At 50.1% G+C, this 140,369-nt stretch overlaps 4 protein-coding genes across 9 annotated transcripts in view; 2 read left to right on the forward strand and 2 right to left on the reverse strand.

Moving 5' to 3' along the window:
• Positions 1 to 11,615: 11,615 nt before the first annotated feature.
• RNF185 (ring finger protein 185) lies at positions 11,616 to 43,091 on the forward strand. Of its 3 annotated transcripts, XM_055549678.1 has the most exons (8): positions 11,650 to 11,753; positions 17,867 to 18,032; positions 27,942 to 28,163; positions 30,886 to 30,904; positions 32,945 to 33,057; positions 34,732 to 34,786; positions 38,706 to 38,823; positions 40,705 to 43,091. In XM_055549678.1, the coding sequence occupies exons 3-8, from the start codon at positions 27,988 to 27,990 to the stop codon at positions 40,800 to 40,802; spliced, it is 579 nt and encodes a 192-aa protein (XP_055405653.1). In that variant the 5' UTR covers positions 11,650 to 11,753; positions 17,867 to 18,032; positions 27,942 to 27,987; the 3' UTR covers positions 40,803 to 43,091. The 3 variants fall into 3 exon arrangements, with proteins under 3 accessions (XP_055405652.1, XP_055405653.1, XP_055405650.1); XM_055549677.1 differs by lacking the exon at positions 17,867 to 18,032 and having other exon boundaries at positions 11,616 to 11,753; XM_055549675.1 differs by lacking the exons at positions 11,650 to 11,753; positions 17,867 to 18,032 and adding an exon at positions 26,419 to 26,719.
• A 3,698-nt stretch (positions 43,092 to 46,789) lies between these two features.
• LIMK2 (LIM domain kinase 2) lies at positions 46,790 to 101,338 on the forward strand. 2 transcript variants are annotated; one of them, XM_055549554.1, is made up of 16 exons: positions 46,790 to 46,935; positions 61,297 to 61,396; positions 88,052 to 88,187; positions 88,867 to 88,976; positions 89,507 to 89,695; positions 90,831 to 90,936; positions 91,222 to 91,418; positions 92,489 to 92,675; positions 93,410 to 93,496; positions 94,120 to 94,251; positions 94,505 to 94,561; positions 95,964 to 96,029; positions 96,897 to 97,071; positions 97,746 to 97,801; positions 98,575 to 98,732; positions 99,902 to 101,338. In XM_055549554.1, the coding sequence occupies exons 1-16, from the start codon at positions 46,920 to 46,922 to the stop codon at positions 100,044 to 100,046; spliced, it is 1,917 nt and encodes a 638-aa protein (XP_055405529.1). In that variant the 5' UTR covers positions 46,790 to 46,919; the 3' UTR covers positions 100,047 to 101,338. The 2 variants fall into 2 exon arrangements, with proteins under 2 accessions (XP_055405529.1, XP_055405530.1); XM_055549555.1 differs by lacking the exons at positions 46,790 to 46,935; positions 61,297 to 61,396 and adding an exon at positions 79,355 to 79,730.
• Positions 101,339 to 102,432: 1,094 nt separating this feature from the next.
• Positions 102,433 to 113,164, reverse strand: PIK3IP1 (phosphoinositide-3-kinase interacting protein 1). Its single transcript, XM_055549557.1, has 6 exons — positions 112,957 to 113,164; positions 111,908 to 112,024; positions 111,705 to 111,824; positions 110,640 to 110,834; positions 110,466 to 110,544; positions 102,433 to 104,027 (listed from the first exon to the last, which is right to left on the reverse strand). Exons 1-6 carry the CDS (start codon positions 113,039 to 113,041, stop codon positions 103,823 to 103,825), a joined length of 801 nt encoding a protein of 266 aa, XP_055405532.1. The 5' UTR covers positions 113,042 to 113,164; the 3' UTR covers positions 102,433 to 103,822.
• Positions 113,165 to 133,883: 20,719 nt separating this feature from the next.
• PATZ1 (POZ/BTB and AT hook containing zinc finger 1) overlaps positions 133,884 to 140,369 on the reverse strand; it is a 17,797-nt gene continuing 11,311 nt past the window's right edge. The window contains exons 4-5 of one of the 3 annotated variants that reach the window (XM_055549925.1): positions 136,814 to 136,951; positions 133,884 to 135,405 (exon numbers count right to left, since the gene is read on the reverse strand). In XM_055549925.1, coding sequence (XP_055405900.1) covers positions 134,987 to 135,405; positions 136,814 to 136,951 — 557 coding nt within the window. In that variant the 3' untranslated portion in view covers positions 133,884 to 134,986. The remainder of the gene's footprint in view (positions 135,406 to 136,813; positions 136,952 to 140,369) is intronic. The other 2 variants (XM_055549922.1, XM_055549921.1) reach the window with 2 other exon arrangements.

Consider the following 140,369-nt stretch of genomic DNA (forward strand, 5'->3'; position numbering starts at 1 on the left):
CTTCGGCTGCCCCCTGGTGGCCATATAGCAGTTCAGTTGCTCAGTCGTGTCCAACTCTTTGCAACCCCATGGACTGCAGCACGCCAGGCCTCCCTGTCCATCACCAACTCCCAGAGCTTACTCAAACTCATGTCCATTGAGTCGGTGATGCCATCCAACCATCTCATCCTCTGTTGTCGCCTTCTCCTCCTGCCCTCAGTCTTTTCCAGCATCAGAGTCTTTTCCAATGAGTTGGTTCTTCGCATCAGGTGGCCAAAGTATTGGAGTTTCAGCTTCAGAATCAGTCCTCCCAATGAACACCCGGGACTGATCTCCTTTAGGATGGACTGGTTGGATCTCCTTGCAGGCCAAAGGACTCTCAAGAGTCTTCTCCAACACCACAGTTAAGCATCAATTCTTCGGTGCTCAGCTTTCTTTATAGTCCAGCTCTCACATCCATACATGACTACTGGAAAAACCACAGCTTTGACTAGATGGACCTTTATTGGAAAAGTAATATCTCTACTTTTTAATATGCTGTCTAGGTTGGTCCTAGCTTTTCTTCCAAGGAGCAAGCGTCTTTTAATTTCATGGCTGCAGTCACCATGTGCAGTGATTTTGGAGCCCAAGAAAATAAAGTCTCTCACTGTTTCCATTGTTTCTCCATCTATTTGCCCTGAAATGATGGGACCAGATGCCATGATCTTAGTTTTCTGAATGTTGAGCTTTAAGCCAACTTTTTCACTCTCCTCTTTTCCTTTCATCAAGAGGCTCTTTAGTTCTTCTTCGTTTTCTGCCATAAGGGTGGTGGCATCTGTGTATCTGAGGTTATTGACATTTCTCCCAGCAATCCTGATTCCATCCAGTCCAGCGTTTCTCATGATGTACTGTGCATTTAAGTTAAATAAGCAGGGTGACAATATACAGCCTTGACATACTCCTTTTCCTATTTGGAACCAGTCTGTTTTTCCGTGTCCAGTTCTAACTGTTGCTTCTTGACCTGCATATTCCCATGTCTTTAAGAATTTTCCACAGTTTGTTATGATCCACATAGTCAAAGGCTCTGGCGTAGTCAATAAAGCAGATGTTTTTCTGGAACTCTCTTGCTTCTTCGATGATCCAATGGATGGTGGCGATTTGATCTCCAGTTCCTCTGCCTTTTCTAAATCCAGCTTGAACACCTGAAAGTTCATGGTTCATGTACAGCTGAAGCCTGTATAATGTATGGCTGATAATTCTTTCCTCTATGAACTGTCAGGAGGACTCACTGAGATGGGGCTCCCCTGATTGCCCAGTGGTTAGGGCTCAGTGCTTTCACTGTGGGGGGTGTGGCTGCGATCCCTGGGTGGAAACTAGGATCCTACAGGCCGAGCTGTGAAGCCTAAAAAAAAGGGGGTTTATGAAGGACTTTTTTTCATAAAGTTAATCCTTTATGAAGGATTAACTTTCATAAAGCCCTTAACATGGTGTGTGACTCATTAATAAACATTCAGTTCAGTTCAGTTCAGGTCAGTTGCTCAATCGTGTCCAACTCTTTGTGACCCCATAAATCGCAGCACGCCAGGCCTCCCTGTCCATCACCAACTCCCGGAGTTCACTCAGACTCACATCCATCGAGTCAGTGATGCCATCCAGCCATCTCAACCTCTGTCGTCCCCTCAGCATCAGAGTCTTTTCCAATGAGTCAACTCTTTGCATGAGGTGGCCAAAATACTGGAGTTTCAGCTTTAGCATCATTCCTTCCAAAGAAATCCCAAAGCTGATCTCCTTCAGAATGGACTGGTTGGACCTCTTTGAAGTCCAAAGGACTCTCAAGAGTATTCTCCAACACCACAGTTCAAAGGCATCAATTCTTCGGTGCTCAGCTTTCTTCACAGTCCAACTCTCACATCCATACAAGACCACTGGAAAAACCATAGCCTTGACTAGACGGATCTTTGTTGGCAAAGTAATGTCTCTGCTTTTGAATATGCTATCTAGGTTAGTCATAACTTTCCTTCCAAGAAGTAAGCGTCTTTTAATTTCATGGCTACAGTCACCATCTGCAGTGATTTGGGAGCCCAGAAAAATAAAGTCTGACACTGTTTCCACTGTTTCCCCATCTATTTCCCAAGAAGTGATGGGACCAGATGCCATGATCGTCGTTTTCTGAATGTTGAGCTTTAAACCAACTTTTTGACTCTCCTCTTTCACTTTCATCAAGAGGCTTTTGAGTTCCTCTTCACTTTCTGCCATAGGGTGGTGTCATCTGCATATCTGAGGTTATTGATATTTCTCCCTGCAATCTTAATTCCAGCTTGTTCTTCTTCCAGTCCAGCGTTTCTCATGATGTACTCTGCATATAAGTTAAATAAGCAGGGTGACAATATACAGCATTGACGTACTCTTTTTCCTATTTGGAACCAGTCTGTTGTTCCATGTCCAGTTCTAACTGTTGCTTCTTGACCTGCATACAAATTTCTCAAGAGGCAGGTCAGGTGGTCTGGTATTCCCATCTCTTTCAGAATTTTCCACAGTTTATTGTGATCCAAGGGCTTCCTTGGTGGCTCAGAGGTTAAAGTGTCTGCCTCCAATGCGGGAGACCCGGGTTCGATCCCTGGGTCGGGAAGATCCCCTGGAGAAGGAAGTGGCAACCCACTCCAGTATTCTTGCCTGGAGAATCCCATGGACGGAGGAGCCTGGTGGGCTACAGTCCACGGGGTCACAAAGAGTCGGACACGACTGAGCGACTTCACTTTCACACAGTCAAAGGCTTTGGCATAGTTAATAAAGCAAAAATAGATGTTTTTCTGGAACTCTCTTGCTTCTTCAATGATCCAGCGGATGTTGGCAAAGTTGGATGTTGGTTAATAAACATTCAGTTCAGTCGCTCAGTTGTGTCCGACTCTTTGTGACCCCATGAATCGCAGCACGCCAGGCCTCCCTGTCCATCACCAACTCCCAGAGTTCACTCAGACTCACGTCCATCGAGTCAGTGATGCCATCCAGCCATCTCATCCTCTGTCGTCCCCTCAGCATCAGAGTCTTTTCCAATGAGTCAACTCTTTGCTTGAGGTGGCCAAAATACTGGAGTTTCAGCTTCAGCATCATTCCCTCTAAAGAAATCCCAGAGCTGATCTCCTTCAGAATGGACTGGTTGGATCTCCTTGCAGTCCAAGGGACTCTCAAGAGTCTTCTCCAACACCACAGTTCAAAAGCATCAATTCTTCAGCGTTCAGCCTTCTTCACAGTCCAACTCTCACATCCATACATGACCACAGGAAAAACCATAGCCTTGACTAGACGGATCTTTGTTGGCAAAGTAATGTCTCTGCTTTTGAATATGCTATCTAGGTTGGTCATAACTTTCCTTCCAAGGAGTAAGTGTCTTTGAATTTCATGGCTGCAGTCACCATCTGCAGTGATTTGGGAGCCCAGAAAAATAAAGTCTGACACTGTTTCCACTGTTTCCCCATCTATTTCCCAAGAAGTGATGGGACTGGATGCCATGATCTTCGTTTTCTGAATGTTGAGCTTTAAGCCAACTTTCTCACTCTCCTCTTTCACTTTCATCAAGAGGCTTTTGAGTTCCTCTTCACTTTCTGCCATAGGGTGGTGTCATATGCATATCTGAGGTTATTGATATTTCTCCCGGCAATGTTGATCCCAGCTTGTGTTTCTTCCAGTCCAGCGTTTCTCATGATGTACTCTGCATATAAGTTAAATAAGCAGGTTGACAATATACAGCCTTGACGTACTCCCTTTCCTATTTGGAAACAGTCTGTTGTTCCATGTCCAGTTCTAACTGTTGCTTCCTGACCTGCATACAGATTTCTCAAGAGGCAGGTCAGGTGGTCTGGTATTCCCATCTCTTTCAGAATTTTTCACAGTTTATTGTGATCCACACAGTCAAAGGCTTTGGCATAGTCAATAAAGCAGAAATAGATGTTTTTCTGGAACTTTCTTGCTTTTTCCATGATCCAGCGGATGTTGGCAATTTGATCTCTGGTTCCTCTGCCTTTTCTAAAACCAGCTTGAACATCAGGAAGTTCATGGTTCATGCATTGCTGAAGCCTGGCTTAGAGAATTTTGAGCATTACTTTACTAGCGTGTGAGATGAGTGCAATTGTGCAGTAGTTTGAGCATTCTTTGGCATTGCCTTTCTTTGGGATTGGAATGAAAACTGACCTTTTCCAGTCCTGTGGCCATTGCTGAGTTTTCCAAATTTGCTGGCATAATGAGTGCAGCACTTTCACAGCATCATCTTTCAGGATTTGAAATAACTCAACTGGAATTCCATCACCTCCACTAGCTTTGTTCATAGTGATGTTTTCTAAGGCCCACTTGACTTCACATTCCAGGATGTCTGGCTCTAGATGAGTGATCACGCCATCGTGATCTTTTTTGTACAGTTCTTCTGTGCATTCTTGCCACCTCCTCTTAATATCTTCTGCTTCTGTTAGGTCCATACAATTTCTGTCCTTTATCGAGCCCATCTTTGCATGAAATATCCCCTTGGAATCTCTAATTTTCTTGAAGAGATCTCTAGTCTTTCCCATTCTGTTGTTTTCTTCTATTTCTTTGCATTGATCGCTGAGGAAGGCTTTCACCCATTATTAATAGGAGTGTTAGTATTTGTCTTAGAGGAGCAAGAGGAGAGGAGGTATGGGGCGAGGAGGAAGGTTAGGGCTATTAAAATAAGAACTCTGGGGACTTCCCTGGTGGTCTAGTGATTAAAAATATGTTTTTCAATGAAGAGGATGAAGGTTGGAACCCTGGTGAGGGAATTAAGATTCTCCAGGGCAACTGAACCCCCCCTCCACCCCCACCTCAACAACTAGTGAGCCCTGCAATGAAAGATCTGCATGACTAAGACCTGACACAACCAAATAAATAAACATTAAAAAAAAAAAAAGAACTCTGGGGATGCTCAGAACAAGCAGAAGAAGAAATCAGAACATTTCTATTTATTGTATTATTCCCCACTAAAATGAATATTTTTCACTTAGCACAGCTTGTGGTAGACATCAAATACTATTAAATCCATGCTAGGTCCTAGCAACATAAATGCAAACATCACCACTGGGGCTTCTGGGGGCTGTATGTACCTCCACGTGCTAGGCAGAAAAGCTATTACTTGATATATTTTTGAAGCTGAAGTGCTTCCAAGTTTGGTAGTTCCAATCCTGTTGTGTCTTGGGAACGTTTCTAATAGCGAGAACATGAAGAAATAAACAGTGCTAGTTCCCCAATGTTAACGTTTTGGGAATGTTTCCAGACGAGACCGTGAGAATGACCTCATTTCTGACAAAGGAAAAGTTGAACTGTCACCTTCAGTCTGACTCAAGAACCCAAGAAAGGACAGATGGGAATACAATCAGCAAGTTTGTCTTAAATGGAGCTGTTGGCTTCAGTATCTTTTCATAATGATGGGGTTCTGTGACTTTTCAAAGGAGGTAGCAGCTCAAGCAAGAATTGACTTCGTTTTATTTTGATTCTTGTGTAGTTGATTTACAGTGTTGTGTTAATTTCTGCAGTACAGCAAAGTGATTCAATTACCCACATGCATTATTTTTCATATTCTTTTCCATTTTAGTTTAGAACAGGATATTGAATACAGTTCCCTGTGCAAAACAATAGGACTTCTTTGTTTATCCATTGTATATGTAATAGTTTGCCTCTCCAACAGGAATTTTTTTAAAGTACACTGAGAGGTCACTCAGTTCTAAGCCTGTTCCGTATCCTTACAACAACATTCTGAGGTAGGACTGCTGCTGCTGCTGCTAAGTCTCATCAGTCGTGTCCAACTCTGTGCGACCCCAGAGACGGCAGCCCACCAGGCTCCCCCGTCCCTGGGATTCTCCAGGCAAGAACACTGGAGTGGGTTGCCATTTCCTTCTCCAGAGGTAGGACTAAATCTTTCCATTTAAAAAGGTGAGGAAATGGAGGCTTCTGTAGGTAACACTTCTGTCTGATGTCACACAGCTAGTAAGCATGGGACCTTTGCACACTCTCCCATCAGAGATTAGCAGAAACACGCCCCTGGCTGAACAAGTTTGGGTTTATTATTTGTTACAGCAAAGCGGGGGATGTGAACCCTGAGAAACACTAGGGCATCTCAGTAACATAGTCTTAGGAAGGTCATTTAGGATTTGGGCTTGTGAGAGATAACTTGAGGATAGGCTTTAGGAAGCGGGGCTTCCAATCAAGGAATGGATAGGAGACCTGAACAGACATTTCTCCAAAGAAGACATACAGATGGCCAATGGACACATGGAAAGCTGCTTCACATCACTAATTATTAGAGAAATGTCAATCAAAACTACAATAAATTATGACATCACATCACTCAGAATGGCCATCATAAAAATGACTACAAATAATACATGTTGGACAGGGTGTGAAGAAAAAGGAACCCTCTTACACTGTTGGTGGGAATGTAAGCTGGTGCAGCCACTGTTTAAAGCCATTTGGAGATTCCTCAAAAATCTAAAAATGGAATTACCACATAATCCATCAATCCCACTCCTGGACATGTATCTGAAAAAGATATAAAGTCTAATTTAAAAAGATACATGCACCCCAGTGTAGCACTATTTACAATAGCCAAGACATGGAAGCAGTCTAAATGTCCATCAACAGATGAATGGATAAAGACATGTACATATATACATATACATACATATACAAAATGGAATATTAGTCAGACTTTCAGCTCAGTTCAGTTCAGCTGCTCAGTTGTCTCTGACTCTTTGCAACTCCATGGACTGCAGCACACCAGGCCTCACTGTCCATTACCAACTCCTGGAGCTTGCTCAAACTCATGTCCGTCAAGTTGGTGATGCCATCCAACCATCTCATCCTCTGTCATCCCCTTCTCCTCCTGCCTTCAATCTTTCCCAGCATCAGGGTCTTTTCCAATGAGTCAGTTCTTTGCATTAGGTGGCCAAAGTATTTGGAGTTTCAGGTTCAGCATCAGTCCTTCCAAGGAATATTCAGGACTGATTTCCTTTAGGATCAACTGGTTGGATCTCCTTGCAGTCCAAGGAACTCTCAGACTTTAAAAAGAATGAAATATTGCTATTTTGCAGCAACATGGATGGACCTAGAGGTTGTGATACTAAATGAAGTAAGTCAGTGAAAGAAAGACAAATATTATATGGTATCACTTATTTGTAGCATCCAAACAAATAATACAGATTCATTTAATAACAAAATGGAAACAGACTTAGAAATGAAGAAAACGAACTTATGGTTATCAAAGGGGAAAGGGGAGGAAGAGGGATAAATCAGGAGGATGGGATCAACAGATAGACACAACTATACATAACATAGATAGAGGATCTGTGCTCTCACTGCCAAGGGACCAGGCTTGACTCCTGCGGGGGTGGGGGGCAGGGAGCTAAAATCCCACAAGCTGCTTGGTGTGGCTAAAAAATAAATAAAATTTAAAAATTAAAATAAACAACAAGGATGTACTGTTTAGCACATGGAACTATATTCAACACCTTGTAATAACCCATAATGGAAAAGAATCCAAAACTGTACATTTTAAGTTAACACAATATTGTAAATCCACTATAGTTAAATAAGGAAGCAGGGTTTTAATTTGGATCAGATGCTGTGTATGACGGGGTATCTTGGTAAATCTTATCTAGAACAAGGGACTAGACAGGGATTAAAGCTGTAATTGATGAAGAAATAGCTATCTCTATATAAGCCATGGTAGGGAAATACTTGGTCATTTTTGTGCTTTGGACAATGTTCTTCGTTTTGTCTGATTCAGACATGATTATGGAAGGGTCTTGTTCATGTCTTGATCCATCACAGTCATGGAGTGGCCTTGTCTGATGTTGATGTTCTGTGCTTTGCTTTTATGCTAAACAGAAGAACACCAAGGGCTCCCTGTGAATGTCAGCCTAGCTCCTGGATATCAGGGGCTACTTTTCTGTTTCTCAGAGCCTGAACTCAAATCCAGGTTCATGTGACTAGAAACATCTCCTGTGTCCACAGGAACTTGAAGGATGGCAGATAAGGAATTTCATTTATGAGTTTATTTCATCTACTGCCTTCACCTCCTAGTCAGACTCAACCACTAAGACAGTCCCTGGGATAACGGTAGGCACTTAATAAATAAATACTTGTTGAATTAATGGAACAATGAAGATGGGTGTTAAAAGCTCCAGAGAGCAATGTCTGGGTGCAAACTGCAGCTCTGCCATCTCTCAGTATGTCATCTAAAAACTGTTAACTAAACGACAAAATTGCATAAGCTTTTAAAAGCTTTTCTTTACCATTTGTAAACCAGAGGTAATGACCTAAACCAGTCACAAGACTGCTGTGAGGATCAAATGAACCATTGTGTGCAATGTGTTTAGGCAAGCTCGGTAAATGTTTGCTATTAATATTTTGAAGCTAAGTAGCCCGTTAGTTTTGTTATTGTATGTTTAATATTTTACCTGCTAAGCATGAAAGCAAAGATCTTGTCTTCTTCTCTACTGCTTCACCATGCCAAGCACACAAATGTTTGATACGTAAATAAGTAAATTGGCTAGTAGGACCCAGGCTCTCCTCTCATTTTGAGGGTAAATTTTAATTTTTATATAATTTCTGTCAAATGAAATAAAAACACACAGTATGGGAGCAGTCAGTTTCAATTTTATTGAGGACTTACTGAGGACTATAGCCCAGGAGGAGATAGCCTCTTAGAGGAACTTCTCTGAGGAACTGCTCCCAAATGATAGTGGAGGTTGCTATATATGTGACTTTATATCTAAAATCACACATATAAATTGTAAAATTGTATAAATCTAAAATTGTGTGTGCAGTCAGGACTTCCCTGGTGGTTTCAGTGGTAAAGAATCTGCCTGCTGATACAAGAGATGAAGGTTCAACCCCTGGGTCAGGAAGATTCCCTGGAGAAGGAAATGGCAACTCACTCCAATATTCTTCCCTGGGAAATCTCATGGACAGAGAAGCCTGGTGGGCTACAGTCCATTGGGTCACAAAGAGTCGGACACAACTTACGTGCAATCAAGTACACATCTTTATAGAAGTTTGCTGAAGGTCACGAAAAACACATAAGTCAGTTAATGACAAATATTTTCCTAGCTATAATAATATGCAAGAAGTTGGGCTCCTAAAATTTTCTCCTGAAAATACCTAACCATCTGAAGGCCTGTTCTGCCAGTTTTCCCAGTGCAGAGTGCCTTGTTTCTGATCTCCACCCCCAAACTCCTTTCTTTGTGTGTTGGAGGTCAGAGACTATGGTGGCTAATGACTCAATCCTCATAGAACCAGGTGTCAAGAGACTTTCTTCAGTTGATATTTAAAACTAAAAGAAAAGTTGCAAAAATTATGTAAGGAACTTCCACATACCCTTCACCTAGATTCACCACTTATTTACATTTTGCCTCATTTGCTTATTCTCTCAATTTTATACATTTTTTCCTAAATCATTTTAAATTAAGTTGGAGACATTGTGCCCTTTTATCCCTAATAATTCTGTGAGTATTTCCTAAGAAAAGGGGAGTTCTCTTAACTTATAACAGCAATACAATTATCAAATGTAGAAATTTTAACACTGATACAATTTGTAATAACAGCAAAACCACGTCCATATTCAAATTTGATCTCTTCCAGGAAACACATGATCTTTACTTGACCTATAACTGGTGATGTTACTCTGATCATTTTGATTCATTTGTCCTGCAAGGCTGCTGCTGCTGCTAAGTTGCTTCAGTCATGTTCGACTCTGTGCGACCCCAGAGATGGCAGCCTACCAGGCTCCTCCATCCCTGGGATTCTCCAGGCAAGAACACTGGAGGGGGTTGCCATTTCCTTCTCCGATGCATGAAAGTGAAAAGTGAAAGTGAAGTTGCTCAGTCATGTCCAACTCTTCTCGACCCCATGGACTGCAGCCTGTGAGGCCCCTCTGCCCATGGGAGTTTCCAGGCAAGAGTACTGGAGTGGGTTGCCATTGCCTTCTCCACCTGCAAGGCTAACCTCTGTAAAATTCCTATTTTCCCTTTGTAGTCAATAAGTAATTTATGGGAGACCCTTTACTGTGTAACCATCCTGTTCCTCCAGGTTTACCATCCATTACTGGAAGAATAAGTCAATAAGTAATTTATGGGAGACCCTTTACTGTGTAACCATCCTGTTCCTCCAGGTTTACCATCCATTACTGGAAGAAACACAAGCTGAAATCAAGATTGCCGGGAGAAATATCAATAACCTCAGATATGCAGATGACACCACCCTTATGGCAGAAAGTGAAGGGGAACTCAAAAGCCTCTTGATGAAAGTGAAAGTGGAGAGTGAAAAAGTTGGCTTAAAGCTCAACATTCAGAAAACGAAGATCATGGCATCCGGTCCCATCACTTCATGGGAAATAGATGGGGAAACGGTGGAAACAGTGTCAGACTTTATTTTTTGGCTCCAAAATCACTGCAGATGGTGATTGCAGCCATGAAATTAAAAGACGTTTACTCCTTGGAAGGAAAATAATGACCAACCTAGACAGCATATTCAAAAGCAGAGACATTACTTTGCCAACAAAGGTTCATCTAGTCAAGGCTATGGATCTTCCTGTTGTCATGTATGGATGTGAGAGTTGGACTGTGAAGAAGGCTGAGTGCTGAACAATTGATGTTTTTGAACTGTGGTGTTGGAGAAGACTCTTGAGAGTCCCTTGGACTGCAAGGAGATCCAACCAGTCCATTCTGAAGGAGATCAGCCCTGGGATTTCTTTGGAAGGAATGATGTTAAAGCTGAAACTCCAGTACTTTGGCCACCTCATGCGAAGAGTTGACTCATTGGAAAAGACTCTGATGCTGGGAGGGATTGGGGGCAGGAGGAGAAGGGAACGACAGAGGTTGAGATGGCTGGATGGCATCACTGACTCGATGGACGTGAGTCTGAGTGAACTCCTGGAGTTGGTGATGGACAGGGAGGCCTGGCGTGCTGCGATTCATGGGGTCACAAAGAGTCGGACACGACTGAGAGACTGAACTGAACTGAACTGGTTTCTAACTCCATCATATTTGTTAGTCAGCATTCTACTAAAGGGTTTCCCAGGTGGTGCAGTGGTAAAGAATCCACCTGCCAATGCAGCAGAGGCAAGAGACATAGGTTCCATCCCTGGGGTCGGGAAGATCCTGTGGAGTAGGAAATAGCAAGCCCGCTCCAGTATTCATGTCTTGAAAAATTCCATGGACAGAGGAGCCTGGTGGGCTACAGTTCATGGGTTCACAAAGAGTCCAACATGGCGTGCACTCTCTCTCTCTCTCACACACACACACAGTTTACTAAAAGGAAGAATTTTCCCTCTTCCCCCATTTATTTAATCACTTCTTTATTTATATCAATAAAGACTCATTGGGTTACCATTTTAGTCAATCAGTTATACTCTGTTACTCTCATCATGTATTTTGCTCATATTGCCCCAATTTGGCCAGTGGGATCTTCAAGTTAGCTCATGGGTCCTTTGACATATTCTCGTCAGTCTGAGTCCCATCATCCTTAGACATTCCGTTCCAAAATGTTCCAAGCTTGTCTGACCCTTTCCATGGTCACACCTTGGCTTTCTCAAAGGCTTCCAGACAGTCCTTGTGTTTTTTCCCTTCCTCCCGGCAGGCGGAACCTTAGAGCCCAGGATCTGGCCCGGAGCACAGCGCGGTGGACCAACCTCTTCCGGTTTGGGCCGGAAGTTCCTCGGAAAGCGGCGGCTTGGCGTCAGCTGACCAGAGTCCGCGTAGGAACGCTCTGAGGTCCGGCCGGACAGACTGACCCAGGTAAGAGACTGGCTGAGCGACCGACGGGCTGACAGGCTGGGGCGGCCTTGGCGGCATTAACTGAGCAGAGGCAGGTACATAGGGGTTGGGTGGGGGGTCAGCTCGGGGCCGCCCAGGTTGAGGGACGGGGATCGGTTTCCGCCCTCACCGGGCCCACGGACTTGGACACTTGAGCCCAAGAGCGCAGAGACTTCAAGCCCGACTCTGGCCCAGGCCCTTCGTCCCAGGAGGGAGTTCAGGATTATGTTGTGGTCTTCTGTCCAGCGATTCCAGTTTGGGGAAACTGAGGACTAAGTAGAGAGAAGGCTCCCACAAACTCTCCCCTCCAGTCAGGAACTCACTCAGACTCCCAGTCGAGGCCGCTTCTCTCGTGGGGGGTGATTTTAATGAGTTTGCCCCCAGTGGAGAGGCCGAGGCCGGGAAGCGGGCTGAATAGAGTTGGCTTGGGAGTGAAGGACCAGAGTTGGAGACTTCGCCGCCAGCAGCCAGTCATGCTTTCCGTGCCAAGTCCTTTCCCCGTACCAGGCCTGTTTCCTCACTTGTAAAACAGGGCAGTGTTTCTCTAAATACGGTTCTCACAGCTTGTGCTTTGAAATGCCGTGGGGTGCATACTTCCCAGTACAGGACTTAAATAAGAGCTCTGATTTAGAATCTGGGTCGGAACCGGGGAAACCGCATTTTGAACATACTCCTCGGGGGTCCTCTGCATACCCATGTTTGAAACCCACTGATGGTAAGTGCTTTCTTGCTGTGAGTTCTAGAAATCCATTCTTTGCTTTGAGCAACTGGAACTCCTTCAGTATCTTTGGAAGAGGGTGCGGTGGTGTTTAGCCCAGAAAAGAGAGCAATGGAAGGGAACTGTCATCGAAAACAATGTTATGGTGAAAAGAGCTTCCACTTCATCTTTGCTGTTGAAAGAGGCAGGAACTAGGACCAATAGGTGGATTCTACAGGAAGACAATATTTTAATTAAAGAACTCAAGGGTGGTCACAGGGGACCAGCAATGGAATGGATTGCCTCCAGAGTGGTGTACTTCCTGTCGCAGGAGTTTTTAGATGAAAGTCCTTTTCAACTTTAAAGTGGCTAATTCTAAGTCGTTTTTTTAAGTCTTCTCTGGTGCTGACTTCTTTTTTTCTGCCCTCTTTTCTTAACATCTGTGTCCCCCCAGCCTACATCTCCTAAAAGTGAGGCCAGTGGGTCTGAATTTATGTAATCTCTTCCTTGTTCTGTGTACCATCCTTTTCAAGGACTTGGGAATGCCGCATCTGATCAGGGCCATTAATGTTTGTTGAATGAATAACTAAGCAGGGTCCCCACCCCCTCGGTTTGGAGCTTATTTTCCTAGAACAACTTGGAAATGAATCTGAAGTCTTTGTGATTGATGAGGAAAACCCAGTAAACTCTTTGGACTCAGAGTTGAGGAGCCTGTGTCTGAAAGACCCCCTTGAGGTTGTTCAGGCCAGCCTCCCCCCAGCCCCAGGACATAAATCCCTCTTCCTCTGCTCCTGCTGCTGCTAAGTCGCTTCAGTTGTGTCTGACTCTGTGCGACCCCATAGATGGCAGCCCACTAGGCTCCTCTGTCCCTGGGATTCTCCAGGCAAGAATACTGGAGTGAGTTGCCATTTTCTTCGCCAGTGCATGAAAGTGAAAAGTGAAAGTGAAGTCGCTCAGTCGTGCCCGACTCTTAGCGACCCCATGGACTGCAGCCTACCAGGCTCCTCCATCCATGGGATTTTCCAGGCAAGAGTACTGGAGTGGGGTGCCATTGCCTTCTCCTTCCTCTCTCTAGCAGTGTGTTGTTATAGATGATGTGTCTACTGAGAGAATTTTTGCAATCTGTTGGCTAACTTCAGCATTAAAACCAGTCCTTTGATGGACTTGACTTGCCAGTTCATCCTCAGCCATAATCTGCAGATAATGCTTCTAGCATGTATTTAGTTTTCTAATAAAACGTCAAAGCTCCTTATTTTGTGATTTACAAAACTCCAAGCAGATCCCTTTTTAAAAACCAGTTAGAATGCTTAGGTTTCCCAGTGGAACAGAGGTTCTATATTATGACCCAATCCTGCTGACATGCCTTTGCCAAAAAAAGGTTGGATTTGAGCCAAGACTTCCTGCTTGTGTTTATTCTTCCTCCCTTTTTTGTGTTTCCTAGAATTTTTTTTTTTAAGTTGTGAAGTGCTTATTCACATGTTATCCATGTGCTGAGTAAAATGGTTTTAATTTGGTGGTGTCTTTAAAACTTTTCAATCTGAAGTTTTCCTTTTAAAAAAGTACCTTAATCAAGATTTCCATAGTGTGTTCTTCAGGCCACAGTCTGAAGAGAAGCCTCTGAAAAAAGTGTTCTGTGGTTAAAGTAAGTTTGGAAAAAGCTATGTATGAGTACCCCTTCTTAGAGCTTCTCAGCGTGTAGTATCTTGTCAAAGGCACTGAGACGTCGATAAGAGATGTGCCTAACCTTGTTTAATCTAGTGTTGCCAAACTTAATTGATGTGAAGCACTTTTTTTTTTTTTTTTTTTGGAGTAATGGAAGCACACTGGCAAATTCTGACCTGGAGCAGGAGTCTGCAGTCTTTGGCCTGGGGTCCAAATCTGACCCCACTGCTTGTTTTTGTGTGGCCTGTGAGCTGGGAATGGTTTTTACATTTTTTAATGGTGTAGATTACATCCAAAGAGGAAGAATATTTTTTGATATGTGAAAATTAAAAGAAAATCAAATCTGTTTCTATCAATAAAGCTTTATTGGAACACAGCCACATCTGTTAATTTACATACTGTTTTTGGCAGCAAAGTAGAGTAATTGCCCCAAAAACCATATGATCTGCTAAATCTAAAGTATTTACTATACAGTGCTTTTCAGAAAAAAATTTGCCAACCGCTGACCCACTCCATATACTTTTTTTTCTTTTTCTTTTGAAATGATTTTAGACTTCCAAAAATAACACATAAATTTCAAGCATACTCTTAACCCAGCTGTCCCTAATGTTAACATTTACATAACCGTAATAAAATTATCTAATAAATTTAGGATAAATACAGTACTACTAACTATAGGCTTTATTCAAGTTTTGCCATTTGTTTCACTAATATCCTTTTTCTGTTCCAGGATCCAATCCAGTTTCCCACATTGCATTTAGTATCAAGTCTTCTTAGTCTGTTCAATCTGAGACAGTTGCTCAGTCTTTTTTGGCTTTCATGAATGTAAACCTTTTTTAAAAAGATAACTTTATTTATTCATTCATTACATTTTGGCTGTTCTGGGTCTTCATTGCTGTGTGGACTTTTCTCTAGTTGCAGAGCGTGGGGGCTACTCTCCAGTTGTGGTGTGTGGGCTTCTCATTGTGGTGGCTTCTCCTGTTGCAAAGCACTGGCTCTAGGCATTCAGGCTGGAGTAGTTGGGGCAAGTGGGTTCAGTAGTTGCAGCTTGCAGACTCTAGAGTGCAGGCTCAATAGCTGTGGTGCAGAGGTTTAATTACTTCTTGGCATCTGTGCTCTTCCTGGATCAGTGCAGTGCCTCCTGCATTGGCAAGTAGATTCTTTACCACTGAGGCACCAGGGAAGCCTGACTGTAAATTTTTGAAGAGAGCTGGCCGATTATTTTGTAGATGTCTCTCAAAGTTTTTGGGAGGGTGGGATAAAATTCACATATTATGAAATTCATCATTTTAATGTGTGAATGTTCCCAAAGTTATGCAGCCTTCACTGCTGTTTGAATTCCAGAGTATTTTCATCATCCCAAGAAGAATCCCCGTACATGTTAGCAGTTTCTCCCTATTCTTCCCTCTTCCCATCCCCTGACAGCCACTAATCTGGAATCACATAGTATGTGGCCTTTTGTCTCTGGCTTCTTTGATTACGCATAGTGTTTAGGGTTCATCCGCGTCGTAGCATGTGTCGGTACTGTATTCCTTTCATGGCTGAGTAATATTCCACTGCGTGGACACACTGTTTTGTTAGTTGTCAGTTGATTAACATATAAGTTGTCTCTGCCTTTTAGTTGTTATGACATGCTGCTCTGAACATTCATGTGCAAAGTTTTGTGTGAACATATTTTGAATTCTTTTAGATGTGTATACCTAGGAGTGGAATTGCTAGGTCATATGGCAACTCTGTTTTTTAACCTTTTGAGGACCTGCCTAACTGCTTTCCACTGCACCTCACCATTTTATATTTTCATTAGCAATATATGAGAATTCCATTTTGTCCACGCCCTGTTCAACACTTGTTATTGTCCTTTATTATTTTATTATTTTTTCCATCCTAGTGGGTGTGGTGTGGCATCTCATTGTAGTTTTATTTGCATTTCCCATTTCCCTAAGACTTGATGTTGAATAACTTTCACGTGCATATTGGACATCCTTGCATCTTCTTTGGAGAAATGTCTATTCAGACCCTTAGCCCTTTTGTAATTGAGTTACTTGTCATCATGTACAATTTTGCATGTAAATATTCAGAGTGTGCAGATCCCCTGAAGCCCCTTGAAGTAATTCAGCATGAGCTGAACTGCAAAATCTGAGGCAATGCCAGTAACGCCTTGATCTGAATGCAGTTGGATTTGGACATATTGAAAGGGCTTCCCAATGGCTTAGCAGTGAAGAATTCTCCTGCCAATGCAGCAGACACGGGTTCCATCCCTGGGTTGGGAAGATCTCCTGGAGGAGAAAATGGCAACCCACTTCAGTATTCTTGCCTGAAAAATCCCATGGACAGGGTAGCCTGATGGGCTACAGTTTATGGGGTCACCAAAGAGTCGGACACAACTGAGTGACTGAGTGTGAAGTTCAGAGTAAGTTGCCATTTGAAACTGCTGACCACTCAGAGCTTGGTTCAGCCCGACCACTGCTGACGGTGCAGAGCTGGGATGGCCACGTCCAGTGAAAGGGGTACCGCAGCCTCACCCCATATGTGATAAGAACACTAGGAGATGCTGTCATTCAGGAGCTACTCTTGTGTTTGTCTGATCACAGGCAGGGACTCGAGGAGTCAGAGGTAGTTGGCAAAGTCGGGACTGGTGATGGCCTTGGGCCGCTGCCTGAGTTGGCAGAGCTACCAGTGCCCTCATACATCTCTTGACTCCAAAGCATTCAGCTCTCACTAGACTATCTGGAAAACACACACACCAGTAATTATTCTTTTTTTTTTTTTAATTAAAAAAATTTTTTTAAGGTCCATTTTTTAAGTCTTTATTGAAAATTTGTTACAGTATTGCTTCTGTTTTATGTTTTGGCTCTTTTAAATTTTTTGGTCAAAGGCATGTGGGAACTTAGCTCCCCAACCAGGGATCAAGCCTGCAGCCCCTACATTGGAAGGTGGAGTCTTAATCGCTGGATCGCCAGGGAAATCCCCACACCAGTAATTCTAATTGTGAAAGTAATTTGTGCTCATACTAGACATTTTGCAGAATACAGAAACTGCCAGACAGTTTCCCGCAGCAGCTGAACCATTTTACGTTCCAACAAAAGTGCACAAGGGTTCCAATTTTTCCACCTCCTCACCAACTCTTGTGATCTTCTGGGTTTTTGTTTTTTTTTTTGGATAGTAGCCATCCTAATGGGTATGAGATGGCATATCACAGTTTGATTTGCATTTCCCACATAATTAGTGATGTTGAGCATCTTCTCATGTTGTTATCGGCCATTCATATATGTTCTTTGGGGAAATGTCTTTTGAAGTCCTCTGCCCATTTTTGGATTAGATTGTTCATTTTTTTGCTGTTGAGTTTTAGGAGTTCTCTATATATTCAGTATATTGATCCCTCAGATACATGACTGGCAGATATTTTCTCCCACTCTGTAAGTTGCTTTCGTACTCTGTTGATAATGTCTTTTTTTCCCCCTGCTTTGGCCTTATGGCTTGTGGGATCTCAGTTCCTTGGCCAGGGATTGAACCCAGGCCACAACAGTGAAAGTGCCAAACCCTAACCACTAGACAGGGGACTCCCCTGATGTGTTTTATGCATGCTCTCCTGATGGTCCTCCTTAGGGCCTTAGGAGAAGTGGGATCATTGTTTTTGTCAAGTATATGCTGACGTTATTAAAACTCTTAGACAGTTTTGTTGTTACATAGTTAAATCTTGTCGACCGTATTCATTTTCTTGATGTTCTGTCTTTAGAGTTTTTCAGAGGTCCTCAGCTTCAGATAAAATTTGAATTAATGAGATTTTGTAGAATCTGAATTGAATAAGAATTCACTGGCCACATGAAAACAAAAGCTGAACTCTCACTTTGAAAAGTTTTTGGATGACAAAGCAAGGACAAACACAATCACCCCATTTGCAGGTAAGGACCCTGGCCTAGTTGAGAGGTCCAGCTGAGAGCACTGGACTAGGCTCTCTGGCTCTAGATTGTTCCTCTCACTGTATTATACTAGAAATTCACCATGCTTACCTAGGACCTGTCCACTCTGAAGATCCTTCTTTGATACAATGTTTTATCCAGTTATGTTGGTTTGAACTGAAATTGTCAAATCCCCTTTTGTTTATTGACATATTTATTGAATGTATACTGTGTGTCAGGTATTGTGCGTGTGACTCTGGGAGGTGTTTAACTGGAGTAAGCAAGACAGTTCAGTGAATAATTGATCCTGTGTGTGAGTAGTGTTATCTCTACTACAGATCGGTACTAATCTAGGGAAACCTGAACTTTCTATGGTCCCATATCCATAATCTTTTTTTTTTCTTTCTTTCATTTGTTGAAGAGTTTTGGACAATGCTAAAGAAAAAAATTACTTTAAAACAGTTATGTAACATTTCCAGTTCTGAAAAACATCCCTGAAGAATGTCTTGTACTTTTAGGACACTGATTTTCTACGGCTTTAGTTGGCTACATTGATTCATCTTGAGTTGTACAGTTCAAAGTACTCCTGGGCATCAGATCCATCAACCCACACACATTTATGAGGTACTCTTGAGGTGTCTCGCTCTGTGCTAAGGCACTTAGAGTCTGGGTCTGGACTTGAGAGGACATACAAATGAATCACTGAGGTACTTAATTGAGCACATTGGCTTGGGAGTTGAAAACTGCTTCTGACTGGCTCTGTGACCGTGGGCAAATGACCCAACTACTCTGTACCTCAATCTAACATCGCAGGGGATGCTGTATATGGTGGGGAGTGTTTACCTCGAAGGCAGGTTGTAAAGATTAAATGAGACAGTTTGTGTAAAGGGCTGAGCACAGTGTCAGCCGATGTCACTCATAGTGATAATAGATGTAACAGTTCCACCCTGATTGTAACACTGTTGGGGAAACCCGATTTTGCCCAGGTCAAAAATCGTGTCCTGGTCTGGATTTGCTCATACACAGTTCTACTGTCTCATCTACAATGCCTTCAAGGAACGATGCTCATTCAGAAAGGGAAGTTTTGACTCATTCATTCAGCAAATTAATCAAATAAATACCTGCTGACTGCATAGATCCGTGGGGAGTGTGAGGAAGTAGTTACACCTTCAGTGTGCTCTGTGAAACCTCACAGTGGAGGGGTATTAACTCTGTGCCAGCCCTCATTGTGTTGTCTCTTTAATCCCTCCAACTACCCTGTGAGGAAGGTAATTGCCCCATTTTAACAGATGGGTAAAAAAGGCCTGAGAAGGTAATGCGCGAGGTCACAGAGTAAATGGTGGATCTGAGATTTCAACCCAGAGCCATCATATTCCTCTGTGCCATGATGATTTTTAAGGACAAAAGCCCATAAAAAGTTAAAGAACATCTTAAGACAGTGGTATAAGGAATGACAGAAGGCAGCCTTTTGGTCCTTGAAAGTTTGTGCTGGGTTATCTGAATCCTACCCCATCCTTGCCTATGAAACCTGGTAAGCTTTAAGAAAAATCATTGACACTTGATGCCAAACAAGCTAAAACACTTTTGATTTAGAAATGATGGAAGATAGGACTTCCCTGGTGGTCCCCTGGTTGGGATTCTGTGCTTCCACTGCAGGAAGCGTGGGTTTGATCCCTGGTCGAGAAACTAAAATCTTGCATGCCACGCAGCGCAGCCACAAACACAAGAAGGAAAAAGAAAAAAAAAACAATAATAATAACTGAAAAAAAAAAAACCCACTGAAAAACAAATAATTGAAGACAATGTGAGAAAGTTGAAGCAGCTGAGCCTAGAATTTCCACTCAAATACGTGTTATGTTTGGCAATTGTTACCTATAAGGCCTAGTCCAGTGCATGGGATATAATGGGTTTTAATAGTTAATTAGCAAATGAATTAGTGAATTTAAAATATCTTCCCAAACTGCTAAAATTACCCTATTTTCCCCATGAGACTTAGGATGCGTTCTCTTTTGAAAACATGTATACTGTTGGCAAAGATGGGAGTAACAAGCACTCTTATGTATTTTTCATGGGAGTAAAAATTGGCACATCCTTTTTCAAAGGCGTTGGTACAAAATTACAAATTTTAGATACCCTTTGACCCAGCAGTTCTAAGCTGGAATATGTCTTAAAGATGTAGTCTAGAACCATTGGTCTCCAAGGCCGAGAACAGGATGACTAGGTTGCATGGATGAGAGAGACTTTTCAGTCTGATCCTTTTGTGCCTTTTGAATTCAGCCACATGAGTGTTACTCATTAAAAATATAAATCAATAAAATTTTAAAATGTGAAATGTCTGAAATAATTATTATGCTAAAGATCATTAAAGTTAGTATAGATTTCTTTGATCAGATTGCTTTCCTTTTTGTCCTGTACTAAGATCTGAAATTCTGGGACATTTAACATTTTCCCATATTTTTCTGTGTCTTAATAATGTAGTACTTACTATGGAAAAAGTGGGAAGTACAGTTAAGTGTAAAAGCAGCTTTAAAAATTTGCCCATGGTTCCATTATCCAGAGACACTACAGATAACATTTGGGCCCTTCCAATTTTTTTCTGTATCTTTTAACCTGTTAATATCATACAGTATGTTCAGTTTGGTATATAATTTTCTATTTTGCCTTTTTTTTTTTATTAACGTTATGCTATATAGAAAAATTCCCACGTAACCAAAATCCTCATAGAAGGGTAATTTTTAGTGGTCTTATAATCTGTCGTGTGAATCTACCAGTTTAGTTTAGCCAGGGGATGGAGCTGGGTGGGGAAAGGAAGAGACATTGGGATCATGGAAGCCTTTGGAAGGTGAGGTGGGTCTGGGTTAGGTGGCTCAGCTGGGCATGTCAGCCTGACAGGCCAGGACTGAAGGGCACAAGGATTTCCAGGCTTTTCTTCCTGCTTCGGTTGCAGACCTTGCTGCCCTGCTACCCCCACATGAGCTCTGGGCTCCAACCATGCTGAATTTGGCCAATTGAGTTGTCCACTTGTCCTGTCACCAGTAAGCCCTGCCCTCGGGCGCTCTGTACACACCACTGTCAGCACACTGGGCTGCCTGTTGGTTCACTTGCCTGTATCTCCCTTTAGACTGAAACCCTTTTTTATTTATGCCTTGAATGCCTGGCAAATAGGATCATTAATAAATCTTTGATGGTTGGTATGGGATTGGGTGGACAGATAGATTAGAGATACCCAAGAAAAGGACCTAAAGAAAAGAGGCCAATTGCTTAGTCTCCTCTGTCCTTCTGGGCCTGAAAGTCCACTCATGCCCTTGGTCCTGTATTTGAGGGCTGGGCTTCTGTGCACTAACTGTGAGACCAAAACTTCACTTAGACACCAAAATTTTAGGGCCTGGTTTCTGTATGTTCCGAGTTTAATCACCCTCTTACTTAGATTTCCTCCCACTCTAACCTTCTATGAGTGTGATGTCGACATTCTTAGAATGTGGGTCCCCTCTCTGCCTGTGTGTCCAGCAGCAGCCTGATGAGCCATGAAGACAGGCTGGGGCTCGCCACTGTTCCTGACAGAAGACTTCTTTGTGAACATGTGTCTGCCCATAGAAACAAGATCTCTGCTGGATCACCTCTCACATCATGCTAGTTATTTATCATCCAAATCTGTAATCTTCATAGTTAGAACCAACGTTTCCAGATGCCTCTGTACACTCTGGTCAAGGAATTCTTAGAGTTAAAGGGGCAGAGAAGGAAGATTATGCATTCCTGCAGTTTCCTCTAGGACCTGAGAACTGAACACAAGAGTACTGCAAAGAGATTTCTTCACGAGCTCACGTTCCCTGGTAGTTCCTTCGGGGATACGCAACTCTCGCTTTCTCTCTTCTGCTTCGATCCTGTGAGGTAAGCCAGGCCAGCTCTGGGAAGGTCGTAGGAGTGAGGATGCTCAGTCAGTCCACTCCAGCTGCCAGGCTTGGTGTTCCTAAGGGATCATGGAGTATTACAAACCTGCCTTAGTCCCAGCACTATGTGTGGTGCCTTGGACATCTCAGATTTAGAGATGTTTTTCAGAGCAAGGTGTGAACTTGTTCTTTAAATGATCAGCTTTGTCACGGATGGTCCAGGTGCTGGCTGGTCTGAGGCAGACTTGTCCCTGCCTCCCTCTGCCCCGAGTTGACCTGACCTCTCCATGGTCCGTGGGCTGTAGCTGGGGTTGGGCATTCTGAAGGACAAGCCTTGAGGTTATTGTCTTTCCAAACTGCATTCTAATAGAGTTCTCCTATTTGAGAGCTGATTTTCCAAAACACTTCATCAGAATCATCTGGAGTGGACTGTGGGGACACTTATTTAAAATACACGTTCTTGGGACTTACCTGATAGTCCAGTGGCTAAGACTTCTCACTCCCAGTGCACGGGACCCGGGTTCAGTCCCTGGTCAGGGAATTAGATCCCACATGCTGCAACTAAAGATCCTACAATGAAGATCAAAGAGCCCACCATCCAGTTCCAGGTCCTGTTTAAATCACTGAGGGAGTCTAGGAACCAGATCTCTGTGGGGGTGCCGTGTTTAGGAAAAACAGGCAAGTTTGATGGAGCTCCTTGTTAAAGATTATTATAATTAGCTCCTATTCTAGACTCCAGGGACTCAGCATGGTCTTGCTCTTCTTTATGACTCCGTCACCCCAGGTGGTAGCACCGGGCCCCATTGTAGTTGGAGTAGAGATCCTTTGGTCTCAGGCATAGATGGATGAAGGGTGAGTTTGCTTTGCAATCACTGCAAAGAACAAAAAAGTTAGAGGAATGCATTTGAGGAAAAGCAAAGACCAGATGTTTAACTTTGTAATGCTGCATGTTAAAGGGGCAACAGGTAAGAGTGGAAAGAGTGCTGATGTGTTGGAAAGTCAGAATCGGGCACAGAATTATTACATGTGTAGTGGCCTGACCTTGGGCAGGTCCTCTGACATCTCTGGCCTGATGTCCTCTGTAAAGTGGAGTGAGAGTCAGAAGTGGTAGTAGATGTGAATGTGCTTTGAAAACTGGAAAGTGCGTTCAGATCAGAAGTGAAGAACGGTAGGGGTAGGGACAAGGCACACAACCGACTGCTGCAGGGCTCCTCTGTGATCAGGTCTAAATCGAGGCCTTCCAGGGACCAGGCCAGCTTTCAGCAGGATGGCAGCACACATATGCCCGGGGTCTACTTCCTCTCCACTCTATCCGGTTCCTGAGCTGACAGGGTCCTCTGTTCTCTAGACCAGTGTCCCAGAGGCTCTGTCCACATTGTGTTCTGCAGGTGCTCACTGAATGGCCCCAGGGAAGAGCCTGGTGCGGTGAGGCTCCTGTGCCTGAGGGAAGGCAGGAGGTGGGGAGAGGAGGCTCTGGGGATGGGGCCCAGGGTACGTTGCAGAGAGAGCTTGTGTGAGCGGCTGGCCTGGGAGTTGACTGAAACCAGTTATGCGTGTCTGCACCCGCTCACTCAGCAAATATTTTGAGTGCCTACTGGGATGAAGCTCTAGAGCTTAGGTAGGGACCACGTGATCAGTCTGCTAAGAATTAGAATGAAAGTGATACGGTCTACCTAGAGTCGGCACATGCCGGCCTGTCCCAGTGCCTGGTCTGCTGCAGGACTGCTGTTCCCTGCAAACTCTGAGGTGACCTGTCACTGTCCCCTGGCCATTCCTACCCTGCCACCTGCCATGACCCCGATTGTCCCCTTAGGCCTCTGTAGGAAATGTGCTGTGTGGAGCCTTGTAGGGCCAGTGAGTGGAGAGGGCAGTGAGCTGGGGCCAGTGGATGTATGTGCATCTCTGCCGGGAGCCGGCGAGAGACATTCCACTCGTGACAAAGGTCATGAGGAAGGAGGCTCGGCATACGCAAAGGCGGGATCAAGCCTCGGGAGTGCCCCCGGATATTCTCGAGCATCTACCCCCAAAAAACCAGAGTCTGCCTACTTTATTGCTTTGTGCTCTCACCTCTGACTTTACTGGGGACTGTCCCCCACCACCATCTCGCTCTCTCTGTCGAAGAGTTAACTTACAGCTCCAATTAATAAAGTTCCTGGGCAATTAGGAGTGTTTAAATCCATATCCCTCAGATGGCTCTCTAACTCGTCTGACAAGTTTACCCGGACACCTACAGCTATGCATACGATTGTTTACAGTCTCCCAGCCTCGAGAGGCACGGGAAGCTTAAGATATTCAAATAACTTAGAGCCTCTCAGAGAGTTAGAAACTGTCAGAATAAAACTAGTAAAAGATTTCATTGATGAGCCAATGCTTGCTGCCAAGTTTTCACATCCCCTGAATTGTATCCTTGAATGTGTATTAATTAATATAGTTGGTATGTAGAAAAAATAAGTAGTGGCCTTAGTGTTAGTAACTTTAGACCCTTAAGGTAATAAATTCTTCCCTTTGTAAACCCATTACACATCCACCCTATAGGAACGTAATCTTATCTTCGGAAGATGGCGCCAAACCTTAAAATAATTACTCTTAGAGAAAATAAGTCTTTGTTGATAATTCCTTGTCAAGAGTCATAAAATGTTAATAGGCCTTCTGGCCAGGAGATGATGTAAATCACCTAAACCATTTGTATACGATAAATTTGCAGGAAAGAAACCCTGGTTTTTGATAAGCATCAAAGACTGCTGACTTCGCATCCCCTATTATCCTCTATGTGTAACTTAGGGTATAAAAGCCCCTGTTGAAAATAAAGCTATGGGCCTTGCTCACCAACGCTTGGTCTCCCCGTGTCATTCTTCCCTTTAACTTCCAGCTGAGTGTCCATCTGGAGCGCGGATATCCTCTGCGACCATTTATTTGCCTGGGCTTCTAAGACCCACTCGAGAAGGTGTCTAAGGTGGGGCACCTTCCGCTATTCGAGAGGGCGCCTGCGGCCTCCGTGGTCAGAGCTAACCTGGTGTCACGGGTTATATTGATTTTCCGCGTAAACCAAGCCACTCAGCTTCTTTTCTCCACTGAATTTTCCTACTGAGCTATCCTCATTCTATTACTCTTTATTATCTCTAATTAACATTTGAATAGGTCGCCTAGCCGTCTCTCCTTCGAATACCCTGGATCAGCCGGGGCTGGACCTCGGCACATCTCCCCATAGCAGCAGCCCCCTCCTAACTTGGTGGCTCCTACAAGTCACTGTGTTATCTCATACGGCCACCTTAGCAGCCTGTAGGAGGTGTGACATTTTCATTTTTCTGGTGAGATACTCAAGTCATCAAGACCTTTACTCAGAGGCCTTTACACGGCTGGTCAGTGTGGAGCCAGGACTTCAGCTCAGAACTCTCAGGTTTGGGAAGTGAAACATCAGGGAAAAAGTTTTTTAAGGGCATTGTTATTGTCTGACTTTAGAATACAGGTAAAAATGTCAGTATTATAAACAGGGAGGACCTCTGACCCCCACCTGCAAAGTTCCCCAGCCCTCCTAATCCCAGAAATGACTGTTGATGGTTTATAGTGTGTGCGGTGTAGACATTTGCTTTGTGAATGTGTGGATGTACACTCATTTATATAACCTATTTCTTCTTACCTAAATAAACTTATACTCTTCTGCAGCCTGACCTCTTTGGAAAGTACCTTTTATTATGGAAAATGTTCAAGCACACATAAATAATGCGATGAATCCGCATTCATCATCCAGCTGCAACATCAACTTCCTCGTTCTTGCTTCATCTTTTTTTTCCACTTTCACTTTTCCCCCTTGAGTACTTTAAAGCAGGTCCCAAACATGTTCTCTTTCCTTCATAAAGACTTAATTGTACATATCTAGCAGGTGAAAAAAATTTAAATATGACATTATCACAACCAATAAAAGTAACAGTAATTCTTTAATATAAACTAATGCCCAGGCTGAGTCGGTTTTTGTCAGCCATCTCACAAACGTCTTTGAGCAGGTGGTTTGTGTGAATCTGGTTCCAGTGAGACCCGCCTGCTGCCAGTGGCTGGTGTGTCTCAAGTCTCAGTTTATAACTCTGCGCTGTTTATTTTCTGGAGAACTTTGGTTACTTGTCCTGTAGAAACTCCCACATTCTGAATTTGCTGATTGCAGCTCCCTGGAGTTGTTTAACACGTGCCTCTGTGCCCCATATTTTCTGAAAATGGTCATTTGTTTTACAGACTTGATTAGAGTCTGTGTTTTAGGGCGAGGACACTTTGTTATTGGTGCTGTGTGCTTCCTGTTGCATCACATCAGGCGACTGTCATTAAGATCCATCGGTGAACCTGACCAAACGAAGGTTGTCTTTCCACATCTGTACACATAGTCCTTAATTTTAAAATAATTTTTTTTTTTTTAAAGAAACACACGTGTCAGGGTGCTTGAGTTGGAATGACAAAGAAAGGCCATAATGGGGCCCTCACAGACAGGCTCCTTGCTATGAAGAAGAGAGCAGACTTGTGGAGAGGAGGAAGTCCTGGACCACAGGGAAGGCTTGGAGCAGAGGCCAGAACAGCGCTGTGCTGCTGGCAGCCAGCTGCTCTTCTGGGACATTATGTAAAATGATGTAACTTGAGTGAAAAAGTGGTGCTGAGCTGGCTGCCTCTCCCTGCTCCAGTCACTGAGCTGCTGTCGTGGTGAGGGGTGCTCGTGGACACCGAATTCCAAGTCCGTGGTGTGTAGGAAGGCCCTGGGCCTGAAGGGACTGTGGCCTTTTGGCCTGGAAGCTGAAATCAGGGAGGTCTTCTGTTGCTCCAGGGGTAAGTCCCAGACTTGCGGTGGGCCTACCTGCGCTGGAGAGAGCGAGTGGGATGGCCTGCCGCAGCAGTCTCAGAGCAGGAGAGGGCGCTTGGAGACCATGGAGTCCAGTGCCTCAGTTTACAGATGAGGAAACCGTGGCCCAGAGAGGAGAGGGGAGGGTTTCAAGACCACCTAGCAAGTGGTCTTGGAACCACTATAAGCAAGCTGGAGGCTCACCTGTGACCAGCATCCAAGCCTCTGATTCTCTGACTGGTAGTCAGCTAGCATTTCCCCCTTGGAATTTCTGAGGTGACCAATTCTTACTCTGCACCTAGAATTTCTGGGTATCCTTTGGTGGTGTTCTCATGCTTGTTCTTGTTCAACTCCTGGTGGATCTTTGAACTGGAGGTGGTCATGAACGGTGGTCTGTTTCTCCCCGCGTGTGGTGCCCAGCTTGGTCTGTGGTGGTGCAGTGGTGGAGTGAATACAGACTGTGTCAGGAGTCCCAGCCTCAGCTCCACATCCATTAGTCAGCCAAAAGGTCTCATGCTACAGTTTTCCTGAGGGATAAAAGCTTTTCCTTCATTATATTTATATTTATTTTTTACTTACGGTAGGTGATACTGATTTTCTATTTTCAGCATGGATATAGCCTTCTCTTTCTTGAAAGTTGGTAGATTTAGACAAAATAAGGTAGATAGGATTCCAGCCTAGCAGAAGGGAAAATGCAAAAGATGGCAGTGTGGAAAATGTTGGACCAGATGACTTTTTGTCCTTGCCAGCTTCCTAACCTTTCACGGTTCCAGGGTTTTCTTTGTATTCTGGTGTGTGCTGGTCACAATCCTCTGGCTTGAGCAAACTCACCCACCAACATAGAGGCCGTCCAGAGTTACGAGCACGGCCTGTGAACTTTCAGTCCGATTGAGCATGTATTTGTCACTTGGGCAGTTCCCCGGGAGAATGGGAGTACACTGAGACGGGGTCCTGGTTCCAGCGGAGGCTGTCTTCTCCTTGTGCGCTGTGTTATTTACGTGGTCCATTCTGGGCTACATTCACGGAAAGTTTCTGAGTCATTTTTCTCTGGCTAACACCCCACGACTGCCACCCTCTGCCGCTTCTAGGAAGTCTCAAGGGTTCAGTCATAATCTGAATTTCCAGACGTGAGAGAAGATGGGGGTGTTGGTGTGGAGGGGGCACAGGGAGTGGGCTGCAGAAATGGGCAATCATGTCTCTGCCTTTCAGATTTCCCTGGGGAGAGTCTTCACCCCGAGCTTGCTGACGGCCAAGGATGGCAAGCAAGGGGCCCTCAGCCCCTGCGTCCCCTGACAGCTCCAGTGCAGGGGGGCCCAGTGGCAGCAGCAACGGCGCCGGTGAGAGCGGGGGCCAGGACAGCACGTTCGAGTGCAACATCTGCCTGGACACAGCCAAGGACGCCGTCATCAGCCTGTGCGGCCACCTCTTCTGGTCAGTACCCTTCCGTTCTTCTGGGGCACACGTGCCAGGTCTAAAAAGCTTGTGGCCCTGGACAGTTTTGGAGCATTTGGGTCCTGATATACTCAGGCCCAAAGGCAGGAGACCTGGGTTCTCATCCCCGCTGTGCTGCTGATAAACTGAGTGACCTTGGACAGGTCCTGTCCCCGCCCTGGGCTCCCTGACCCCATCGCTGAAGTGACAGTGCTCACCATTTAGTGAGCACTGCTCCATGCCCACTCGCTGCACTGAGCCAAGAGGCAGTTACAGCGCGATGGCCCTGAGCAAGGACCTTGCCCTGAATCCTGACTCCACCACTTTCCTCCTGAGTGACCGTGGGCAAGGTGCTTCCACACACAGTGCTTCATTTTATAGGGTTGTTTGGGAGCATTCAGTGACTTAGAAGAGCATGTAGAAATGTTATGTTTTAGCTGTGATCCTGATGTTTGTTACCATATTTTACGTATATCAAAATGAAGTGGCAGAGTCAGTGTCCGTTTCAGCCTTGGTGCTTATAGAAGCCCCTCCTGGCTCTGTGAATCTGGGTAGATGTCAAGATTTTATTGATTTATTTTTTTGCTCTTGCTTTTGAGCTGGACCCTGAGGGGCAAATTGGGGGAACTAGAGGGATGAGAGTGCCACCCAGGTAAGGTGCAGAGCGTGCCGCCTGAGGCAGGCAGTTTGCATAGTCGGGTTCATGTGAGACCTGAAGCTGCTGTGTGGGCAGGGAAGTATTAGAAGCAAGATGGTTAGAGGAGGATTGGGCCAGATTGTCAAACCTAGATTTGATTGAGCAGAACATGGAGCTGTTGAATATTTTTGAACAGAGGAGTGGTGTGAAGAAAGGGTCATTTAAATAACATGTCAGTAAGTTTAAATTGGCGACAGGGAAAAGGATAAATTTATTAGTGATTTTTTTTTGGAGGCTCTTGCTTTGATTATTAAGTTTTATGCAAGAACTGTTTGTCATCAGCCCTCTCTTAGAAATTGAAATACTCTAGTTTTGTGACTCAGGTATCATAAAACCAAGATTTTAAAAAATTAAGAATTCAGTCAGGGTACCGTTGGAAAGAACACATTCAAAAATGAAACAGATGCTTCCAACCCTAGTGGTTTGTCCCCAGGCAAATCTGCTGTCCTCACTCTGAACCCCAGCTTCCTTGTCTGTGAAGTGGAGACAGTTGCAGTGCCTGGAAGGTTAGTGTGACGACTGCTGAGTGACACGGAAACAGGAAGAGTCATTCAGCCACAGCCTGGCACACAGTGGCTGTTTAACGCCTGGGAGTGACCATCATCATTGTTAGAATCCAGAATTTTTCCTGGAGAGGCACCCCGTCTTCTCCCCTGCAGCCTGTGAGGGAAGTTGCCACTGGAGAGCTGCCACAATTTGGGGTGCCCTCTGCTCTGTTGGGAATGGAGTTGCAGGGCTAACGTTGGAGTCAGGTGTCTGTTATGTCCAGGGAGGTTGTGTGTTCTGGGTTATGAGGGTAAAGTTCAGTAATTGGGAAAGGAATTATCGTCTGAGTCCAGAGGAGATACGTTACGTCTGCGTTTTCTACTGTCCTAGCGCTTGGTAGGCATGCAGCAAATGTTTGTTGGTTGAGTGGATGAATGAATGAAGAGAGAAAGAATAAATCTGGAGGTAGAGTAACTTTTTCTTCAGTTCTGTAAATGTCTCCTGCACCCAGTGCTGGGCAGCAGAGGGAGAGGAAACTGGAAGCCAGAAGACTTCTGTTTTGTTTGTTTTTGACTGTGCTGAATCTCCGCTGCTGAGCAGGTTTTCCTCTCGTTGCAGCTTGTAGGCCTCTTGTTGCAGTGGTTTCTCGTGTTGCAGATGGCAGGGTGTAGGGTGCTCAGGCTTCAGTAGTTGTAGTGCATGAGCTTAGTTGTTCTGTGGCATGTGGAATCTTCCCAGATCAGGGATTGAACCCATGTCTCCTGCATTGGCAGGAGGATTCTTTACCACGTGCCAGGGAAGCCCAGACTTCTGTTTTAGTCCTGGTGCCACAGGCAAGTGGTTTCATGTTTCAGAGTTTGGTTTCTTCATTTGTAAAATGAGAAATCAGGCAGCAATCTCTCCCTAAGCTGAATGTAGACCTTTCTGCCAAGCTGCGTCCCCGTCTTTCCATTATTTCACCATGTCTTTACAGTGCCCTTGAACTTTTAAGCTGCTTCCTGCCTGCAGAGCTCTCAGGGCTGAGAACAGCCTGAAGATTTTTTTAAATTGGGTCTAGATCCCACCTTCCTTGTGAGCCTGAGGAGGCTGTGAACCCACTGAAGTTGAGTCTAAAATAGGACATGTGTGCATGTGCATGTGAGTGAGGATGCCCCCATGAATTTCCCTGCACAGAGGATCCTTAGCTTTTGTTGGTTTCATTCAGAGGTCGTAACCCCCCCAAAGGTTGATTTGTAGAGAAGCTGGTTTGCGGAGGGTCTGGAGCCTGGGGATCTTCATAAGTAGTGGGACTCCGAGGGTAGAGGTTCGGGTCTTGTCTCCATTGCTTCCCTTTCTCTGTGGCTTTAGCTCGGTCTTTCCTAGTTTCTTATACCATCAATCCCCACAGGCTCTCTGTGGGTTGCAGTACTCCACAGTTCAATCCTGTTGCCCCTTTTTCTGCTCCCACCTTACCCAGTGTTTCTGTTAACGAAATCATTTTTTTACTTTTCCCCCTTTCTCTTTCTCCTTGATGAATGGTTGCCCTGGGGACTCTTGCAGTTGGCCGTGTTTACATCAGGTAAGATGCATTTCATTTTACTTTGTCTTTCATCAGCTGTGGTTGCACAAGACACCCCTGGTCTCAGGAGACTGCTGTCAGCAGCTGCAATCTCCCCTGCTTGTGGGCTCATTTGCCTGCGTTCCCCCCAACCCTGTGTATTCACCTGCCTGCTGACAGCCACTTGATGAAACGAGGTCAGTGGCGTCCCAGGCGGGATGCCCCTGACCACTGCCAGTGGCCTTTGTGGCTTTGGCAAGCTGCTCCTCTCTGGGTCTCATTCCGTCATGTGTAAATCAGATTGGATGTGATAGTATGTTAGATTTTATTGTTGAGATTGTGTTTCTATAAAAAGTACCTCCCATCATATCAGCACTCTTTCTAGCCTTAAAGGCCTTGAAAATACTAGGAAGGGGAGAACTCTTTTCGTCTCAATGGAGAGCTTCTATGAAAAAGTCTGTTTTCCCAGCATTTGATTATTATGAAAACCAGTTAGTAAGTCTTCTCCAAGACCCAGGCGCCTGCTTGGTGGGACAGAGCGGGGCCTGGCATTGACGGCTGGCTGTGAATAATCGCTGCTGGCTGACAGTCTCCATGGTTGTTGGCAGTCAAGCCCTGTACTCGTAGGTGGCTTGGGAATGTAGGGGGAGGTTAGAAGTTCCAGACCGCTGGAGCCTCAGAATCTGAACGGGAGAAGCAGAGGAGGCGAGAGGGCTTTCTACTGCGTTTCCAGGCTGTGCATTCTGACCCCAGTGGAACCTGGTAGAGCACGTCTGTTCTAAATTGATAGAGAGCACGTAGCACATTTTCACGCTTTTGACAGTAAAATAAAGGCAGTAGGATATAAAACCGTCAGATGCTGTGTTCTCCTTGCCCTGAAATTCTAGATTCACATTTGTGTGATAAATGACATATCACTGTGTCTAAAGGTACAGTTTATGCATTAAGATAAATATTGAGTGTGTATGTATGTGTGTGTATATGTATATAAAGAGAGATTATAAATAAGTATCTAATGTCTACAAAGACACTAACGTAATTATTTTTATTTTAATTTTGTTTTTGAGAAAAAATTAAAATTATTTTAATACAACCAGGGAAAGGACCTAGAAAACTCAAAATGGGATTGTTGTTTTTAATTTTGAAAAAAGTAGTTGAATGCAAAAATTAATGAAAGTGCATTAAAAAACACTAAGCAAATTTAGATAATAAGAAAAGTCTATCCTTAGCACATAGTAAATAACCAGAAAATGGTCAGTTTATGTCTAGATACTGATGACTAAGGTACATAGTTGTTGAGGAAATGCTGTAAAAACAAGAAACAGAAAAATATGACCGTCAGGATCATACAATTGACCATTAGGGGAGGTGGAGATTTAAAGTTTGTTATTTTGGGACTTCCCTGGGGTCCGATAGTTAAAACTCTGTGCTCCCAATGCAGGGGGTGGGGATTCAATCCCTGGTCGGGAAACTGAGATCCTTCATAACACACGGCATGGCCAAAAAGAAAAATAAAGTTTGTTATACTTACATGTGCGTGCTCAGTTATGTCTGAATCTTTGCAACTCCATGGTCTATAGCCTGCCAGGCTCCTCTGTCTGTGGAATTTCCCAGGCAAGAATACTGGAGTGGGTTGCCATTTTCTTCTCGGAGGATCTTCCCCATCCAGGGATCAAACCTACATCTCCGGCTTGGCAGGTGGATTCTTTACCACTGTGACACCTGGGAAGCCCTTGTTATAACTGCAGCCTTACCTGAGACTGGGTCTGTCAGACCTCTTGACACAGCTCCAGGCCTGCAGTTTCTTCCTGCTGGGAAGCCCCGTGAGAGAACGAAGCATTAAAAAGCCTGTTTAATTATGATGGCATTTAAAGGCAATTTTGATTGCACCACTAGTAAATATTTATCAAGTGCCAGGTGCAGGATGAGAGACTTGGGTTCCTTGCGATGTTCCTTGCTGGTGCTCATGTTTCCAGTGTGAGGCCTCTGGTCCCCTGCTGGCTCTGACGGACCACACTGGTGGGCTTCCGCCCTTCATGCACTTTTGTCTCCTGCTTGCAGTGGTTGGAGACGAGACCTAACAGACAGGTGTGTCCAGTTTGCAAAGCTGGCATCAGCCGCGACAAGGTCATCCCGCTGTATGGCAGGGGCAGCACTGGGCAGCAGGACCCCAGGTGAGTCCATGGGGCCCCTCTTACTGCTCCCCGTGGACACAGACTCACTTCCATTCAGCACCCCTCACCCCCACCCTTTAGTGGGTGCTTAGAGACCCTCAGTTTCCAGATGCTTGGGATCCAGATGGGAGTCAGCCAGGAGGGGAGCAGAGCCAGGTTGCCACTTGCTGGGTTGTAACACAGATGTGCTCTGAGCACCTGCTCGTGGGCAGGTCATGTGCTGGGCAGCACGTCGGACTCCACCACCACAGGTGTGCAGAGTGCTGTGAGGGAGCCTGGGAAGTAGGATATCCAGCAGGAGGATCTGCAGGGAGGGCGGTGGGTGTAGCAGTGATGTAGAGAGTCAGGGGGAGGAAACAGGATTGGGAGACTTTCTGGGGTCTGAGATTTCTGGAGATGGAGGCATGAGCAGGTCTGGCATGCTGTAGACACAAGTACTGAGAGCCTGCATGGTGTGGTGCGTGCATGCGCACACACACAAACACACTGTCTTCCTGCAGCTCCTCCCCCACACACTGTCTCTCTTCCAGCATCACACACACACACACATAGGCACACGCATAGACACACACACACACACACACACACACACACACACACACAGACTCTATCTCTCTCTCCACCCCCCCGCCCCAAACTCCTGCAGCGTCTCTTAGCCTTCCGCCCCACTCCAGCATACCCTGTACCCAGACACATTGGCCTTCCCTTAAGGGACACGCTTACCCTTTTACCTTCATGAGCCTTTGTATTTATTGTCCCTTTGCCCTTTCTACCCTGTCGGTCCTGTTCAACTCCCCGCTCCTCCTCTATAAATTCTCCATCTTTAATGAGCAGCCCTAAAGTCACCTCCTCCTTGAAGCCCCCTTTCCTCCCCACGTTAGGTGCTTGCACCCTGCTCCATTCAGTTGGCACCTCCATTAAAGAAGTGCTTTCTACACAGTAGTGTGATATTTTACAGCCCCCTTTAACCCACAAGCACTTCAGAAGTGGTGTCTGTCATAGCCTGCTGCCTGATGGGTAATGAGCAAAGTACTTGCCCAAGAGTAGTGGGATGTAAAGCTGAAGGTGATGGGGCGGAACAGAGAGACCCTGAATCTCAGCCCTCTCTGCTGACAGGCCATCTTCTGTTCCAGTTTGGATTTTGGGTTTTTGACACAGTGACCCCCTGGCAGTCATAACCAGTCTGGCTCCAGCTCTCTATTAGAGGAGCAAGCCAAGAGCAATCTGATGAGCATCTTGTAGCAAGTGGATTTTCTCTCTGGTTTTCTACACACTGCTGCTGCTGCTGCTAAGTTGCTTCAGTCATGTCCGACCCTGTGCGACCCCATAGATGGCAGCCCACCAGGCTCCCCCGTCCCTGGGATTCTCCAGGCAAGAACATGGGAGTGGGTTGCCATTTCCTTGTCCAATGCATGAAAGTGAAAAGTGAAAGTGAAGTCGCTCAGTCCTGTCCGACTCTTGGCGACCCCATGGACTGCAGCCCACCAGGCTACACACTAGGAAAAGGCAATTGCAGGCAGCACAGAGTTGATAGTTGATCTGCCTGGGCATTGGTTCACGTGCATGGCACGAAAAGGGGCCCTGGCCTTGACCTTTTTGGTGAAGGGCTCCCCCACTCAGGAAACAGATCAAAGCATTTCCTAATGGACTGACTTTACACCATTTCTGTTTCAGAGAGAAGACCCCTCCCCGTCCTCAAGGACAGAGGCCAGAGCCAGAGAACAGGGGGGTAAGGAAAATTCTAGAACAAACCTTCTTGAAATGAGCCCCTGGCTTTAGAAGTTTCCCTCTTGGCCCTACACTATTTCTCCTTGATTACAAAAGTAAAGGGAAATTTGCAAAATACAGAAAGGAAAAGAGGGGAGAAAATAACTTACAATCACACCATCCAGAGATAACCACTGGAAACATTTTGGTCTGTGTACTTTTCTATTTTTCTATAATTATCTGTGTACACAAACTTTATAGATTTGTGTGTGTATCTTTTACAGATAGATCTGTTTGTATACATATATTTTTATTTTTATGGCATTTGGCTCCTGTTTTGTAACCACCTTTTAAAATTTTATTCTTTCTTTTTAAATTAAAAAATTTATTTTTTAAAAAATATTTCTTTTTAAAATTTTATTTAATGCCTTCTGTATGCTGGGCATCAATCTAGGCACTGGTGATGTACATAGTGGACATACTAAAGATCCCTGCGTCTATGGAGTTCATAGGCAGCTCTGGGAGATATTTCAGGTTCCGTTCCAGACTGCCACAGTAGAGTGAGTATCACAGTAAAGCAAGTCACACAATTTTTTTGGTGTTCCCAGTGCGTATAAAAGTTATGTTTGCGCTATAGTCTATTAAATGTGTAATAGACAGTAAATTAAATTATGGCCAAAAAAAGTATATACTTCAATTAAGAAATACTTTATTGCTAAAAAATGCTATCATCTGAACCTTAAGCTAGTCTTAGTAGTAGTAACACCAGAGATCACTGATCATAGATCACCGTAACAAATATAATAATGAACAAGTCTGGAATACTGCAAGAATTAGCAAAATATGATAAATGAAACAAATGATGTTGGAAAAATGGTGCCTATAGACTTATTTAATGCAGGGTTGCCATAACCTTCCATTTGTAAAAAAACACAGTGTCTGTGAAGCACAATACAATGAGAAATGCTCAATACAATGAGAAATATCCTCAGAGAGGGAGGGATTTGTAATGATGTATCTTGAGATTTTGCATCAGTAATATTTTACTTCATGGCCATTTAAGTGATCAGATGGACTTAACGTAATTTATTTAATCTTTTGGATTGAATGGATATCTAACTGCTTCCTTTTCTTTTTTATATTTAAAAAATACTCTGATGAATTTTTTTTTGGCCACACTGCACAGCCAGCTTGTAGGATCTTAGTTCCCCAACCAGGGATTGAACCCAGGCCCTCAACAGTGAAATCACCGAGTCTAAACTACTGGACCACTAGAGAATTACCCTTCTGATGAATTTATAACTTTTTTGCAGGTTCACGATTACTGCGATAAATTCTTAGTAGAGTTACTAGATTAAAAATTTGCACATTTAAATGTGCACAAAACAAGTATATTTCATTTCCCCATCTTTTCGTCTGTGTGCTTGTGTATGTATATTTTTATGTAGCCATTAGCATTCTGCTTTCTTCTTCAAGAAAATTGTTTAATTTAAAATTTTTTATTTTATATTGGGGTATAGCTGATTACCAATGCTAAAATTTAATTTTGACAATATTTTCCATAATGTTCTTCGTGTCCTCTTTATTAGTTTTAATAATAATAAAAAATACTTATTTCATTGAATTTTGATGCATTATAATTTGTTTTTTTTTAATTGAAGGACCTTTTAGTTGCTTTCAGAATGAGGATCTTAGTAACAGCAGTGAACACTTGATGAATGATTATTATATGCAAAGAACTATATGTTCAGGCTTTATATGTATGGTCTTATTTAAACCTTACATCAACACACTGAACAAAAGAGTAAACTGAGGCTTGTGAAGTGACTTGTCCGGGGCCACACAAACAAAGCTGAAACCTAGACCAGGCTTGTATTGAAGTCCTGGCTCTTGACTACCAGATGACCCCACGTTAACCGTCCCAGGCTTTGGTTCCCAGCAGAGCATTGCTCCTAACACAGTAATCCGAGGCCCCAGGAAGGCGGAGGCCCTGGCTGTGAAAACTGAAATGTACCTCTCACGTTGACCAGTGCCACTCACAGCCGCCAGTCAGGCTTTGCTTGCTCTGCCCCAGGAGCAGAAGCCCACCACATGTGAGGACTTGTGGGGTTGCAGAGGTGTTGCTGGAAGTGGGGCTGGAGGGCCAGTCCTTGGGCTGGGCCTGAATGAGGTGGTGGTTCCTGATGAAACAGTTGCATCTTTCTAGGTAAGGCAGTCCTGATCCCAGGAGCTCTCAGACTCCACCAAGCTGGTTCTGAGTCGGAGGCTTTTCTGTACCAAGGAGATGGAAACCAGTTGTTTTCCTTCCCTGTACATCTTATCAAAATCGGCTGTTAGGCTTTATGGGTAGTGCGGCCCAGCAGGAAGTTCAGAGCTGGTGCCAGGCTACACTCAGTAGGGATGGGGGCGGCCACTTCCATGACCTTCGAAAGACTCACAAGTGCAGCCGGTCAGCTTTTTGTGAAGAGCAGTTAGCCCAACAATTTTTCTTATTAAAATTATTTTAAAATCATTTGTTCTAAGGATCTACCCACGGATGTAGAAGAGGAGAGTTTTTTTAAGATGTGCACAATAATTAAGAACATGGCGGGGGAAGGGGGGTGCACGTGGTTAAGACTCTGCACTTCCATTACAGGGGGCTCAGGATGGATCCCTGGTCAGGAAACTAAGATCCCAAATGCTGCTCAGTGCTGCCAAAAAAATAAAATTAAAACAATATGCTTTGGGACTTCGCTGGTGGTTCAGTGGCTAAAACTCGGAGCTCCCAAGGCAGGGGGTCCAGGTTCCATCCCTAGTCAGGGAACTGGATCCCACATGCCACAGCTAGCACAGACCTGGTGTAGCCAAATATTAAAAAAGAAAAAAAGCATGGATTTTCAAACCGTATTATTGATCTAGTTTCAGATCTAAACTCTACCCCTTACCAGCTGTGTGACCTTGGTCAAGTTATTTCACCTCTGAGCCTTGGTTTGGTCATCTGTGAATGTGGGTGATGCTGATGTAAGAATTAAATGTGATTTGAGTGTCCCAGTACTTCACTTGGTGCCCAGCACAAAGTTGGCCCTTAGAAAATAGGAGTTAACCTATTTACAGTATTGCAGTTCCTGCTGAATCTTTTCATGTGAAAGATGATGCCGGGTAGAATACATTATAGAGAGGAAAGCTGAGGATGATACCAGACTGCTGGCAGTGATCATTGCAGGCAGGAGTTATGAAGTGGAGGGTGAACAAGGAGACCTCTGACTTCTATGTCATTTATTCTTAACAATATGTGAATTTCTCATAGCAAGCATATATTACTTTTATAATCAGGAGAAAAGGTGTTTTGAAGTTTTAAAATTCTCTGTGACAATATTAAAAGAAAAATTTGAGGGAAAATACTTACCCATATCTTTTCCACCTGTGTACGTATTGTCTTGTACTTGTGATCATGGTGTTCAAACAGTTTTATCTGATAACTTGTCACAAGAGTCTTTCTGTGTTCCTGCATAGTCATCATAATGTTCTGTGCGAGGATGTATGGAAATTTTGATGATGGTCTCCATTGTTGGCTGATTACGGTTCCACTTTCTATTGCTGTTACAGATAGTGTGTAGCTTGTTCTATGTTCCTTTGTAATTGGGCATGGGGGTTATTGCCACTCCGGCTGTTACAAAGCCTGAAAAGTTTTCTGGCTAGTGTGGGACTCTGGGAAAGAACCCCTGGAGCTCTGAGAACCCTCACATGCATCAGCAGAGAGTTCTACTTTGGGTCAGAGCCAACCCTTTCTGGCATTCACAGCTCCTTAGCTGGGCCACCTGGAAGGGCAGAAGAGCAGAGCTCCTCTGCCTTGGGGTTGAGATGGGAGGAAAAGAGGGTGGGAGGTGCCACACGTAAGTAAGGTGACATGTGACAAGTAGGGGAGAAACCTGCTGGTTCTGAATTGCGTCTCTTCCACACAGGGATTCCAAGGGTTTGGATTCGGAGATGGTGGCTTCCAGATGTCTTTTGGAATTGGGGCCTTTCCCTTTGGCATATTTGCCACAGCATTTAACATAAATGATGGGAGGCCTCCTCCAGGTAAGACCCTGTTCTCTTGGTAATTTTGCTTGTGGACTCCTTGGAATTGCACAATATGTATGTTACTACATGGATAATCAGGCTTTTCAAAATGCGCTAAACTCTTTCCAGATTACTGGTAGTCTTGGTCATGACACTGCATACTTACCAAGTGTTAGGCATGTTCAGAATGCTTTCCATCATAAAGTCGGGGTCCTCCCAATGAGCCCATGGGACGGGGGTGCAATCAGCTCCATTTTACAAGTCAGAAAACGCTCAGTAGTGGTTCGCAAGATACTTCCCATGCCCTAAAATGAAAAGGGATAAACTGTACCAGCTGAGTAGAAGCATCGTCCTGGGCACATACCCCTCACCTTTGACCATTGGGGGCGGGGAGGGCAGGGAGACTGCATGGAGTCAGGACCTCTCGATTACTAGCATCTTTGGCCAGTTGCCCCCAGGACACACATGGGGCTGGTCCTAAGTCCCAGCCCTTTGGGAACTCTGCCTGGGTCTGCCACCTGCTTCTGCCTTTCTCCCTTCAGCCAGCTTGTGTGCCAGGTCGTTCAGTGTCGGGCAGGGTGGTGAGGTAGATGCCCTGGGCTCTGTTACAGTCTGATGCCCGGGCCTGGATCATGACCCTGGAGATGCCGAGGCCACTGAGCGGAGCCTGTGCTCACCGGGGCCTCCGGTGTGCAGGGCACAGTGCATGGTTCCGGACCAGGAGCTCACACTCTCAGGACAGGAGCCTCTCCTGAGCTGTCCGTTCTTCTCGTACCTCCAGCCTGGTGCTTGGCACGTGGCAGACAATCCATGAGTCTTTGTTGCATGCCAGCCTGCCTGACTCCACCAGAGTGCCTCACTGGGGAGGAACGCAGCACCACGCAATCTGGGGACTGGCCTTCCTGACTTCCTCCACCCCAGAAGTCTCTCCTCTGTCCATCTGCTGTTTCAGCAGAGGAGAGAGGTCCCGCAGTGCCGGGTGTGCTGTGCTCCAAAGGAGCCGGTCAGGGCCCTGGGAGGAGCAGGCGCCTGCCTGGCAGCACGGTTCCATCCAGCCTGGCCCAATCTCACCTGGGCTTTCCAAGCGCACAGAGTTCACAGCCAGGCTGCCCTCAGGCCACTCCACCCTCCTGCCCCAGTCACAGGCGGTTTTCCCTGTCGTGTTGGGTACAGTTCGCCCGTCTGGGATGGAGATTCTCCTAACTCCTTGCCCCACAGGCAGGAGGAGGAGCTCTGCGTAGTAGCTTTTCTCAGAGCGGAGAGGAGTGGAGACCCAGGCTCTCAGCCCACTTTTGCCCCGAGCCTGCTATGCACTAAGGGAGACAGGTCGTCTTGTCTGTCTGGGCGCTCATTCTTGCCTCGGAAAAAGGAAGGCACCCCACACGGGGCTCCCTGAAACACCTCCTGACTCACCAGTGCCGGAACCCGGAGACAGTGTGCAGAGGCTGAGAGCACAGCTGCGGGGTCTCCACCAGCTCATGGACCTCGAGATGTTGGGAAGGTCCCCTCATACCTGTGCTTCAGTCCTTGTTACACAAAAATGGGATAAAAAGACCTACCAGGCTGTAATGTATATACTAAACAGCACACATAAGATACTTAACAGATAGTACCTTTTCTTTTTTTCCTCTTAGACTTTCCTATTTCATGTGCACCTGCAGGCAAAAACCCTCTTAGGATAAACTGGAGACTTTGATCCTCATTGTTACATGGTTCCACATTTTTAAAATAATTCTGATTTTGTTTTGTCTGATATTATTTGGGGTTGGAAATATTTCTAGTGTAGCAGGATTCTCTTGTAAAGAGACGAAGGTTGATGCTCTGGACTTCTGACCCCAGTGGGCAGTGTGCACAGCTGCAGCATTCTCACAGCCTCTCCCCTCCCTTGTGTCCCTCCAGCTGTCCCGGGAACGCCCCAGTATGTGGACGAGCAGTTCCTCTCACGCCTCTTCCTGTTTGTGGCCCTGGTGATCATGTTCTGGCTATTGATTGCCTAATGCTGGGCTCCCGGCCCACATCCACGGCAGGGCCGCTGGACCGGTGACACGCCACCCCCACTCTTAATGTTTGACTTCCTGGCTAATCCCGACCCCTGGAATCAGTGGGGTTAGTGACACATCAAGGAGTCTTGCTTCTCTCTCAGAGTTCTGGGACTCAAGACCAGCCGTTGAGGACCCTGGAGTCTGGCCACTGCTGTAAACACCCTGCTGTAACCTCAGGCCTTGGCATCGAGTCCGTCTCTCACTGGTTACACCATGAAATCCTGTTCCAGCCAGCTCAGCAGGTCCTGACTCCACACAGGGGAGAAGCAGGAGAAGAGGAAATGTCCAGTTTCCCCGAAGTTAACATTACAAAGACAAAGGGATGAGCCCAGTATGGGAACTTTCTTCCATCTCTTTAAATACCCCTTGGTGAGTGGCCTCTGAAGTCAGTGGGACTCCTCGAACAGAGAGGTTCCCCTGCCACATCCCAGTCCTGTTCTGTCCTGTTTCCTCCTCTTCCTCCTCCGCAGACATGCATGAAATTGCTGTTCTATTAAGATCCTAATTGCAGCAGCTGGAGCTGGGGTTGATTCATGAACTCACCAGAAACCCAAAGATATATTGCCTCTGGGCCTTGTTCAATGTCTTCGGCTCCAAAGCGGCCTGAATGACCTCCTTATTTCCTGACATAGATTACCTGCAGAGACATGTGGTTGCCCATCACCTTACCCTCCAGAACGGTGCACATCTGCCTCCTGCTCGGGGGCACCAACCCAGGTGATTGCCGAGCCCAGGACCGACTGCATCTTAGGAAAGATCTGCTATGGAACTCAGGTGGGGTTCCGAGCTCAGATGCAGAAAGGACTGAACAAGCAGCCATCCCAGAGGCCACAGGAGCTCTGGGTGCATCCTCTCCCAGACCCCCCAGAGGAAACTAGGGGGGGCGTGTTGAGTCATCCCAGCAGCATGTTGAAGACCATTCTCCTCAGAAGCCAGATTGTCCTTAATGAAGAGGCAGGGAGGGGGAGACTGGCATGTGACTCTCATTTTGGTATGGCTCCAAGACCTTCTGTGTGTGTGCTAAAACCAGGGGAGCACGTGCCTCCAGAGCCCCTGGTGTTTTGTAGAGCCGGGCGCAGAGACCAGGAGCCTCAGCATGATAAGAGGATGCAGTCTTCCGTGGAAACCTTCCCCTGGAAACATCCAGGGAAGCCATTCCTCCCCAGCCCTTGATCTAATTTTCACTCTCAAAAGCTTCTTCCTCTGAATCTGATTGAGGAATTGTGGTGCCGGCAGCAAGCCAGCTTACCGGGTGGGATGGTTCTCGCTCTGCTGGTCTGGCCTCTTCCTATAAGGCTAGTCTCTTGCAGGAGAGACCCTCGGGGTGGGGGGGAGGTGGATTTACTCTGGGGCTCTCTCCCTTCACCGGTCCACACTGCTCCTGGGTTTACCCCAGTTGAGAGGCCCACCTAGTGTGTGTTCCAGATACGGCTCTGCACAGCCTGTTGAAACCGAGACCTGGAGGAAGATGAGGGAGGCCCTCTGCCCTTTCCACTGCAGCCCCCTTCCCCAGCCCCGTACCTTTCAGTGCCAGAGCTCAGTGTTCAAACCGACAAAACACAAGTATTGAAGAGGTGGTTCGTTTACTGAGCCCATTTGGTAGGAATAAGCCACCTGCTTTACAGTGTGCCTGATGGATTTTAAACATTCTCTGGGCGCCCACAGAAGAGTGCTCTTTTTCTTACCTCTGGAAATCCCCAAAGTGTGAGGGCCCCTGAAGTTTCTCAGTGCGATGGCCCCACCTAGTGATGGGCAAGAGGACTTCAGTTGGATGGATCCAACAGAAATGGGTCTGCAGAAGAAAGGTTAAAGAAAGAAGGGTTGCAGGTAGGGAGACAAATAATTTGGACCCTTCAACGAAGTGGAGTGAGCCCAGGAGAGCTCCACCAGCAAAGGCATCCCAGGAAACTGTTAGAAAAGCCAGGTTGGCTCTGTGCTAATCTTGGCCCTGTCCCCACTTGCCCTCTGCCAGGAGTTGGGGCAGGAGAGCCGACTTGGGACTGCTGGCCCAGCCCCGACAGGGAGCCCCCTTCCACCACCACCCCCCCTGCAGACTCACCACGGCGCCTCTCTGCTGAGGCAGTTTTCCTTTCTTTTTGTGTGTGTTTTATGTTCTTGGTCCCCAGCCCCTCCTGCCACCTATCAGAAAACAACACCATGTACAGTGGCACACCTTGACCAGTCACTAATTTTCACTGTTGTGAAAGTGATTTGATTTAGAATTAAACAAATGGTTTTACATAACTGTGAGCTGTGGAGTTTCTGTGTCAGGGGAGTGGGGGTATGGGTTGGGGACTCATCACGCTGGTCTGGCCTCTTCAAAGCACCTTTGTGTCCTCAGGAATGTTCAACTGAGGATGGAAGTCTTCAAACACCCGTGGATAATTAGAAATGAGAAGCTTAGGTTGGAGGCCTGGTTTCATAAGACAGCCCCACCCAAGTTGTGACCTGTCTGACAGGCAGACCCAGTTCTGATAAGTGTGTGGAAATGTGAAGCTTGCAGGCTGCCACCATGGAGCCTGGCTTGTGGCCCGAAAGAGCCTTGAGGAAAATTGGGTTGTTGAGTGTCAGCATGTCTCTCCATGTTCCTTGACAAGGCAGGCTGTCTTGTCCTCCAGCTGTGCCCTCCACCTTGAGCAGGGGCCGTGCTGCTCTGTGAAGTTCCTTGGAAGACGGTGGGATTACAAACCTGGCCCAGCCTCAGGCTCCCCAGCACATCAGAGCTATAGGTCATCCCTCTGAAAGGAGCTCTCTTCACCCTCTTAAACTTTGACCTCAGAGTTACCAAGTTGAATAGTGTCAAGATGTAGTAGAAAATGCAAAGATAAGGGAGCTCTAGGAGTTGATAAGCCCAGTAAGAAAAGGAAACAAGGCACAGAAGAACAGGACAGTAAAGCCTCCATGGAGCAGTCTTCCAACCCCAGTAACCGTCAACACAGGTCCAGTCTTAATTTATCCCCACGCTCACACTTCCTCTCCAATTCATTTGTCTTGTTGGAACACTGTTTGGAAGCAAATTCTTAGCCCATCAGTTAAGTATTTCAATGTGCATCTCAATAATGATTTTTTTTAAACTAAAATACTTTTCATGTACCTTTAAAAATTAATGGTACTTCCTTAATATCATGTATCTAATCATTGTTCAAATCTTCCTAGTTGTCTCATAACTTTTTCATACAGTCTGTGTTGAGATCCAAAATAGACCCATACATTGGTATTGGATGTCTTAAGTCTCTATTATATCTGTATGGTCCTTTTCCAGCTCTTTTCTTTCCCTTGGGGTTTATCTGTTAAGGAAACCAGTTCATTTGTCCTGTTGAGTTTTCTGTGGCTTCACTTTTGTTGTTCGCATCACCGTGGTATTAACCAAGCCTACTTACGCTTGTATTTCCTGTAAGTTGGTTGTTAAGTCTAGAGACTTGGCCAGATTCAGGCTTTATTTTTTGTTTGTTTTGTAAGACTGTGTCATAAGTGGTGGTGTATACTAGCCGCATCATATCAGGAGACACATAATGTCTGGTAGTCCCTCTTTGTGATGTTAGCAGCCTTTCCTGATCACTGTCTAGATGTTCTCTGCGCTGTGCAACACAGTAATCGCTAGCCACGGGTGGCTGTCAGTCTCCTGAAATGTGGCTAGTGGCCTGAAGAACTGAATTTTTTAATCTCAATTTAAAATCTCACATATGGCTAGTGGCTACCACACTGGACAGTGCAGATTTAGATTAGTTCACAGGGGTTGCAAAATGATATAATTGAAAATAATAATGTGTTAAGAGTTTAGAAACAAGACTGCACTTCTGGCAGAATGGGACAACAGAACTACAGAGGACATGGGGAGCAGTGGGGTCAGTGGGCACAGCTGGTGGCTGTAGGCATGGCAGAATGGCACTGGGGCAGAATGTGTTCAGGAAGAAGCAGAGTCCTGGGGTGATGGGAGTAGGAAGAGAAGGCTATAGGATGACATATGGTTAGCTCGTGAGGGCCTGGTTTGGCTGTTATTTTGTAGGCAGTGGAGAGCTATTGTAGGTTTTTGAGCAGAGAGGTGACAGAAGCGTAACTCTGGACGATTCATCAGTCCATTTTAGGTAGGATGATTCAGGGAGAGGAGATTAGAGATCCTAGACTGATTTGGTTTGAAGCACATGGAAATGACACGGAGTGTCTGGCTGTTGACCAGTAGACCAGTTCCCTCAGGATGGCAGAGCTTGCACCTTAAGCTGGTGTCAGGGCCCAGGTTTCCATTTCTGTCGGCCCAGAGAGTTGATTGTGAGTTAGTCAGCAGTATCTGGCCTCAAGGACTGACCAAGCCATGGTCATGTAGTCAAACTGGACAGTTGACTTGGTACCAGAAATGCAGGGGGCCTTCTCGCTGCACACACAGGTCTTTTCTGCCCTCTAGAACTCCCTTTGAGTTCAGTGCTTTTGAAATGTTCTTTGTGTCCATGTTGAAAAGCTTTCTCTGGGTTATATCATTTCTGTAGACTGCTGTTCTCTTCCTTTACATTTTAACTTGAGTTTCTCAGAGTTCCCTCAGCTTCCCAGGGGGCAACTTGGGGGGGTTGTTTATCCCCTCACTCCCAGTGGGTGAAGACCATGAGGCTGGAGATGGGAAAGCAGGGAGAGAGAGTGAGGAAGGAGATGAAACAGACCTGGGTGCCTTGCTTTGGGGCAGAGGGAGAGGGAAAGCCTCCCGGGGGTCTTGATTTCAAGGCTGCCAGTGCCTGGGTGTCTGGGAAAATATAGTGTAACCTCTTCCATGTGCAGGACAAACAAAAGTCCCGTGCCTTTTGTCTAGCCCTGAGGTGGCTTGTCAGGAGAGTTCCCTGGATCCCCATCACTTTAACTCAACACACAATTTCGTCTTTACTATATCAGAGCAGAGATTTCCTCAGGCACTAAAGCCAGCTGCTGAAGAGGGTTCCCAGGAACTAACAGAAGTCAGACACATATCCCCCACTGCCCCTCAGCACTTTCTTCACACTCAGAACATCAGTGGCCCATCTGACCTGCATCTGGTTTGGACTACATGGTCAGGGCAAGAGGGAAGAGAACTGTGCTCACCTTTGCGTACTCCATGCTCACCTTTGCTGGGACTGGAGTCAGTTGGGATGAACTTCGTCATTGGTGGGAGTGTCCTGATTCATTTCCTTGGGCCCCCTTCCTGGTCATTTGTACACTTTCTTATGACCTAAATCTGATCTAAGGAAAGACCCAGCACAAGAGAATCAGACAGGAAGGACCTCAGGGACCAGCTGATGTGGTCAACCCTTCATCACACAGGGAACCAAATCCAGTGAGGGAAGTGGTTCTCAAGGCCATCAGCCAGGTAGTGGCTGCCAGAAACCAGTCTGCTGTCCTAAATCCTGGTCCAGGGCTCTTCTGTACAAAGAGGAATCCGAAAAGGGTGAATCCAGACCACAGGTATATTTCCACTGGAAGATCTGGTGTTCCGGAGTCATTTATGTACATACTTGGCTTGCTAAGGATCTGCCACCGAGTGTGAGCTTGCTTCTAGACAAGTGACTTCTCTGAGCTGGAAGCTTCTAAGAAAAGCTCACCCTCCACCACCCTCCCCAAAGCTCTTTGAGGGGTAAACCTGGTTACTCCAGATTCATATTCTTGATTCTTGCTCTACTGAAAAGAGCTTTGAACTGGAGATTAAGAGCCTGTGTTCGCATTCCAGCTCAGCTCATTTTGAGGCAGTCAAACTTGACCCTTTAGCCCTCTGTTTTCTTCATCCTTAAAATGGGTAGAGGGTCCTCTGAGTTAGATCTCAGGCCTGCTCTGAATCGCCCTCACCAGTTCGGGCACCCAAGGCGGGCGCCTCTAGCGCTAGGGGGCGCTAGGGCCGCCACGGAGCCGAGTCGAGGGGGCGGGGCCTGGCCTCGGCTGGGCGGGGCGTCGGCGGGCGGGCCCCCGTGCCAGGTGCGGGTTTGGTCCTCCCCCGGCGCCGTAGGCGGTGCAACCCGCTCGCGCCCGGGGCTGAGGTCCTCCGGCGCCTGAGGCGGCGGCGGGAGCTTCGCGGAGCTGGTGTGGCAGCGGTCTCCTCCTCATTTCCGCGCCTCCGGGACCATGGCGGCGCAGGAGGGTAAGAAAGGGCCGCGCCGTCCTGTCCTGGGCTCGGGGCGCCTGAGGGGAGCTGGCGACCTCTCGGGGGTTTCTGTCTGTGTGGTCCCCGCTCCTCTGAGGGATAATTTGGCGAGTGAGCGCAGCGCTCCCCGAAGATTCGGAGGTTGTGGGGGGCGGGGAAGAGGGCTCGCGAGAAATGGGGGGCTAGCGGAGTGGGTCGGTTTCCCGCGAGCTGAGGTCCCTGAGGGGGGGAATGCCGGGGAGCATCTTTTTCTGTGGCCCTAGCGGCCTCAGGTCCTCAAATTAAAACTCTGGAAGCTGAGGAGCCCGGGTTTCCTTAGAGTGAGGGGTTTGAGGGAACATGGAGAGCACGGGAACCTCAGAGTTCGAGGCAGTTCTGAGGGAATGGAGAGTTTTCCCGGGTAATGGGTTTTCTGTGGAAAATTGCGGAAAGTATGGCTTTCCCCATGGGATCCAAGACTTCTGGCGGGTATGTTGCGGTCGGTCTCCTGGGCGTTGGGATTCTCTGAGGAAGTAAGCAGTGTGGGCTCTTGTGGGGGTTTCGGGAGCGACGGAGGGTAGGGAGAGTGCATCTTTCTGGGGCAAGTAGGCTCCCGCCCCGGCGCTCTCACGGGGTCTCTCTGAGAGCAGAGAGGAATGTGGGCCAACACCTCCTAAAAGGAAGTATCAAAGGGTGAAGGGTAGCTTCAGGGTTAGGTTGGCTGGGCCTGCAGTCCCCTCCCCATCACCTCACACCACCCTGCAGCTTCCTGCCCTCCTTGTTTGTCCCCCAGCACCAGGACCTTACTGTTTCCCAGCCACCTGTGTGGGTGGCCCATCCTCTAGGTCGACCAGGGTCAGCATCCAGAAGCTTTCTAGAGCTGACAGGAGGGAATAGTGGCGGAGGGAGACTGTCCTGGGTATCTGCCCCCTGCTTCCTGGCTTTCAGCTTGTGGACAGTCACTTCCTCCATCCTGAATACAAGGAGCAGGCCACCAATGGGTCACTTCCTCACCATGGGAGCATGGCATTTTCTCCTTATTCTTGATAATAGGCTTCTGGAGAAAGAGGGCTAGGGGTAGACATGCTGCCTGTCTCTTCCTGTTTTACCTTTGTTTTTTAGCTTCCCGAGTTTCTTCATCTCAAATGATTTCTAATTTTTTTTTAAACCTCTAGGTAATGTCAGTTCCCTGTCTTGAACTTTGATCCTCAGAAACTTGTGAAAGATCTTAGAGTGCAGTAATGTTTATTGGCTCTTTCTTTGAAGGAACCGAAAAGCTGTCTGGAGGTATTAGTGCTCCTGGATGCATTAGTTTGTACATTCTTCCGTAAAAATATTTATTGGATACTTCTGAACCACGCGCTTAGCCAAGCGCTGAGAAATATAAACAAAACAGACACAGTTCTTACCTTTATGGTGCTTACACTCCTAGAGATGAACAGTAAATAAATGAGGTGAGCAATTGAGATAATTGCAGTAAGATTGCACCAGGGGCAAGTGGAGTGGATAGGGAATACTTTCCTTCAAAAAGCAAGTTTATACTGAGCCCTGAAGATAAGAAGTTAGTCCAGCTAAGAAAGGGCAAAGAACTTTCCAGGCAGAGGGAACATTAAAAAGGCCCCGAGGCAGGAAGGCACGTGGTGCCTTTGAAGAGCTAGGAGAAGGCCAATATGGCTGTTTTATGGGAGAGGAGACTAAGGTTCAGAAATTGCTTGTCAAGGTTGCAAAGTAAACCAAGTAAATGGCGTTGGTCAAAATTCATATTTTCCAGCTTCAAATATGGTGCATCATCCTCTCTATATCACAAGCACTAGAATGAAGTTGCTCATGGAGTCAGAGAAGGAAGTGGGACTTAAACTTTTACTTGTTATGTCTGAACTGTGTTCCAAGACAACTCAGATTCTTGTGTAACAGGAGAATCAGCAACAAAGAAATCAAATATTTGCTGAGTACCTGTGGTGTCTAAGGCACTGGGCTGGGTCCAAGTGTTACAGATGCTAGAGATAATGTAACTCTCCTCATTTTATATGTAAAGAAACTGAGGCCCAGGGAGGAAGATGGATTTGTCTTGGGTCACTCAACTAGTGGTAGAGCCAGGACTAACCTTTGACCTGTCCAGTGCTCTTTCCAATAGTCCAAAGTCCTTGAGGTGTACAGGGTCCGGCACACAGTAGGCCCTTGGTAAATATTTGTGGAAATGAATAATATGTAGTTTGTGCCTTTGAGATATTCACTATTTAGAATAATTAAGGAAAAAAAAAAAATCAAGACAAGCTATTATGAGTCCCATAGGTGACAACATTTTGTGTGTGTATTAGTTGCTCAATCATGTCCAACTCTGTGATCCCATGGACTGTAGCCTGTTAGGCTCCTCTGTCCATGGGATTTCCCAGCAAGAATACTGGAATGAGTAGCCATTCCCTTCTCCAGGGGATCTTTATGATCCAGGGATGGAACCTGCATCTCCTACCTTGGAGGCAGATTCTTTTAATATCTGAGCCACCAGGGAAGCTTTCAGGTGATAACACTAGGGAATTTCAAAGGTGAAGGAGAACTTTATTCATACATTCATCCCACAAATATATATTAAGTTCCTATTGTATACCAAACACTTCTAGGGCTGGGGCATTCAGCACAGAGCAAGATAGATCAAATCCATTCCCTCATGAAGTGTATGTTCTGGTGGTGAGAGATAGACAGTAAGTAAATATATGAATATCATATGTCAGGGGTAACTGCTCGGAAGAGAAATGAAGTATGATAAGGGCATAGGTACTGTGGGAGGTCATGGGAACCTCTGTGGTTAATGCCATCTGAGCAGAGAAATGAAACGTATCTGGGGGAAGAAGATTTTAGACAAGGAATACAAGAAAATGAGCAAAGACTCTGAGCCAGGAATGTGCTTGGCATGTGAAGAACAGCATGGTGTCCAGAGTGGCTATCAGATTTGTTTGGGGAATACTTGAGGGTAAGATTTGAGAAATCTTAGGTAGGTTAAAGAAAGGGGGATGGGATTTAGCATGTTGATATCCTGGTAAGGGAGAAACTGTGGGAGTACAATTGCAAAGGCTGGTGAGTTTCAAGATCTTCACAAGGGGTGGTGACTTGATATGTAGGGTAGAGACAAAGATTGGAAGGTGTGGGAGTCGTAGGAAGTGGAATGTAAGGCTGAGAAGGTGTGCGAAGCCAGACTGGAGGGTTTAATGCCAGGCTTGTAGAATTTTCTGGTCTGCAGTAGAGACCATAGGTTTAGTGGCATGATGTGGGTATTTTATGTTTACACTATCAGTTTGTTTTTGGGGGGCACGATGAATTGGACAAGGGTGAGGAAGAGCACCAGTCTGGAGTAGGGTACTTTGGGCCCTGAGCTGAGCTTGTTAGTGATAGGAATGGGGAAGGAGGCACCAACCAGAGGAAATGCCTTTTGTCATGATCAGGGCAGGGTGACACGAATGGCCCTGGATATGGGATGGAGGGAGCAAGATAGGGTCCAAGAAGACCACAAGGTTTTAAAGCTGAATAGAAACCCATCATAGAATAGAAACCCAACTGTTAGGTTTCCACATTCCTGGTGGGTTGTCTGCCTTTTCTGGAGGCTAGGCTGGTTTTAGCCCAGACTTCTGATCAATGCAAACTGAGGCAGGGAGCTCAGCCTCAGACATACTAGGGAGGTGTGGGGTCCACCCCAGGTATCACTTTGGCATTTCAGTGAGAGGACAGGAAACTGTACAAGTCTCTTATAAGTCTGTTCTTTCCCACTTTTGACCTTTCTTTATACAGTAGCAAGAATTAGACTCTCTTACCTATTTATTCACATCCAGCAGTAGCTAAACATTAAATCATTGCTTGATTCTATTAAAATAAACCTTGAACATCCATCCTGGGATTCTGTTTGGTCAGATCTTTCTGGCCATGATTTATTTTTCCAGGAAAGAAAGTCTAGAATGTAGTTAAAGACATAGACTTTGGAGTTAGCAGACCCTGTGGTTTAATTCCAGCTCTAACACTTGCTAATGGACCATTTCTGTTTCATTTTTAGTAAAATGGAAACAGTACTAGTCCTTATTTCATGGAATCCTTATTTTTGATTTTTAGTTTTTAGTCACTCAAGTTGTGTCTAACTCTTTGAGACCCCATGGACTGTCAGACTCCTCTGACAGTCTATCCTGCCAGACTCCTCTGTCTGTGGAATTCTCCAGGCAAGAATACTGGAGTGGGTTGCCATTTCCTCCTCCAGGGGATTTTTCCAACCATGTTCATTTAGTTCATGCTTGCATAGTGCTTAGAACACTGCCTGATACATAATAAGGACTCAAAGTAGTTCTTCCCTGCTGTTGACAATGGGTTGAGAATGACCATTGAAGAGTGTACGATTGGTTAACCAGGTTCACCAATTTGTAGCCCTTCCCCCAGATAAGAAAATGCCCACTCATTCACAGCTAAGTAAACTTGTTGGAAGTGAGAACCTGAGTGCCCCAAAGCTGCAAAAACCACCTATCTTGTTTGTGTCTCTGCCAAATAGCTTAGTCCTCTACCAAGCTTGCCCTGCCCCCAGCACCTGGTTTGTCCCTCTTCGAGGTCTATTATTTTTGTACATATCCTTGCCCCTAATACTCATGAAGGGCCCCAGAAGTTTGTGGCCTACTTTGTGTCTTGCATGTGGGCACATAGAAAACATTTGCTGAATTTGTTTTGAAAACCTCCCCTTCAGATTTTAGAGGCCAGTGGGTTTTTTGTGTTTTTGGTTTTTTTTTTTTTTGGCCGCATGGCATATAGGATCTTAGTTCTCACACCAGAAATTGAACCTGTGTCCCCTGCAGTGGAAATGCGGAGTCTTAACCACTGGACCACCAGGAAAATCCTGAGGCTAGTGTATTTAATAGCTCAACCATTTCCCCAGCCAACTCCCTAGGTATACAGGAAAGAAAGAAGGAAAGCTACTCACAGTTCAGTTGCCAACTAAGTGCCAGGCACTGTGGGAGGTATTTTCATGTAATGTATTTCTCTTAATTCTCTTAGTAATGCTGTAAGGTGGATGATATTATCCTCTTTTTAAAGATTAAGAGACAAGGGAGGTGAAATAGGTGAAGAGGATTAAGAGGTACAAACTTCTAGTTATAAAATAAGCCACAGGGATGTAATATACAGAATAAGGAATATGGTCAATAACATTGTAGTAACTTTGTACAGAAACAGGTGGTTACTGAGTGTGGTGATCATTTCATAATGTACACAGACATCACATCACTATACAGTACACCCAAAACTAACATAATGTGCTGCTACTGCTGCTAAGTCGCTTCAGTCATGGCCGACTCTGTGTGACCCAATGGACGGCAGCCCACCAGGCTCCCCTGTCACTGGGATTCTCCAGGCAAGAACACTGGAGTGGGTTGCCATTTCCTTCTCCAATGCATGAAAGTGAAAAGTGAAAGTGAAGTCGCTCAGTGACCCCATGGACTGCAGCCTACCAGGCTCCTCTGTCCATGGATTTTCCAGGCAAGAGTATTGGAGTGCCATGCCATTGCCTTCTCTGAACATAATGTTTATCAACTATATTTCAATTTAAAATCTTAACTGATAGGAACGGGGGGAGAAAGTTATTTGTTTACTTTCTTAAAAAAAAGTTTAAGACACAGGATCTGAGAGGTTAAATAATTTGCACAAGGACACAGAGTCAGGTTTCAAACCCAGGTCTAATTCCAGTTCTTCTGCTTAACCCTTAGAAATGTTTCCCAATAAACTAAAGAAGGGGAGAAGGGAACAACAGCAAGAACAAAACCTTCTGAGATTCCTGTGTTTGTGCCTTGACCTGAAAAATGAGAGGCCCCTGGTTTGGTGTCATAGACTCTCAGAATTAGTAAGAATAATCTGATCCCTCCTTCTATGAAGAATGTAAGGTCCAGAAAAGACCATAAGCATCTTTAAAAATCATCTAGTCTTTCTTCCTTAGACACTCCCTTTGGTATATTTGGGAAGCTAGTGAGGAGGAAAATTCTTTGGTATGCATAGAAGAGTATCTACTGGAATATAAATCATTATTGTTAGTCTTGTTGGTAGTCACTTCATTAAAATGTGATATTTTTTCTCTTGGCTGTTTCCTATCAGTTGCTGCCCTGCCCATTTGCTTCCTGCTTTATCCCTGAACAAATCAAATTTCTATACCTGACCTGTCAACTCCCAGGGGGCACAGCAGTCACCATACTTGTTTTGTGCCGTACGGAATTGGCTGGGTTTTGTTCCTGGCTCTCATTGTCTAGTGGAACATGAGAAGCACCATTGATTTTTTTCCTCAAGTGAAAGGATAGAATCTGTACATGTTGGTTCAGGTCAGGCTTTATGGTTTCATGAGCTCTCAGCGCTTGAAATTTCTCACCACTTTGAAGTCAGGAAAGGACTAGTTTGCAGAAACCCAACTCTTAGCTCAAGATTAAGGTGAATGTTAGTGTCTTATGGGAAATGCACTGGCTCTGAGTTCGGGTGGCAGGCTGAGCCTTCCACAGAGTAACTGTAGTCTTGAGCAAGTCTCAGCTTATTTGAGGCTGCCTAGGGTCATGAACGGAGAAGGCGATGGCACCCCACTCCAGTGTTCTTGCCTGGAGAATCCCAGGGACAGGGGAGCCTGGTAGGCTGCCGTCTATGGGGTTGCACAGAGTCTGACACGACTGAAGCGACTTAGCAGCAGCAGCAGGGTCATGAAACGGAGAAGGCAATGGCACCCCACTCCAGTACTCTTGCCTGGAAAATCCCATGGATGGAGGAGCCTGGTAGGCTGCAGTCCATTGGGTCGCTAAGAGTCGGACATGACTGAGCGACTTCACTTTCACTTTTCACTTTCACGCATTGGAGAAGGAAATGGCAACCCACTCCAGTGTTCTTACTTTGAGAATCCCAGGGACGGGGGAGCCTGGTGGGCTGCCATCTATGAGGTCGCACAAAATCAGACACGATTGAAGCAACTTAGCAGCAGCAGTAGAGTCATGAAAATCTAACAGGTCTGGTGGTCTCAGAACTTAGGTTTGAGTCTTTCTCATGGTTTGATAACTCAGTTATCCTCTGATCCCATTTATGTTTCAGAAAAATGAAAGGATTAGGTTTGAATAGATGATTTTTAGCCTTACCATCCTGGTACCCTTGTGCCTGCCCCAGTAGAGTCACAGGTTGTTTGAGGGTCACCTCACCAATTATTAAGTTGGGAGAGAGAAGCATGTATAAGCTGAATATATTTTATACCGTTTTTCCAAAGATCCTGAAGGTGAGAAACTTCCTAACGAGCCATTTATTACAATTATCACCTTGTCTGCATTGCACACTTAGCACTTCTTAAAAGCAACAGATCCCAGTAATAACCATGAAGGGATCAGTCAATTCAATTCAGTTGCTCAGTCATGTCTGACTCTTTGCGACCCCGTGGACGGCAGCATGCCAGGCTCCCTGTCCATCACCAACTCCCGAAGTTTACTCAAACTCATGTCCATTGAGTCGGTGATGCCATCCAACCATCTCATCCTCTGTCGTCCCCTTCTCCTCCTGCCTTCAGTCTTAATCTGTGAAGGCACAGTTTTTTGATTATTAAACACCTAACAAGGGCTCTGTATTGTTCAAAGTTGCTGAGGGCATTTACGTAGCCAAGCTCCCTTTTTCAGACTCTTGACAATCAGTAGTCACTGTTAAGTCTGCAAACAGGATCGGTAAACACAGTCAAGGGAGAGGTGAACAGCCTGGTACAATGAGGTCTTTTCTTAGAGGAAGACTTTCCCAGGCAGACAGCACTCTAGATTGGTCTTCCACTGGGCCTCACCAAAATCTCCAAGACTTTGTATTACTATATTTCTCTTCCTTTTCCTAGAATGAAGGTTGTAAGAGAGAATCATTGACTTTTAAGACTGTAAGCATGCGGAAAAGGCCAAGAATATTTTTCTGAAGAAAATCCAGGCTTGGGAGGCTGAAGGTTCTGAGGGAATTGCCTAGGCCAGGTACAGACCAGGACATCTTCATGTGACTTCACCTGGAGGTAGTCCTAAGGATACATTCCAGGTGACTCATTGCTGCTGACTGTTGAAGCTTATCTTTGCAAATTACCTCTATAGCTGGCAGCTGGGTAAAGTTTTTCAGTTGGATTTGTCACATAAAGGAGTATCCATTTGGCACCCACCTTTAGGCTAGGCCCTGGAGATCTGAAGACGATCAAGATACGATCTTTGCCCCTTAGAGCTGGGGGCAGTGATGCAGAAAGGGACTGAGGAGGCACAAATAATGAACTGTAATTACAGAACAAATGGTATTAAGCAGGTATTTGACAAAGTGAAACAAACACTTCCTGCCTTTAGAGGACCATGAAGGGAAGGTGGACGTCTGATGAAGGGCAGAAAAGGTGGGTAAATAGTAGCCTAAACACCTAGAGTAGCTCGAGGTGTGAGCGTTAGGATACAAGAATATGAATGTGTGTGACAGGAGTAAAAAATAGATCAAGATATGACTAGAACATTCCTTTGTAAGGGGTGTTAAAAGATAAAGGTTCTTTAGGGCCACCTTGTAGAGGGCCATTCCTTCCTGTTTCTTCATTTCTTTATTTTTGGCTGTGGCTGAATCTTCATTACTGTGAGCAGAGACTGTTCTTTATTGCAATGTTCTGGCTTCTCATTGCGGTGGCTTCTCATGTTGTGGAACATGGGCTGTAGAGCGCACAAGCTTCAGTGGTTGTGGTGCATGGGCTTAGTTGCCCCACAGCATGTGATATCTTCCCGGACCAGGGATCGAACCCATGTTCCCTGCATTGGCAGGCAGTTTCTTAGCCACTGGACCACCAGGGAAGTCCTCCTTTCAATAAATGTTGAGGGATTGTAGTAGACCAGGGAGCTGACAATAGGCAGCTTTAGTGTGTGTGAGGAGCTTGTGTTCCTGCCTTAGGAGCTTTGTACAGATCTGCCCACCATCCCAGTTTTCACAGCTATCCTTTCCTCCTCCTCTTTGCCTGCTTAATTTCTCTTCATCCTTTAGAGCTCAACTTGGAAATTACTTCCTTAAGGAATATGTTTTTGTGTGCCCTACCCAATACCATTTGCTCCGTTATAAGGACTTGATATCTCCTTCCTATGACTTGCCACAATTATAGTGAAAATAATTATGTTATTATTTAGTATATGCTCTATGTTTAATCTGTCTCCTGTGTGCTGCTCTTTTCCGACCGAGCAGTTAGATACATAGTTGGCATGCAATAAATATTTGCTGAAAGAATGACTGAAGCATGTCCATTGAATTTAGCAATAAGCAGTCACTGTTGATCTTGGTGAGACAGTTTCAGAGAAATGGTGGGGGTGGAAGTCAAATTGCAGTGGATTGTGTGGTAAATAGGAAGTGTGGAAATGAAAGCAGTGCAGTATGTGTAGACAGCTTGTTTTTAAGTTGAAGTATAGTTGAGCTCCTTATTGCCAAATTCAGACTTAAATTGAAGAAAGTAGGGAAAACCACTAGACCATTCAGGTATGACCTAAATCAAATCCCTTTTGATTATACAGTGAAAGTGAGAAATAGATTTAAGGGACTAGATCTGATAGAGTGCCTGATGAACTATGGACTGAGGTTTGTGACATTGTACAGGAGACAGGGATCAAGACCATCCCCATGGAAAAGAAAGGCAAAAAAGCAAAATGGCTGTCTGGGGAGGCCTTACAAATAGCTGTGAAAAGAAGAGAAGCGAAAAGCAAAGGAGAAAAGGAAAGATATAAGCATCTGAATGCAGAGTTCCAAAGAATAGCAAGAAGAGATAAGAAAGCCTTCCTCAGCGATCAGTGCAATGAAATAGAGGAAAACAACAGAATGGGAAAGACTAGAGATCTCTTCAAGAAAATCAGAGATTCCAAGGGGACATTTCATGCAAAGCTGGGCTCGATAAAGGACAGAAATGGTATGGACCTAACAGAAGCAGAAGATATTAAGAAGAGGTGGTAAGAATACACAGAAGAACTGTACAAAAAAGATCTTCACAACCAAGATAATCACGATGGTGTGATCACTCACCTAGAGCCAGACATCCTGGAATGTGAAGTCAAGTGGGCCTTGAAAGCATCACTATATGAACAAAGCTAGTGGAGGTGATGGAATTCCAGTTGAGCTATTTCAAATCCCGAAAGATGATGCTATGAAAGTGCTGCACTCACTATGTCAGCAAATTTGGAAAACAGCAGTGGCCACAGGGCTGGAAAAGATCAGTTTTCATTCCAATCCCAAAGAAAGGCAATGCCAAAGAATGCTCAAACTACTGCACAGTTGCACTCATTTCACACGCTAGTAAAGTAATGCTCAAAATTCTCTAAGCCAGGCTTCAGCAATACATGAACCGTGAACTTCCAGATGTTCAAGCTGGTTTTAGAAAAGGCAGAGGAACCAGAGATCAAATTGCCAACATCCAGTGGATCATTGAAAAAGCAATAGAGTTCCAGAAAAACATCTATTTCTGCTTTATTGACTATGCCAAAGCCTTTGACTGTGTGGATCACAATAAACTGTGGAAAATTCTGAAGGAGATGGGCATACCAAACCACCTGACCTGCTTCTTGAAAAATCTGTGTGCAGGTCAGGAAGCAACAGTTAGAACTGGACATGGCACAACAGACTGGTTCCAAATAGGAAAAGGAGTACGTCAAGGCTGTATATTGTCACCCTGCTTATTTAACTTATGTGCAGAGTACATCATGAGAAACGCTGGACTGGATGAAGCACAAGCTGGAATCAAGATTGCCGGGAGAAATATCAATAACCTCAGATATGCAGATGACACCACCCTTATGGCAGAAAGTGAAGAGGAACTCAAAAGCCTCTTGATGAAAATGAAAGAGGAGAGTGAAAAAGTTGGCTTAAAGCTCAACATTCAGAAAACAAAGATCATGGCATCCGGTCCCATCACTTCATGGGAAATAGATGGGGAAACAGTGGAAACAGTGTCAGACTTTATTTTTGGGGGCTCCAAAATCAGATGGTGACTGCAGCCATGAAATTAAAAGATGCCTACTCCTTGGAAGGAAAGTTATGACCAACCTAGATAGCATATTCAAAAGCAGAGACATTACTTTGCCAACAAAGGCCCATCTAGTCAAGGCTGTGGTTTTTCCAGTGGTCATGTATGGATGTGAGAGTTGGACTGTGAAGAAAGCTGAGCACAGAAGAATTGATGCTTTTGAACTGTGGTGTTGGAGAAGACTCTTGAGAGTCCCTTGGACTGCAAGGAGACCCAACCAGTCCATTCTGAAGGAGATCAGCCCTGGGGTTTCTTTGGAAGGAATGATGCTAAAGCTGAAACTCCAATACTTTGGCCACCTCATGCAAAGAGTTGACTCATTGGAAAAGACTCTGATGCTGGGAGGGATTGGGGGCAGGAAGAGAAGGGGACAACAGAGGATGAGATGGCTGGATGGCATCACTGACTCGATGGATGTGAGTCTGAGTGAACTCCGGGAGTTGGTGATGGACAGGGAGGCCTGGCGTGCTGCGATTCATGGGGTCGCAAAGAGTCGGACACGACTGAGCGACTGAACTGAACTGAGGCTTTCTCTGGTTGTGGCGAGTGAGGGCTGCTCTCCATTGTGGTGCACGGGCTTCTCGTTGCAGTGGCTTCTTGTGCTGCAGAGCTCGGGCTCTAGGTACTCAGGCTTCAATTGTGGCTCACGGGCTTAATTGCTCCACGGCAGGTGGGATCTTCCTGGACCAGGGATCGAATTCTAGTCCCCTGCATTGGCAGGTGAGTCTTACCCACTACACCACCAGCAAAGTCCCATAAGTTTATCTTCTCTTAGACAGCTTTTAATACATGTGGCTATGAAGTGGAGAAGCAAGGGTGGTAGCTAGAGGAGAAAGCAGGCTCCAGATTTGTTTTTAATGGGAAAAAGTTGAACTTATTTAAATGGCAGTTGGAAGGAGCCAGTGGAAAAGGGAGTGGTGGTGGAGACTGTCTTCTGAAAGGTGTGATGGGGTGGAGTCCAGATCAGAGCACAGTGCTCAACAGTTGAGTTCTGTAGACACTGAGGAGTCTGGGCGAGTCAGCCGAGACTGTGCAGTACACCAGGAAAAGAAGCTGTCTATGGGGTCGCACAGGTTTGGACACGACTGAAGCGACTTAGCAGCAGCAGCAGTGTCTAGTACAGAGCATGTGTTAAGTGTTTGTTTAATGGCTTTGAGTTTCTCAAGACTGGAGCGCACCGCAGGCTCTGGAGGGTATGGACATAACGAATTAGCTTGAATATCTTCATGGTGGAAAGTCCTGATTCTTCTTGAATTTTGGAAACAGCCAGAGGTCACTCAGAGCCAAGACAAATTGTTGAGTAAGTGGGTGGTCAGTTCAGAGACTGTTCCTTGTGGGTTAAAAGTAAAAGCAAGAAACAGGTGTGGCTTAAAATAATCAGACTTGCTGGGGGTGAGACATGGCAGTCTTAACAGGCCTTTCATATAAGAGTTCCCAAAACATTTCATGCTGGTACCTCCAAAACTGGGAAGATTCATTTTGATGTCTGTGTTCACTAAAAACCCTCTCACTAAACCACCGGTTGGAGAGAGTGTCTCAGACTTTTCTGCCTCAGAGTTTGTGAGGTTTTTGGTGCACTGTGTGAACACTACCACCTTCAAAACACAAAGGCTTCTCCCCCTTGAAAGTCTTAAGAAGTTTAGATCCAGGAGGTGATGCGTGCATAGGAGAGAAGCGGGTGGGCCGAGGCTTTAAAACCTTCTGCCAGCTTGTTCAACTCTTCCCTGTGCTGCGAGGGCAGCTGCTGGTGCCCTGGCTGCCCCAGAAGGTCGCCAGGCAGTCTTGAAGTGTGCGGAGCCATGCATTGTCTATTCATAGCCCCTGTGCCTGTAAACCAGGGTCCGGTGCCTGTCACTGTGCCTGTGGCAGTCTGGAGTTACCCAAAGAGAACAAAGCTGCACACACGGGCACACAACAGAGTCTTGTAACAACCCTGTCCCATTTCCTAGGGCCGAGTCAGGTACCACAACTTGATCTCAGCTGCCCGCTTTATTTCACGAAGTTAGCACCTGAATCACACCAGGAGCATTGTGTTCTGTCCCTTTTGAAGGGACATGGACAGGTTCTGTGCTACTGCCCATACTTCTCTGAGCCCACACAGCCCTTCCCCATCCTTTTTCAGCCTTTAGTAAACTTTCCCCATCTTTCAAGGCTCAACTTCCCCTGCAGACACTTTCCTGGCTCCCCTGAGCAGAATGAGAAGGAACTAGAAAGAGCACAGACTTTAGAGTGAGCCAGACCTGAGTTGGGATGCTAATGCTGCTGCTTGAGCTTTCACCCCCAGCCCCAAGTTTCCGTTCCCTCACCCATTAAATGAATATAATAACACCTGTCTCATGGTATTGTTTTGAGAATTGAGATTGGGTCTGTGAAAGAACCTAGCACAGTTCTTGGCAAGTAGGAGGCGTTCATGAAATGTTTGTTCTTTTCCTACTGTACTGGTAATTTCTTTCTCTGAACTAAATACTTTGATGTGAAATAACATCTCAGTAAAAAAAAAAAATTACAATATGGAAGAATGTTTCTTTTCCAGTGCATTTCCTCTTCCAGGAGCAAGGTGATTTATCCAACAGCCTCCAGTGTAGAGCTTAGACTGATGGGTCCAATGAAAAGACCCATGATGCTGATTGAATGAATGAGCTCCTGGACGAAGTGATGGGAAATCAGCACAACTAGGGCTTTTGAGGAGAAGGACAAGGCTGCAACTTGTGTAACCTAGAGAGCAGACCTTTATGGGTGCTGGCTAGGGACAGTTGTAGGAAAGGCAGACCCGAAAAGAAAGAGACTTATTCATTTCATGTACTCAGGACTGTAAGCATGGGCTGAAAGGAAGGAAAAGGCAGGTTTTGTTTCAGTAAAAAAAAGGGACAACCAGAACCAGCTTTTAAAATATTTATTTACTGGTTGCTTCAGGTCGTTTGTTGCTGCACTTATAGACTTTCTCTGGTCTCAGCGAGCAGGGGCTCTACTCTGGGGAGCACAGGCTCTAGGCACACAGTAGTCAGAGCACAGGGGCTCAGTAGTTGTGGCACATGGGCTTAGTTGGAATCTTCCTGGACCAGAGATCGAACCCGGACCCCCTGCATTCCTACGCACTATACCACCAAGGAAGTGCCAGGACCATTTTTTTAAAAAGTGGAGTGACACTGCTTTTGAGGCCATGGAGTTGGTGTTGCTGCGGAGATGAGCAGCTGGATGATTGCTTGGCAGGGATCTTGTGGAGGAGGGAACCGTGCGTGTAGCAGAGCATCACTCAGCCCTTCCAGCACCAGAGTCTGTTAAGTCCCTCTTCTACAAGGTGGGGATCCTGCCCCCGCACTCCCTGCTTCTTCAGCCTCTGAACCCCTCGCTTCTGTGTGCAGGTGAAGATGCCTGGAGGTGTCAGGGCTGTGGAGACTACGTCGCTCCCAACCAGAGGTTGTACAGGACGGTCAGCGAAGCCTGGCACACCTCCTGCTTCCGGTAAGTGAGTCCATGTGCCTGTCTTCACCAGCGCCTTGCGGGCCAGGCACTGGCCTTCATCCTCTGGAAGATACAGAACATGCTTCTGACTTGAAAGTTTCCATTTCAAGGGGTGGTGTTCAGGGGGCAAAGAGGGAGGTGCCCAGGAAGTGCATGTGAGCAGAGGTCAGGTGTGGCCCCCTGATGCCAGATGGAACTGGAAGAACGGCACGTGGGCCAGGTACGGCTAGAGATGGGAGGTTTGGGGATGGGAGGAGGCCTTTTCAGGGTGTCCCAGCACCCTCACCTGGCAGATGAGGAGACTGAGGAGGAGAACGCGCGACTTTCCTACACCTGCACTTCTGATTACACAGGTGCCTTGAGGGCTGTTGGCACAGCCAGCTGTTCTTCACCCCAGGATGCCTCCCTAGCTTCCTGCTTTTTGTTATCAACTCTGTTATATCAGTGGCTCTTAGATGATTGTTTGGTGGAAGCTTGGTTTCTTGAAAACAGCACAGCCTTTAATGTCAGATCTGTTCCTGCTCTCTGAGACTCAGTTTCTTCATCAGGAAAATACAGATGTTAATCATCTCTCTCACAGACTTGTTGAGATCTAATGAAGTCAAATATGCCAAGGGTCCAGCCCATGGTAGGTACCTACTGAATGGCTGGAATCCTCGAGAGTAGGAGCTTGTCTTTGTATAATACAGAGCATAACCCAGCACCTGGCCTGCAGTCATTCTTCACCGGGAGGCTGGGTGGGCATTTGTGGCCCTCGAGGTCTGAAGCGGCAGGGCTGTGCTCACGATGGAGAATGAGACAGAGTGCAGACAGGCACCATGTGCTGTAAATACCAGCTCCCACACCAGCTCCCACACACAGCAGAGCATCCCCTGTGCTGATAGCAAGTTACTGAATTGACCTTTGAGCACTTGCCTCCGCCCAGGGAACTACGTGGCGGGTTGGCCTGGAGGGCTCTGGCCTCTGGAGGAGTTGGAGCACTTTCCTGCCCTTTCAGCTCTAACTCAGAGCTCGCCAGTCTTCGCTGTGCATCTGATTGCCTTGGTTACTCCTCTTATCCCCAGGGAAGTTGATTCTACTTCCGTTTTGCTTCTTTGGTAAGATAGGAGCAGAGTGTCAAAGCTGCAGGGGCCTCTGGCTGCCCTTTCATTTTACAGCTCAGCCAAACCAGCATCAGAGCCCTGTGAGTTCCCAGGCTGGAACTCTCCTCGGACTTCAACCCACAAGGTCATGTTTGTTCCTGCCATTTTCTTACTTCTGTGGATATCTTCTATCCAAAATAAGCAAGAATGGGTAGAACAAGCTATAGGAGAATTGCTGGATTCTCCTATAACTAGAAGCACCACTTCCTGAATGATACAGCCCCTTCATATCACAGACTCGAGGCCCGAAACCAGAAAGACAAAAATTACATGGACTGGCCATGGATGAAATGAGCTGGCTCTAGAACTTAAGTCTTGGGTCACTAGTAGGTCTGGTGAGATGCTAGCTTGTTAGAGTGCGCTGTGTATGTGTGTATGAGACAGACACAAGTATGTGCTCACAGTGGAGTGAGGCATGTTATCCTGGTGGCAAAGAGTGCAGCCTATGAAAGAGAACTGTTTTCAAATCCTGGCTTTGCAGTTTGTTAACTGGCCGTCAGTGACTTCCCTGAGCTTCAGGTACCTCATCTGTAAAATGGGGAAAAGAATAGTTCTCGTCTCACAAGGTGGTTCAAGAGGATTAAAGGTAGTGACCTGTGAAAAGTCCCTGGCATAGGGCCTGACACATAGAAAACCATTAATAATCAGTAGTTGTCATTAAGTGCTATGTTGAGTGTGTGTCTATATTCCCCTATATGCGCATGTGTATTTTAACTTTGAACCACCCTGACACAGTTAAACCAACGTCATGCCTGTGGGGGAAGCATTCAGGTCAGTCTCCTATTTGCAGCTTTGCCTCGAGGACAGAATCTTTCTGATCTCGCTCTACTGATGGGGCACGTCTCCCGACTCCTGAGCTTTCTCATGAAGTGGATGGCGTGGAACCCTCAGACAGAGCCTGGCGGTTTGCCCTGGGGAGACTGGCTGCTCTGGAGCCAATTTGTTGTTGTTGTTCAGTCGCTCAGTCCTGTCTGACTCTCTGTGACCCCCATGGACTGGAACATGCCAGCCTTCCCTGTTCTCCACTAGCTTCTGGAGTTGGCGCAAACTCATGTCTGTTGAGTCGGTGATATCCAACCATATCATCCTCTGTCACCCCTTCTCCTCCCGTCTTCAGTCTTTCCCTGCATCAGGGTCTTTTCCAGTGAGTCAGCTCTTCACATCAAGTGGCCAAAGTATTGGAGCTTCAGCATCAGTCCTTCCAGTGAATATTCAGGGTTGATTTCTTTTAGGATTGATTGCTTCGATCTTGCTAATTTGACTTTGCCCCAAATTGGAGGAATATCTTCAGGGCTTGGAAGGACTGCATTTTCTCTCTGACTCTAGAAGTGACCTTGGTTACAAGGAGCACAAGGCCTCAGCCTGAACAGTCTTAAAAGGTCTCTTCCACCCCAGCTCATCTGATTTCAGAGTGTGGGTTCAGAGTGTCTGGGTTCAAGTCTGTCAGAAGCAGGGCCCTCCCTTCCAGCTACCCAAAGAAAATCCATTCTTTGTGATTCCCAGCCCCGCTCTTACCCAGCTGGGCTCCAGTTACAATAAAGGAAATGACTTTTCTTCTCCCCTTCCCCCACACCTTTGTTTTCCTAGTCACAGGGTGGGGCTGGATATTGAATGGAGAAATTGCTGGAGTTTGGCCCAAACTCCTCCCCTCGCCTTCTTACACCAGCCCATCCTCTGTCTGCAGCCACATCCGTAATCTTGCCTCTGATAGTGCCTTCCGCCAGATTCTCAGGTTCCCCGGACAACAGGAAATCACTTAAGGCTGGGAACCGCGGCTGTACAGTGGAGGCCAGGTGACAAACCTCCTGGAAGTCCAGAATTGTGCTGGTGCCGGTGGGCGCCTGGCCAGGATCCCCCTGGTCTCTGGATGCTTGGTGACCACCCCTCCCGCTTCCTCTCCTCAGCCTTTGCAGTGGGCCCATTTGGACTCTTAAGTTCCTCCGACCTTCCTTCTCCATGAGCAGTGCTGTTGGCTCTAGAGCCGGGGCCCTCCTCTCTGAAGCTCTCTGGAAAACTGGCCCCTCTTGCTGGGGAGGGAAGCAGCTGGGCCGCTCACCCTTTGCTGTTGTTAGTCAATATGCTGGGTCTGACTTTGTGACCCCGTGGACTACGGCCAGCCAAGCTCCCCTGTCCTTCACTGTCTCCCAGAGATTGTTCAAACTCATGGCCATCGAGTCGGTGGTGCCATCCAGCCATCTCATCCTCTGTGGCCCCCATCTCCTCCTGCCTTCAGTCTTTCCCTGCATCAGGGTCTTTTCCAACAAGTCAGCTCTTCCCATCAGGTGACCAGTGTATTGGAGCTTCAACATCAGTCCTTCCAGTGAATGTTCAGGGTTGATTTCTTTTAGGATTGACTGGTTTGATGTCCTTGCTGTGCAAGGGACTCTCAAGAGTCTTCTCCAGCACCATGATTTGAAAGCGTCCATTTTTTGGCACTCATTGTAGCTGAGGTTAAAACAAGAAGCTATGAGTGGTGACTTGGTCTCTTGGCATGTTTGCAAAGCAGGTGACGGGTTTTCTGAAAACTGTCCTTTTCACCCTCGTCAGAGACGTTTGGCCAAGGAGGAGGGAAAAGCTGCCTCTGCTGGTCTTCGTGGCCCCAACCTAGAATGCTGCTGTCTGACCTGCTCTGACATCATCTTCAGAGGGAAACACCGTGCCCCCTCCCCCCATACGGCTCCTGCTCACACTCAGGGCCTTCTTCCTCAGGGCCATGAAGAGCTTTCTCTTTCGAGAAGTGTTTGCTAAAGGCAGAGCTCTGGAAAAGAGATGCCGCAGATAGAAAGCTGTCATCACTTCGTCAAGCTGCAGACCATTTCCTCTAAATTTGTGACTCCAGGAAAAGCTGGTGAAGAAATCACAGACGTAGCCACCGACTGTGCTGTAATGGGCTGGCTGACGACAGAGGGTTTTCTGCGGTGCTGAGAGCACCCACACCCCTATCCACACAAGCACAGTAGCTTGATAATTAGAGTAACAGGTACCATTTATCGAGTGCTCACTCTGCACCAGACACTGTCCTAAGCACTTCACGTACATTATCTCATTTAATTTCCACAGCACCCTAATAATGGTGGTGCTGGTCTTACCTATTTTACAAATATAGGGAAGTGGAGCTTACTTGCCCACAGTCACAGAGCTAGTAGCTGGCATAGCTGGGATCTGAATCGAGGTGCCCTGCCTCCTCGCTTACCAGAGTCTTTGCATTCCTGACTGGGGCGGTCATTTAACCTCCCTGAGGCTAGATTTCCTCTTCTGTAAAGGCAAGGTGAAAAGAGACCACTGGTGGTATCAGCTAACTTTGAAGGGCCTCTGTTCAAAGGCTTGGAGAACTCGAGTGTCAACAGAAAGTGCCGTTAAACGGCTCCAGGCGTGGGAGTCTGTGGAGCATCCCTGCCCCCTGCTGTTGGTGCTTCTGCCACTCAAGCCCTTGATGCCCATTGACCCGTTTGTCCAGTTTGTGTCTAAGGAAACTGTCAGCAGCAGGGCGTTAAGGCGGGTGGTCAGGGGCCTGCGGCCTGCCGCACCGGGAAGGGAAAGGGCAAACACCTGGGCCGCCTTCTGCCCCCACAGGGGACTCCATCGTGGACAAGGTGGGACTGCTGATATGCAGCAGAGCTGTGCGCCTTAGTCTTGCTCTGTTCTCTGGAAAGAGAAAACTAAGATCCCATAGAAGATCTGCAGCAGCTATTGGGGCAGAGATGGAGAGGGGTTGTGGGGAGCCAGGGATGGACAACTGATATTTACTAAGCATTGTATTGGGAGTTTCACTTAGATTATCTGATTGAATCGGTTTCACTTAGCTTGTCTTACAGTGATCCTGCAACCCCATTTTGTCCTAAAACAGAAAGGGCCAGAAAGGATAGGTAACTTGCTCAGGGTCACACAGAGCTGACATTTGAATTCAGGTCTCTCTGGCTTGGGGTGGGGGTGGTGGGGGAGGTTCTTTCCACTGTGACTTCCACAAAGGAACAATAGACCTGGATTTGAGCTTTAACTGAGCCAGGCCAGCTGTGTAACTGTGGACCAGGTCCTTAGCTACGATGAGCCTCCTTTTCTTATCTCTAAGACGTGGTAAAAGTTACCCACCTCATGAAGTCCCTGTGAGCATCACAGACGTAGCGGATCAGAGAGCACTGAGAGTGTTAGGATGGGGCAACGCAGGGTCAGCAGCTGCAGGGGCAACTCTGGTCCTTAGTTAGCCAATCTGACTTCACTTAGAGCATCATCTACTGTATTAAAGCACGCAGTTGGCTGCTGTTGGGGATACAGATTTGACTTCTTGGCCTGGTCTCCTAGCTTGGAGCATTCTTAACAGTGAGCTCTAGTCTGTCTTCCACTGTGTCTCTCCCCTGGAACGTTCCCTTGTTGGTGGTCCAGAGGATAGCCCCACCAGTCTGTCTGCCAGCCACTTTTCAGTCCATCTTGTCTGGCCTCCTGAGCTGCGCTGGAGGTGGTAATGTGAACCAGAGTTCGCAGTCAGGCTGCTTGAGTTTCCATCCCAGCGCCTCTTGAGTCGCCACCTTCATCTTGCTTTGCCACAGTTTCCTCCTCTATAAAGGAGTGACTTGGTTCCATCTCAAAAGGTCATTCTTTGTGCAGACTAAATTTGACTGTGTACTCAGAGCACTCAGCACTGCCTGGCTGTAATCAGGACTTAATAGGTGTTAGCGTTGACTGTTGGTGTCTCAGTCACTCTGGAAGCAGCCCCTCCCCTTGGCTTCCCCGAGTTTCCCCGATCTCTGTGGTCGTTGTGGCTTGTTCACCCCTCTCTACCCAGCTCTGAAATGCTGCCGCCCCTCCGGGTACTCTATTTCCTCCCTGGGCAGCCTCACCCACCCCCACGGCTCCTCTCGTCCTGCACACAATGGTGACCTATACTCCACACACTGATGAACCCAGTACCAGTCCAGACCTTTCCACTGAGTTCTAGACTAGCTGTCCTTCTGTCGACCTCACATGTCCCTTTGGATGTCTTGTTGACATCTCAGACCCCGCTGGACCTTCAGTCTTCCCCCCAAACTGACTTCTTTTCCATTGTTACCTGTCCCGTTGAATGGTGCCACCATCCGCCCACTGCCCAAGCCACAGCCCAGGTGTCCTTCACCTCTTGTCATCTGCATATCCAAGCCTGCTGGTTTTATTAATATCTCTTTAAATAGTAATATAATGGCTTTGAATGCCTCCACTTCTTTCCATTGCTCCTATCACCACTGTGTTCTGGGTTACCACCATCCCTCACCTGATGACCACAGTAGACATCTAACTGTCCATAGTCACTCTGCACCCCTAGTCCATTCTCCACAGAGAAGCCAGAGTAGGTGATCTGTTGGGGGGGGGGGGGAGGGGGACCAGTGTGACCACATCACATTCTGTCATCTCTCTGCCTTATACACTTCAGCAACTTTCTAGTGTTCTTAGATCAAGGCCACAGTCCTTTTGGGTGCCTGTAGAGCCCCCTGTGACCTGGCCTCGCCCCACAGCCTCTGTTTTCCTCTGCTTCAGCCTTGCTGCTCCTCACAAGTCCAAAACTTGCTCTTTTTTCTTCTGAAGGGACTTTGTTCCTGTTGTTCACTCTGCCTGAAATGCCTCCTCACCCTCTTTTGGTCTAATTAACACCTGCTCATCCTTCAGATCTCTACCTGGATGAGGAATGGATGTCTCAGGGAAGTCACTGCAGAATAGGTCATGGCCCCTGTTTCACAGACCTTTCCCTTTGAAGCCTTTTCTGTGGGTTTAAGCTCGCATTTATTCACTTGATCATCTCCTTAATGACATCCTCAGATCTGTACTCTGCTAGTATAACTTGGTTGGGGACCACAGGGCTTTTTACCTGTCATGTGTCACCACTGAGCTCATGTTGGCATGGGAGGGATAGTTGTTGAATGAATTGCCAGGAGGCGGCCAAGAGATGTGAAGTAAGTGAGGCCTTTCCTTGCCCTTCCTTCCCCACATCCTTCCCTCAGCAGCCTCTGTGGCTGCAGTTACTGTAAACGGCAGTGAGTGAGTGGTTCTGAATGTTGGGTTACTTGGGACAGCTGCCTGTACCTGTTGAGGTGAGAAGTTAAAGACTTGTCTTCTACTCCCAAAGGAGCCCGAGAGGCTGGCCCAGGAGTCCCCCTGTCCAGCAGCAGGTCTTGACCTGTCCTTCTGTGTAGGTACAGTCCAGACAGGAGTAAGCCCTGGAGAGAGAAGGGGCTCAGCTACTGTGGCCCAAATTGGTTATGAACTGCCCTGAAATCTGCCAAATCCCAATTCTAGTTGTAAGTTTTAAATTTTATTTGTTTTTTAAACTTTTAGAAATCTTTGAAAGATGGCATTAGCTAAAGATGACCATTGAGTATAAGGTGGGGGGGGAAAGTATCTTTTACTTTTGGGTGATTTATGGTGGGGAGAGTGTGGATTTGGGCACTTCCCCAAGAACTTGGAGATGAAGTTTTTCCTGTGGGGATTAGACTGGTTGGGTCCGTGTGGGATGGGAGCAGTCTTGTGTGGTAGTTAAGAAAGACTCTAGAACCAGATTGCGTGGAGGCAAATCCTGGCCCTGGCATCTACTAGCTGTGCACCTTGAGCAGGTTACCCACCCTCTCTGTGCTTTATTTCTTCATCTGTGAAATGGAGAAAGTTGCCTACTGCCTGCTTCCTGGTATTATTGTGGGGGCGAGTGAGTGAAGCTGTGTGTGGCCCTGGTGGGGCCAGGGCTGGCAGAGCAAGCACTTGTCACTGTTATCTGCTTGTTGGCAGCTGCCAGGGAGCCCTGAGTCTCCCAGGGCTGAATCAGTATGTAAATTGGTGACACGTGCTCCTTAGAAGAAAAGCTATGACCAACCTAGACAGCATATTAAAAAGCAGAGACGTGACTTTGCCAACAAAGGTCCATCTAGTTAAAGCTATGGTTTTTCCAGTAGTCATGTATGGATGTGAGAGTTGGACTATAAAGAAAGCTGTGCGCCGAAGAATTGATGCTTTGGAACTGTGGTGTTGGAGAAGACTCTTGAGAGTCCCTTGGACTGCAAGGAAATCCAACCAGTCCATCCTAAAGGAGATCAGTCCTGGGTGTGCATTGGAAGGACTGATGTGGAAGCTGAAACTCCAGTACTTTGGCCACCTGATGCGAAGAGCTGACTCATTGGAAAAGACCCTGATGCTGGGAAAGATGAGGGCAGGAGGAGAAGAGGATGACAGAGGATGAGATGGCTGGACGGCATCATCGACTCGGTGGACATGAGTTTGAGTAGGCTCCAGGAGTTGCTGATGGACAGGGAGGCCTGGCGTGCTGCAGTCCATGGGGTCGCAAATGTCGGACACATCTGATGACTGAACTGAACATACTTAAAGAAGTAATGATTTTTTTTTTCAATTAAAATTATTTTAAAAACTAGTGGAAGTCTTCCCTGGTGGCTCAGTGGTAAATAATCCACCTGCCAATGCAGAAGACATGGATTTGACCCCTGGTCCAGGAAGATCCCACATGGCACAGAACAGCTCAGCCTATGCACCACAACTGTTGAATCTGTGCTTTAGAGCCCGTGAGCTGCAACTGCTGAGGCCTGTGCTCCCCAGTGCCTGTGCTCCACAGGAGAGGTCACTGTGGTGAGAAACCCTTGCACCACCACTAGAGAGTAGCCTCGACTCTCTAACGAGAGAAAAGCCTGCACAGCAACAAAGACCTAACACAGCCAAAATAAGTGATTTTTAAAGAAAAGAAAAGTCAGTAGAAGAATGTCCAGCAGTGAAACAGAAAGTGAAAAGTCAGGCAAAGCTAACAGTATGTCCACATAGAGATACCGAATCTGGGTTTAGTCACCAGAAGGGCCGTCTTCGTTGCAGGCAGGGCTGGTTTGGTTAACACTCACAACTCCCAGAATGACATTTCTCTCCATGACTCTTCATTTCCCTTTATCTTAGGTTCATGCTCACATTGCAGCTTTCTGATGCCTAATTCAGCTTCCTGGGTTCTTTTTTTTTTGGCCTCATGGCATGTGGAATACTAGTTCCCCGACCAGGAATCGAACCCTCACCCTTGCAGTGAAAGTGCTGTATCTTACCCTGGGGCCATGAGGGAAGTCCCTAAACTGACTTTTAAAAAAATAAATGAAAGGACTGCCTTGCTGGAGACCTGGCCTGAGGATAAAGCTGTGCTCTGCTGTTAGTGAACACTAGCCGGCCAGCAGGCCTCAGTGGACGTACACACAGCCAGCTGTGGACTTGAGACAAATGCCAGTAGTGGGAGAGGAACTGGCCGCTCAGGACCGGCACTCCCTTTGTATTTCAGTCTTCCTGTTCTTTTGGTTGAGAGTCTCTGCTTGCTTAATGCCTCTGATGACTCCTCTTGCCCGTGGGCGACCTGGCTCATGGTGGTCTGCCCTGCCCTCCCTCACCATCCCAGCCTCCCGCTGCTCGCTTGCTCACATGTGCCCAGTGCTGCGGCAGACGGGCCTTCCTCTGTTCCGCCTCAGTGCTTTTGCACATGTTGTTCCTTCAGCTGGAATGCCTCTTGTCTGCCTGGCGATCAGCCTGTTAGATGCGGCCAGTCCCTCATGGAGGGGCCTCCCCACATGCACCTGCTCTCCTCCCCACCAATCAGAGGAGACTCTTTCTCCTTCTCTTATTCTCCGTGTATAACCTCAGGCGTGGCTCCGTCAGTATTTGTTTACATGTCTAGCATCACTCCCCAAGTATGAAATTCTCTTAGTCTGGAGCTGCATCCAGTTCATCTTTGTATCCCAGAGCTCGGCAGAGTGCCAAGAACACAGCGGGCACTTGGGGTTTGTCAGGTGAACCATGTTTTTGTCCAATGACCAACTTTCTGTTTCGACTCTTGGATGAAGCCCGCCCAGTACACGTCATCACCATCTCTTCGCTCTGCAGTGTTCTCCCAGGCGAGATCGCTTCTTCTGACATGGGGGCATGGAATAAGACCTCCATCTGTAAATGTCATTCTACAGTCTGGAGCCAACAGTGCCGCAGCCTTGAGGGATGGCATGCTTTCTGCACAGCCCAGCCCATGGTGCTAGAACCTCTCCTCCCTTGGGCAGTGCTGGAAGAGTGCTAACAAGCTCTCTTTCCACCCTCCTCCCCGTGACCAGGAAAAACCTCCCAGTACTTCAGGCCGGATTATCTGAGTGGTTTTCTACGCGTCAGTCACCTTCTGGTCCTGCCTTACCCGGTAGTGATCCTGGTTAGATTAGGGGGAGCCCACCCTGCTCCCATCAGTAGCACTGACTCTTGCAGCAGCACCGGCTGTTTTTGGTTTTTTAAATATTTATTTATTTGACTGAGCCAGGTCTTAGTTGGGGCATGTGGGCTCTTTAATTGCAGCATGTGGGATCTAGTGCCCTAACCAGGGATCAAACCTGGGCCCCCCTGCCGAGCTCTGGGATACAAAGATGAACTGGATGCAGCTCCAGACTGAGAGAATTTCTTAGTCACTGGACCACCAGGGAAGTCCCTGTTTTTGTTTTTGTCAGCCCTTGTGCTTTGCTTTGTTAACTTGTTTCAGTTCCAGAGGTGGCCTTTTCATGAGATGACCCTGTATTCTGGAGTCACCTTTCCCCACTGTACCTTGAGCAGCAACACTGCATTGTCACTGAGGACAAGAGAGAGGCAGCTACTGTGGGTTCCAGATGCGTAAGAACAGCACCAGGAGCGGGGCGTCCCCAGTGAGCCAAGGCTTCACAGGATGTCAGCCACCAAACCTTTCTTTACTCGAGCTGCATCCAGAATATGCAGATGAACAGACTGCCTGTAGCCGTTTCCTCCTTCGTAGCAGGGGATGCTAGTGATCTGTCCTGCCTGCCTCTCGGATTTTGTGTGAGGATAGGATGGAATTAAGGGGGAGAGCGCACAGAGAGAGGAAAGCTGTGCTTTCAGCCTCCAGTCTGCATCAGAAACACTGGGGCTTACGCAGAATGCAGTTCTTGGGCTCACTCTCAGCAGTTCTTACTACATCGGCCTGGAGTGGGCTCAGGAAGCTTGATTTTTAACAAGCTGCCCAGGGGCGTCTCTTGCTGCTGTTCTTTTAACCACGGTTTCAGAAACACCACTATAAATCAAAGAATAAGTATAAAATAGTTATTCAAGGCAACTTTAGTGCCTTGGACCTGGAATCCAAAGTCTTGGATTAAATCCCAGCTCTGCCCATTCCTAAACCTGTGACCTTGAATGACCTTCTCTTTGAGCTTCAGTTCTTCATAAGTACAAAGGAGATGATACTCTTGGACCTGGAATCCAAAGTCTTGGGTTAAATCCCAGCTCTCCCTATTCTCAGACCTGTGACCTTGAATGACCTTCTCTTTGAATTTCAGTATTTTGCCTGTAAAATGGAACTGTTACACCCCAACCTCACAGGGTTATGAGAATTAAAATGTTATGTGAGCAAGCCCACCTCAGCAAAGGGCTCATGGAATTTGGTCAGTGTTTTACAGAAAGGGAGCCAAGTGTCCACTACTTCTGGAACGTGGTGTCGTGTTAACAAACACAGGGTGAAAGACAGTCCTTGGCACCGAGCTTAATCAGATGGCACAGAAATCCGAATAGAGCCTTAGATATAGGGTCCAGCCCCTCGAAACTCGGAAGGGAGGATGGAAAGCCCAAGGGATACAAGGGTACCCAGTCATGTGAAATGTGTTTAGTTTAGATGGAAAAATTATTCCTCAATACACTGAAGAAAGAAAGGCGGGGGTGGGGGGACCTTATGGGTGTAGGAACAAAACCGCTGTTAGTAACTTTTGAGAAACTGTGCAGAATGGGGTAATCCCCCCGGGGGGAATTGCTTGTTACTGTATAGTTGTTAATATGTGCTGTGTATCAGGCATTGGGGATCTAATCATGAATAAGAATGGAGGTGGCTAACTGGCCTGGTTTTCAAAAAGGAAGAAGAATAGAGATCCTGGAAAAAGTACTCATTACTTTTTTGGCTTGACTCCTTCACAGAGTCCTGATGGGACTTTGTGGACGAATTCCAGTGGGGTTCCGTGGAATTTTGCAGATGATGGAATAGGTGGGCAGTGAACACTTAGGACAGGGGCTCCAGCAGCCGTGGATCCGTCGTGACTCATTAGACCTGACTTTATATTCTCACTGGGTCCTCGTGAATTCTACAAGGCATTGGATAAAATCTTTTGTGATATCCTAACAGTGCGAATGTGGGCAGGAAATCTGGAGAAATCAGAGGCAGAAGTTCAGGGTACCCAGCACTTTGGGGCCCTGTGTTGTTGCAGAGGCCGGATTCCTGAATACCTCACTTGGGCTCCTGTTGAGGAAAGGCCTTAGGACTGGAGGTTGGCAGACCCGGCTTTTAATCTCAGCCCTGAGCTTCCCACAGTAACTTGGATGGGTTGCTAACATCTCTGGGTTTCCCTTGCCTTGTCTGTGCTGTACATACTCCTTTCTAGGTTGTTGCAGGGACTGACCTGGCTGAGGAGCTTGAAAGCTCTCTGTAAATGGAAAACACTTTATAAACCTTAGTTTTCATCACCAGTCTAGAAGTTGCTCATAACAGGGTTCCTGAACCATTTACTAGGCATCTCTGAACATCAGGTGTGGACCTCACATATTCGATCTGGAGGTAGGTAGATACAGGCTCTGAGTCCCTCTTATGTGATGTGCTTGAGGATGCATCAGGGAATCCCCTTCCCGAGAAGATATGAGTGCTCTGTGGGAGGTGGGCCTGGAAAAGGGAGGAGATAGCTGCCAGCTGCGGGTGGAGGAGGCTTCAGAAGGAGCTAAGGGAACAAGGGCTTGGGGACTGACTACCCAGGGAGAGCCTGCGTGGCCGGGTGAGGAAGTGGAGGGGAGGAGGTGGCCAGAGCCGTGACCCCAGGAGCGAAGCTGTGGAGACAGCCTGGGGATCCCCAGTGCAGGGCGCCCAGGCAGGCTTAGCTTTGGACAGGAGCACTAGGAAAAATGTGTGAGGTGTTTGCTCTAAACCGTGGGACTTCTTTTTGGTTTTGTCCATTTATCATTTTAAAAACCAGCACTTAGGAGCTTCCCTAGTGGTCCAGTGGTTAAGAATTCGCCTTGTAATGCAGGGGACACTGGTTCCATCCCTGGTCTGGGAAGATCGTACATGCCACATGGCAACTAAACCTGCGCACCACAGTTAGTGAGCGCACGAGCCCTAGAGCACATGCTCTGCAACAAGAGAAGCTGCCACAATGAGAAGGCGGCGCACACAACCAGAGGGTAGTCCTGCTAGCGACAACTAGAGAAACCTGTGAGCAGCAGCAAGGACCCAGCACAGCCAAAAAAGCTGCACTTAGGGATTTCCCTGGTGGCCCGGTGGCTAAGACTGTTCTCTCCCAATGCAGGGGGCCCGGGTTTGATCCCTAGTGAGGGAACTAGAGGCCTCATGCTGCAAGTAAGACCTGGAGCAGACAAAAAAAAAAAAAAAAAAATATATATATATATATATATATATATATATATATATGGCACTTAAGTGTAAGGAAAAAAAATGTAAGCAGTATCAAAAAGGTAGAAAATGAATGCTGTTTCATCTGTGCTGTTTGTTTCACTACCCTAAAGAGGAAACCAATTAGCCATGCGGTAGAATCCAGCAGGATGGCTAAGGACTATGTATGCAGACTTTTGAAACAATGGGATCACTCTGCACATTCTCTCCGATGCCTAGATTTTTCATATAACCCCTCATCCAGGACAGTTTCTGTTTCAGGACCTAAGGTCTCCCTCATTATTTTTAACAGCTGCATAGTATTCTGTCGCATGGATGTGCAGTTGGATTTAGCCCAGTCCTGCTGATAGACACATGGATTGTTCCTCATCTTTTAGTATTAAACCATGCTGTGAACACGTGTCTCGGCACATTTGTAGGAATATTTCTCTGGGCAAGATTTCTAGCAGTAGAATTGCTGGGACTCTCCTTCCTGAGGGCTGACTGCTGCTGTAGTGTGGAAAATGAGCTGGAGTAGAAGGAGAGCAGAGGCAGGAAGAACGGCCAGCAGATGGGCTGACGCTGCTCCCTGGCTAAGGTCCCTGAGTACCCGTCCCTGGTCAGAGTCCTCCCGGCCAGTAGAGGGCCCCACAGGGACAGAGTTCCCCAGGCGTCAGGCTGTCTGACCAGAGCTGCCTCTGAGAAGAGGCTGGGGTGATTCATTCATTCATAGTGTTCACTTGGGGCCGCCGGCCTGAGGGCTGTCCCCTCCAGCCTCTCACCAGCCACCTTGAAGCCCCACTCCTCAGCTGATTCCGAGGAGTCGGTCAGCTGGGCTCCCTGCCAGGTTTCCAGCTTGTGAAACGTGCAAAAGATTACTGCCTCTCCTGCCATCTTCCCCCGCCGTCACCGCCAGTCGAGGGTTCCCGGCACTGCCTCTGGCAGCTGCCGCGTCTTGTGCCAGCTGCTCTGGTACCTAGAAGAGTGGCTTCCCACCCAGAACCAATATCCAGGGGCAGGGCGTAGAAATACAGCCTCCACTGGGACCTTTCAGCTCCCATTCTGAGGGGTTCGGGCCCTTCGAAGTTGGCCCCGAGGAGCCACACACTTGGGTCTGAGCCGCCAGCGGCTTCTCACATCTGGTGGTCCCCCATCTTTCGTGGTTTCTCTGGAGGTCTGGATTTATGGGGGTCAAGCAGACTCTACCTGGGAGGGGCCTGGGAGGTGGCTGCACCTCTTCCTGGGGGAGGTCCTCACATTAGTTCCCCACACGCCCACCCACCCACCGAGTCCTTTGTGAGGGAGCAGGGGGATGGAGAGAGCCTGCAGCCTCGCTCGCATTCCTAGACACCGACTCACTGCGCCCGCCGCCGCTGGAACAGCAGAGCTGTGTGAAATGTCAAGAGGAGTTATGCTCATGGGCTCCCTGGCCCTGTCTCGCTGTGGCTTGCATTTTCTTCCACCCGCACTCTGTTCATCAGATGGAAATCGGAAGGTGCAATTAGAAGATAATTTGCTAGTTCCAGACTTAATTTGGGGCCCCCTCCTTGCCTGATTGAATTACAGGGGAACATAATAGATTTTTGGTGAGAAGTAGTTGGCTGGAAGGAAAGAGCTCCCCGCTCTCCAGCTGGGCGGGCCTTTCAGTATCCCGCGTGCCGTCCCCCCTCCGCTCTGTTGCGGCTCCCCCCTCTGGTTCTTGTGTGGCCCCCAGGACGGAATACTGATCCTCCCAGGGTCAGCTCAAGAGGTCTAAACTCAAATTGAGACCCAGGGAAACAGGGAGCCCTCTGCATAGTGCTGAAAAACGTGGAAGCTGGCAGTTTTTTAGAGACATCACTGAGACCGAGACAGAGGCAGCAACTTGCTGAAGGCCACAGAGTGAGCCTGTAGCGGTAGTAACAATGGTCTTAATGATATTAGCAGCTAACATTTATCAACCCTTAATGTGTTCCAGACTGCGTGCCAAGGGCTTACGTGCAGGGCCTTGTCGCATTCAAACCCAGACAGTCTGGCTGCAGTCCCAGGCCAGGCTCCAGCATAGCAACGGTAGAGCCCAGGATTGACAGCCCAGGTTCGAATCCTCGCTCCACCTCTCACACGTGCAGCTGGTTGACCTCAGGCATGGGGTTTATACTCTGTACCTCGGTTCCTTCCACCGTAGAAAGGGGGGAGTCACAGGACTGTCAGCTGGCGTGGTTTAAGTTCATTCATGTGTGTAAGGTGCTGCGTGCAGGCTTGGGGCAGGGCGCGTGCTGGTCCAGTGCTCACTGCCCGCCGGCCGCCTCGGGGGCTGGAGCGTGGGGCCCGTGTGGCAGGACACAGACGTGGCTGCCGTCCGCAGGAATGCAGGAAGTGGTCTTCACTATTAGAGGCCAGGTACAGTGTGGTTGAGGGAGCTGCCTGTGAGGCAGAAGCCAGCAGACTAGCCCACTGCCTCTTTTTGTACAACCTTTTGATTTTCACACTTTTTATCTTTTTTTTTTTTTCCAAAAAATATATTTATTTATTTATTTGACTGCCTTGGGTCTTCTTGCAGCATGTGAGCTTTCTCTAGTTGTGGTTGCTCTGCGACATGTGGGTTCCTAGTCCCCTGGCCAGGGAGCAAACCCATGTCCTTGGTGTTGGAAGGCAGATTCTTAACCACTGGACCACCAGGGCAGTCCCTTCACATTCTTAAACAGAGGAAAGCAAAAGAATATTTTGTGGCATGTGAAAACAGCACAAAATTCACGCTTCCATATCCATAAGTAAAGCATTATTGGAATATAGCAACATCCATCCGTTTGTGTTATATATATAGGCCACTGTCGTGCTGCAGTGACACAATCCGTATTCAGTTTAGGCCTGCAAAGCCTGAAATGTTTGCTCTCTGGCCCTTTACAGAAAAAGTGTCCCAACCCCGGCTCTTACTGGATTTGAAACCCAGCTCTCTCACTCAGCAGCTGTTTGTCTTCAGGCTAGTGACACAACACTTAGGAACCTCAGTTTCATCATCTGTTAAACGGGGGTGATAACATCTACCCCATGTATTGGCCATTTAAGTATGACAGATAAGTGATAATGCAGGGCCTGGAACATCCTAAGTGCTCCATAAGTGGTAGCTTATAACAGGGTGCAGACACCCTGTCTTATCACTTGCGTCCTTATCCCTGTGCCCCATCAGTAGAGGAATGGGAAGAGGCCCCCCCAGCTCCCAGCCTCCACCTTCGCCACGGGCTTTCCTGTCTCTGGGACAGGGTGACTTGCATGGAGAGGAGCATGTGTCGGGTGGGAGAAAGCAGGCATCGCTCCCTCAAGTCCAACAGTGGGGTCTGGACGTGCCCCTGTCTTCCTCAGGCAGAGGGTAAGGGACTCTCTCGATGGTGGGCCCTGGTTTAGCCAGTCCCCTCTCCAGACACCTGGCTCATCGTCCCCACAGGCACCCTGGGCCTTGCCCTCCATCGTGCCCTGGTTTTCAGTGTGAGAAGCCTGGTTACCGTGGACACCGGGGAAGAAGCACCACTGCCTGCTGAGGCCGAAGGGTGGCATTCCGGGAATGAATGAATGAATGAATGAATGAGAGGGCACAAGTGACCTGGACTCCAGTCCCTGTGCTCCTCCTGTGTGCAGAAAGGTTTTGCGGGAGATGTTTTACCTTGAAGAGGCAGAATGAAGCTCGGCGGCTGAGATCTCCAGCTCTAAAGTCACATGAGCCTGCATTTAAATACCAGCCCTGCCGCCTAGTTATTTGACCATGGGTAAGTGACTTAATCTCTCTGTACCTCGTTTCCCTTGTTTCCACCGAGGAGATAGCCCCCATGTCAGAGAAATAAGACAGTATCACATGGCGCTTGTCACAGGAGAAATGGCAGGCAACATAGCGCTCTGGGCCTTGTTTCCTCATCCGCGGTGCAGCTCTGCCCACAAGTGGAGTGCCCAGGCCAGACAGAGGGAAGGAATGAATGGGGACCCTCGTGCCAGTACCTAGTAGATGCCAGCCGGAGCCGAGAGCCCAGAGGGCAGCTCCCTGGCCCTGGGTCTCTGGACCGGCCTCTGGGGCCGGAGGGGCCCCCCCCTTTAGGGGGTGTGGCTTGGCCTGGAGCTGGTCTCCTGGGCTTTTCTTCATTTCCGAGCAGAGTTCCCATCCTTTGGGCAGCTCTTCAGGCCGGGGACACTTGGGGCAGCTGTGCCCACCCCGTCTCCTGCCCTGCCCTTCCCCAGGCTCAGGGATGGACACCCAGCCAGTCCTGGTTATTGTCTGCGGCGCCAGCCTGCAGCCTCCCTCCCGCTCGGCTCCACCCCTTGCCTGCAAGGTCTGTTTCCTAATAGCTGCTCCAACCACACACCTCGTTCCGCGCGGAGCCCCTCCCCTTCCTCCCTCCCTCCCCCGGCAGGGGTGGGGCTGCCGAGGAAGGCTAACTTGACAGCAGCGCCTCTTTCTTGGCGAGTCACCGGCCCCTGCCTGAGAATGCCTGAGTGCGTGTAGCCTCTGCAGAGAGGTGCTTCTCCTGAGTCCCGAGGGGCCGCCCAGCCTCGGAGAACCGGGGAGCAGCGTCCCAGCCATGAGCTCCTGCGGGACTTCGCTGGGGGGCAAGGGGCTCAGAGCGCTCACGCCCCTCCGGCCGCCCCGGAGGGAGAGGTGAGCTGGGCAGCCAGCGCTGCCAGAGCCCCAGGCCTGTCATGGTGGCCGCCCGCAGGCCGGAGGCCCTCCCCGACGGGTTTGCAGCTGAGCTTGTGTCTTGTGTGTCTGGCGTGGGAAGAAGATGGGGAGTTACTTGTCCGTCCAGGCTTACTTCACCTCCAGAGACCCCTTCCGGTGAGTCGCGCTTCCCATCTCCTCTTTGGGCCCCGGTCCTGAGGGGAGGGCCAAGGCCGCCCCACTCTGCCTCTTGGGTTTTTCTTGTCCTCCCATCGCGCGTCTGTCAGGCACAAGCCAGTGGGAGCTGCTTCCCCACGGAACCAGGTCCCCCCACCCCAGGTGCTGGGAACAGGGAGGGGAGGGGCGGTCGGGCCGCAGCCGCCCGGAGCTTGGCCTCCCGGGGCTTCCCAGACGCACCTGGACGAGCCTCCGAGAGGTGCAAGGTGCTGCCGAGCTGGCCTGCTCACGGTGCTACTTCATCCTGGGGGAGCGCAGGAGGGGCTGTTCTTTCCAGCTCTCCACGTCTCACCTGTGGGCTGTGCCGCCTGCCCGGGGATTTGTCCCAACAAGCAGGATGGGCAGGTTTTGCCAAACAGCGTGGAAGCCGGCGAGGCTGGGTGTGGGCAGCCCAGTACACTGTAAGCTCTCTCATTACACACGTTTGTTCTCTTAATAGCAGGCACCTTGGCCTCTGGCCTCTAAGGGCTCCTGCATTCCCTGTGAGTAGTATTGCCTGGCAAAGACCTGGGCACGTGAGACCTGGGGCAGCCGGCTTTGGAGGGTCCCAAGCTGGGGGGCCAGCCCCCATGCCTGCCAGGTCCCCAGGCCCAAGCTTCTGCGGGGCTTCTCACGGGGAGATGTGGAAACTTCCGGTCTACCTCCGACCTGCCTTTCTCTGCTGTCTGCCCCACCCCACCTCCCTACAGAAACTCCCCAGGGGGTTCTGGCCTCTGGGTCCCTCCTGGCTGGAGCCATTCCTGGCTGGGGTGGAGCTTGTTTTCATTCTTTGGGAGCAGCCTGTTCTGAGGTCTGCCTCCCCCTCACCAGTGGTCCTGGTCAGCTTCTCCCTCTGGCGTCCCCAGCCCAGCTCCTTGCCCAGATCGCGCCGCGGGGATCAGTCGGGTGGCCGTGCCCTGGGCAGAAAAGCAGAGCACCACGTGGCTTCTCAGAATCACCGGACCCTGGTCGAGTGGTGGGAAACCCCAGGGTCTGAGGGGGCGGGATAAAACTGGTCCTCGGGGCTGCCTCTTCCAGACATCCTGCCCGGCACTTCATCCTGCAGTCTCTTGACAACCTCAAGACCTTTGGTGTCCCCATTTTACAGATGTGGTAGCTGCTTTCAACAGTTAACTTGCGGGGTCTCTCTGGCCAGCCTCGTCCGTCTCCATCGGTTTGTTTTCTCATCCTCGGGAGGCTGCATCTCCCCCTGCGTGTATCTCCCCAGGACCGTTCTCAGGTTTGCTTTCCTCGCAGAGGAAAGAGGGAGCAGCAAGCAGGGAAAGGCTTCCCCATAGTTTTCCTGGCACATGGCGGGGACAGCAGAGATCCTCCTCTGCAGGGCCTTTGGGGATGGGGATTGATCTTGAGTTGTACCATGTGGAACCAAGATGCCAAGTGTTTGAAGCAGCCACTAGTTTAAGCCAGGGCCTCATTAATCCCTCTTACTCTTAATCCTGGATCGGCAGCCTGGGGGTGGGGTGGCTCCCTTAGAAGCCAGGAATGTGTGCCCCTTTTAATCTCTGGGGGCACAACACAGCCTCTCAGGAGCTCAAGCAGATAATGGGCAGTCAGCGTGGACCTGTGAGGACCCGGCCACTGCGCCACCCAGGTCTGCCTGTGCTTTGTCTTGCTCTGCCCCAGCCCCTCCGGGCAACCTGACGGCCCTCCCCGCAACTCTGTTTGCCCAGCTGGAGTCAGGGGGGACTGACTGGCGGGCCACAGCCGCTCTCCCCTCCCCCCAGATGGGAGGCCACATTCCTGAAGCCACTTCTGAAGAGCTAGCTGAGCATGGGGCTCTGTGCCCCGCCTCCCCACCCAGGGACCACCCAGACCCTCTCCTCTCCCAGGTAGCAGTCCAGCCAGTCACCAGTGTCACTGCCTGGTCAGAAAGCCGCTTCTGCCCTCACCCCCTCCTTTATTGCAGGATGTCCTCAAGGGCTGCCCTCTGACCAGGTGCCTGACCCCACGCTGGGCCTCGGTTTCCTCCCCTGCGGAGCATAGGGACTGGATTTCCTGGGCTCCTCGACACGACCCTTGCCAGATTCTGTGGAAGAAATTAAGTCCTTGACCCCAGGCCTTGAGCACACAGTTCTGGGTCTGCAGCTTCAAGGAGAGTGACGCAACCAGATTCCATGGGGACATGATCAGGCGTGACAGCTCGCCGGGGAGGGAAGTGGGAGCCGAGGATGAAGAATGCGATTTCTGTGCCCCAGGCACCCCTGCCCGCCAGGCAGGCAGGCATCGTCCCCTTCTGCCTGTGCACCAGGGTTGGGGGCTGAGACGTAGTCATGAGCGTCCTCGCGAGTAAGAAAACCCCTCCAGTCGGAATTTACAGAAGAGGAAAATTAAGGAGGGACTTGAGTCTGACATCATTAAAGGATTTTTCTTTTTACAGCTTTCCCCTTAATGCCTGACGTTGATTTAGTGAGTTTGGTTTACACATTGTCTCTTGAAGAAAACAAGTGCATCTTTGTATTCTAAAGCAACCCTTGTTCAAAGGGAGAAACTATTCTTAACCCTGCCCACCTTCACAGTCATATTTGGCAGCTGCCTTAGGTCCCCTGGGACTCTCTCTCCTCTGAAAAATGAAGGACTCAGATCAGGTGAATGGTTCCCAGCTCTGCAACCCACGTGGCTCCTCAGACACACAAGCCCTCTTCCATTAGCTGCAGCACCACGGCACAGATGACTTGAAACCACAGGCTTTCTGGCTTCTGGTTGGAACTGAGTCAGCGCACTCTGGCAACACTTATTTCTTGCTGATCAGAAGCTCATTATGTGTTTGGTTAATTTTTTCAAACAGGATAACAACCTATTTATTCCATAGTAATTACAGCTTAATTGACAGCCTGTTTCAGTCTGCAGGGTCTACTGGAAGGAGGGGTGATAGGGGGTCTGCGGTGGTAGAAGGCTGAGCTCTGATGGACCAGAGTCTCTGGGCCCCTGCTCTATTCTGCCCCCCACCCCTTCGGGCCCAGAGGAGGTGTGGCGACCCCAGTCGTGACACTCAGGCCAGAGCAGAGAGATCTGCCAGGTGCCCCGTGCACCCCAGTCAGTGCTCAGAGGCAGGGGCTGGAAGAAGCTTCTCCCACTCTGCTTTCTGCTCAGTCAGAGGCTAAGGACAAGCATCCGGCCAGGCCCTCAAGCAGCGCGCTGGAGGGCTTGTTCTTTAACCTGTGTAAATCCGCGGCAACAATGGCTGTTCTGGCGCTCTCACCACCAAAGGTGGAAAATTTACCTGTAAACATTTGGTCTGAAGAATTTTCATGTGACTGAGGGCGGGGCCTCTGTCTTATCTCACTTGGCTTCTCTCAGCACCTTGCTTGTTCCATCTTGCACACCCTCCATGAACAGTAACTGTTTCCTAATTGGTCAGAATTGATTATAATCAATTGATTTTTAACTGGCTAGGTAGATAATTCATTTGGGGACCTTCCCTGTTTCCAGAAATCTGTTTCGTTCTGGGCCAAGAAACAGGTCCCTCTTGCTTGGGCCTGGGAGAGGGACGGGCCTGTCTCCTTTCACCCTGGGTGTTCTCCAATCGGAGAGGGAGGCGGGGAGATGAGCACTTCCTGGGCCCCCGCTCTGGGCCAGGCTCTCGCTGGGCGTCTGTACGTGGTTTAATTCTCATCATCACCAGTGTGCGAATGAGGACACTGAGGCCTGGATCATGAAGTAACTGGCTTCAGGTGACTCAGATGGTGAGTGGCAAAGATGGAATGTGGACCCAGGTCTTAAGAGAAGTTATTTATGAAACTTTAAGTTTGATTATTATTTTTTAACCAGTATGTTCCCTGCTGACTCTAAAGGCTTTAGCTTGGATCTGAGCTGCCCACTGAACTGACCATCAGGGTTTGGTCCACTCTAGCTGCCCAGGCTCTCCATAGTGCTCGGGGAAAGTTCTGGAGGTTGTTAAAGCCTGTGGCTGGAGAGTCTCTGCTCCATTCACTGCTCTGGAGAGTGTGTTGGCTGATGCCTTGGCCCTGGGGTCTGGCTCCACCGCCAGGCCCACCACCTCCAAGCTCGATGCCCTGGGCCTGTAGCCAGGGCACATGCTAATTTTCACTTGAAACTTCGGAAAGTTGAAGGCTAGAAAAGGCTTTGGGGAGAAGGTATTGTGGCCATGGCCCCTGAGGAACAAGGTGGAATTCTCCTGAGTCACACCTTACATTCCCAGAGTGCGTTTTGGACCCTTTTAATAGGGGCAGAGTCTGCTGGGGACCAGCCTGCCATGGACTCAGTGGAGGAGGAGAGTCATTGTGCACTTAACGTTGGGTCCTTGGGCTTCAGGAGAAGCACCAGCAGGTGTTGACACGCAAAGGGACGCGTGCTCTCAGGGCTCCAGCCTCTGTGTCTTCACAGATGAGAGCCCCACGGCCCAGCTTAGTGGACGTGCTGCACCATGAAGCGGAGGCACACGTTGGTGCAGATTCCGGCTTCGTCATGTGTGTTCCGGGCGACTTCGCAGAAGTGACTTGACTCTGCTTTTTAGTCTCCTAGTCTGTGAAACAGGGCTAATCCTATCACCCTGCGGGGTTCGGTCAGGATTAGAGCTCATGAAAGTTAGGTGTCTCATGGAGTATGGTTACATTCTCGAAACAAGTCACCGTGGCTGCTGTGAACATTTAAGTGAATCTGCCGCAGCAGTGTCCCTGGAGGCCCAGAACCACTTGTGTCCTGTGTAAAGCAGCCTGGGGACCCGCAGCCCGTCCTCCTGTCAGACGTTCAGCTTCCTGTTCTTCAGAGACGCCTGTGGTGGCCGGCCCTGGCTGAGCAGCCGGCTGTGCCCCGCAGAGGCATTCCTTGACCCAAATATGTGCGTGGTGGTGTCACACTCCGGCCAGGTCTTCTTCCCAGGAGGCCAGCACGTCTGGCTCCTGCATGCCTGCACTTGCCCCTCTCCCTGGCCCCTTCCCAGTCCTGGCCTGGGCTACTTGCAACAGACAAAGGCAGGATATTGGCAGTGGAGAGGAGGACGCGTTTGGTGCTCCCGTGCCCTGCAGCGCACATACCATGGCAGGGGTGTAACAGGGCCCCAGCCAGTGGTTGGTGCAGGTTCGTCTGCAGCAGCTCTCCTCCACCTCAGACAGGAGAGGGGCGGGCGGGGCCCGGTGACCGGGAGCTGCGAAACCTCAGTGCTCCCCCACCTGGACCGCTGGTGCTCGCCACGCCCACAGTGTTCACTCTGGAAATGTTTGCTGAGGGCTTACTCCGAAGGCCCTTTGCATGGTGCTGAGTCTTGCAGGGGTGAGTGGGACGCTGTTCCTCTCCTCAGTGAAGGAAGAAGGCAGGTACCCAGATGCCTTACATCAGAAGGTGGGAGCATGAAGGAAGGCCCTGCCCCTGCTGCCGGCCCCCGTGCCGGGCACGTCACCACCGTCCAGAACTGAGTTCTGTCCTCACTGCCTACCTGAAAATAGGTGATGTTGCCACTTCAGAAATGAGGAGCCGAGCAGCTGGCCTGAGATCACCTGGGGGGCGGGGTGTGGGGAGGTACGTGGTGCTGAGATTGGAGCCTTGGATCATCCAGGGGAAAGTCTAATCCCCTCAGTTTACGGGTTGGGGGACTGAGCCCAGAGAGGGAGAGGGGCTTGTCCAGAGACATGTGGTTCCTAAGAACCTGAACCTGGTGTCTCCTCCCAGCTCAGAGCTCATGTAAAAGTGTGCCTTTTATGCTGAGAGGAGCTGGAGTTGCGTGCCCCAAACGGGGTCTTCCCCTCCACCTCATGTAACTCATGGTCTGCACTGAGCCGTCCTGGGCACTGCACATCCATACTCGTCTACCTGAAATTTAGCAGCCAGAGGACAAATGAGATACGCTAAGGGTGGGTGGCTGATGGCGGATGCCCCATCTCGGCCTCTCGCCCTGCACTGTTAATCAAGTTTTGTTTAGATTTTCTCTTCCTCAACCCATTATAAGCTCTTGGAAGTGGAGGAGGGGACCCTGTATGATCTATCTTTTCTATCTGCAGTGCTTACCAAGTTACTCTAAGAACACACTTGCTTTGCCCTTCACAGTTTGCAGGAGACTTTGCTCTTTATTAACTTACTTGTTCATAGTGGCTCTTTGTAGTAGATGCTATGGGTCACGTTTTGTCCATGAGAAAAAGCTAGTAAGAGAAGTTGTCCAAAAACCACCCAGCTAATGGCAGTAAGTGGCCAATAACATCAGTTTCCATTATCATCATCACTCAATAGCAGTGGACGCTACAGCATTCTTAAAGTGCTAGGCCTTTTATATAAGCTGTCTTATTTTAAAAAATATTTTTGGCCCTGCCACACAGCTTGTGGGACCCTAGTTCCCCGAGCAGAGATCAAACCCTTGCCCTCTACAGTGGAAGCACAGAGCCCCAGCCACTGGACCACCAGGGAAGTCCCAAACTGTCTGTACTTTAGCATGTATTATTTTATTTTCACAGTAGTCTATATTACAGATAAGGAAGCTGGGTCAGAGAAGTGAAATAACTTGCCCAAGATGACATAACTAGTAAGCGGCAGGTCAGGATTCAAACCAAGAACAGTTCCACCCTGCCTCTCAGAAAGCAAGGAGAGTGTGGGTGCCGCGAGGCCTCGACGACAAGAACAGAGTCTGCTAATTAGGAAGAGGGAGGTGGGACAGGCTCACCCAGCCGAGGGGCTCTTAGCTCTGAGTGCCAGGGTCAGACGTGAGGATGATCGCATGTGTCGACATGACCCCAGAACACCCCCAGCCTGACCGAGTGTGGAGCTTCACAGCCCAGTGACTGGAGGAGAAAGGAGCTCTGAGGCTCACACGCACGTGTTACATGGTGCTGATGGAGTTTTTCTTCCCCTCATTATTTTATTTTGAAAAATTTCAGATATATAGAAGAGTTGAAAGACCAGTTGAAAAAACACTCATATATCCTTCATCTAAGATTCATCACTTGTTAAGTTTAAGCCACTTCATATGTCTGTATACACACATACACAGAGTTTTATTTTTTACTTATTTACAAGTAATTGCAAGTAAAAGGAAATCAGTCCTGGGTGTTCGCTGGAAGGACTGATACTGAAGCTGAAACTCCAATACTTTGGCCACCTGATGCGAAGAGCTGACTCATTGGAAAAGACCCTGATGCTGGGAAAGATTGAGGGCAGGAGAAGAAGGGGACGACAGAGGGTGAGATGGCTGGATGGCATCACCGACTCAATGGACATGAGTTTGGGTAAACTCCAGGAGTTGGTGATGGACAGGGAGGCCTGGAGTGCTGCGGTTCACGGGGTCACAAAGAGTCAGACACGACTGAGTGACTGAACTGAACTGACTCTCCTTATTACTTTACTATTTTTCTTCTATAAATTCTTCTGTATAGGCAAAGTATCATTATCACATCTAAAAAATTAACAGTAATTTTGCATTATAATCTAATGTATAGGCGAAATTCAGATTTCCTCAGTTCCAAAAATGTCACTCTTGTCTGTTTTCATTTTCAATCCAGAATCGAATCCAGGGTTTAGGTGTTGCATTTGGGGGTTTCTGTGTCTCTGGGCTTTTCTAATCCCTGTGCCTTAACTTTTTAAAACAGAAAAGACCAGTTGTCTTATAGAATGACCTCCCCTTTCTGGATTTGCCTGATTGTTTCTATACACTTAATCTGTTTTTCTCAAGGATGCTCATAGGTAATGCTGTTGGAGATGGGTAGGTTCTGAAGAGTGGAGGTCACTGAGCTTCTTTGGTTCATTGAGGTATCATTCTTGACCAGAAGTTCTTAACTGGCGCATGAATGGGCTTCAGTCCTATGACATGTACCCCATACCTAAATTATATGCACATTTTCCTCATATGTGTATTTTTTTGGGAGAGGCTTCTTACTCAGTCGCTAAGTCATGTCCGGCTCTTTGCAACCCCATGGAGTGCAGCACACCAGGCTTCCCTGCCTTCCACTATCTCCCAGAGTTTGTTCATTGAGTCAGTGATGCCATCCAACCATCTCATCCTCTCTGTCATCCCCTTCTCCTCCTGCCCTCAATCTTCCCCAGTATGAAAGTCTTTTCCAGTGAGTCGGCTCTTTGCATCAGGTGGCCAAAGTATTGGAGCTTCAACTTCAGGATGAGTCCTTCAAGTGAATATTCAGGGTTGATTTCCTTTAGGATTGACCGGTTTGATCTCTTTGTAGTCCAAGGGACTCTGAAGAGTCTTCTCCAGCATCACAATTCAAAAGCCAAGAGGTTTCTTGACTCTTATTAAATTATCAAATTTCTCCAAGAGCTTCAAGACCCAGAAAGGTTTAGGTTTCTGTTCTTGCCTTGCTTTTCAGGTGTTCTGAATGCCAGGATTCCCTCACCAACTGGTACTACGAGAAGGATGGGAAGCTGTACTGCCACAAGGACTACTGGGGGAAGTTTGGGGAGTTCTGCCACGGATGCTCTCTGCTGATGACGGGGCCCGTCATGGTGAGTGCATCCCTCCATCTCTGCCCCCTCCGTCGTCAGAGTTCACTGGCAGTGCCTCCGGTTCCCTGTGGCCATTCACCTTCTGTCTTCCCGTCAGCCGAGGCCTCTCCCTTTATTTATTCAGTCACTTAACAGATGATTTTTAGGACCTATTAAGTGCCAGATATGATCCGTCTCTCAGAGACTTAACAGTCCATGTTGGGAGGGCTGGGCAGGCAAGGAGGGGAGACGGTGAGATGGGATGGGGCCCTAAAGGGGAGCATGAGCCTCCCTCCTGGGGCTAATGACTTCTGGGGGCCTGTGCCCATGGCTGAGACCGAGAGTTTTTTTCTTACAGTCTCAGAAATGACAGGGAGGGACTTCCCTGCTGGTCCAGTGGTTAGGACTCCTCGCTTTCACTGCCAAGGACCTGGTTTCAGTCCCTAGTTGGAGAACTAAGATTCTGCAGGTCACATGGTGTTGACAAACAGAAAGAAAGAAACGACAGAGAGGCACCAGTCCAGCCCTTTCCCTGGAAGCTCTGGGATGGGTCGGGGGCCAAGGTCAGCGATGACTGGGCAGGGATGGTCTGTAGACCCCCTGATGGGAGGCCCCTCACCCACCCCACCCTCCACCCCAGCAACAGCGCCAACTCATTTCCTCCCCACGTCTGTCCACCCTTCTCCCCACCTGCCCACAGGTGGCCGGGGAGTTCAAGTACCACCCAGAGTGCTTCGCCTGCATGAGCTGCAAGGTGATCATTGAGGATGGGGACGCATACGCCCTGGTGCAGCACGCCACTCTCTACTGGTAAGATGGTGGCACCGTGTCCCTGCTTCCCGACAAGGGTGGCTGAGCGGGAGGGGCAAGTGGCAGTGTGAATCGTGCAGAAGGACTGCTGGGGTCTCAGCGCGCTGATTATATTTCTGTCACAGCGATGGCTCTTGACCAGCTCTGAAAGCTGTGAGTGAGATAATGAACGTCTCTGCCCTCTCTCCATACCTACTGGGAGAATGAGCATACTGCCCTGCAGGCCTCCCAGAGGGAGATGATGGCTGGGAGGGGACTCTCGGAGGGGGAGCCCAGGATGTTAAAGGCAAAGGCCCCTTAGAACTCACTCAGCCCAACTGCCTCAGTCGACAAAAAAAAGTCAGGCTGAGGCCCAGTTCTTACCTTGAGTCAGAGGCAGAGAACCCAGCTGCTCATTGTGAGCGGCCAGCTGGAATCGGGCAGGGCAGTGAACGTGGGGCTATGCACTCTGTCGCTGGAAGGCTCATCGTTGCCGGGGGCTTCCAGGTGGGGCTCCAGGATCTCAGCCCCCTTTCTGCTCCTCCCTGCAGTGGGAAGTGCCACAACGAGGTGGTACTGGCACCCATGTTTGAGAGGCTGTCCACGGAATCCGTCCAGGACCAGCTGCCCTACTCCGTCACACACATCTCCATGCCAGCCACCACCGAAGGCAGGCGGGGCTTCTCCGTGTCCGTGGAGAGTGCCTGCTCAAACTACGCCACCACCGTGCAAGTGAGAGAGTGAGTGCCTGGGGTGGGGGTTCTGAAGCGGAGCACACAGCAGGCCTCGGAGCCCCAGCATCTTAGCAGAGCCCTGCGTCCACATCACGTCTCTCCTTCCTGGGCTCACTGTGCTGTCACCACGCCTAGGCCCTGGCACTGACTGCCCTCATCCCCCACCATGACCGCTTCCCGCCAGATACCTAACACCAGAACCGCTCACCTTTCATGGGTCAAGTTTCCATCATGTTTGCTCTTTGAAATTATCTGGCTTGGTTATGTTTGTTTATCATCTGTCCTCCTCAAGAGTTCCCTGTGGAACTTAGTCTGGTGCATTGCTGCGCACCCAGGGCCTGGAAGCAGTGCCTGGCACATAGTGGGTGCACATGGATTGTTGTTTCATTGGTTGAGTGAGTGAATGGAGGAAGGAGGAGAAAGAGGTAAAGACTCCATGCTGTGTCCAGGCTGGCGACCGGATGGGGAAAGGGTCTGTCCATCTAATACCAGTCGTGAGGCACTGTGGCTCCCAGCCCTGTAGACGGTGATCATGTGCTTACTGTGTGCCGGGTGCTGGGTGCTCACAGCAGAAGGGGGTCCTGGGGCTGGGAAGTCAGAGGGAGGTGAGGTCTGCTCTAAGCCTGGAGCTGTGTTCAGGACAGAGGTGGGGGTCTGTGGCTGTGTCTGGTATAGACTGGGTGGTTGGGAGTAGCCAGAAGGGGCCTGTTAAGTCACAGAGAGCCTGGATCATGAGGACCCAGTGGGTCTCTTGAGGGATTTAAGCAGCAAGTTGACACGACCAGGGGAGCGTTTTAGAAGCATCGCTGCTGTGGAAGTGGGATGGGAGAGGGGCAGGCCTAGAGGTGCAGAGACCAGTTAGCAGGCTGATGCATGGAGCAAGAGACGGGTGTTGGTAACCATGGTAATGGAGCATTCTTCAGGACGTGAGGATTGGGGGGCAGCGAGGGAACTCCCGAAGCGGGGAGTGCCGTCTAGGTTTCTGGCTTAGGCCTCTGGGTGAGTGGGGTGCCTTTCACCGAGATGGGGTGGAGCCTCTCCCTGAGTGGCCTGGGCCTTGGGAGCCCTCCCTGCACAAGTGAAATTGGTCAGGCTGTCTTTAAAGATGCCTCTGCCCTGCCTTCTCTCTTGTCTGGTCCAGGGTCAACCGGATGCACATCAGTCCTAACAACCGCAACGCCATCCACCCTGGGGACCGCATCCTGGAGATCAATGGGGCCCCTGTGCACACGCTCCGCGTGGAGGAGGTACCTACCATGTGTCCTGTGGGGAGCGGGGGGCGGACCGTGAACAGACCCTCTTTGTCTTGCCACTGAGCCTGTGAGCACTGGTGACCCCCTCTGTCAGCCTGGCTTGTTCCCAGGGCAGCAGGGATGGCTGGCCATGTCGGGGAGTGCCAGACTGTGGGCAGAGGGCACGGTGTGGCCAGTGGCCGCCAGAGGCCACAGCGGGCTCTGGTCCTCTGGCCTGATGGTAGGTGGCCCACAATGGGATGCCCTGCGGGGCCTGCCTCACACCGCTCCCGGCTGCAGGTGGAGGACGCCATTAGCCAGACGAGCCAGACGCTGCAGCTCCTGATTGAGCACGACCCCGTCTCCCAGCGCGTGGACCAGCTGCGGCTGGATGCACGGCTCTCTCCCTGCGCGCAGAATGACAGACACACGCACACCCTCAGCCCCCTGGACACCAAGGAGAACCTGGAGGGGACACTGAGGAGACGCTCCCTGAGGTGCCCCGTCCCGCCCTGGCTCTGTGCTGCCCCACGCCCAGCTCTTGGACAAGTGGAGCTGGCTCTCTGAGGCCAGCAGAGTTAGGAAGGGAGCCAGCTGGCCGGGAGCGGGCAATGAGGATTGTGCTGACCCAGCGCCCCCCGAGGATAACAGTTCATAGCCAGGGCCCATGTGTGATCTGACCCAGCTGTCTGCCAGCTTTCCCTAGAAACCAGTGTAGTTGCTAAGTCATGTCCGACTCTTTGCGACCTCATGGACTGTTCCCTGCCAAGCTCCCCTGTCCATGGGATTTTCCAGGCAAGAATACTGAAGTAGGTGGCCATTTCCTTCTCCAGGAGAAGCCAGAGGGTCAGGCTTTGTCCACTGAACTCTGAGCTGGGCAGGAGGCAGCAGTGCTGGATCCCAAAGGGTGGCAAGGCCTGTGGGGGAAGCGTAGGGTGCCGAGGCTGGACACGGGGCACAGATAAGTGTAGATAAGGACATTGACAACCAGAAAGCAAGAGATGAATGCACGAGGGGGGGACCAGAAGTCCCTTCTTTAGGAAGTCAGAGTGACAGTCACCAACCATTGCCTGCTCTTTAAAAATGTCATAAGCAAAGTGGCTTCTTTGCTCTAAAAATCATACGCGCTTATTAAAGTTCAGGAAATACAGGCAGGTACTACAGAGATGTCCCATTTGCTCATGTTTTGGGTGGTAGTAGGCTGTTGCTCTAAGCCAATCGGGGCTATGAATCAGGCAGACATGGAAGGTGGTGGATTCCCATCGATCCATCGACCATGCTGCCAGCTGGTGGAGTCTAGTCCCTCACTCCGGGTGAGAGGTGCTCAGGGTTCCCGCTTTGCGGGTGATTTTCCCATGCTTACATAGACTCCGGATGTCTGCCGCCCCCAGACAACACCTCTGTCCAATGTCAGAGTCCCCCTCCCTCGTCCCAGCACCCTGACTGCAGAGGTTGGAAAGACCAGGGTGACCCTGAGGTTCCTGCCTCCAGGCTTCCATGCTGGGTCTTTGAGGGCTGCCCTGTCCCCACCCTCATCCCTTCTCCTCCTCCTCCTCCTTCTCCGCAGACGCAGTAACAGCATCTCCAAGTCCCCTGGCCCCAGCTCCCCCAAGGAGCCGCTCCTGCTCAGCCGTGACATCAGCCGCTCAGAGTCTCTGCGCTGCTCCAGTAGCTGCTCGCAGCAGATCTTCCGGCCCTGTGACCTGATCCACGGCGAGGTCCTGGGGAAGGGCTTCTTCGGGCAGGCCATCAAGGTGAGCGCCAGCTCTGCCCCTCTGCCCCCCAGCCCTCGCACCCTCCTCTGGGGATTTTCATTACTTGCCCTCCCAGGCCACCTGAAGGCAGCGTTGCTGCTGGTGTGAGCTTGGGGGACCTGGAGCCCCGGGTGGGACAAGGTTGACTGTGGCCCCCCCATCTCTGGTCAGTGAGTGTTTCTAGGTGCCCAGAGGCCTCGGTGTGGGAGTGGCTCCTGCCTCCCTGCTGAACAGTCTCGGGGACTAACCTCTCTCTCTCTCTCTCTCCTCCTCCTCCTCTGCTGAGAGCTGGGAGGGGGGGTCAGGTAAGCCATGTGTCTCAGCCTTCGGGGCCATGGGGCTGGAGAGCTTCCTCCCAACCCCCCCAGCTCCCTGGTGCATGTCTGTGGCACTGACCCTCTTGCCCCCCAGACTCCTGTTCCCCAAGAGACACGCTCCTGGGTCAGATGACCAGAACCCTTGCTTGGCTTGGCAGCACCCCTCCCCCTGCCTCCCCCCAACACGCCCCTTTTGTGGGTTCTCACCTCTTCTCCATGCATGCCCAGCTCTCCGGGGAGGAAAGTGTGCTCCCTTCTGAGGCCCTTGCTGTGTGTTCCGCACTTGAACTGTCAGTCTGATCCGGCTGATGACGTCAGCGTGTCCTCCAGGGCATGGGATGGCCAGCGACAGATTTTCGCACAGTTGCCCAGAAGGGCCTCTGTTCTCGGCACTAGTGACAGTCGCCCTCCTTTTAGGTGACGCACAAAGCCACGGGCAAGGTGATGGTCATGAAGGAGCTGATCCGCTGTGACGAGGAGACACAGAAGACTTTTCTAACTGAAGTAAGAAGCGGGGCGGGGGCTAGGAGTTTGTGTCACTGTTGAAAGAGGGAAATTGATACTAAAGAACGACTTCAATCCCAGCTTTCAGCACCAAAAAAAAAAAAGATGTGAAGAGGAAGCTTAGTTTGGAGTCGTCACTTTCTTTCTGCCTTTCTTAAGGCAGAACAGACCATTAGAGGAATGTCCCTGCCCCGCCCTGTAAATGACGGCACATTATTTGTACAAAAAACACTGAGGACAGCATGAACTGGTACAGTGAGCTGTGCTTCACGGAGCTCGTGGAATGGGGGGTGAGCGCAGGCGCTTTGGAGCAGCTCGACGCTGGACATCCCGCCGGGTCAGCCTGGCACCTTGGTGTCCTTCCCCGCTGCCCCACAGGGTGCTGCCCTCCTGGTCTCCACCTCACTCTGGGGCCCTGCCTCTCCAGTTCCCCAGATGTAGCTCCTAGAAAGGCAGGGTCCCAAGCACGAGGCCAGGGAGGCTGTCCCCATCCACGTGGGGCTTTCTTCCCCAGCACCCGAGACAGGAGGGGGAGACACGGGGCACATGTGTCATGCCGACTCCCCGAGGGAGGGGGTGAGGAAGAAACCGGGCCCCGCCCTCGTGGCCTCCCCGCCCTGCAGGTGAAGGTGATGCGCAGCCTGGACCACCCCAACGTGCTCAAGTTCATCGGCGTACTGTACAAGGACAAGAAGCTGAACCTGCTGACGGAGTACATCGAGGGGGGCACGCTGAAGGACTTCCTGCGTAGTGTGGTGAGCATAGCACCCCCAGAGTCCCTGAGGGCCTTGGGGGGTCACCAGTGGGGCCCCTGTGGCACCACTGCTCTGGAGCCACAGTGATCAGAGAGACCCGCTGATCTCCCTTTACTTGCCTGCAAAGGGCCATTTTGGGTGGGACTGGGCACAGGCAGGGAGGGTTTACCGCAGAACACGTTGACCCACGGGGCCTGGACCACCAGTAGAACAAGGCCCAGTGGCCTCTGACGGGCCTTCCTCCATCCTGCAGGACCCGTTCCCCTGGCAGCAGAAGGTCAGGTTTGCCAAAGGCATCGCCTCTGGAATGGTGAGTCCTGCCGACAGCCCTGCCAGCAGAGTGGGTCTGGGAGGAGCTTGGATAAGCATCTGCTGAGGCTGGCGTGTAGGTGCTTAGTAGGGGTTAACAGTGACCAGAGGGGCTGACATTGAGGAGGCCAGAAGGAAAAGGCAGGCACACACCGTCTTGGAGGCAGGTGGCACAGGAGAAGGGTGGGCACCCCCTGGGGAGGGGCGCCAGGCAGGTTGGAAAGAGTTCTGTGGGCGTGTGAGCAGCTCCAGGAGCCCAAGGGAGGGAACCGGTGTTGCGGGCAGGGGGGCGGGTTTCTGCGTGGGAGGGTGGCTCAAGAGCCAGAGGTGGAGGCCTGGATGGGGAAATAGCAAATACAGACTGGTTTGCACACATGAGGGTAGGAAGAGGGAGAGGTTATAGTGAGAGCGCTAAGATAAGATGCGGCACATTCACACAGTGGAGTATGACTCAGCCACGAAAAGGGTGAAATTAGGCCGTTCGCCACTATGGACGGACCTAGAGACTGTCACACTGAGTGAAGTCAGTCAGACACAGAGACACAAATATCATATGATACCGCTTATGTGTGGACTCTAAAACAATGGTACAAATGAGCCTATTCACAAAAGGGAAGTGGAGTCACAGATGTAGAAAACAAACTCATGGTTGTCAAGGGGGAAAGTGGGAGGGATAAACTGGGAGGTTGAAATCAACATATATACACTACTATATGTAAAGTGCGTCACTGTTAAGAACGCACTGAAGAGTACAGGGAAGTCTCCTCAGTACTCTGTAATGACCTGTATGGGAGAAGAATCTAAACAAGAGTGGATATGTATATGTGTAACTGATTCATCCGCAATACACCTGAAACTTCACATAGCATTATAGATCAACTACACTCCAATAAATTTTTTTTTTTTCCTAAGTGAGAGCACTGAATGCTAACCAGTAGACCACAGGGAAAGTGTGGACAGAGAGGGAAGTGTGTGTTGGGAGCACAGATCAGCTGGGCCAGGAGGTGGCCACTTCCCCTCTCACAGCAGGAAGGATCCAGGGTGGCTAAAGCCAGAGACTGGGAGGGGGTGGCCTAGCTCTGAGTAAAATAGGTTGGGGGGTTGCTCACTGGGCCCAGGGAGTCAGGAACTTCAGGACAGAGCAGCGCCTAGGTTGGGATCGGCGAACAGAGGCTGCTGGGCAGGAGACGGCAGCAGGGAGAGGGGAAGCCCTTGGCCTTCTGTTGACACTGGGATGAGGAGTGATGGCAGGAGGGCCCTGGAGTCCAGCTTGGGTTCTTAAGCTGGCATGGGGGGTGGGGGGTGTCCTGGGGGGAAGAGCGGGTTTTGGAGCCCCCGAGTCTCAGAGTCATCGTCTAGCTGATTGACTGGCCATGGGCCTCAGCTCCTACCTCTTGTTCCAGGCCTATTTGCATTCCATGTGTATCATCCACCGGGATCTGAACTCGCACAACTGCCTCATCAAGCTGGTACGTGCCCCCAGGGCGGCCCTCCTGACTCCCTTGTTGCCAGCGAGACTGCCTGGCCCCTCTGGCTTTAGACCAGAGGTATCGCCTCAGGCTTCTGTCTTCTGGGGGATCCCCACACATGCAGACAAACCCCACCTCCTCCCAGTAGCAGCCTTTGAAATCCTGTGGTTGGAAGGGACTTGAAGTTCCTCAGCTGTTTGTAGAGCCCTGTCACTTTTCCTGGTTTTGCCCCGTGTTGGGGGAAGCAGCTCCCTAAGGACCCCATTTTGCAGCTGTGGCACCTGAAGCCTCAGCCCGAGGCTACAGAGCTACTAAATTCACAGGGACGGGTTTGAGGCCAGCCTCCCTCTCCTCTGCCGGTCAGCTCTGCTCGCTACAGTGTTACTCCTGTTGACTTGCAGTGTAGCTTCCTGGGTGTCCACTCACTGGCCCTGGCCATGCCCTCTGGACTCACACCAAACAGTCTTAATCCCTTTTCCACATGACTGCCTTGTAGCTATTTGAAGAGCTTATCTCCCCTTCGCCCCCCACCCCCACGGAAGGCCTGTATCTTGTCTTTTTCTCTCTTATCCTGGTTCCAGCTTTAAATCTTTCTGAGAACAAGGCAGGATGAGAAAAAAAGCAAAACGAAATCCTCTGTCCTGCCTCTTGGGTTCCACTCTCCAGGTCCCAGGGCCTCTGCTGAGAACACCCTCTAGGTCTGGGGGTGTCTGCCATGCAGAGAGCGCAGACTGAGAAAACAAACACCACCCCGTACATCAAGACCCCCCTTGGTCATACGCCTCTTCTCTCCTCCTCTCGGGACTGTCCCGTCCCCGCCCGGTCGTCCCCCGCCCCCCAGGGCTGACCTGACCCTTGTCCTCTCAGGACAAGACCGTGGTGGTGGCTGACTTCGGGCTGTCACGGCTCATAGTCGAGGAGAGAAAGAAGCCCCCCGTGGAAAAGGCCACCACCAAGAAGCGCACCTTGCGCAAGAGCGACCGCAGGAAGCGCTACACGGTGGTGGGGAACCCCTACTGGATGGCCCCGGAGATGCTGAACGGTCAGTCCTGACACCCCGGAGGGGAGGTGGGGCCACGTCTCGCAGCAGAGCCCCAGGGCGTGTAGACCAGGTACCCGAAGCCAGGGGTGCACGGTTTTCATCCCGTGCCAGACTGGACCTCGAAGACGCCTCCCTCCCTGAGATCAGGCCTGCAGGCTGGCTGGCGCCCCATCCGGGGCCCACGCTGAGGTCTGACCGCGGTTCCTGTGCCCCACGGGGTAGCTGAGCGCTCAGGCGCTTTACTGCCTGTTCTCACTCCGTGCTGAGAACTGAGGTGTGCTGCCCCCTCGTGGCTGAGGCACAGACCAGCCGGAGATGCTGGCCGGGCCTCTTGAGCCAGACAGGGTTGTGAGACCGCACAAGTGGCCCGCTGCAGCCGTTTCTGAGGTCTCCAGCCAGAGAGTGCACAGGAGGCAGTGCCAGAGTCCAGGCGCATCCTGGCCCAGTTCTCTTTCACTGTCCCGTGCGGCTTCACCCTGGGCAGTGTTGTTTCATGAGACCTCTCTGAGGCTGACTGGTTTTCAGACGGGGCCTGTCCCCACAGCCTTAGAGGCACCCCCACAGAACCTCTCCTAGCCCTGGCTCTTGGCTCTGACCTGACCTGGCTCCAGACGCAGTGCAGAGCAGAGACGGGACCAAACCTAACAGCCTGCTCTCCTGTGTTTTTTGCGAAGGAAAGAGCTACGACGAGACGGTGGATGTCTTCTCTTTTGGGATCGTCCTCTGTGAGGTGAGCCCCAGCACAGAGACCAGGCCTGAGGCAGTAGACCTGGCAGCCCGGCCCCCGCAGTCGGAACGGGGGCTCCTCCTCCTAAGATGTGTAGTGCCACAGAGTCAGCAGGAGCAGAGGACCGTGTCGGTTATCACCGGTCTGTGGACACGTTTGAGTCTCACTGTTTTTAAAAGTATCGTTCACTCTAACAGAAATCAGTTGAGCATCTACTGTATGCAGAGCCCTGGGCTGGCAGCAGAGGGCTTCAGACATGAATCAGATCCAGTGCCTCCCTTCTGAGGGCCCGATCTCCAGCACAGGGCAGGGCGGGGCTGTGTGGAAGCCGCCCCTCCAGAGGCTGGTCAGGGGCGTCGTGCTTCTGCGCTGAGACTCCTCCAGATTCTCTAGTCTGGAGACAAGCCTGCATTAGCAAGATACGGAGAGAAGGGAGGGGGCAGCCCTCTCAGCTGGGTTTTTACTTCCTTCCTCTTCTGTTTATTTGACTGCCTCTGGCCTTAGTTACAGCATGCAGGCTTCCCTCGAGGTGCAGCATGCAGGCTCAGTGGCTGCAGCACACGGGCTTAGTTGCCCTGCAGCATGTGGGATCTTAGTTCCCTAACCAGAATTGAACCTGCGTCCCTGCATTGCCAGACAGATTCTTAACCACTGGAGCACCAGGGAAGCCCCTGCCTCCCGCTTCTGACCATCCCTCCTGTCCTGTCCCCGCACCAGCACCCCCCTCCCCCACCACGTGGCTGCACCGTCCCTGACCACTGTCTCTCCACCTGCAGATAATTGGGCAGGTGTATGCAGATCCTGACTGCCTGCCCCGAACACTGGACTTCGGCCTCAACGTGAAGCTCTTCTGGGAGAAGTTTGTCCCCACAAACTGCCCCCCAGCCTTCTTCCCCCTGGCAGCCATCTGCTGCAGACTGGAGCCTGAGAGCAGGTTGGAGTCCACGCCCCTTGCTCAGCCCGCATGGTCCTGGGATGCTCACCCCAGTCCTCAGCCATCGCCAAGCCTTTTCCAGGCGTGGGGTGGCCAAAGCCTTGAGCTCGCAGATGTGGCCATCAACCACTGAAGCCACCTGACGACCCTGACGTGTCAGTCAGCAGGGAGGGAGACAGGGGTTTTGTAGCAAGTGACCCAGAGACAGCGTTAAACTTTAACAGCAGGAAATTCACCCAAACCTATATACCATGTTAACAGTGTCTTCAAGTTTCCATATTCCCATGTCCAAACACATTTTTTTTTATATAGAGTTATCTTAAGTAGAGAAAAGTTTGACATTTCGCTTTGCATTTTTGTCACTACCCAGTATTCCAGATTATCATTTCTGGTGACTGTGAAATTCACTAGGAGACTGTAGGAACATACATGCGTAGATGTTCAGGTTTTTCCAGTTTGTCCTTACAGTAGGTATTACAGTGAGCATCTTTATGCATTAGCCAATTTTTTCCTGTAACGAAATCTTTTTAAAATTATCTTTAGTATATGAGAACATGTATTTAATATGTGAGAAAGCGACAGATGCTATGGAAAAAGGACTCAAGCCAAGCAAAAAGGGTTGTTCAGGGTGCAAGTTACCATCTTTAAGATGGTGCTCAGAGTAGGTCTTGCCAAGAAGGTGACAAGACGTTTAAGCAAAATTGAGGAGGAGATGGGGGAATGGACCTGAGCTGTCTCCAGGGCAGTAGGAGCCAGGCATTCTCTTTCTCCTTGGGGTGAGCTGCCAAGACTGTGAGAAGCCCCTCCCGGGGCAGATCCCATTGATACGGAAACGACTTTCAGTCTCAGGACTGAAAGGATCTTTAAAAGGGCACTTAGTCCAAACCTACCTGTGATTGCGTTTTCTCTGAGACCTGAAAGGGGCTTTTCTTCTCCTGGACTTCATTTTCAAGCTGCCCCTTTGAGCCAGACCCACCTCTCCCTGTGTTACCACCTCTCGTCTTTGCAGCAGCCTGTGCAGTCTATGACCTGAGGCACACCAAGGTTAAGGGCTCGCCCAAGGTCAGACACCCAGGAAGTGGTGGAGCCACAGGCCTGGGTGCCTTCTTTGCCAACTCACTGCCCGCCCCTACCCCCATGACTCACCTGTCTCCTCCTCCTCTTTCTAGACCGGCATTCTCCAAACTGGAGGACTACTTTGAGGCACTGTCCCTGTACCTGGGGGAGCTGGGCATCCCACTGCCCACAGAGCTGGAGGTGCTGGACCACACCGTGAGCATGCAGTACGGCCTGATCCGGGACTCGCCTTCCTAGCCCTGGCCCAACCCCCTTCCGGGGGCATCCCCCAGCCAGCACTGCCCCCTCTGCGCCCATCCCTGCTGCGGGCAGGGCCGGCCAGGCCTCCTGGGGATCGGCAGCTCATTCAGAAGCAGGACTGGCCATCCTCCTACGTCCCCGGAGGCAAGTGGGCACAGCACCAGGGAAACGTCCCCACAGGTCCTGGAGCCTGGTTACTGTCTGTAAATCCAACACTCGCCTGGAAGCTGTGAAGAAAACAAACAAAGCCTGGTCCCCTGAGCCAGGAGGAGTCTGTTACTCGTGACCACTCGGGAGCGCCCTGGCAGTGGATTCCCAGAGGCCCTTGCTGACACTAACCAGTGCACCCTGGACCTGCTGGGCAGGCTCCTGGGTGCACCGCTGGCAGGCCCTGACGCCTCTGGTTCGGCCGGTGCAGGAGGACTTCTTGTGGAGTGTGGCAGAGAGTGCGGCTGTCCGAGGACCGGAAGCGACCGCAGTGCTCCCTGGCCCTGGCGCGTCCCGCCCTCCCCTGGGCAGCATTGAGGAGTGGGCTGTAAAGCGTCTCCTGGTCGGTTTGTGGTGGGTCCGGCCAGGAGTCAGGAGCAGGGCTGGTTTCTGTTCGCCTCCTGGGCCCCGGGGCCCCATAGGCTCGAGGCGGAGCCTCCACTTGTGTTCTCACACTGAGCTCTGGACTGGCAGGGAGCTCGTGGGCGCGTCCCTCCTGCCGGTGACAAGCAGTCACCCGCAAGCGCAGGCGGCGGCCAGGGTGGAGAGGCCCCGCCCTCTCGGGAGCCCTGGTGTCCTGGCTGCTGTCCTTTGCACACTCACATGCGCTTCATCCAGGAGCCCAGGCTTGTGCGGGGCGGGCTCTGGAGGACACTGGCTAGTGGAGGCCCAGCATGTGGGGTGTGGGGTGACCCTGCACCATATTTGCTAAGTGAGGAGTGGGTTTGGGAACTTACTGCAGCGTGTGTGGTTGTGCTGGGGGCGGGGGCGGCTGGGTGATGCGGGAGAAGGCGGTTGCTGTTCAGACTGTCTTGGTGTTGTACCTGTGGGGGTGATATGTGAAACGCTGTACATAGATAGACCTGATGAGCTGCGGGACTAGGTGTTGCCTCTGGCCAGTCTCCCCTTGCTGTTGAGGCCCTGCTCAGGTGTGGAGTGTGCGGGCCCTCGCCCTGGGCTCCCGGCAGCAGGGAAGCCAACATCGTGCGGCTGGTGCTGCCTCGGTGGTCCCCGTAGGAGTGGGGGTGGTGGGCCCAAGCCGGGCCGTGGAGCAGACCAAATAAATTAAGCAGTTAACATGACTGATGGTGCAGAGAGTGAGAACATGACTTGCGGCCTGGTTCAGGGAGAATCACATGGAGGCTTCACTGGCCACTTTGAGGCGCCAGCCATGTGACCCCACAGCAGGGGTTCGTGTGCTCTGACCCCACCTCCTTACACAGACACCCGCCTGCTCCAGGGGACGTGTGCAACCCACCGGAGGCAGCCTGGCCTCGGGGCAGGTGACCTGCCGCCTCCCAGCCACTCCATCCCCTCAGGCCCGCCCTCCGACATCCACGCACTCCCACTGCCCAGCCGTCCCGGAGTCCTCTCTGCAGGGCTGGGTGCCACCTTAACAGAGGGAGGAAGTGTGTGCTCGTCACCCCTGCCCCTGGTGTCTCCTTCCAAGAGCTCGAGGGGAGACCTGTTTCTTGCATCTGCACACGGGGCCTGTGGGGTGCCAGCTGGGCCAGGTGATGCGATCTGGCTCTTGGGATCCTGGGCACAGCACGCATCCACAGACCCACAGGTGGTTTCTCCCAAAGCTGGCTGGAGTCAGGGCCAAGATCTAGTTCCTGAAAAAACACGTGCTAGGGTGCCCCTTGCTGACAGCAGTATAGAGTCGTGACTGGATACAGGTAGAGGTCGCCCTGGGTGTTCCTAGAGGCTAAGAACCTGTTGTGAAATCCTTGCTAAAAAGCCCCCAAAAAACTGCCATTGGTAGCTTCTGCTGGAGCTCTAGGAGTCACCCTGCGGGGACCTCCCTCGGCCCAGAGCAGCTCCTGGGAGCCCATCACCCTCTGCACACCCATCCCTCCTTCGGCTGCTGCAGCCGCCCCATCCCCCAACCCTGTCTCCAGCCCCTCCCTAGCCTCTAAAGAATGCTGAGGGGGAGAGGGTCTGCAGTGACTGGCTGCCCCCCTGCCATGCTGCACAGCCTCTTTCCTGCAGCTTCAACCCGAGAGGCTCTCCTGGTGACAACGCTCCAGTTACCAACCACCTGGCCGCTGCCCCTGGTGTGGACCAAAGGAAAGGACAGACAGCGGAGCTCGCCCTGCAGGTGTTGACAAGGTAATCAAACACTTCCCAGCTTTTAAGGAGGAGTGTCCTGACACCCCACAAGAACTTGGCAGTATAGATTTTTTTTTTTTTAATGTTGAGTCAAATGCAGAGCAATTTCCTGCGCTTTTATTCGCAGGTGTCAGAATGAGGTATATAAAAACATGTACACGGAAATGCTTTTATAGAAAAGTAGAAACCAGTAATGTTTTCTTCTGCATCATGACCAACAAGAGACCCCCCAAGGCCTAGGTCCCTCAGCAGGTGACTTCTGGGGACAGCCTGCCCGAGAGACAGGGCCCCACAAACCCGGCCTCCGTGAAGGGTGGTGGCAGGGCTTTGGGAAGGAAGCTCTGCGGACAGGTTAGCTCTGCTCAGGCCCCCGAGTGTGCCATCAGGGCCTTGAGGCTGACCGTGCCGGTAGCTTCCTCTTCAAACCTTAGCATCACGCCCTTCAGGCCCCCTCTGTCCAAAAGGCGTCAGGAACCCTAAGGTCCCTTCCAATAGGTCTGTGATTGTTTCACAAGTTAGGGGTCGTGACCCTCACCCTGCTTCCCCACAGGAAGGTGCTGGCTCCTGAAGCCTTCTATCACCTCACCTCTAGGCCGGTCTCCAGGGTTAACCTCTGAGCAGCAGCTCACGAGGCCCTGCCCGCAGCATCATTCCTGCAGGTCAGCTGGCTGCTGTCTCAGCCCTGAGGAATGCAGAGAGGTCTCTGTGCACCCTGAGAGGAGGCTGTCGGGGGTGCCCCGGGCCCGCTCAGGTCCTGGGGGCTGAGGCAGCTGCGATCCTTCGCCCTCCTCAGTGGAATGTTCAGTGCCGTTCTGCCCTTCCTCTCCTTTGGGAACAGAAAGAGCCCTGGGGCCCTGGGCCCGGCCCGCAGTCCTCAAGGCACATCGCTGCCAGCAGCCTCTGCCTAGATCCTGTTCTCAACCCACAGTGCTGACTTTCGTACAGACTCATTTCCATTTCTCAGAAATGGTCAGTAGGGGACTGCGTCCCAAATGCTGAAAAAACTAAATATGTTTTTTAAACACCGCCTCTCAACCTACGTGACCAGAACTGTGAATAACAGCACACGCCACTGAGACCCACAGCGAGCACGTGGGGAGGCCGAGGCTGAGGCCACCTTGCACAATGAAGCAAAGGGGAGCTGGGGGAGCCCCCTGTCCGTCCCTGGTTTGGTTCCGGAGCACAGGAAGCCCCTGTCACAGCGCTGCTGTGGGGGCTGCTGCTGTCCCCATCTGTGGGAAAAACCCTGCTCCACAGTTATGGAAAGAGAGCCTTGGCAGGACCCTACCCAGCCTTGCTCTCAGCCCACAGTGCCACCTGCTCCCGTCTTCGGGTTCAAACAGAAAAAGTGGGGGGTTTCAACCACAACAGAAAGTGTAGATCCTCCCAGCTGTGGGGGGGTAAGTAGTCCCGCACCAGTGTCTGCAATGGGCTCCTGCCCATCGTGGCGGGGCTCAGGCGCCTGGAGTGCCCGCCTGGCCCATGAGGGGGGCACTGCCCTCCTGAAGGTCGACTGGAGTCTGGCTGGCGTGGACCACAACGGTCTTCTCATCCACGATCTCGCAGGTGGGGTTGGTGAAGGCAGACAAGGGCAGGGTGATCCGCTGCAGCTCCCGCTCGCACACTTTCTGCTCGTGCTGGGCTTTCAGGTCCTTGCCCCTGGCAGGAGAAGAGAACAGAGTCAGGCTGTACCTCCCGCACGGTCTGCTCCTAGGCCAGCACCCTGAAGCTCGGCAGGGGCTGGCTGCAGTCACAGCCAGGCAGGGCTGTTCTGCCAGACTACCTCAACTCAGCAAGGAGCCCCTAAACCTCGTCTGTGAGATGGGGGTGACAGGAGCACGACCCTCACTCAGCTGCAATGGGGCTAGTGAAGATGGTGGGGACGAAAGAGACGCTTAAAGCAAAACAGAGTTTTGCTTTTTCAGCCTGAGGCACCATGGGATCCAGAAAAACCCTCAGCCCTCACCCATAAAGCTGTCCAGAAACTGACCTGACCATCCTGTTCTGAGATGCCTCATCCAAAAGTCTCAGAAGGTGTGAGCTCTGACTGGAAATGGGAACCATCCCCTCCCCGGAAGGTGTGAGCCCTGGCTACAAAGAGGGACCATCCCCTCCAAGCACAGTGGGCAAGGAGCCTCTGCGGGCTGCTCGGGTCGACGGGAAATGGACACAATGATCATGGGACCCCTGAGTGTTCACAGGCCTTCTCCTGGTACTTCGTGACCCAATCGGGCTGAGGTGTTACCCCATTTTATTCACGTGAAGTGCTCACTCCATGCTGAGGGCTTGACGTGCATTACCGTACTTTATTCTGAACCCAAACAATTAGGTGTTATCGTTCATTTTATAGATGAGGAAGTAAGTCCAAAGAAGCTGAACTCTCCAAATGACATGGTGGGCTCAAGCCCAAGTCTGTTGGACTCAGGCTGATGCTCAAGAGAAGTTCTGACCTTATCAGGGTCACCCCCACAAAAAGGATAGGGCAGGGCCTCACCCACCCAGTCTTCGGCTGCACATGTCGGGTCCACCCCACTGGACCGGCCACGCCCAGTGCAAGCCAAAGGGTGTGGTGTGTGCCTGGCACATTGCACGCCAGAACCCAGGTCAGCATCCTTAACACAGCAATCAGACACGGCTCAGCCGTCAGAGGAAATCTTCCCGGAAGGAGCCCATCCCAAAGAGGCCCTGAAGCAAGCAGCTGATGGATGACCTGGTGCGGCAAACAGGCCTGCCTCAGAGTCCCCAGGGAGACAATCGAGAGCAGACAGATTACACAGCTATCGCCCAGGGAGGTGCAAGGACAAAGGTTTCCAGAGTCACAAACGCTGAGGACAAGGGCGCTGGAGGGACAGGAGCAGGGGCCTCCTAATTGCCTTTAAATTAACCAGTTCTCCACCCCTGGAGCAGCCCAGCCTGGGCTGTGTGACACGGCCTTGGGGAGCCTCGGTTTCATCATCTGTGAAATGGGAATGATACCTGACTCCAAATATGATGATGAAAGTGAAAGTGGAGTCACTCAGTTGTGTCTGAATCTTTGCGACCCCATGGACTGTAGCTTACCAGGCTCCTCCGTCCATGGCATTTTCCAGGCAAGACTACTGAATGGGAAAGCATTTCGAAAACCATGGGACTGCTATAAAGCTCACAGGGGGCTGTTGCGATTTGCCCTGAAGGTGATGTGACTCACCAGGCAGTGTTATCTTAATCTGGGTTCCCACAGGAACTCTCCTACTGGACAGCCAGGGTGAGTGTTGTTTATGTGACCCCGACCACTGCCCTCCGCTCTAGGCCTTAAGCTTCATCATCCTGCAAAACGGGGAGCCAGACTTGAGAACCTCCAGGGCCCCTAACGTCCTGTGAGATCCTGAGCATGACGTGTGCCCCGCACACCCCTGCTCCTCACTGTCGGGTCACAGACGGCACACCTATGCCCTCATGCCCCCGACTCGCCCTGGGTGGCCAAGTCTCTGCGTGTAAGCCTTGCAGCTCCTGCCCATCTGCATCGGGCTCCCCGAGCCACAGCAGAGGAGCTCCCTGAGCCCCCGGAGGGGCTGAGGAGGGCCACGGGGACACGGTTGCTTGGAGCAAGCGCACCCCCACTCACGGCCCGAGGTTCGCTCTGCCTCTGGGCACTTCTTGGTCACGGCTACTGCCACATAGAAGAGAACACCTCTACCTCTGGCATACAACAGAAAACCAGTCTGCCCACGTCAGGAGAAACTTGAAAAGTCTGGATTTAATTCTATTAAGGAAGAGTCCCTTGGACTGCAAGGAAATCAAAACAGTCAGTCAAAGGAAATCAACCCTGAATATTCATTGGAAGGACTGATGCTGAAGCCCCAATACTGTGGCCACCTAATGTGAAGAGCCAACTCGTTGGGAAAGCCCGATGCTGGGAAAGATTGAGGGCAGGAGGAGGAGGGGGTGACAGAAGATGAGATGGTTGGATGGCATCACTGACTCAACGGACATGAGTTTGAGCAAACTCTGGGAGATAGTGAAGCACAGGGAGGCCTGGTGTGCTGCAGTCCACGGGGTTGCAAAGACACACGACTGAGCGACTGAATAACAGGGAGCCCACAAACAAGCCAGCAGAAAACCAAAGGCCATTTACAAAAGCAGCAGAGTATGTGCCCAGAGCCTTGTGCCAAGGCCCAAATTTCAAAACCTAAGGGGCTGGAGGAAGAAGGAAAGCAGGAACTCATGCCTTCCAAGGTCCCACTAAGGTGCCAGGAAGTGGTCTTCCCACCTTCCACCCTGAGAAGGGCCACCTGTGCACCCGCTGGATGCCGCACCCTTTATACGTGCGTCATTTTTGTCTCATTTCCACCCAGCACTGCGTGTCATCCACATTTTACAGCCAAAGAAACTGAGGCTTTCCTCACCTGCCTCCTTTACCAAGCATCTGGCTGTGGTCAGCCGGGCTGTTGATAATGGTCAGGCTACGTCATACACAAGTCTTGGGGGGGAGAAAAATCAATGTGGATTAATGGGGCAGAGCTGAGCTTGAAGCTCAGCCAAGGGTAAATGCAAGGAGCAGGTGCCGGGACAAGTCTGGATGGCAGTCTCTTCCATTTTGAAGCCTCAAAACACACTCAGCCCCACATGCCCCCTGCTAACGGCGCCTGTGAGTCCTAGAGGTGCCATGGCAGCCCCCAGCTCCTTCTGGGGTCTCAGAGAGGCCACCAGCATGGCTGTACTGACCGTCAGGCAGCTCAGCCCCTTCTCACCACCTATGAGGTGGGGGGACATCCAGGCTGTTGTCTGACAGCCAAGAAAGAACAAAAGACTCATTCACTAACTCAGTTCCTCTCCTGGGTGGGCTGAGGCGTTGACTGACAGTTTTCCCCTTGCCTTTTAATCAGAGCCAGAGCTCAGACACTGCGCTCGGGGCAGTGAGCTACAGGCTGGCCACCTGAACCAGAAAACCAGGATGGAGGCCCACCAGGCTGAGCCCTTGCCCACTCCCACCTGCCTCCCTTCCTCCCGAGAGGAAGCCTGGTGCCTGCCCGCCCCTCCCAGCCAGGGGAAAACTCCCTCCCATTAGCCTCCTGGCCCTTGGAAGGGTTCAGGGCTTGCAGCAATTCTATCCTGACTGCTCCAGGGTCAGGCCTGGTGACCGGGCTGGCCAGAAAGCAGGAGTGCACGGAGCTGCTGTCTGTATCTGACATCCTCCTGCTGGGTGGTAGAGGCACCCAGGACCTCCTTCAGGCAACACAGGCTGCCTCAAATTATTGCGTAACTCTGAGCCACTGCTCTCGTCCCCGTCAGAAGCGGCGCTGTGCCACACTGCTGCTCAGGACACGCTCTTCAAGGCAGCCAAGGTCAGGAACACCAACTGTCTGCCCAGACTACACTCATTGGATCGTCACAACAGACCTATGCGGCATCTACTAGGATCTCTGTTTCAGGGACGGGACAGCAGAAGTGGAGAGGCTCCACCATTTATTCACGCAGAGGGCGGGTTTGGGGTCTGAACCTAGTACTGCCTGTGGCCCACCAAGTAATACCGTCTTTAGGGAACATTAGAGCTGGGCAGCTCATCGCTAACCTGCCCCCATGCTATTTTACACATGAGGGACGCAGAGAAGGTAAATGACTTGTCCAGTGTCACACCCAGAACTGCTCACAGTTCCAGAACCAGGTCCTGGTTCTTTTCACTTTTAAGCCCAGCTGTTATAGTTTGAAAGTTTCTGTTTTATTTTGAAAGGTTCTGTGTGTGTTCACCCAGTCGTGTCTAACTCTTCTGCAATCCCATAGACTACAGCCTGCCAGGCTCCTCAGTCCATGAGATTTCCCAGGCACGAATACTTTGCCGTTTCCTCCTCCAGGGGCTCTTCCCAACCCAGAGACTGAACTTGGGTCTCATGCATTGGCAGGAGGATTCTTTACCACTGAGCCACCTGGGAAGCCTGCACTGTCTTATGCACTCCAAAGCAAATTGGCACGAAGCTCCTGAGCCTTGCTGGACTTTTGGGAGACACTGGCAATCCTTATTGGCCATGTAGCTTGGACACACCGCTGAACTCCTCTCGGTCTCAGTTCCTCACTGTGAAATGGTGTAAAAGTGGTCCTTCTAGTGTGGTCCTGCTGCTTTGGTGCAATCGTCAGGGAAGAACACTCAAGTGGGTCTTAAGAAAGTCTAGGTGGCTGTGGTGGTTATTTAACCTGACTGGTGTTCTGCCGTCTCCATGTAACAGTTAAGGGTAACCTGGGGTGGGCATGGGTGTGCATGGAGAGGGGGCACAGCTCCACGGAACAGACAAGACAAGGAGGTGCAGAGAAGTGGAAGGACCTGCACTCCACAGTACTTCCAGGACACTGTTCTGTGACTGGGGAGAGAGGGGGCTGAGCGCTTGCCTCCAGCCCACAAGCCGTTTCCTGTGGGCTGTGCTTGGGGCACTTTTGCTGAGGAAAGGGGTGGTCCCGTGGTTAGAAGTCTGGTGACTTGGTGCCTCACCCTGAGATTACAGGAAAGTAAATATAGGCTCTCAGGGCGCTCCCGTGACAGCCTAGAGGAGCAGATCTAGAAGCAAAAGGTGTGGCTTCCTCCTCCGGCCTGAGAACTGAGCTCACGATTAAGGACGTTTAGCAGTCAGTTCAAGCACCTGGAGCCCTGGACACTGTCACAAGACCGGAGGCAAGCCCAGTGCTATCCAGTGGCTGAAGAGGAAATATTTCAACAGCTAGACTCAGCCAACACGGTTTGGGTCCGAGCTGCGAACTGTAACCAGGGCCTCCCCATCATTCCCCCTAACTCCCTGAAATGACAAACAGGTGCCCCTAAACCTGCCCCATCCACTGTCGTGCTGAGGGCAGCAACCTTATGCTAGGGGACAGGAGACCCTCTCAGGTCAACACTTCCCCACTCTCTGAACCTGTGCTTCCTGAATCACAGAAGATCAGAGAAGCGATGGAGCCTGGAGAGCACAAGTGCAGTGTGTCCACATTTTACAGAAAAGAAAAACAGCTATGGTTTACGGATCTCTTTCTTTGGGCCAGGCAGTCAAGAGTCTCAGCGACAGCCGTGCCCTGGAGTAGGAAACAGAACCACCCTGCCCAAAGTCACGCAGATTGCTAGTCACTGGCAGGACTGAGACTTAGCTCCACCGAATGCTAGGTGTGTGACCTCAAACAAGTCTCAGTTTCCTTATCTGTAAATATCATTGGCCTTATCAGGGGTGATTGTGAGGACTGAGTTAAAGCACACATATCATTTGAAGCAGTACTTGGCCTTCAGAAATACTGCTGCTTTTACTGTTATTATTGTTACCAATATGTCCCCTTTTCCATCTGTAAAATGAGACTGACTACATCACTCTAGAGACAACTCGATTTTATTTAATACTAGGTGACCCACTGGGGCTGTGGTCCTCACCACTGGAAAACGCAGGCCACTACATCACTTCCCTTATAGGAAGCCTTCCCAGACCACAGAAAAGAAATATCACAGATACTCAGGAATGGAAGTCAAATCCCCTGATTTTTGCCCAATGTTTTGCAAATAATCTTCCCAGAGTCAACCAGGGCACAACTTGATTATCATCACGCACTCCAACTTGCTTCCTTCCTCCTGTCCTAGAGGAGATCCCACTGCTTATAGCTCAGGACATTCAAGCCCCAACTGCAAAAGCAGTGGCTGGGAACCTTTTCTAGGAGCAGAATTTTATAACTCACAGAATTCAATCTCCCAGTCCCTGCAATGAGAGCCCAGCCTCATTTCTGAAAGGCCACCCGGTTCCACAGCAGACATGCTTCCACACCAGACAGCAGGGAATGTCGGTGTCAAGAGAGCTGGATGTGACTCCAGCCACTCCCAGGCTGTATAACCTTGAGCAGGTTACTTCACCCTTCTGATGAAGGCCTCCTCACCTGTACAACGGGGAATAAGAATCCCTACCTCATCATGCTTTCTGGGTGATGAGTAAACGCACCAAAGAAGAGGGTTTGTCCAAGGCCACCTGGTGAAAACTAGAACCAAGTCTCTGCATCCAAGACCTCACTTCCTTTACAAGTAAGAATGCCACAGAGGAGTCTGGTTTGACTTTGTGTACCTTCCTCTCCTCTCTCACCGAGCCCAGAAAAGAAACTACTGACCTCTTGTAGGTGTAGCCAAGGACAATTCCAGCTCCAGTGACGACGATGATCACCATCATGGTGATGCCCAGCACGTAGCCTGCCAAGGACAGGACGCAAGGTTCCATTAGCTCCACCCCAGATAATCAAATATTTCTCCTTGAATTTCACAAGGACAGAGGCGGGCAGTCATACCCAGTGTTCCCAGGTCCTTCTTCTCCTTGGAGTTCACCCGCACCCGTTGGCTGATCCCAATCACTGGCTGCACAGCTGCAGCCTCGCTCCGGGCAGGCAGGGTGTTGGCAGGAGCAAACACCTCATCTCCCCCTGGCACTTCAGCAGCCTCCTCAGTTTCTGTTGTGGAGGTTGGCAGGCCCTGGGAAGTGGTATCTGAAGGTGAAGTGGGAAAACAGCTCTCATCAGAGAGTGGCCTGAGTTTGGGGGAAGCTGAGTGGGCCCACCTTAGAATGCACTGTACACATTGAAATCAAGACCTAGGGGCAAGATCTGGCCGAAGGCTGGACCACAGCTGGAACAAGACAAAGAAGGCTGTGAGAATGGGCCTCACCTGCCTCCCATGTCTTCATATTCTCAAATTCTTGCCGTCTTCCAAGGCCCAGCTCAGCTCACCTCCAGGGGTACCCCCTCTATGCCAAGAGGCGATGCGTGACTCCTCTAAACAGCTCGCATTTGCTGAGCCCACGCTTTATGCCAATCCCTATGTTACATGCTAACATACCCCATTTAATCCTAGAGAATCGTCCTTGGTGCCCTGGGAGCCACAAGCTGGACTCTAGAGTCTAAGAAACATGGATTCAAATCTGGACCCTGCCACTGCCTTTGGTAAGTCGCTGAACTTCTCTTTAATCTTAGATCCTCCAAACTGGGTGCAGGGGGGTTGTGAAAGAGTGCCTAGCACACAGCAGAAACTACACAAACCGGCCCGTAAACACCGAGCTAAGGGCGTAGACCAACGACACACTTCGCCGGAGCTCCCCCAGCGGCGTTCCCGGCGCGGAACTCGGCCGAGGGGCGGGGCCTAGCCGCCCACAGTTGTTTACTAGGAGCTCGAGGAGAATGAGCTCATTCCGGGCGGCGGCGCCGGCCAATGAGCTTCGGCTCCCGCGGCCTGGAGACAGCCCTGGCCAATCGGACGGGGCGGGGCGGGGCGGGGCGGGGCCGGCCGGTGTGGCTCGGCCGCACGTGCGCCGCGGGTGTTGCGACAGCTCCTGGGAAGCCCTGGGCGCGGGGTCTGGGTACCTGGGCAGCGCAGGTCCTCGCAAGGTCGCTTCTCGGGAGCTCCAGCCTCGCCGCTGACGTAGCACCAGGGCCCGCGTGGGTCCTGGTCCGGGTTCCGGCAGTAGCTGTGGTTGCCGGCGCCTGAGAGGGGAGAGAAGGCACCATGGGTCGGGGTTGGAACACGGCCTCTGCCCGCCCGCCCGCCACCCGGGACGGGCACTCACCCGACTCTGAGGCAAATGCCAGGCCGCTCTGCGCGTCCAGCCAGTTAAGGCAGCTGTGGCCCGGCGCGGGGGAGGGCTGATCCGCCCGGTACAGGTGGCCGTTATCCCAGAAGCAGCCTATGAGGAAGAGGAGCCCCCCGACAGGACACTGAGTGGCGGACAGGGGAGCCCGGGCCCACCCCTCCTGGGAGACCCTGCCCTCACGTGGAAAACCCCGCCTGCCTCTCTGGGCTGTAGTGAGGCCGGAAAGAGAAGGGAGGGCGGGCGAGTGAAGAGCCCCTAGCCGGTGCCCGGCCCCCTCTGCTCAGTGTTGGCTTTTTTCTTTTCTTTTTTAAGCCGGAAAGTACTGCACAAGTGCAAGGGGTTGTTGCTCTGGAACTTGTGACCACTTTGGAGGAAGGTGCGGGGGAGCCCTGGGTTCAAGACCGTCTGTGGAGACGGTGGGAGTTTTGGGTCAGGGGGCGGCAGGACTCCAAATCCATCCCTGGGTTGTCATTCTATGTTATATGAACTCTGGTGCTCTTGTCTCCGTGGATGAGGCCACACTTTCACAGGCAGCATTCCCTCCCAAGAGAATCCTACAAAGGCCTTTATATCCAGTCAGGCTTAAAAGAGAGCCTCAAATGGAGGGAACCTGCCTAATTGCTGCCTGGATGTGACTCCAAACTCCCACTCCCCTCAGCAGGAGGGCCGCAGGAAGGGGCTGGGTAAGGAGGGCAAGCGCTCTGGAGACAACCTGCAAAGCCCCCCAAAAAGAACAGGACGTAGGGGTGGGGGAGGTGAACCTCCAAGTTCCATCCACTCATGAGCCACCGGCAAGAAAAAGAAAAGAGAAAGTGGTTACTTGCCTTTGTTCTTAATGGCAAAGATGGAGCTGCAAGCTCCAGGCAGGGAAAGGAGAAAGAAAAAACAAAACCAACATAGCTTTCATGGGACAACAGGAAGCTGCTACAAGCTCTGTTTCCTGTCGTGGTCCTTCTTGGAAAATAGGAAGCATCACCCTTTCTGCTTCATTAAGTTGCTGCAGAAAGGAAAGATTGTAATCTCACCTCCAGATCCATAGGCTTCTGCCAGGAGCATGTTGCTGACGAGGATTGTTCGCACCCAGGCCAACAGCATCCTCACCTCCTTCATCCTGCAGGTGACTGACCAACCAGAGTCCAGCCGGGGTCCCCCTAGGCGGTGGCTCTGCCTCCCGTTCCCAGCCTTGCAGTCAGACCTGCTCTTGTTATGTGCTTCTGGTAAACAGCCTCTCTTTAGAACTGGGAGCTTCCAGCAAGCTTGCTGCAGCGAGGTGGTTTTTTTATTTTTCCGGCTGAAAGGCGCCCCCTGGGTCCTAAGCCTCCTATGCCATGCTCATCACTCTGCCCTGAGTCAAGAGAGGAACTCAGTCAAGGGGAGAGAGGAAGAAAAGTTCAGGTCGTGCTTAGCAGTGGTTCAGCTTGAGACATGCACTGGCTGCATCCCCGGGGCCTTTCATCTCTTGTTTACATTTGTGTGAGTACATAAAGAATAATTTTGTCAAGAGGCATCTCTGGGGGTTGGGGGCTCAGGGAATTTGGAATTATAGTCAGTAAGGCAGAACCACTTAGGGAGAACATATTTGCTACACAACTTGGAGGAACTCAAGACTGGATGGGACACAGATAAGAGAGTCCAGGTGGAAGCAGCTCTTTATACCCATTCTTGAAAAAAAGAAAAGGGCCTTGTGGTTTATACATGTTTATAAACACTGACTCTCTCTTTTTTTTTTTTAAACAGTGTAACTTTGCCAGAGTCAATATCAGTCACATTCTTTTGCTTCTCTTTGGGGCTTGGAGCGTCATATATAGTAGGAGCCCACTAGGGGTCTCTTTAGTTGGAAAAATATGCCCTGCAGACATTGGGACATTTGCTCAGCTGTGTTTAATAGCCTGGCCTTTCTACCAGCCATGAATTCATATAGAGGAAGTTAAGGAAAATGGTTGCCCTTTCCCCACCCCCACCCTGTGGGAAATCCATCTGCAGCAATTTATATCCATTATTAAACCTCACCACATCCATACACCTGAAACCTTTTGGAGTTAGGCAACACGGCCCTCTTCCTGCTGGCTGGCAGCGCCTGTTCCCAGGCAGCCTCAATAAACTGAGGGATGGAGCAGAGTGATTCGCCAAGACTACCTTGTGACTCAGGCGAATCTCAAAATAGAAATGGGAGACAGTCTCCATCTGAGGGCTTGCATCTTGCAGGCAGTAATTTAGGGAGGAGGGGAACAAAAAAACTTTACTACATAAGTTTCAGAAGTTTTCTCAAGGAAGAAAGCTAATGTTAAGCAAACTAATGTGAAGTGAATCTGAATTCACTCAGATTCAGACGTGGAAAGGGCAGAGAGATGAATTGAGTTGACTCTTTGTAGAAGTTTGGTGACACTGGGTTCCGTCCATCCATCAAATAAGACACATTGCTTTGTTTGTGCAATTGCTCTCCCATCTCTACACAAGCTTCTGGTCCTCTGACTCCTGACTTGGACTGGGAATAACAGACATAAATACACAGATATGCCAAATTTTTATACTTTAATAATTCTAACATATTCAGGGGTCTTTTTAAAACACTTTTAATTTTACAAAAATTTTAAGAACCTCCTATAAGTACATGTTAGATAAGGTTCTGTATACTGAAATACTGAGAAGATATCTGTGAACAAAATATTTGAAATATCTGCCTTCATGGAGCTTATATTCTAGTTTAAAAAGAGAAATGACAAATCTATAAAAATGTCAGGTGGTCTTAAGTGTTATGAAAAAAAGTGAAACTGGATAAGATGGGGAGAGTAAGGAGATGGTACCTCACTTGCTAAAGAAAGCTTACACTGTTTTCAAGGAGGATATTTTTACAGGGAAAAGGCTGAAGGGGAAGTTCTTTGTGCAGTTTTCCTTGTGAGTCCTAAGTACTCTTACACCACTGCAAGAGACGTATGATACATATTTTATTTCATTACATAAACTGTATCAGCTTGGGAAAATGAGGATGCAGTTCTGATTTCAGAGTAGCAGGAGATTCTTGTGGATTGATCCCTCAGCATCTAATCTGTTGCCTTTGTAAGCAGTGAGCACTCAGTTATTGTCTGATGAAATGCTCCTCCTTAGACTCTGAAGGGCTGCTTCCGCTGGATCATAATACTTTTCCTCCTGATTACAGTAGAGACAGCTGTGCTCAGCCCGGCACTCGTACCATTTTCAGATTATCCACTGTGCCCGTATAGGAGTGCCAGGACTTCCTCCTCAGGAGCCCAAAGCTGCTTCACCTGTTGCTCTTACCATCTAATTACTCCTTTTAAAACACTGCTGTCTACCCTAACTTACACACTTTGATATATGGCAAAACCATGTTTTGTGCTGTGCAACTTATCTGGAAAAGTACTGCCTGAAAGAGATGAAGAACAGGCCAGAAGAGATTTATTCCAGCTTAGTCATCTCTGCTTTTTCTCCCTGGTAACTAAGGCGTTTATCAGGGTGATTTGATTTTTTTGAGACTGAGGGACTCATGTCTCAGTCCTTCAAAGGCACACTCTATTATAATAGGCTCAGTGCCTCCCTTCCTCGGGGAAATCAGATTGAGTTCAGAGATGTGCCTGTCATCATCACTGATGATGTCTTGTTTTTTTCCTTAGGATCCAAATTTGAATTTTGCTTCATGTATTGGTGCAATATTGGTCATTTTTTGTGACCTATAGTTATTCTAAACTTCAGATTTCTTCTGGAAATATTACTGCAATAATAATGTGATACAATGCTACCCAAAATAGTTACTTTGGATTGTTTATTTCCTGAAGATAACATTGTGAAATATAATACTCCTATTTTACTAACTATTCCAGGGATGTTTAACTATTGGTTTCATGTTAAATCATTGCTAATCCAGAAAGGAACTAAAAAGCCTCTTGATGAAGGGGAAAGAGGAGAGTGAAAAAGTTGGCTTAAAGTTCAACATTCAGAAAACAAAGATCATGGCATCTGGTCCCATCACTTCATGGGAAATAGATGGGGAAACAGTGGAAACAGTGGCAGACTTTGTTTTTTGGGGCTCCAAAATCACTGCAGATGGTGATTGCAGCCATGAAATTAAAAGACGTTTACTCCTTGGAAGGAAAGTTATGACCAACCTAGATAGCATATTCAAAAGCAGAGACATTACTTTGCCAACAAAGGTCCGTCTAGTCAAGGCTATGGTTTTTCCAGTGGTCATGTATGAATGTGAGAGTTGGACTGTGAAGAAAGCTGAGCACCAAAGAATTGATGCTTTTGGACTGTGGTGCTGGAGAAGACTCTTGAGAGTCCCCTGGACTGCAAGGAGATCCAACCAGTCCATCCTAAAGGAGATCAGTCCTGGGTGCTCATTGGAAGGACTGATGTTGAAGCTGAAACTCCAATACTTTGGCCACCTGATGCGAAGAGTTGACTCATCGGAAAAGACCCTAAACCTGGGAAGGATTGGGGGCAGGAGGAGAAGGGTACGACAGAGGATGAGATGGCTAGATGGCATCACCGACTCTATGGACATGGGTTTGAGTGAACGCCGGGAGTTGGTGATGGACAGGGAGGCCTGGCATGCTGCAGTTCATGGGGTTGCAAAGAGTCGGACATGACTGAGCAACTGAACTGAACTGAACTGAATCCAGAGAGACAAGGCTATTGAATTACCTCATAAGGGAGCCTCTAGAGCATTTCCCAAGAAGGATGGGCAGTTTGCTTTGAACTTAGCTCTAAGAAAGCCTTCATCTGTTAAAAGGCTTAAGAATGCTTTTTGTCAGTGAAAGGGCCAGGATGTTGGTTTTAAAAAAGTCTGTGATGAGATCTGATGAGTTGACTCCAGATATTCTCTCCATATGATGTGCTGTCAAGGGGCCGTAAGTACTTCCCTGGAGACCCAGTGGTTAAGACGCCAGGAGTCTGCTACAGGGGACACGGGTTTGGTATTGATCCCTGGTTGGGGAACTGAGATCCTGTATGCCTTGCAGCATGGCCAGAAAGGAAAAAAGCGACCACTGAGATTTTGCTGAGAGGTGTTTGGGTGTACAATCACAAACTGAGCAGGGGGTGATTTTATGAAGCTTGTTAGGAAATAATAGTCCAGTCAAAAGAGCTAAACTCCAATGGTGTTTCTAAAGTTTGGCCTTCAGTGAGTTAGGTTATGTACATTTTGGTACATGACGAAGTGTTCAACAAATATTTGAAACAAAAGGGAAAAGCAAAGTATGTGAAGGAAAGAATCTAATAAGCCCACAGAGAGTAGTAATTTTTTAAGGGTAAGCAATAAAACATCCAAGGGCTTCCCTTGGTAAAGAACTCACCTGGCCAATGCAGGAGATGGGGGTTCAGTCCTTGGGTTGGGAAGATCCCCTCCAGTAGGAAATGGCAACTCACTCCAGGATTCTTGCCTGGAAAATCCCATAGACAGAGGAGCCTCAATGACTATTGGGTTGCAAAGAGTTGGACACAACTGAGCGACTAAAAAACAAATTACTTAGCATAGGTAATCCCACGTATCCTTAGCCTCTCACTGTAGGGGTTGAGAATACAAACACAAATGTCAGGATTCAAGTCCCAGCTCTATCACTAGCTACCACTAGGGAAGCTACTAAACTCCCTGACTCAGTTTCCTTATATGGGAGAGAGAGAGAAAAACAGTGCCTGCATCACTGAATTGTTGACATTCATGAAGCCTTGAATAATTAATTGTCAGTTTTTAATAAATATGTCCATTTTTGTGTCACTAACCTCAACTTAGAAATACTGAGTACATTTGCTGTTTTTCAGAAAATTGCAATCTGGTTATAAAGATCAGACTAACACGTTTGAAAATAAAAACAAGATGGGGCATTTATAAGTAGGTGTTGAAGGGCATGGCAGGAGGAAAAGGAGGCAACCGAGGATGAGATGGTTGGATGGCATCACCAACTCAGCGGACATGAGCTTGAGCAAACTCCGGGAGATAGTGGAGGACAGAGGAGCCTGGTGTGCTGCAGTCCATGGGGTTACAAAGAATCAGACACGTCTTTGAGACTAACAGCAACAACCACAAAGTCTGACACAGATGATAAAGGTTTATCGGTTCGGTGATTATTTATTCAATGCTGTTCACAGGCAGGCACTAAGCTGAGCGCTGAGGATGCAACAGGGACCCTACCAGGTCCTTGTCCTAGAGAAGTTCACAACCTTGTGATAGGTCAGGCGTCAGTGGACAGGCGGAGCAGTGCGGAGAGGGACTCCCCTGAGACTCCAGTGGCAGAGTCCATGCGTCCAATGCAGGGGTCTGGGTTTGATCCCTCGTCAGGGAACTAGATCCCACATACCTCAACCAGAGAGTCTGCATGCCACAATTGAAGATCCCTCATGCTACAACAAGATTGAAGATCCTGTGTGCTGCGACTAAGACCCAGAGAAGCCAAATAAATGTTTAAAAAAAAAAAAAACAAAACACAGAGATGTCAACACTAAAGATTTCTGCTACTGGGACTCACAGGAGAGGCAAGTGGTCTAGTTTTAAGAGGTCAGAAAAGGCTTATCAGAAAAAGTAAAATCTGAAAGGGAAAGATCCACTTTCTTGGCAGGTTGGAGGATGTACAGAAGCCTGGTAGGGGGCTGTTGCCGTGGCTGCTGGAGCCTTCAGGGAGGTGATTAAAGTGAGGCTGAGAAGCCAACAAGTGAAGTCGAAGAAGGAAACACCAGGTTATGGAGGTTCCCGAATGTGGGCGTTATCCTGAAGACGAGGCAGATCCAGTATAGAGTCAGACTTGTGTTTTAGTTAGCTGACTCGGGCCGCAGCATGCAGAATTAGAGGAAGCCGAGGCAGAGCTGCAGATGGTGACTGCAGCCATGAAATCAAAAGACGCTTACTCCTTGGAAGGAAAGTTATGACCAACCTAGATAGCATATTCAAAAGCAGAGACATTACTTTGCCAACAAAGGTCCATCTAGTCAAGGCTATGGTTTTTCCAGTGGTCATGTATGGATGTGAAAGTTGGACTGTGAAGAAGGCTGAACGCTGAAGAATTGATGCTTTTGACCTGTGGTGCTGGAGAAGACTCTTGAGAGTCCCTTGGACTGCAAGGAGATCCAACCAGTCCATTCTGAAGGATATCAGCCCTGGGATTTCTTTGGAAGGAATGATGCTAAAGCTAAAACTCCAGTACTTTGGCCACCTGATGCGAAGAGTTGACTCATTGGAAAAGACTCTGATGCTGGGAGGGATTGGGGGCAGGAGGAGAAGGGGACGACAGAGGATGAGATGGCTGAATGGTATCACTGACTCGATGGACGTGAGTCTGAGTGAACTCCGGGAGTTGGTGATGGACAGGGAGGCCTGGCGTGCTGCGATTCATGGGGTCGCAAAGAGTTGGACACGACTGAGCGACTGAACTGAACTGAACTGAACTGAGGCAGAGCTGAAAGGCCTAGAGGAGGCCGTTGCAGTGGCCCAGGTGAGAGAACAGTGGGCCTGTCGTGGGGCTGAGGCCACCTGGGTGTGAATGCTGCTCTCCACGATGGACAGGAGTTTGAGCAAGCTCTGGGAGTCAGTGGTGGACAGGGAGGCCTGGCATGCTTCAGTCCCTGGGGTGGCAAAGAGTCAGACAGGACTGAGCGACTGAGCTGAACTACCACCTAATAGCTGTGTGACCTCAGGCAGGTTGCTTAAGGCCCCTGTGTTTCTGTTTCGTAATCTGGAAATGGAAAATGGTAATAAAATTTACCTCAGAGGCTTGTTGGGAGGATTAAAACACCCAACACACACCTGTCCGACTCATAGTCTCACAGACATAGGCTGAGGAAATGCAGCGCGTGAGCAAGACTCTGGCTGAAGGGGTGTCGGGAGCAAGTCGGGGGACCTACAGAGTCTGCGGAGGTGGTAGTGGTGCCACTCACTGAAACCAGGAGCGAGAGGAAGAGCAGGCTGCGGAAAGGCTGAGAAAATGTGGCCAAAGGTGTGTGGCTGGCAGCCAGGAGAGTGTCTAAAGTTAGAGAAGCTGTTTCGGGAAGGAGGGTGGGGTCAGCATTGCCAAATGCTGCCAGGAGCGTCAAGGAAGAGCTGAAAAGAACACGTCAGTGAGACTTCCCTGGCAGTCCAGAGGCTAAGACCTCATGCTCCCAACGCACTGCACCTAAGAGTTCACATACTGCAACTAGGGCCCCTGGTGCAGCCAAATAAAGTAAAAAAAAAAAAAATTTTTGCCATAAATTGGGAAGGTCAGAAGTGTGGAGTCCAGGAGCTGTAGACTGTCAGGAAGAGGAAGCAGGAAAGGAACAACTTGGGTTTGGAGCTGGAGTCATTGCCCTTGGCCAGTTGCTAGGTCTGGTGTGGGCAGTCACATGACATGATGGACTCCGGCTGACTTTAGGGAGGCAGCACTTTTGCCGGAACCTTGGCTGTGTCTTCAAAATGTAAAAATGCTCATCCGTATCATTTCAGGTGTGCCTAGCATGATCGTGATGTTTGCCGTGGATTATTTTAATTTGTCCTACATGGCTGTAGTTATTAATAGCGTTTATATTTATGTGAACAGTATGTAAACTGGGTGTTTATCTGTTAAATCTGTCCTGGGTGCAGGAATTAGCATGTAGCTGGGAAAATATCTCTGTACCACCTTTTGAATCCTGAAATTCTCCTCCACTGAATCCTGTTGATTCCCTCAGTAGCAGCTGTGTCTGGGCTGAATCTCCTTTCCCATGTCACTCTCCTCTTCTCCCGCTCCTGCTCTGCACTGTCACGTACATCGTTCTCTTCACCCACCTTTTCCCACACTTAGCTTCATCCCATCTCCTCTTCAGAGATATTCTTTAGGGACTTCCCTGGTGGTCCAGCGGCTCAAAGACCCCACACTCCCAATGCAGGGGGCCTGGGTTCAATCCCGGGTCAGGGAACTAGATCCCGCATGCCACAGCTAAGAGTTCTTATGCCACAGCTAAAGATCCCACCTGCTTACAGTTAACACCCCATGTGCCTCAGGTAAGACCCGGAGCAGCCCTTCCCCCAAATATATATATATATATAGTTTAAGAAATAAACTATATTAATAAACTAAAATTAATAAGCATTGTAATATATAATCTCCAGACTCTGTTACAGTAAAATGAAGAGAAAAGAAAAAAAAAAAATTCCAAACAGGATCAAAGAGTGACTGTGACTGGAGGAGGTGCAAGGATGAGGGAAATGAACGTCTTATTACTGCAAAGCCCAGATAACAGAACCGAGCATGTCACAGGGGAGTCATAAGTGGACGCAGTTTGGCCCCAGCTTGGCAAGACCCTGATTTCAGTGACAGGAGGTCACGTATCAGCTTCAGGCTCTCAGTGTGTCCTGTGAGTTCCCATTGGCATTCCTACCTGGAACTTTCTTCTAGGTTTATCTTAATGGCTCAGCTGGAACGCAGCCATCGCCGCCTAGCGTTTTCGAGCTTTATGCAGTATTGGCAGCTGCTTTCTTATTGTCCTGATATTAGAAATAGAAATTCCGCCCAGTCGCAGCCAGGCTGTCGCCGCCCAGGTGGTGGAGGGGCACTTCCACTTTCTAGGACCTTGTCCCTCCCAGCGCCGAGGGGCCTTTTGTCGTCTTCAAGAGCCGTCAGATTCATGAAGAAGCTCCCCGCCCCTCGGGTGGCTCTGCCGTCAGCTGTCTCACCGCTTGCTGCTCTGACTTTGTGCTCCCTTGGCTGTGAGAGTAAAAGCTGCCCCAGTCAACACGGCAGTGCTAACACGCGTAAAGTGTTTAGAAGAGCGGCTCACATGCATGGAGAGCTATGACCATTGATATGATTGTTGTTACTGCCACCATCCCAGATCAGCAGCTATGCTGATGGTTATGAAAATCCACATGATCTAGAAATGGGGTAGAGAATACTTGGTTTCCTCTCCATTTTGTGGCCACCAAGTCCCTGCGAGTCCTTTGATGCACAGAAGGTTTTTAATTTTGAGGAAGTCTAATTGGTCTGTTTTTTCCTTTGGTTGTTTGAGCTTTGAGTGTTATATTTTACATGTGTTTGTTTAGCTGTTCCAGCACCATTTACCCATTGGCTCAATGGTAAAGATTCTGCCTGCCAATGCAAGAGATGCAGGAGACTCTGGTTCAATCTCTGGGTCGGGAAGATGCCCTGGAGTAAGAAATGGCAACCCATTCCAGTATTCTAGCCTGGAAAATCCCATGGACAGAGGAGCCTGGTGGACTGCAGTCCATAGGATCACAGAGTCAGACATATCTGAGCAACTAAGCACAAACACACACCCTTCCCATTAAAATAATTATGCAGTGTCTTTTTTTTTTTTTGCCCTACTGTGCTGTGCTTGGGTTTATCAACCTCTTTTGTCATCCTGCTTTCTAAGTTGGTATTTACTATTTAGAAAGCCTTGTTTGCACTGTCTTTTCTGGAGCCAGACTCACTAGGTCTCAGGTCCCACCCTCAGACATCAGAGAATGCTGGCTGTATTTTTCAGTTCATCCTCACAGAAACTCGGACCACTCCCACCTGCCTCAGCCCAGACCTAGTACCTCCTGCCAGTTGTGAATTGAATTTCTGGGGTAAAGGACTGCTAAGAAAGCCTCTTTCTTTCTTTTTTAACCATTTAATTTTTTTGTGTATTTTTGGTTGTACCAGGTCTACGTTGCTGCACATGGCCTTTCTCTAGTTGCAGAGGTGGAGGGCCGCTCCTCATTGTGGTTCACAGGCTTCTCATTGCAGTGGTTTCTCTTATTGTAGAGCACGGGCTCTAGAGCACGTAGGCACGGTAGTTGCGTGCACGGGCTTTGTTGCTCTGCAGCATGTGGAATCTTCCCTGTCTAGGGATCGGACCCATATCCCCTGCACCCAGCGGGTGGATTCGTATCCACGGTACCATCAGGGAAGTCCAGAAACCTCTTAGTGGAACCAGAGCTCTCCAGAGGTCAGGAGTGGCACCAGCCTTACAATCTGCTGTATGCTCTTTTGTAAATTACTATCTTGGAGAAGCCATATGAGGAAACACATGGGGGAAAAAAACTTATCTTTTGAACTTCTCTTGTATTGCCAAAACAAGCCCCTACAAGTGCTGTGTGTGTATGTAACGTGTCCCCATCCTTAGACAGGAGGCACTCCTGGATGATGCGGCTTGTTCAAATTGTACAGCACCTGCATGTGTCCCGGGAGCAGAATTCACCCCTCACGTAACCCACGGAGTCTCCTGTCATCCTCGCCAAACTCAGCTTTCCTACCGGGCCACCGAAGACAGAATTTACATCTCAGTCGTTGCCCTGAGGGAGGTCTGAAGTTCCTTCTTCCCCGCTCTAGCGAATAACCAGGCAAGGGACCCCAGAGAAAGGACGTGCACACGCTCTGCTGTTCTTTAAAGGATCAGGCTCCTGGCTCCTGGAGCAGACCTGAGGGAGGAGGGATAGCAGACCAAGTCCACAGCTTCCGGGTGTCTGTTCTGAGCTCATGCAGATTTGGGGTGAGCAGAGACGCCCAGTTTTCTCCCATAATAAACAGGGTGTCTCCTGTGAAACTTGGCTGTAGCAGTCATCCACCAGCTGGTTGACATACATAAACTTCCCCTGTGGGAATCTTCAAACAGATACAAAAGTAGAGAGACTAACGAGTTAGCAGGTACCTGTCACCCAGCTTATGGCGCTGTCAACACAAGGCCAATCCTGCTCCTCCCCTCCCCCCACCACTCCCTCTCCCCGCTGCATTATTTGAAAGAAAATTAGTATATTGATCAAGTTTTCAGTTTCTACTTGTTCTTGAAGCTGTCTCCCTCAGGTGCGGGAATGTGAGCTGTCATTTAGCTTGCTCTTAGCAGCTTTATTGAGCCCGGCGTTCTCTCTCTGGCAGTGTTTTTGCTATTGGCAGAAGCACAGGAATTTTCTGGCCTCAACAGTCAGAGTCCCGGGAGCCCATCCTGTGTCTTCCCTGTGATCCCAGCGCTAGACCTCCGCTCATGAGCTCTACCGGCTCGTCTCTCCTGACGGTAGGGGCTGGGGGTTACTCTTCACGAGGGTCTAGGCTGGCTCAGAGAAGGGGCTTAATACCGAGTTGTTGCCTGACTGGATGAATTCCATTTGGCCTTCCCCTCACCCCAACCTTACCCTCAGCTGTGCACCTGGTTCTGTGTGTCTTAAATGAGGAGGAAGTCACCTGAACCTCACGACCCCTTCTGTCCAGCTGCAGAATCCAGCTTTTCCTGGCTCCCCCTGCTGGCCGCTCCCGCACAGCTGCGACAGGTTGATGCCAGAGCCAGCTCTGCCAAAGGGAAAGTTGAACACTGTCCTGAGGTGGCCGGGCCAGTCCAGGCAGGTCTGAGGAGGAGAGCAGCTCATGGAAAATAGCTCTGGGAAGGGCGGCTTTCCGGGGAAGGGACGGGGAAGGTGGCCCACTGCCCACCTCGGTCAGGAGAGTGGAGCTGGGGCCTCAGCCCTGGAAGGCCACATGGGCCCGTGAATGAGCAGGTCATCGTGTGGGTATCAGGCCAGTACTGATAATAGAGTTGGGCTTCTTTCGCCCTTAAGACACAGCAGCCCGGGGTCAGACATAGTCACTGGGCAGGCAGGGGGCTGCAGAATTCTACCTTGGCCTCCATGGAGGTCGAGGCCAGGAGGGTGGTGAATGTAGGCGGGAGCATCCCCCCAGTTCCCAGCTCTTTGGACGAGTGGCAACTCTGCAGAGCTCTGGGTGCATGTTTCTGCATGGAGGGGCCCTCTCTCCACCCTCCATAATTACAATAAATTTTCCACACCTCCCCACTCCTTTGATCACATTTCTTGGTTATCTGCACATATTTCTCTTTTCCACAACACGACTTCCCCGGAAATGGGCTGTGGCAGGACGCATCTCACCAGACTCCAGCCAGCCACAGGCGTCAGGAAGAGGGTGGGAGGTGGTCCAAGCCTGAGCGCAGGGCCCCTCTTCTTCCCTCCAGCCCCTAAGCCTAAGAGCCAGGATAATTCCACCCTGAGCTGAACATGGAAAATGGGCTTTTGTTCTCTTTCAGGGTGTAGAGTTTCCCCAATACATAAGGAAGGGAACCTAATCCAGAAGAACCCCAGGGCATGAACGTTGCCACTGGACTTGGGCAGGTGTAACTGTGAGACAGTCCCTACAATGAAATGTCTGGAAGGAGTTAATTTCTGGGCAGGGTGATGGGGAAGGAACAGTGGCCCGTGACCTGCTGTCTTATGGGGGAAAGGAGACCGTGCACTTGCAAAGTATAAGTATATAATACTAACACATCAGGTATGCTGTGTGCTAAGGTTTAAGAAGAACCTGGGGAAAACAGAGAAGGGAGGATGTGTTGTGTTATATTAGGTGGTTAGAGAGAACGGCTCTGCCCTGTGAGTGCCTGGAAAAAGAATATTCCCAGGACTCCGTGCGTGGTCCAGTGATTTAAGACTCTGAGCTTCCACTACAGGGGGTGAAGGTTCGATCCCTGGGGAATTAAGATCCTGCATGCCACACGGCTGAAATAAATAAATAAAATGTAGATGAACAACTTCAAAAAAGAAAAACATTATTCCAGACAGGGCACAGCGAGTGCAAAGGCCCCGAGGTAGGAGTATAGGGGCGTGCTAGCTTGTGAGAGGAACATCCCATGTGGCCAGAGCCAGGTGAGGGTGGGAGGGTCAGAGAGGGAACAGGAGACAGGGTCCTGAGGGGCCTTGCACACCTCGCAGAGGGATTTGGATTTGCTTTGAGTGAGATGAAAAGCCCATCAGAGTGTTTGGAACCCCCACTAACATAAGCCCACTGACGTTTGAAAAGACCTACCCTGGCTGCAGAGACTGCTGGTAGGGAGGGCTGTGTGGGCAGGGGACCAGCCGGATGACGGGGTGGAGATACGAGGTGGCCGGGCCGGGCAGCAGCAGGAGCCAAGGAGCACTCGACTTGCAGATGGGGCTGCAGGTACAGCCAGCAGGGCATGCGGGCTGCTTCCAGGGCCTGGCCTGGGAGAACAGGCTGCCCTTCACTGAGATGGGGGGTGGGGCTGGGGCTGTAGAACAGCAGGTCTGAGGAAAGATTCACCAGTTCTGCAAGTGAAGGGGTCCTCTTCAAGTGACAGTAGACATTTCAGAGAATTGGCTCCTCAAAGGAATAATAATAATGGCTAATGACATTTCATCATGAGAAACGCTGGGCTGGAAGAAGCACAAGCTGGAATCAAGATTGCCGGGAGAAATATCAATAACCTCAGATATGCAGATGACACCACCCTTATGGCAGAAAGTGAAGAGGAAAAAAAAGCCTAAAAAGCCTCTTGATGAAGGTGAAAGTGGAGAGTGAAAAAGTTGGCTTAAAGCTCAACATTCAGAAAACAAAGATCATGGCATCTGGTCCCATCACTTCATGGGAAATAGATGGGGAAACAGTGGAAACAGTGGCAGACTTTGTTTTTTGGGGCTCCAAAATCACTGCAGATGGTGATTGCAGCCATGAAATTAAAAGACGCTTACTCCTTGGAAGGAAAGTTATGACCAACCTAGATAGCATATTCAAAAGCAGAGACATTACTTTGCCAACAAAGGTCCATCTAGTCAAGGCTATGGTTTTTCCAGTGGTCATGTATGGATGTGAGAGTTGGACTGTGAAGAAAGCTGAGCGCTGAAGAATTGATGCTTTTGAACTGTGGTGTTGGAGAAGACTCTTGAGAGTCCCTTGGACTGCAAGGAGATCCAACCAGTCCATTCTGAAGGAGATCAGTCCTGGGATTTCTTTGGAAGGACTGATGCTGAAGCTGAAACTCCAGTACTTTGGCCACCTGATGCGAAGAGTTGACTCATTGGAAAAGACTCTGATGCTGGGAGGGATTGGGGGCAGGAGGAGAAGGGTATGACAGAGGATGAGATGGCTGGATGGCATCACTCGATGGACATGAGTTTGAGTGAACTCCGGGAGTTGGTGATGGACAGGGAGGCCTGGTGGGCTGTAATTCATGGGGTCGCAAAGAGTTGGACACGACTGAGTGACTGAACTGAACTGAACTGAATGACATTTAGGGCTTCCCAGGTGCTGTGTGTGTGCTCAGTCGCTTCAGTTGTGTCTGAATCTTTGCGACCCCATGGACTGTAGCCTGCCAGGGTCCTCTGTCCATGGGATTCTTCAGGCAAGAATACTGGAGTGGGTTGCCATGCCCTCCTCCAGGGGATCTTCCTGACCGAGGGATCGAACCCAGGTCTCCTGCATCTCCTGCATTGCAGGCCGATTCTTTACCCACTGAGCCACCTGGGAAGCCCTAATTAATTAATTGGCTGCATCCGGCCTTCATTGTGGCACATGGGATCTTTGTTGCATCATGCAGAATCTCTAGTTGTGGCACACGGGCTCTAGAACAAGAGGGTTCAGTAGTAGTGGTGCTTGGACTTAGTTGCCCAGTGGCATGTGGGATTTTAGTTCCCAACCTGGGATCAAACCCGATTCCCTGCATTGCAAGGCGGACTCTTGGCTGTAGGACCTCCAGGGAAGTCCCGAGCCTCAATTTTCTCATCTGTGAAATGAGTACTGGGTGAGACTGCATCAGTCACAGTCATGAGAATCAGAAGAACCGTGTGCTCAATGAATGAAGGAGCTATTAGGGAGGGAAGACTTGTTATTTAAACCTGGCTGTAGAATTCCTCTTAGGAAAATGTCTTTGTTCAGACCATAGAGCATGGTCTGCCCCAGCCAGCTCTTCTTCACTGTCTGATTGCTAGCTGACTTTCCCCAGCAGCCCCTACACAGTCAGAAATGGCCCTTTTCTCCCTCAGTGACATGAAGGCATTTGTCACTGTGATTGTCAGCTGTTATTTGGGGGTCAAGCATGTGTTTGCCCAGGTCCTCCCTTTTCTGAGTCCCTGCCCCATTTCCCCCCACCCCACCCCTACATCTCTGAGTCCGAAGTCTGCTCCAGGCTCCTGCTGCAGGGCCACCACCTTCTCAGACCTCCTCCAAACCAGCAGAGCCTTTATCTCCCCCTCCCCTCTGCTGTCACGTCCTCTCCGGAGGTTCGGACGTTTCCTTGTGTGTGCGTGTCCCCCGTCCTGTCCACCCCTGTGCAGCCGAGCGCCGTGAGAGCAGTTCAGCCCTTCCTGGCACGTCGCCCTCTCAGAACATCTGTCAAATGAATCAGCCATCGCTGAGTGCCAAGCACTATTCTAGGTGTTGGGAACACAGAGATGAATTATCTTTGCACGAACCCCGTCTGCAACGAAGCCTGGCCCCATGTGGGGAGATGGATCCATAAAAGGATGATGTAAAAGTAGAAATTATGCAGAACAGGGAGATGGCACTTAGGGATGGGGCCCTGGGATCCACGGTCAGACAGTTCAAGATTCGGGTCTTGACTCTGGCACCGCGCAGCTGTGTGAACATTGACAATTACTTGACCTCTCTGGGCCTCTGTGAGATTAAACAGAACCTACTCCTCAACCACCGGAGAAGGCAATGGCACCCCACTCCAGTACTTTGCCTGGAAAATCCCATGGATGGAGGAGCTTGGTGGGCTGCAGTCCATGGGGTCGCTAAGAGTCGGACACGACTGAGCAACTTCCCTTTCACTTTTCACTTTCATGCATTGGAGAAGGAAATGGCAACCCACTTCAGTGTTCTTGCCTGGAGAGTCCCAGGGACGGGGGAGCCTGGTGGCTGCCGTCTGTGGGATCACACAGAGTCCGACACGACTGAAGTGACTTAGCAGCAGCAGCAGTACTCCTCAACCACGGGGCTGTTGAGGTACTTGGGGCCCCTGGCACGGTGCATGGCGCAGAGCAGTGATGTGAGGGTGAAACTGCTTCCCTCCTGGAGAGGGCGGGGAAAGCCGTACAGGCAAGGGGCCACCTGAGCTGAATAAGATGAATAAGCATTCCTCTTGGGCCTCTCTGGTGGCTCAAGTGATAAAGACTCCACCTGCCAATACAGGAGACACAGGTTCAATTCCTGGTCTGGGGTGACCCCACATGCTGCGGAGCAACTAAGCCCATGTACCGCCACTACCGAACCTGTGCCCTAGAGCCCGGGAGCCCCACCTGCTGAGCCCACATGCTGCGGCTATTAGAGCCTGTGCTCCACAAGAGAAGTGGCTGCAATGAGAAGCCCACTCACAGCAACTAGAGAGCAGCCGCCGCTCGCAGAAATTAGAGAAAAGCCCGGGCAGCAGTGAAGATGCAGCACAGCCGAATAAATAAATAGATAGAATTATTTTCTTTAAAAAAACGGAGCTCCTCAGGTAGACAGGAGATGGAAATGACACGAAAAGGCAAATAGTTTATCATCATCCAAAGAAAAGCTCAAAAAGAAGTAAACAGGCCCTGCCGCGCGTGGAATCTGTGGTCCTCAGCGTGGACACCGGGCAGTTTTTTAGCTGAAATCTGAAAGATTACTCACTCAAATGGATGTGAACGGAAGCAAAGGCTTCCAAGAATCAAGAATGCCATGTGAAGACTACTGAGAGTGACGGAGGCCGGAATCCTCTGGAAGAACCACGCGGCATCCATTCTGGCTGAAGCGTGCCTGGAGCAGCGTCATGGGGGGCGGGGGGGCAGGCTCAGGGCACGGGTTCCGACCCGGGAGAGGAGAGAGGCAGAGGAGAAGGAACGCGCTAGCAGGATGGAGGTGTGGTCGGTCCCGCAGGCCCGCCCTCAGCGCTGCAGGCCTGGCCCCTGCCCATGTGGCCTGGCCCCGTGTGGGGTGCTGGACAGAATGCAGGCAGCAGGCTTTCCCTGTAGCAGAGGTGCGTGGTCCTCCTGTGGTGGCTCCCTTCAGCGGCCTTATCCTCCAGGAGCCTTGTTTGGTCAGGACGGATTCGTCTCTTAGGTGAATGTTTGGCGTTTCCTTTCACACAGTTTAGTGGGAGATGCAGATCCAGACAGACATCCTGCCCCCTGAACCTCTCCAGTGAGGACCACCTCCCAGGGTCCAGCAGGCACCTTGGGAGGGCCCGGGAGAGTCAGGCCCTGGCCACGGAGAGCAGGGCAGAGGCGGGGTGTGTGAAGACGCCAGTTCTGGAGGCCTGCTGCCAGGTGCTGGGTGGCTGGGCTGGGATGTGAAAGCTGGCGGGAATTGGCGGGGCCCTGGGGATAGCGTTAGGGTGAGTCTGACGTGGCCACCCAGCATAAGAGAAGGCAGGACTGTGGAATTTCCTCCTGCAGGAATACTAGAGAGAACTGAAACTCTGAGCTTGCTGCCAGACCTGGCCCTTCATCCTGGTGCCTGTGAGCACAAGCCTCTGGGGAAGCCAGGGGGAAAGCTGGGGCAGACGGAGACAGAGCTGGCCTCACTCCCCACTTCTCGGGCTCCCCGCCCACCCTCTTCCCTCTGACCTGCCTCCTCTGCCCCGCCTCTTCCCTCAGAGGAGACATGAATGAAAACAAGGTGACCAGAGAACTGGGCAAGCAGGTCTGGCTCTGGGCACAGTAGGTGCTCCTTTGTATGGGGCCTGGAGTTCTTTGAATGACCTTGTTTGGGGGACATGGCATTGCGCTCTGCGGGGATCAGTGGACTGATCAGCAGACCAAGAAATCATAAGCTCTGGGTGTCCGATCCATTTTACTCACATAAACTGTGAGCCCGCAGTTGGCTGGCCCCGAGTCTGAGAGAAGTCTGAGCTCTGAAGCCAGGGGAGGCCGGAGGAACAGGAAGAGAGGCTGGTCTCGAGTGGCGGTCAGCCGACTCGGGCTATATGGGAGCCAGCATGCACCAGGTTTTGTAAGACGGATGAGCTAAGAATGATCTTTACATTTTTAATTGGTTGGAAAAAAAACCCCAAAGAATATTTTGTAGCACGTGAAAAGCATATGATGTTCGAACCTCAGTGTCCGTCGATGCAGGCTTGTGGAAACCCAGCTGTGTCTGTGCCTGGCTGCTCCTTACAGCGGCCACACGGCTCTCAGAGCTGAAGGTGTGCACCCTCCTGTTTCACAGAAAACACTTGCTGGTCCCTCTCTTGTGCTTTTGTGTGGGTATAGCCTGGTGGAGGGGACGATGCAGGTGAACTAGGAGGCAGCCTTCTGAATGTCTCCTGACGTGCTTCACAGGTACCAGCCTGTGTAATCCTCACAGCGGCCTCGAGAGTAAGAGCTGTGCCTGCCAGAGGCTACCGGGTTAGAAAGAGGTGGTACTGGGACCCTCGCCCCGTTGGCAGTCTCAGAGCCCACTGAGAGCCAGGGCCCCTGGTGACAGTCCGGGGAAGGGGGCCGGTGCGGCACTGCGAAAGGTCAGGGGAGGGCAGAGGTGAAGGCGGCCACGGAGACGCTAAGACTCAGGTGCACAGGGCTGTGGAGGAAGAGCCTTCCAGGTGGCTGGTGTTTCAGGGAAAAGGCTCGGGGCTGGGCCAGTTGGGAGGTGCTGAGAAGGGGTGGGGAGTGTGGAACCTGGTGGCCAGGACTCACCCCAGTGCAGGGCCAGTCCTAGCCCCTGCCCCGCACCACTTAAGGCCCCATAAGGCTGTGTGTTCTGGGCACATTGTTTAAGGGTAAGAACAGCCTTGCCTCTTTGGGAGGTTGTGAGGGTGTATAAGTGTAAAGTGTTCAGGAGGGCGCCTGGCACTTGGTATGGCAGCTATCGCACTTACTCTTGTTAAGTTTGGGCTGTGACTGCAGGTCCGCACCAGTAGGGGCTTGTGCTCTGGGCAGCTCCCGTAGAGAGTGTAGGATTGGAGCGGGGAGTCTGGAGGAATCGAGCTGATGTGGAAAGTTATTAATAGTTCTGGGGACCCCACAAGGCTCTGGAGAGAAAAGGGTAGAGTAGCAACAGAGGGGGCCAGGGAAGGCTTGGGGCCCACTCACGCCCAGGGATGTGCCCGATGTGTGCGATTCAGCCTCAATGCAACCTCCCAGGTCAGTGCCATGTCCCCCCTTCACAGTCAGGAGGCCAAGGCGTGGAGCATCGCCACGGCTGTGGAAGAATCTCAGAAGCACCTCCTGAGACTTGCCTCAGGCACCCCCACTTCCAGCTGTCGGTGGTCACCTTTCTTGGTGGCCATATGTGCTGGGGTCCCTTGGTGCCACAGGGCCCCCCTGTGGGTTATCACCACTGTGGGGAGGCAAGGCCAGTGCCCCTGTCCTAGCCCAGACCACTAGGCAGTGAGTGGCTGGACAGGCTCCCTGGTGTGACAGGTCTGCCCAGAGCCAGTCCAGCAGACTGCTGGGGGTGCGCGAGCATCTTCATTCAGAGGGACCCAGGCTTCCCAGGTGGCTTACCCGTAAAGCATCTGCCTGCCAAGCAGGAGACGCAAGTTGGATCCCTGAGTGGGAAAGATCCCCTGGAGAAGGAAATGGCAACCTACTCCAGTATTCTTGCCTGGGAAACCCCATGGACAGAGGAGCCTGGCGGGCTGCAGTCCATGGGGTCCCAAAAGAGCAGGACACGGCCTGGTGACTAACCAACAAGGGGACCCGGGAGCTGAGGGGGTCAGTCTCAAGATGAAGAGTGCCCTCACTGCCTCGGGCACTCCTGGCGCTGACCCTGACTTTCTCTGCAGCTTTTTTCCGGTGCAGGCCCTTGTCGTGGGAGCCTGGTGGGGAAGAGAGGCAGCTCTGTGCCAGGTATGGCCATGTGCAGAGGTACTGCCACTGGAGCTGGGGCCAGAGGCCCTGGAGTCAGAGGACAGAACTGAGTGTGAATCCTGCCGGCGCCCCTTCCCATGTGATGGGGCGAGGGCGTGCTGGGGGCAGGGCAGCGGTGCCTCCACCTCTCAGCCCATCTGCTCACCTGCAGGAGGGGGAGTAATGGACCCCACCTCACAGGCTGTGCTGAGAATTAGGCCCAGGGTTCAGCTCAGGCTCCCTCCCAGCCTTGTCCTTCCTCTGACACTCACCCCAAAGGGCCCAAAGCCTGCATCACACACTCCACAGAGCCCAGCAACTTACCCCAAATTTCATGTAGATGCTTCGGGCTTTTAAAGAAAATCCAGCTATGGGAGGTGGGGGCAAAATAGATGAAGGGGATTAAGAGGTACAAACCTCCAGGTATAAAACAAGCCACAAAGAATGTAATATACATCGTAAAGAACACAGTCAATAATGTTATAACTTTGTATGGGGATAGGTGGTTACTGCACTTATCCTGGTGATTGTTTCATGATACACAGATTGCTATGCAGTACACCCAAAACTCTCATCACACATGTCAACTCTATTTCCATTAAAAAAAGAAAAAAAAAAAAATCCAGTCTTTACCTTTAAGCCAGAACAGTGTAAATACCGATATTAATGTGGGTCTAAATCACTTTGCGCCTTGTTTACTTCTGGTCTGTGTCTATTTCCCTCCCATCATTACACTTTTCCTTTCTACCTGCTTGGAGGTGAGATGCTGTTTCTTATGAGTTCAGGGACTTCCCTCTTCCCTGGGGTTCCTCAGGATGTCCGGGGTTCCACCCGTCTTCCTGTCCCTTTGTGCGCTGCCTTTTTAACACGTTATTTACTTTTGGCCGCCCTGGGCCTTCGTTGCCGCACGGGCTTTCTCTAGCTGTGGGGAGCGGGGGCTGCCCTCTAGTTGCAGCGCACAGGCTTCTCATCGCAGCAGCTCCTCTTGTGGAGCCCGGGAGCTAGGGTGCGGCCTTGGTGATTGCAGCTTATGGCTCAGGATGAGCGATTGCGGCGCTTGGGCTCAGTTGCTCCCCAGCACGTGGCGTCCACCTCTCACAGGCCTGGGGTGCGCACCTGCTCCCCTGCTGACACTACTCCTACCTTGGATGTTTATCTGGACTCTGTGGTTAAGTCTGATTACTGGTTACCCGTCTCTCTCCCTTCAAGCTCCATGAGTGTATCCTGAGCACCACTGTGCCCTCAGGGTCTGGGGCAGAGAGCAGTGAAGACAAAGGGGAGAGGGTGGGTGGACGCTGGCAGCCCAGTCTGCAGGGAAGCACCCACCTGTCGGTCCCAGTGGATGATGAGGAAGAGAGGCCTCCCGGGACTGCACACGGGTGCAGGGGCTCAGATGCCCATCCCCCAGTCCCAGAGACCCTCATAGCTGAAAAAATCAGAGTCCGGACAGCAGGCAGAGTAATGTACTAATGTTTTTAATACAGTCTGATCGGGTCAGTTCACGTCACAGGGTCGACCCGGGCTTGCTCCCGTGCGATACAACCACGGTGCATGATGTCCACCCTCGCTGGTTCTGCCTCCCTCCAACAGCACAGAGAGCCCCGCCCACCCTGACCAGACTGGCATTTTTAAAATTTTGCATAAAACTATTTCTTCCATAGACTTCAAACAATCAACTAGCCAAGTTAATTATGGTACATCTAAACAAAGTTTTAATCCTAACCCTAATGTGTGACTGCGGTTTACAAAGAGCTCTGTATCACCTGGGATAGCTTTCAGTAGCAATTCACTACGACTGGTCCTAAAAAATAATAATAATAATAATAATAATTAGAGAATTAAAACCCAACAGCAAGTTGAATGGTTAAAAAATCACAGAAGAACTGGAATTTGGGGCTGGAGTGTCCTCAATGCTAAGCCTGTCCTAGTGGCAGAATGCTAGCCTTCAGGTAGGGCTCAGAGAAAGGGTGGGGGCCCTCCAGGTCAAATGTCAAGCGCGGGGGGCTCTCAGAGGGCACTGCCCCCACGGTCCACGGGACGCTGCTGCGGGCTTCCAGCTTCCTTAAAAACAGTTGGGCGTCAGCTTTGTGTAAGTGGGTAGAGACCCTACTGTGGCTTCTGTGGAGGGATATGAGAAGGGGGGATGAGGGATCGGAGAAGGGGGGCAGGGGACCGGACTCTCCGAGGTCCCAGGACGCTGTCAGCTGTGGGGGTGGGACTGGGGCCACTGAGAACGACGAGCACCGGGGGGCTGCAGCTTCCGCCCGTTGGAGAAACCGGCCCTGGCCTCGCCCGGGAAGCCCGCGTGTAGTGTTTTTTGCCCTCATCCCATACAGGGTCTTATAGGTTATTTCTGCCGAGTATCAGATGAGAATCTATTTCTAAAGACCATTGGGGGATGGGTGGGGGGTGGGGGCGACAGGGCTGGAGCAGGGGTAGTTAAAAACGAATAAAAATCTTCTCAGCTACAGAACCCAAAGACACCACTTCCCTCCGCATTCACAGCATTTCCCAGCCGTCCACAGCGGCTGTCTCCGCAGGGACGCAGCGTCTGTCTGCCTGCCTCACTTGCCCTCGGGCCCCAGGGGCTGCTGGTCGACCTCGGGGTCGACCAGAGACGAGGCGAATGCGGACTGAACGATCTGAAACCCGAAGGACTCGAGGAGAGACATGTTCTGCTGGGGAGAGAAAGGCGAGCCGAGGGCGGGGCCCAGGTCCCCCAGGGGGCCCCCGAGGGCGCGCACGTGCACCTTCTGGATGTGTTTGTTCAAGTAGGATTTGGAGCGGAAGAAGCTCCCGCATTCGGGGCAGGGGTACTTCTTCTCGCCGTCAGACTCCACTTTGTTTTTGGGGACCGCCATGTCGCAGGAGAAGGAGCCGTTGGTGCTCTGTTTCTCGGGCGTCTTCAGGTCGCTGGCGTCCGAGAGGTCGCCGTAGGAGTCGGAGCTCTCAATCGGATCCTGATGCGAGCATTTCTGGCCTTCTAGGAGGAAACAGAACACAGAGGGGCGGGTGAGGCCGGGCTCTGGGGACGCCCCCTTGGAGGGGGTCACCAGGGGCCAGCTCACGGACTCGTGGAGGGCAGCTGATGGCCAGCCACCGCCCAGCAGAACCCACGGAAGTGCAGCGGGTCAGTCGGGGAGCCCGGCGTGCCTACGGGGAGGTGAGGCAGCAGGGCCTGGGGCCGCTGACCTCCGTCGCCGCGGACTCTCCACGCAGGCGCACTTGAACCGCTCACCGCCATCTTAGCCTGCTTCAAGGAATATGGAGAGGGGGCCTCCACTGCCTCCACCCGGAGAACTCAAGAGCCCAACTCCTAGGCGCCCTCTCAGGTGCCTCTGCGGGTAAAACAGCTGTGGTAATGATGCTGAACAGGTATGTCGGTGACCTCACCTCGGCACCAAACTGGCTGCGCTCTAGCAAGGCAGAACCAGAGCCGTGGGCTCCTCGACCCAGGCAGACCCCATCGACCGCTGAGGCTGAGCCGGTCCTTCTCCTGACGCTGCGAACACACGCCCTGCCCTCCGCGCCTCCGCCTGCCAGAAGCCTTCCGGGCCAACTGGTCAAAGCACAACAGCTTAGAAGGAACTGAACAACTCCATCAGCTGCTGTCCATACGCAGGGCCCGGGACAAGCCGGGCCTTAGGACAGCCCTTGCTCATCTGCCCTGCCCGGCCCACACGGGCATCCTCCACCAAGAGCAGCTTCCTGCCTGGGTTCAGAGCACCATGCCGGGAAGGGAGGTCTGTGATGGGAGTGTGGAGCATGCCAGCTCTGCCGTCTGCCAAGCCTGGGCATCACCCACAAGGCAACAACAACTTGAAATACCGCGGAACAACCGGAATCAACCAGTGGAGGTGGGGCTTAGGGAGCTCTACGCAAACCGAGTCGGAGTCAGCGCCATGCATCTCACAAACGCGGCCAGAGGCTCTCCGGAAAGGGCTGCCCACAGCAGCCAAAGGCCCCTGCCGAGGGGGAAGCCAGCCCTTGGCTCCCCCTGCCCACAGGCTCAAAGGAGAAGAAAGCGTTCAGCCGCAGCACCACGCCCTCCTGGAAGGGCCACAGGCAACGGACAGGCCCAGAGGCTCATCATGCAGGGCTCCTCTTCCTGCCTGGGCCGGGGGCGTCCCTCAGGGCTCTAGGTGTGGGGACTGGCCAGGAGCGAGGGGGGAGGGCTGGGGAAGAGGAGGCGGGGGCTGGATCTCGGCAGTGCCCTGCAGTGAGACCCCCACTGTGACTTCTGTCCTGGAGGCCACTGCCACTCGGATCTCGAGCCTCCTCCTCGAGGCGGCCAACAAGTCGGCCGCCTTCCCGCCTCCCCACGCCCGGCCCAGCGCCCCCACAACACAGTCTGCGCAGAGAAGCAAAGTGCAGAGCAAGGGGTCGCTTGCCTTTGTTGCCATAGGTCCTGGCGCAGTGGAACGCTGCTCCCCCATTCGGGATGGGCTCCTGGTGCCTGGAGACCTGGGGAAGGGGAACACCGTGGTGGGTTTTAACATGGACCTTTAAGTAGGAGGCAGAGGAGAAACCTAAACAAGACAAAAGGAGATGAGATCCGCGGCCGGCACACAGACACCTCTCTCTGCTTCCCCCTCGCCTCTCCTCTGGCCGCGCGGGCTAGCACTCCTAACAGGGGCCCTCCTTGGCTCAAGAGCGCCGCAGCCACAGGAGCCACCGCCAGGCTCAGGAGGGCGGCGGCACCGTCCTGAGTCGGCGTCTCTGCAGAGCCCGCCCCGCAAGGCTGCGGTGGAGTCCGCCTGGAGGGAGGATCTGAGATCCCACTCCTGCCCGGGCCAGAGGCCCGCTGCCTCCAGACCGCTCGGTGCCTCAAGGGGGCCAGTGGTCAGAGCGGATGGTTCACAGCCCCACACCAGCTGTGGGGACCTGACTAGAAACACAGTCAGGAAAACACAAGGGACTCCAGGGCAGCCGCGGGACTCCAGCCGCCTAACACGATGGCAAACCATCTGCACAAGAGACTGGACGCAGGCAAAATGAAGTCCCAAAGAAGCGCCTCCGGAGTCCCCCTTCTCCTGATGGTCAGGACCAGCTCTATTCTGCTCATTTCTCACCTGCAGAGTTGACTGGGTTTAGTGACTGTTTAGACCTTCTGAGGAACAATGAAAATGGGAAGTTGTCTTAAAAGGAGGGTTGCAGTCATCTCTCATTCACAATGGTCTTCTTGGTTAGGTTTTGGAGGATCCATCAGGTTCACTTAAGGAAGAAGGAAGAGGGACAGTCCTTGTCTTTACTGGGGAGAGGCAATCCCGCCATCTGGGAGCTGCCCCACTCAGATGCTCGAGGTCACTTTGGGCCTTGAGACACCTCAGGCTGCGAAGAGTGGATCTTGGATCAGCTTCCGCAGCAGCGACGAGTCCTGGGAGATGGAACTGGCTGGACCAAAGGAACTCTACTTGGGGTGTCACGGGAAGGAGCTGTGACATCAAGTCCCCCTACAGCCAAGGATCCGGAAGTGCCTTCAGCAGGAACCAAAACTTTGCAAAAGGCCCACGTGCAGTGCTAGTGCCTCGATGGTATCCCTTCAGTCCAGAGGCAGCTGACATATCCTTGGGTACTTCCATTTTCTCGTTAAATTATAGCCACAGGGTAGCAGTGGGCCCACAACCAATGGGCCAGTGGCTGGAGAGTACAGTGAATGTGTGCACAAGACTTGGTGTTTTTTTTTTAATGTTTATTTATTCTGTCTTCATTGTGGCTTTCGAGATCTTTAGTTGCAGCATGTGGGATCTAGTTCCCCAACCAGGGATCCAGCCCAGGGCCCGCCCCCTGCATTGGGAGCATGAAGTTCTAGCCCCAGGGAAGTCCCTGAGACTAGTTTTAAAAATGCTTGGATTGGCCTGGCTTTCAAATGCTGCTGGAACTATTATTCAGTAAAGGTCACCTTCAGCCAGTGACAGAGGCATGCCAGGCCCTGCATACTGCGTGTATCATGCTGTGCTTCACAGCCACAGGTACAGCTGCTAAATGGCAGAGCCTGGACCCAGTCCGGGGACCACATGCATCACACAGTGCTTTACCACTAGGCAGACTGTCTAATGGTCCCTGCATCTTGGTCCTGGACCCAGAAACATCCCCCGGCTTTGTGCAACAGGCTCAGTTACCACCACTTAAATTCCTGCACTTTTCTGCCACATGTGCATGCTAAGTCGCTTCAGTTGTGTCTGACTCTGTGACCCCCATGGACTGGTAGCCCACCAGGCTTCTCTGTCCATGGGATTCTCCAGGCGAGAATACTGGAATACTTGACATGCCCTCTCCCAGGGGATTTTCCCAACCCAAGGATCAAACCCAGGTCTCCTGCACTGGCAGGCAGGTTTTTTTAGAATCTCATTTAACAAACATGCTCCCGATGGTAGCAATTGTGGTTCTGGAGGGAAATGGGGAACACGGTCAACTGGGCTTCCTCTCCTGGTGAAAAGCCTCCGGGACAGGATGCTACTGTCCCGCCCTGCCTAGTAGAGCATGCTGTCCTGCACTGTGACTGGGTGGTCTGCCTGCGGCCAAGCATGGGAACAGACTGGCTTCCGAGGGTCCCACAGGAATACTCCCTCGAGGGAGGTTGTGGTCAGAAGGAGCAGGGGAGGCCCACAGGATGGAGGACCTCAGCCCTGTGCCCTGGCAGGCAGCAGAAATATCAGACTTTCCTGCTGATATGATGACACCGCTTCAGCAGGCAGTCTGTGTCTCTTCATCCCTGTGGGGCCTCTGAAGTGGAGCGAACCACTCTCCTGGCACACCAGGACAGGGCCACGGCAGCCAAGAGGGACAGAAGAGGTGGGAAGGAGCCCCAGGAGCTATTATATCTACTCCTTGTGGGAAGAGCTGTGCTGGGGACACAGCAGATGCTCAATGAAAGCTCGCTGCGTTTTCCTGGAAAACAGTCGGGACCACGTGGCTGGGTCCCCTTGACGCTGCCCCAGCTGCTGACTGCTTACTATCTATAGCAAAGCCACGTGGTGGGTGGTAGGCAGCATCCACAGCTGCCACCTAGAGCCCAGAATTTAAACACACGGCAGCTCAGCAGCCAAGTTCTGGGTTGAAAGCTGAGTTTTCCACAAACACATCTTTGAAGCCAGACACATTTGGCCGGAATTCTAAACTCACCTGCCTGTCCATCACTGACCAAGAACCAAAGAGGCCACGTGATACAAGGTTTGGGGTGATGGGGCTCGAGCACACCCGTGACACCCCCATCGCCGACGGGCTACCTTCCCATGCTCCAGGGGCAGAGAGTTTACTGCCACGCAGCCACTGGGCCTCTGCGGCATGTCCTTGGCTGGTGTGTGCACTTCCCACTCTGGAGGCAAACCCTCTGCTCACAGCTTCCACATCCGTGCGGGGGTCAGAGGCTGCTTTCTCCTGGTCCACACCTTGGTGGGGCCGCGCCCAGCTGAGCCGCGCTGGAGAGGGCGCTGAGCAGGTCTGTGTCCGCACGGCCCAGGAGACGGCACGCCTGTTGTTGGTGACAATGTGTGTGCTCGCCTCTGGCTGGAGCAACGGTGTTCCCTACCCGTGGGTGCAAATGTTGTCTTGGTCACGGTCAAAGGGAGACTCCCAACGTGCTCCCCCTCGTCCCAGGATACACGCACGTGTACACGGCCTGCTACAGAAACTTTAGAAGAAGGGAGAGCATGGCAATTATTACACCAGGTCGTCCCCACCGTTCAACTCGGCTGACTTCCTCAACTCGAACGTGAGGGAGCCGGCTTCTGCAGCCATCCGATTCCCCTGCTGGGACTCATCTCCTCTAAGATGGGACGGCCCATGTCCTGATGTGTCTCCAGCTCAAAGACGAGATCATCTGTCTCCAGCGTGGGATCCGCTCTCTCCCATTCTTCATGGGCAAGAGTCTTCTGTGTGGCTGCAAACAGGCAGATGAATGAGTAGTTGAGCTGACTGCTCAAGGACTGCTGGGACTGCAGGCTA

Source organism: Bubalus kerabau, chromosome 16, assembly GCF_029407905.1.
Source record: "Bubalus kerabau isolate K-KA32 ecotype Philippines breed swamp buffalo chromosome 16, PCC_UOA_SB_1v2, whole genome shotgun sequence".
NCBI lineage: Eukaryota > Metazoa > Chordata > Mammalia > Artiodactyla > Bovidae > Bubalus > Bubalus kerabau.

Bases quoted from the DNA above. Each gene is read 5' to 3' on its own strand.
- RNF185 (XM_055549677.1), top strand. From the start codon at position 27,988: ATGGCAAGCAAGGGGCCCTCAGCCCCTGCGTCCCCTGACAGCTCCAGT. The intron at 33,058-34,731 runs GTGAGTCCATGG...TTTCTGTTTCAG, and splicing joins ACTGGGCAGCAGGACCCCAG to AGAGAAGACCCCTCCCCGTC. The intron at 34,787-38,705 runs GTAAGGAAAATT...TCTTCCACACAG, and splicing joins CAGAGCCAGAGAACAGGGGG to GGATTCCAAGGGTTTGGATT.
- LIMK2 (XM_055549554.1), top strand. The intron at 88,977-89,506 runs GTAAGATGGTGG...TCCTCCCTGCAG, and splicing joins CAGCACGCCACTCTCTACTG to TGGGAAGTGCCACAACGAGG. The intron at 89,696-90,830 runs GTGAGTGCCTGG...TGTCTGGTCCAG, and splicing joins ACCACCGTGCAAGTGAGAGA to GGTCAACCGGATGCACATCA.
- PIK3IP1 (XM_055549557.1), bottom strand. From the start codon at position 113,041: ATGAAGGAGGTGAGGATGCTGTTGGCCTGGGTGCGAACAATCCTCGTC. The intron at 112,025-112,956 runs GTGAGATTACAA...TCTTCCTCATAG, and splicing joins AGAAGCCTATGGATCTGGAG to GCTGCTTCTGGGATAACGGC. The intron at 111,825-111,907 runs GTGAGTGCCCGT...CTCCCCTCTCAG, and splicing joins GGCATTTGCCTCAGAGTCGG to GCGCCGGCAACCACAGCTAC.